The sequence below is a fragment of the Zalophus californianus genome, chromosome 13, assembly GCF_009762305.2.
Source record: "Zalophus californianus isolate mZalCal1 chromosome 13, mZalCal1.pri.v2, whole genome shotgun sequence".
Taxonomy (NCBI): domain Eukaryota; kingdom Metazoa; phylum Chordata; class Mammalia; order Carnivora; family Otariidae; genus Zalophus; species Zalophus californianus.
The window spans coordinates 31,109,326-31,253,504 of record NC_045607.1 but is presented as its reverse complement, the minus strand read 5'-3'; the positions used below and the strand labels follow the sequence as shown (position 1 = coordinate 31,253,504).

General features: G+C 41.0%; 4 protein-coding genes across 8 annotated transcripts; 3 read left to right on the top strand and 1 right to left on the bottom strand.

The window, feature by feature from the left end:
• The first annotated feature begins 3,540 nt into the window (after window positions 1-3,540).
• On the top strand, window positions 3,541-30,369 carry MSANTD3 (Myb/SANT DNA binding domain containing 3). Of its 3 annotated transcripts, none has more exons than XM_035723611.1 (3): window positions 3,541-3,668; window positions 17,107-17,557; window positions 25,992-30,369. In XM_035723611.1, exons 2-3 carry the CDS (start codon window positions 17,140-17,142, stop codon window positions 26,399-26,401), a joined length of 828 nt encoding a protein of 275 aa, XP_035579504.1. In that variant the 5' UTR covers window positions 3,541-3,668; window positions 17,107-17,139; the 3' UTR covers window positions 26,402-30,369. The 3 variants fall into 3 exon arrangements, with proteins under 3 accessions (XP_035579504.1, XP_035579503.1, XP_035579505.1); XM_035723610.1 differs by lacking the exon at window positions 3,541-3,668 and adding an exon at window positions 3,715-3,827; XM_035723612.1 differs by lacking the exon at window positions 3,541-3,668 and adding an exon at window positions 10,202-10,255.
• A 17,557-nt stretch (window positions 30,370-47,926) lies between these two features.
• TMEFF1 (transmembrane protein with EGF like and two follistatin like domains 1) lies at window positions 47,927-127,713 on the top strand. Of its 3 annotated transcripts, none has more exons than XM_027615563.2 (11): window positions 47,927-48,266; window positions 70,180-70,289; window positions 77,431-77,560; window positions 81,160-81,186; window positions 83,418-83,514; window positions 99,252-99,400; window positions 101,229-101,294; window positions 114,370-114,493; window positions 122,539-122,697; window positions 125,936-125,993; window positions 126,591-127,713. In XM_027615563.2, exons 1-11 carry the CDS (start codon window positions 48,065-48,067, stop codon window positions 126,600-126,602), a joined length of 1,134 nt encoding a protein of 377 aa, XP_027471364.1. In that variant the 5' UTR covers window positions 47,927-48,064; the 3' UTR covers window positions 126,603-127,713. The 3 variants fall into 3 exon arrangements, with proteins under 3 accessions (XP_027471364.1, XP_027471365.1, XP_027471363.1); XM_027615564.2 differs by lacking the exon at window positions 125,936-125,993 and adding an exon at window positions 125,459-125,505 and having other exon boundaries at window positions 126,591-126,695; XM_027615562.2 differs by lacking the exon at window positions 125,936-125,993.
• Window positions 59,471-59,812, bottom strand: LOC118356194 (cytochrome c oxidase subunit 7A1, mitochondrial-like). The gene has a single exon (XM_035723613.1). It carries the CDS (start codon window positions 59,773-59,775, stop codon window positions 59,533-59,535), a length of 243 nt encoding a protein of 80 aa, XP_035579506.1. The 5' UTR covers window positions 59,776-59,812; the 3' UTR covers window positions 59,471-59,532.
• CAVIN4 (caveolae associated protein 4) lies at window positions 126,895-138,100 on the top strand. The gene is made up of 3 exons (XM_027615567.2): window positions 126,895-127,030; window positions 128,181-128,636; window positions 136,490-138,100. Exons 2-3 carry the CDS (start codon window positions 128,229-128,231, stop codon window positions 137,165-137,167), a joined length of 1,086 nt encoding a protein of 361 aa, XP_027471368.1. The 5' UTR covers window positions 126,895-127,030; window positions 128,181-128,228; the 3' UTR covers window positions 137,168-138,100.
• The last annotated feature ends 6,079 nt before the right edge of the window (window positions 138,101-144,179 follow it).

Sequence of the window (144,179 nt, the reverse complement as noted above, 5' to 3'; positions counted from 1 at the left end):
GAGAAGGAGCACAGGCACAGAGGGAGACAAAGATGGACCAAGACAAAGAGAAGGGACTGAGAGACAAGAAAAAGTCAGAGAGGCAGAGACATAGAAAGACGCACCTCAAATAAGAGAGAGAAAAAATTGGTTCCTATTGGCTTTTAAGTTCCTGTGAGGCCCTGCTCAACTTAGGTTCCTGCCCCCAAAAGCCAGATGAAAGTAGTTTCTATGTCTACACTTAATTAGATTTTAGGGGGGCACCTGGGTGGCTCAGTCAGTTAAGTGTCTGCCTTCGGCTCAGGTCACAATCTGAGGGTCCTGGGATGGAGCCCCGTCATGGGGCTCCCGGCTTCGTGGGGAGCCTGCTTCTCCCTCTGCCTCTCCGCTCCCATTCTCTCTCTCTCTCTCCATCTCAAATAAATAAATAAAATCTTTAAAAAAATTGGATTTTAGGGAGACTGGATCTGGCCAGTCAAAATCATAACAGGCACATGGATAAACTAAAAACCAGTGTACTAATTTGCAAAGAGAATTGTACTTTCTCAGAACTCTGGAGTGTTCAGATTGGATGATCAGTCTATTTTTCCTCCCGTAAGAAAACTTTTGTAGAAACCAACTCCTTGGTCAAGACTGCTTGGTGAGACTGGATCTGAGCAAAAGGTAGACCATTGTCAGAGTTGCTCTCAACACCAAATCAGAGTGCAATACATCATGCATCTCCAATGTGGTGATGGACTGCCTGAGGCAACCATAGGGAAGGGATGAGTCACACGGATGTGTTCTTTCTCTGTAGCTTCCTATTATTAGACTCTTTGTGGACTCCACCCTTTTGTTAACAGTTTCTGTAAAGAAGTTATAACAACTTTATTGTTAATAAGGAAGTAATAGCTAACATTTATTGAGTATTTTCTTTGAAACTTGCATTGTGCTAAGCCCTTTACAAATACAATACGTTACTGAATCATCAAACAACCCTGTTAAGTAGGTATTGCTACTCTACTTTCTGGAGAAGGTTCAGACAGGTTAAGAAGCTGGTTCAAGGGCAAGGAACATGGAGAGCTAAGTTAGGAACAAAGAGAGAGCTGGGAGGGCAATGACCACATTACAGGTCTGAGTAGATATCCTGGTCACATTAGTTTTTTTTTTTTTTTTAAGATTTTATTTATTTGAGAGAGAGAATGAGAGAGAGAGAGCACATGAGAGGGGATAGGGTCAGAGGGAGAAGCAGACTCCCTGCTGAGTAGGGCGCCCGATGCGGGACACGATCCTGGGATCATGACCTGAGCCCAAGGCGGTCGCCCAACCAACTGAGCCACCCAGGCGCCCATGGTCACATTAGTTTTGGAGATCATTTACTCTCTTGATTCGAGAAGGAGACACATGATTAAATGTGAATTTTTCTGTGTTTCCTTAGCAGCATTTTGGCATGTGGCTCATGTCAATCACCATTATTTTAAATAAACAAAAATAACAATAGTGATACTGGTCATTTACTGAAGTGAGGACTAGCCAGTTAATCTACCCTGCCAGGTAGGTATTATTATTCCTACCTTAGAATGAGAAAACAGATTCAAGGAGTGTAACTTAGTTCACAAAGATACAGGCAGTAAAGTCGGGATTCAGACAGATCTATCCTTTAAATCCACTGCTTTTCCCATACTGTACCCTCTATCAATCACATTTCTAATCTCAGTTGGCTTTCTATTTTCACACACCAATAGTTTCCTTTGGACTATGTCCTCATTTGAGAAGGAAATATTCATGGATGTCTTATGTGGCCCTGGGGAGGTAAGCTGTAGGTAGAAAAGGTGTATTGCCTTGGGTTCCAGTGAGGCGATTGTCCTAAAGTTTGTCAATAGCGACCCCCTCAGGACGGTCTTAGTTTACAGGTTCTCTGGACAATTTCAAAGCCCCTTGGACACAAAACAAATTATTGTTAAGATGACTAACAAGGAGCAGGTAAAACTCTTAGTTATAAGTGTCTTTATTTATTTATTTTTTGGTGCTCCTGATCCTGGGAAGTGTTTGGGTATTTCTCTGTAGTCAAAAGACCTGGCTCAGTCTCTGTTCTAGGGCTGTAGGTGATGGGAGCTAGGAGGGCAGCAATAGCCTCAAATCTGTAACACAAAAATGAAAAATAGGGCATGTTGGTGGTGGTATGGAGAATATGAATCTCCGTACTTTGCTGGGGGGAATGTAAAATCATTCACTAGGCCACTAGGAAAAGCTTTTTGGCTGTTTCTTTTTGGCAGGTAAACACAGAATCACCATAGGACCCAGCAATCTCACTCCTAGGTATATATCTCAAAGAATTGAAAACAGGTACTCAAGACAAATAACATTCACAGGCATGTTAAGGGCAGCACTATTCACAAAGGTTGGAAATAATGCAAATATCCATCAATGGATGAATATATAAACAAACTGTGGTACACATACAAAGGCATATTATTCAGCCATAAAAAGGAATGAAGTACTAATAGTACTGATAGATACATTATACAAGAGGCATGAACCTAAAAATATCAAGCTAGGTGAAAGAAGCCAGACATAGAAGGCCACATACTGTGATTCCATTTATATGAAACGTCCAGAATACGTAGATCCAAAGAGTTAGAAAATAATTAGTAGTTGCTAGAGATTGGGGGGAGGAGGGAATGGGGAGTGACTGCTTAATGCCGCCAGTTTTCCTTTGGGGTGATAAAAATGTTTCAGAGCTAGATAAAGATATTGGTTGCTCAACATCGTAAATGTAATACATGCCACTGAATTATTCATTTTAAAGGGGTTAATGTTATGTTATGTGAATTTCACCTTAATTAAAACAAAAAAGTTCAACAGCCGTTTCCGCCCTTCTGAGCTTGAAATCTTCCCAAAAGATACAGGGCATAAGAAACACATGGCCACCATCCTTGTCCTACAGTTCGATCTGTTGTACATTCATTGATCCGCTCATGAATTTCCACTTACTCAGCACAAAGTGTCTGAGCCAGGTCCTGGGCTCCAGAGGGCACAGTCCCTGCCCTAGGAGCGCGCAGCCTAGGGGGAGACACATCCCGTATATTAAAAAAACAAAAACAAAACTCCGTGAAGAACCCAGCACATGAGGGTTGGTTGTTCCAAGTAGCGGGAAATCCCCAAAGAATAGGGGGCCCTTTTCAGACAGAGGACTTAGACGGAGCTAACTCGTGTCCATGGCCGCCAAATCCCTTGTGGCAAATACATTCTTTTGTTGTTCCCGGAGATGAAACAGTTTCTCGGGCCCTCCAGGAGCTCCTCCGCAGAGGTGGCAAGAGGGAACTCAATCAGCACCGCGAGGGCCGCAAGGAGGAAGAGGGTAGGGTAGGCGGGGGCCATCCCGCGCCCCGCCCCGCGCCTCGGGGGGAGCCCGGCGGCCGCAGCTTGGGGAGGTGGGGACTGCGCGGGGCCGCGCTCCCGCCCTGCTCCGCGCCGACGGACCGGCAGCCGGCTTGTCGGCCCACGAGGGGGCGGCGGCTCCCGGGCTTTGTGGCCGCGGCGCGCGCGGCGGGGCCTGGCCGGCCGGGGGCGCGCCACCACCGCCGCCCGGCGCTCCGGAGCCCGCGGCCCTCCCGGCCGCCCCGCCTGCGAAAGGAGCCGAGGCCGCCCGCGCTCGCGCCTCGCCGGCCCCTCCCCCGGTCGCCGCGGCCGCCGCGCCGCCGCTGCAGGTAGGAGGCTCCCCCGGGGGCCGGCCACAGTGGGGCGGGGGCGGGGGGGGGGCCGGCGTGCGGGGGCCGCGGACCGGCATGGCGGGCTTCCGGGCCGAGCCGCCGAGACCCCTGCCCCGCAGGCTGGGCGGCAGCCTCTGCGCGCCGCGATGGGACTCGGTGAGTGGGGCTGGCCTGCGGCGTACAAAGCCTCAGGGCGCGGACCTCGGGGAGATTCGGCGGCTCACCCGGGGCTCGGGGGACTCTGGCCCTACCGCCCCCACACACCCCCCGGGCCGGGGGAGCCGCTGGGGAGGAGTCCAGGCGACCGCAGTGCCCGGGTCTTCCCTCCCAGGGTCCGCGCTGTTTGCCAGGCACTGTGCTCGGCGCTTTTCCATACTTGTCTCCTTTAAGACCCCCCAGTTCCCCGTCCGAGGGTGTAATGGGAGGGGTCCCTCAGTCAGGGGCCGAGGGCCGAGCATCATCACATCGGTGCCCGCCTGACCTTGGGAAAGCTTCTTTACTCCGAGCCTGGGCTGCTGCTACTGTAAATGGGGGTACGGTGGAGGGGGTGTTGCGGGGAAGTGCCTGTTCTAATACTACCCTCGGTACTATTGTGAGAGAGAATATACATAAATGATCATAGCTAAATTTTGAGCACTTTCTCTCTACCAGGCCCCAGGTACTAAACAGTTGGCATGAGTTATCTAAATAATCACACCGGCGCTATGAGGGAGCTACTGTAAATTGCCGGAATAATCTTTATTTAGGAGTAGGAAACAGTGAAGGATTTATTTAGCCTCCCTCTTCTGATCCAGGAGATTGGTTGTTTCTTAGATGTGGTAACATTTAAGATTACAAATGTTTCTGCAGTACAGGAGAGAGGTTATAGGATGCAGGGATCTATTTGTCACGCATTTTATTTTTTTATTTTTATTTTTTTAAAAGATTTTATTTATTTTTTTGCGAGAGAGAGAATAAGAGACAGAGAGCACGAGAGGGAAGAGGGTCAGAGGGAGAAGCAGACTCCCTGCTGAGCAGGGAGCCGGATGTGGGACTCGATCCCTGGACTCCAGGATCATGACCTGAGCCGAAGGCAGTCGCTTAACCAACTGAGCCACCCAGGCGCCCGTTTGTCACACATTTTAAATGAGGTAGAAAACTATCAGGGTCGGGGGTGTGGATTTCAGCGTCAGATGGGAGGTTGTGTTACCAAGGAAATGGTTAAATATGAATTCAAAACCATAGTTCCTGAGTTATGATTGAGGACTGTTAGGGGAATTTGGGACGACAGAGAGAAAGGGGGAGGACTGGGGAGGGGGAGAGAGGCAAGAATTCTGAAGCTCTGGAAGGTGTTGAGGAAGAGAGCAGGGTTCACCACCCCAGAAGCCTTCTGGACCAGGATTCCATCCTGCCCTTAGAGACCAGGCATCCTGCTGGGATGAGATCACAGGTTGTCTTTTCTTACTCCCAGGCCACCCCAAAATTACTCAGATGGGTTGAGAGCCAGACTCTTCCCAAAATGTCATTGTCCCTTCTGGTGATTCCTGAAATTCTTTTCATGTGTTTGAGGAGATTGGGGTACTCACGGACCCTAAAGGTTGATAAGACACTTTTTTTTTTTTAAAGATTTTTATTTATTTATTGAGAGAGAGAGAGAGAATGGTAGAGAGAGAGCATGAGAGGGAAGGAGGTCAGAGGGACAGGCAGACTCCCTGCTGAGCAGGGAGCCCGATGCAGGACTCGATCCCGGGACTCCAGGATCATGACCTGAGCTGAAGGCAGTCGCTTAACCAACTGAGCCACCCAGGCACCCAGGTTGATAAGACACTTAAGATACAAAGGCCTACCTGATGTAATGAAGGAGTGTGTTTTGAACACAATTCACTTGGTTAGAGGAGCTGTGGGCATAAGGAGATTATTTGGGGGTTCAGTTTGGAATGGGGAGAATGGAAGGCTTTGGACCCTGAAGAAGGCAGGGAAAGGCAGGCAGGAAAGCCTAGGGACTGTACCCCCAGGAAAGGGACTGGAAAGGGGAGCTGAGGACCTCACAACACCCATCTGCAGCCTGCTCACTTTTTGCCTACCAAGAAGGCATCCTTTCCTCTCCCCGTTTGTGGCTATTTCTTACTTGTTGTGAAAGGTAGGTCTGGGCTGGATTCAGGCTGACTTTTCTCCTCAGTAAGTAGGAAAGGCTTCTGGAGAAGGGTTCTTTTAAAACCAGGCCTTGACGGAGGTGGGTATTTGGGTGCCTAGTGATGGTGAAGGCAGGGAGCAGTGTCCATAGTGGAAAGCGCAGTTGCTTTGGAGAGATAGACAGCTTGGGGTTCAAATCCTGGCTCTGCCATTTATCAGCCGTGTAATTTTTTATGAGGATAAAACAATGTTTTTTCAAAGGCCTGGTAGGGAGCTCAGCCAACACTAGTACCTTCTTCCCTGTCCATGGTGACATTCCTTCAACAAATATCTGCTGAGCACCAGCTGTCTGCTGAGTCCTAGGCTTCCTGCTTGGGATACAGAGATGAGTCAGAAATTATGGATTCCCTTATGAATTTCCCAGTCCAGTGAGGGAGATGGACACAAAGAGCACATTACAAAAAATATGGGAAGTGCTACAGGATAGTCATATACAACTGGCAGTGTGCTCACAGAGGAGTAACTAATTCACTCTGGACAGAAAACTCAGGGCCAAATTACCTCTAACAAGAGGAGTATGAGACTTTATGATAGAGATTTTGAATGCTACCACCTCCTAACTTGTCTTTTTTTTTTTTACCTTTGCCTTGTTTTTGCCCTGATACCTTTCTCTTAAAAAAAAAAGTCTAGTTGCAGTGTGTGCATACTTTATAAGCTACCTCAGACTCATTTTAGAAGGAAGCTATTTTTTTTTTTAAGATTTTATTTATTTGATAGAGACACAGCGAGAGAGGGAACACAAGCAGGGGGAGTGGGAGAGGGAGAAGCAGGCCTCCCGCGGAGCAGGGAGCCCGATGCGGGTCTCAATCCCAGGACCCCTGGATCATGACCCAAGCCGAGGGCAGACACTCTACGACTGAGCCACCCAGGCGCCCCGGAAGCTATTGTAAATATAACAGCCCAGGCATTAATTGAGGAGCCATCACAAAAATGTCACAAGAGTTGGACCTTGAGGGATGAAAATGAGCCCTTGGTGGGGTGCATATGACTCTTGATCTCAGGGTTGTGGGTTTGAGCCCTATGTTGGGTATAGAGATTACTTAAAATTGTTTAAAAAAAGGAAAGAAAGAAAATGAGCCCTTGGTGGACCTTGGAATAAAGGATTCCAGCCAGAGGAAGCCCTGTGTACAGAGCCATGAGAACACAGCAGGTTCAAGGGCATGAAGTTGAGTTTGGTCTGCTGCATTGAAAAATATATGGAAAGAAGGGGTTGGCATGGGGTGGCAGGGGCACAGATCTGGAAAGGCCTCGAATGCTATGTGCAGCATTTGGACTTGATCACTGAGGAATGCGGGAGATGTAAGAGGTTTACATGCAGGACTGAGGCATGATCACTGTGTTTTAGGAAGAGCCCTTTGGTAGTTGTGTGGAAGAGGGGCTGGAAGTTGGGAGATCATTTTGGGAGACCAGGGCCTGACCTTAAAAATATAAGGCAATAAGGATGAGAGAGGAGGTAATAAATACTGAGGTAAAACGTATAGGAGGTCTTAGTGATTGGTTACCTGTGATGGAAGAGCATGCTGAGTTTTCTGCTTTGGGCTGCATTAAGGTGGCTGAAATCATCAGAAATCAGGCGGTTTGAGAGTAGGGGAATAATTTGTTTCCTTTTGTCCATGAATAATTGGAGATTTCGGGGCGCCTAGGTGGCTCAGTCGGTTAAGCAACCAACTCTTGGTTTTGGCTCAGGTCATGATCTCGGGGTTGTGGGATCGAGCCTCAGGTCGGGCCCTGCGCTCAGCGGGGAATCTGCTTGAGATTCTCCCCCTCCGTTTCTCCCTTCCCCTCTCTCAAATGAATAAATAAATCTTAAAAAAAAAAGAATTGGGGATTTCTGAGGTGCCCACACGGACAGCTAAACAAGTGGGGATGTGTGTGGTGCTGAAGAGAGAGAATGGGGCTGGGGAGAGAGGATCTCCCTGACACCCTTACTTTCTTTTGAACAAACACTGAAAATCTGTGTGCTAAAAATACAAATAAAATGTAGTTCCAAGCCTCAGGAATTCACCCTCAGACAGTGGCAGCACTTGAGAATAAGGATAGATTGCGGTACAGAGTAATTCTGAGTGCTGCCGGAGGGGTAAATACTTGGGACCTCTGGGCCAGAGATGGGAGTGAGCGCCCCTGGGTGTTCTGAAGCAGTGGGAGGGGAGGAGCGAGCACTCACAGGCAAGGAGTGGGCTGGAGTGGGAAGGCCCTTTCTGTAGAGGATACTTAAAAAACGGTTCCAAGGGAATCTCAGGGAGCTTGGGGTAGGGGTGGGGAGATGGTTTAGGAAGGAGCCATGGGGAGGGAAAGGAGGGGCTGGGACTTTTAAGAACCTTCTCTAGAGGAGAGTGTGAGGGTGGAAGGACGGGAGGTAGGAGCTCTTGCCTTAAACACAAGGCTGGTTCTGCTCACAGTCACACTCAGACACAGATGGTAAAAATAAACACTTCCAAGTTACAAGGCCGCCTGGGGTGGGTGGTGATGGGGCAGAGGAGGGAGAGCATTAGAGGAAGCAAGTTCATCTCAAGGTTTAAGATTGCAAAGCCCTCTGAGGGAAGGAGGGATGATGGAGAGGGCACAGGTGAGTGGCCATCCTGGGTGGTCAGCTCTGAACCTTTGAGAGCAGGTATACGGGAAGGCGGGCACAGGCACAGTAATGTCTGATTACTCCTACCTCTGGATAAAATGAAATCATGAAGCCGTCATTGTCATAGTCTGGCTCTTAAAAATTTGGCATACAAGGGCGCCTGGGTGGCTCAGTTGGTTAAGCCTCCGACTCTTGGTTTCAGCTCAGGACACAATCTTGAGGTCCTGGGATTGAGCCCCGCATTGGGCTCTGCGCTCAGCGCGGTCTGCTTCAGATTCTTTCTCCCTCTCCCTCCTGCTCACTCACTCTCTATCTCTATCAAATAAATAAATAAAATCTTTAAAAAATGTTTGGCATACAGTACAATAGCATTTACAAGAAGAAGCCAGAAGTAATTTCTGTTATAAATCCTCTGTCAAAGGAGAAGTTTTAGATAGTAGAACAACTAGATGTGATTAGTAAAAAATGCAAACGGCAAGCAGGTTAGTTTCAACATATATTCCACAAATATGTATCAAGTGCCTTCTGTGTACCAGGCCCTCTTCAGTTTGCTGGGGCTACAGTAATGACCAGATCCGATCATCTGCTTTTGACATTTCACCTGGAACTGCTTAACCTCTAGGTTAAACCTGTGTGTGGGCCTTACGTGGTCTGATGTGCTGAGATCACTTTATTCTGTTGTAGTGTTCTCTCTCATTGGCCAGTTGCGCCACCAGCTTCATAAATAATCAGAATATACCATGTATGTGTATTTGGCAGAGAACTGTGGAAATCAGGTTGCAGGAAAACCATCATAGCCGCAGAGCTATGATGGATGACCAGTGCTGGATAGGACTTTAGAGAACACCCACTTTAGCTTTATAATTTAGAGATGAGAAACCAACAGGGAGGAAAGGGGACTTGACTAATGTCACCCATTTGATGTCAGAGTTGAGAGCAGTGCCCTTTGAGTTCCTAGATGGGATAGTGGGGAAGGCTTGAGGGCACCTCATAGGAGAGCCTCTTGACCATGAGAAGGTTCGGAAGAGATGTTGAAAACAAATGAGGAAGCTTTGCTTTTAGGTCCTCCTGTGTTAGTGGAAACCCAGAAAGCCCCCACTTTTGCTCTGAGCCACAATTTCCTCATTTATAAGAGGATTGGACTTTTAGTTGTTTGTTTTTTTTAAGATTTTATTTGAGAGTGAGCGAGCGAGCATGGGGGGAGGGGCAGTGGGAGAAGCAGACTCCCTGCTGTGCAGGGAGCCCGACGTGGGGCTTGATCCCAGGACCCTGGGACATGACCTGAGCCCAAGGCAGACACTTAACCATCTGAGCCACCCAGGCGCCCCCTGGACTTTTCATTTTAACATGTTAGGGTCAATGTCGCTTCGAGAAAATGTTGTTTTGGGGATTCTGAGTCAGGGAACAGTCAACAGGCCAGGATAAGAAATGGCTTTTCACCTCTTGAGAGCAAAATGGTTCACCCATAACGTGTTGCCTTCAGCTCACTCACACACCGCTATGCGTTCTTTCTCTCCGCCTTTCCCAAGTCCTGGTCTTCCTTTGCTCCAATGCTAAGTCTAATTCCAGTCTATTCTAATGGGAATTAAGGTTCTTAATCTAGATGCCCCCAACCCTGGAGTAGTGTCCCCTGGGCACATCTCTGTCACAATGCTTATCACCCCGCCTTGTCACCAGCCTGCCCTCCAAGATGCTGTACTGTGTTAGGTCTTCATTGGACTGTGACCTCCTTGATCCTAAGGAATACCCCTCTCTGTGGTTCCTGCGCAGGGTGGGAGCTCCTGGATCCTCTGCTTCTTCTGGATGCCTCCCCCCCATGTGGACACATACACACGTCCTGGTAATTCCTCAATTTGAAATAGTCTCTTGTGTGCTCCTCCTGTCCATTAACATTGCCACCATTCAGCATCGAGGCCCTTCTCAATTATTTATCTGAATGATCTCCTTCAACTCTGTGTTCATATCCTATACATTCTTAAAGATCTAGCTCAGATGTCCTCTTGTTCACGAAGAATGCAAATTATGCTCTTCCTCCTCTGCCCAAGGTGCTTTGTCCTCTTTTGTGGTGTCTGTTTCAGCGTGCTTCCCTTGTAGTTAGCAGTGTGTGCAGGCCAGCTCGCTTTCCAGGCTATCACGTTCAGCTCATTTTTGTGTCTCCCACATAGTCTAGGACAGTACAGAGCCTTTGGCAGTTTCATGACACATCTGTTGAATTGTGCGTCTATGCAGCGAGAGCCAGTAAGTATCTTGAGTATGTCTTGTAGATAGACCACTAGGGTATTTTTGGAAGTGTTTTTTTTTTTTTTAAGATTTTTATTTATTTATTTGAGAGAGAGAGGGAGAGAGAGAGCCCGAGCGGAGGGAAAGGCAGAGGGAGAGAGACAGGTCGACTCCACACTGAGCGTAGAACCCGACACGGGGCCAGTCCCAGGACTCCGAGGTTGTGACCTGAGCCAAAATCAAGAGTCGGACGCTTAATCAGCTGAGCCACCTAGGCGCCCCTGGAAGCTGTTTAATATGGGTGGGAGGGGTAGGAAGAACTAAAATTTATTGAAGCTTTAGTCTGTGCTTCTTCTTTACTCAAATTGCAGGGTAGTTGTGCAGATGGAGTAAGACTAGTAGGAGGTTGTAGCCTTATTTTACAGATGAAGCACTGGAGGTTAATTGATTTGGCCAAAGTCACAAGGCTCGGTGAGTGCTGAAGTCAGGATTTGAGCCCAGGTTTTCTGCATTTCTTGGTTCACTTCACTTCACTTCATGAGCAGGAATTCATTAAGGTTTAAAAGATCCTGACACCTGCCCCAGGTCTCAGCACTACCCATCTCCAGTCACGGTTCCTGTTCTGAGTACTGACTTCAAAGAACTCCTTTTCCATAAAAGGCAATAAAAGTAAAATCTGGCCAACTTGCTCTAGTCTTTGCTCAAATTTTAGGACTTAGATTGACCCTTGGTGGACTTAAAATATCATTAGATGGTGTATTAGTCAGCCTGGGCTGCCATAATAAAATACCAGAGACTAGATGGCTTAAACATCAGAAGTGCACTCCTCATAGTTCTGGAGGCTGGGAAGTCCAAGATCAAGGTGCCGGCAAGGTAAGTTTCATTCTGAGTGAAGCTGCCTCTCTAGGCTCGTAGCTACTGCCGGCCCTCTGTGTGCTCACGTGACCTCTTTGTGAGCCCTTGGGAAGACAGGGAGAGGGGAGAGGGCAGGAAGGAAGGAGGGAGAGATGAAGGGAAAGGGAATGTTCTCTGACGTCTCTTATAAGGACCCTAAATCCCCTTGAATCAGGGCCCCACCTTCATCACCTTATTTAACCTTAATTACTTCCTTAAAGGCCCAGTCTCTCAGTACAGTCATCCCAGGGATCAGGACTTCAACATACGAATTTTGGGGGTGTGCAAGCATTCAGTCCATAACAGATGGATTTTTGTTTTAAAGTGGTATCAGATGTACTTACTACAGTCTCTGGTGGTTTAGTCAGTGTTAGTGTTTGGGGAATTGTGCTGTTTCCTCTGTTCTTTTTTGGTATTGGGTTCATGCTCTTACTTAGTCCTGTCTCTGAGTCTTTGCCTGGCCCAAGGGGAGTTTTCATTGCATTTGGATTTTGTTATTTTTTTTGACCATTTTTACTTTAATGCAGCTTTTGATGTACAGACTGTTATCAGGTATGATACTCATTCTGTGCATGATAGGCAGTTTGATGCCTATATCAGAATGTATTCATTCATTAAATGTTTAATGAAGGCCCATGACTGTGAGGGTCACTGGGCTGTTAGTTGAACCACAACTTGCTTTAGGACTGGTAGCACTGTTGTCTAGCACAACAGTGGACAGAAAAGATGATCTGTATTGAGCAGAGTTGAGGGGCGGGGAAGGCCTGTCTTTCTCTAACAAAAGCTGATGCAGCAGGAAAGGCTTATTATGTTGTCATCTATAACCAGTTATGGACATTGCTGGGTAGTTTTAAGCTAGAATGTGCTTTCTGGCCTCAAAGTTTCTATTAACAAGCTTCGCCTGGAGATCTCTTTGAGAAGTGTTTGTTTACTTAGGACTGTCAGGTGCTCAAGCAGAATGTCAGTGTTCCCCTGAGGCATGGACCATCTTGAAGCTATGTATCATCTCAACAGTACTTCTCAAACATACATTCTTATCAGATCAACAGCAGAAATTATTTCAGAGCTCTGGTTAGAAAGAGAGTGGTTCACCTTGGGGCGGGGTGGCTGTGGGCCCTAGGTTTGAGACATGGAGGCTGAGGTGATGGGGGGAGGTGAGGGGAAGAGCGAAGAGCCGCCAAAAGGAGATGGACAGAAGCAGGAACAGCTCCTCATGAGTAGCTCTACCCTAGGAACTTTCCCTGCTGACAGATTGCTAATTGACATGTAATTTGACATGTAATTTGAGCAGGGACAGGAGCAGCAACCAGGTCCGAAAGAGGAGAGCTAAGCAGGGTGAGGACATTGGATCTGGGTTTGAATCTGGTTCTGCCACTTACGTTTTGTGTGGCCACAGGCAGGTTACTGAGCCTCACTTTTCTGACCTGAGAAATGGAATTGGTTAGTGGGAATGAACAGCTTACTTCATGAGGCTGTTGGGAATCCATAGGGGACCTTTTGGGTACACTGCGTCATACCAGAATTCTTTTACAGCCCTGCAGAATGCAACCACATGGCCCAGCGACACCTACTGTTCTACAAAATTAAGCAAAGTAAATTGGTAACTCTGGATTTACTTAGCTAGTGATTAAATAACAGTTTAGTTAATAGGCTATTAATGGTCCCCAGGTGTTGGTAATTCTGAGTATTTGCTTTTGAGAGCAGTCGGTACTTTAATAGTTTTTTTTTTTTAGCAGAAAATACTGTAGTGTAACAAATGGGGTCTCAGGGACTATTTTTGGGAGGATTAAATGATATAGTGCATGTTAAGCACTTAGTATAGCGTCTGACCCACAGTAAGGACTCAATAAAGGTTATCTGCTATTGTTAACGGCAGTTACTAGAGACTCAACTGGTCACATGGGTCAATATACTCTCCACGAGGTCACCACCACCTGGTGGCAGCGAGTGGTACTGCATACATTGTAAGGTAGAATCATTTAATTGCTTGAAATTAATTCCATGGAATTTCAGCTCCACCAAGTATTACAGGGACTTTGTTCAGAATGTGACTTATTTGCCTGAGAGCAGGAATTCATATTTCGTTAAACAGTGAAGTGACATTTTTCACCTTCATAGTTGGCATAGAATAAAAAAAATGTTAATAGCACCACTAAACGAAGTAGGGAAACAGAAGTGCTCATGCGCTATTAGTAGGAATGTGAATTGGTACACCATTTCTGGAGGACAGATGGTGATGTAACAGAAGTCTTAAGTGTTTTCGTCTTTTGTCTTTTCTAGGAATTTATCTTGAAGTAAAGTTAGAAAAAAAATCTAGAAAGAAAAAGTATATAAATAAATAAATACATAGAAACAGCATTGCCTATATTGGAAAAACATAGGGAACAATTCCTTTTTCATTTGCGAATCAGATTTCTCAATCTTTATAGCAATGATTTTTTTTTAAGATTTTATTTATTTAAGGGGGTGAGAGAGAGAGAGCACACGAGTGGAGGAGGAGGGGTGAGGGGCAGGGGGAGAAGCAGACTCCACGCTGAGCAGGGAGCCTGATGTGGGGCTCTATCCCAGGACCCAGAGATCGTGACCTGAGCCGAAGGCAGACTCTTAACTGACTGAGCCACCCAGGTGCCCCTTTATAGCAATGATTCTTAAAAAGAGTGAGAGTGTAAGGGAAGGTAGGCATATTGACATCTCCTGGTGCAGAGGAGCTGGGATGGGAGGATCAGAATTTGTTCTAGAATCTGTGTCGTTTAAGAACATTCAGTTGGGCATAGATATCTTGGTAGAGTTAGAAATAGTACAGAAGAGCTGTATTGTAGCAGGTGTATAGTAAAAAATTTCTGTTTAGGGAATGTTGATTTATAGGGAATAAGAATATTGATGAATGCAAAAAATTTTGGACCTTTGGGGAAGAAGGGGCCTGGATTGGGTAATTGTAGGGACATTAGACCAGTATGATTGAAATACAGGCCTGGGACTTTAGGGGTGCAGAGATATATACCCAAAGATAAATTTCTCCTTGTTTAGCTTTGTCCAAGACCTGAGGGTCAAAGAGCCTTGACATATATCTAAATCTCTTGATCTCTGATAACTGATATTCCCCACAGTGAGTGTGGGGCAGGGTACCTGGTATTCGGAGACACTAGTCACATGAGTACTTCATTCTAACCTTAACTTTGGGGATGAGGTGGTGCACAGTGAGAGACCCTAATTGGGTTCTCTTGCCTTCATGGAAAGCCCCTGCTCCTTGGCCTCAATCTCAAGGCTCTCTGATATCGCCTGGTCCTCTCCAGCTGCAGGTCTAACAGATTTCAGCTCTTCACAACTATAGTAACCCCTCTCCGGGCATAGTATGCGAATAGCTGGCTTGTAATAGTGTGATTTTAAATTAGTATACCATTTATTTAAAAGTCACAGCCTTTTCCCCTAACTTTTTATTGTGGAACTTTTCAAACATACACAAAGATGGAGAGAATAATTTAATGAATGTTTGTGTACCTGTCACCCTTGTTGATGTTCAAATGTTTCAAGTTGGTTCCTTTCAAGTTGGTTCCTAATTCTTTTGATATGAGTTGATCAGTTTTAAATGGACTGCATCATCAGTATCTTGATGCTTGCCTGTTATTCCAAAAAATCAGAAGCTTGGAAAATATAAGGACTGATGTGTTGGCCCTTTCCACAAAGGGAAACATGCAACACTCATTTTATTGCTGTATTCAGTGTTGCTTAGTGACATTCTTGCCAGAATGTATTTGAGAGATTAATTGCATAGGAAACTTCCTGTGATTAAGAGATGTGGGAAACACGTGGGGTCACAAAACGCACATAGATTCAGGGGAGTAAGACATTTACTAAGCATTTTTTGTGTGAAAGATGCTGGCTCAGTACTGGGGAAGATGGTAAGATGACCTAAGGAAGTCATGGTTGTTGAGTAGTTTGGAATCACCCAAGGTGAGAGCCCAAGAGATAGTTGTGAAATGATACTGAGAATACTAGGGTATTTGAACTGCTAGCGGCAGCAGATTGTAGAACACAGGTTACCAGAGAGTGAGGACAGAGGTGGGGGAAATGGGAAGATAATAGACAAAGGGTCCAAAGTTGCAGTTACGTAGGATGAACAAGTCTATGTCTATAGAGAATAATACTGTATTGAATACTGGAAATATGCTGAGAGAGTAGGTTCCAGGTGCTCTTAGCACACACACAAAGATGGGAACTGTGTTGGGGTACCTGGCAGCTCATCGGTAGAACATGTGATTTTTGATCTTGGGGTTGTAAGTTCAAGCCCCACATTGGGTGTAGAGATTACTTAAAAAATAAAATCTTTCAAAAGAAAAAAGGTAACTATGCGAGGAGATGATACGTTAATTAGCTTGACTGTAGTAATAATTTCATTATGTATATGGCTATCAAATTAAATTTAGGTATATTAAATATATTTTTCTTTTTTTAAAGATTTATTTATTTATTTTAGAGAGAGGGTGGGCAGAGGGAGAGGGGGAGGGAGAGGGAGAGAGAATCCCAAGCAGACTCCCCACTGAGCAGGGAGCTTGACATGGGGCTTGATCGCATGATCCTGAGATCACGACCTGAGCCGAAATCAAGAGTTGGATCTCGACCGACTGTGCCACCCAGGCGCCCTTACATATATATTTTTAAACTAAATATATTAAAAGGTATGTAGACTTATTCCTAAAATGGAGAAATATAGTATTTCAAAAATTATAATATATAATTGATATTATATGTGAACAAAGACTTTAAAGGAATATCTGTAATAAAAATGAATATTTGGTGTGTTAAAAAAATACCAGATTATGGGGATAGTCTAGATTCTTGACCCCCCAAGGTGCCATCTTTGTGATCTTGGAAAGTCTACTTACTGGCCCTTAGTTCCCTCAATTGAGAAAAGGGCTGTTGGCCCTTTCACCTCTGAAATTATATGAATTATTTACATAGGACTGTACACGTAAAAGTGGCCCTCAGACCTTAGGGATCACAGACTCCAAGCCCTCATTTTAAAGATGAAGAAACAGGTTCCTCTAGGAGCATGGCCCTGTCCAAGGTCACAGACATAGTGATGGAAATGTCAGGTCTTTTGGGGTGATTTCTTGATGATTCTGAAATCTGAGTGCTTATGTTATCCATCCCATTTGGTTACACTGGCTTTTCTTGTCCTCAGCTGTGACAAAACTTTGAGAAAGCTGTTTAGTTGAAAAGCTGCCTAACATTATGAATGTGGGGAATGATCAGTTCTCTGACATTGAGCAGAAATAAATGAACAAAGTAAGAGTTCCTTTTAGATGTTCAACTTTTCTTTTTTGCGGTTACATACAAGATATTCTCAGAATGGCCAAGACCTACAATAAAGGACCTACTTGAAAATCTTCTTTGAAGTAAAACCCCACTTCTAGTGACCTTCTGAACGTTTTTCCTGAGACTATCCTAATTCAGCATTAATGGGAGAGAAAGTCCTGCGTTTCAGGCAAGGGAATCATGTCAGGGATTAAGCTGACATAATTTGCAGCCATTTTCCTTGCTGGAGTTAGTAATGATTGTTTCAAACTTCCTTTTCAGGATCGCTAACAGCCAGGAGAAATAGAGTGGAAAATGCAAAACAACGAAATCATAAAACCTGCCAAATACTTCTCGGAATTGGAAAAGAGCATCCTGCTTGCTTTGGTAGAAAAGTACAAATATGTGCTGGAATGCAAGAAAAGCGACGCGCGAACTATTGCACTCAAGCAGCGCACCTGGCAGGCGCTTGCGCACGAATACAACTCTCAGCCGAGCGTGTCACTGCGGGATTTCAAGCAGCTGAAGAAGTGCTGGGAGAACATCAAGGCTCGGACCAAAAAGATTATGGCCCATGAGAGGAGAGAGAAGGTGAAACGGAGCGTCAGCCCTCTTCTGAGCACCCACGTCCTGGGGAAGGAGAAGATCGCCAACATGCTGCCGGAGCAGCTGTACTTCCTGCAGAGCCCTCCCGAAGAGGAGCCTGAATACCACCCTGACAGCGCGGCCCCAGGTATTGGCTCCTGAGGCCAGCCTGCGTGCGTGTTCTCACCGGGTACCTGCTGGGCGTGTTCGTTTTACAGTCTCTTAATTCTGAGGGTGTTTATTAAAGAGAAGCTCTCATGTCAAACTTGATTCTTCCCAATTCAAAATCTGCAGGTTATCCAGAACAGGCTAGTCCTAGAAGTACAGAACGACAAAAGGCCTTGTTGCTATCCTTGTTCTCGAGGTCTCTCTCACCTTTATCATGAAGAATAAAGGAAAGATAAGGGGCTGTGTTAATATAGTTACGAATGAAGTACCTCAGTTGCTTATCTCAACCTACGTCCTCTCTATTAAAGAGAATTTCTTTGAATATTTATATTCATTCATTCAATCTTATTTTTTTTGTTTTTGTTTTTAAAGATTTTATTTATTTATGAGAGAGGGGGAGAGAGAGAGAGAGAGAGAGAGAAGCAGAGGGAGAAGCAGGCTCCCAAGGGGCAGGGAGCCCAATGCGGGACTCGATCCCAGGACCCTGGGATCATGACCTGAGCCGAAGGCGGATGCTTAACCATTTGAGCCACCCAGGCGCCCTCAATCTTATTATTTTTAAGACTTTATTTATTTGACAGGAAGAGAGAGAGAGGGCTCACAAGCAGGGGGAGCGGCAGAGGGAGAGGGGAAGCAGACTCTGTGCTGAATAGGGAGCCCGATGTGGGGCTCGATCCCAGGACCCTGAGATCATGACCTAAGCCGAAATCAAGAGTCGGGTGCTTAACTGACTGAGCCACCCAGGCGCCCCGTCACTCAAACTTATTTTTTACAAAAACTATTTTTTAGGACCTATTATGCGCAAGTCACTCAGAGGCCACATTAAAATAGTGAACTATTTCAAACTTGAGAATTAAGTACTAAGACAAATATAGCAAACATCTGTTCACATTCACCCAGATTAAAAACCAGCATTTCGACCCATTATAATATTGTGATCCACAGTTTTGGTTTGTGGCACTCTAGCAAAGTTGAGAAATTCTGGGAAAAATTCATTTTAGTTTAATATATTTTCATTGAAAACAAGAAAAAATACAGAATTTTTAGGGAAGGAAAAGACTGTCATGGAATCAAGGGTGTTGTGTGTCATATGATTATCATAGCTTGGAAAGGTTGGAATGAAGGGGCTGTTGAAATGTCTCTAGGCAAGGGGAGGGTGGTAATGCGTATAGATAAATTGCCAATAATTCTTGCCTCCTTTAAGATAGGAATGGCCAGTTTACATAATGATTCATTGTAGTTTGCAGAAGACACACCTTAAAGCAGAGGAATATTCCTGGGGAGGCCAGAGGGCTGCTCCAAGGACCCAGCAAGCATTTGCTTAGGAAAACCATGAACTTTGGCTTGCAGGAGGAGAAATTAGTGTCCCCAAACTAGATTGAGCTTTGTGGGAGTGGTTAGTTATAAATGACAAGAAACTATCTAAAACCAAAAATGTTATCCATATAGAGTGAAAAAGATAATAATAATAACCAAGTGAACCAAATACATGTTTTCAATTAGCACATTTTTTTTGCACTGTAGGTAGATCATCCTAGGAAGCGACATTATAATCAAAAATCTGTTTGCTGATCATTTGACCAAGATTAAGGGCAGGGAGCCATTTGGATGACCACAGTGTCATGAACCTCACGTATTGTTTTCCAGTGTAGAAACCCTGCGTGAGTTTTGATTCTTGAGTTCCCAAGCCAGGGTACCTCCCAGTAGACAGTGTTGATATGGACACTGTCCCCTCTCTCTCTTACCCTTCCTTGTTAACTTCTGTTGTGGATGGGACCCTCTGCTAATTGACAGCATCCATCTCCTGGCCTCAGAGTCATTCATGCTTCGTGGGCAGTGAAGGGAGCAGTGCTGAGGGAGGGAGGCAGGTGAATCAGCAGGGCTGTTTTTCGAATTGCTCAGTTCCCTGGGAGATGTTGCTGAGGAAGATGCTGGGATAGACTGCTTTCAGTTAACATTGCAAATCTTTGATCTGGACTATTGTGTATCAATTTCATAGGGTTATTCTAAGGAGACAGTCTTATTTCCCCATTTTCAAATTCTAGAGTAGGATCGAGCAAGTTCATTCCAAAAACTTTTTTCTTTCTTTTCAGAGGAAATGATGTAATTCATCTACTCATAAACATAATTTATAATTTCCAGCAAGAAGGGAATAAATATGGATTCTCAGTGTCCTTCTGTGGTGACATTTCTAGAGACTCATACTTGTAAAAGAGATTGATTAAATTGATAAAATTGAGTGTGTGTACCTATATGACATGGGAGACTTCTCTTTTTGCTGGTAATGACCAAAGCACAGCCTATGCTGACTATTCCTGTTTCTAGGTCACATCTGGAGGGCGGTGGAGAACCATGGTGCTTTGTCAGTTGGGAAGTGTGTCCAAAGTAATCTGTTAACACTAGTAGTTAAGGTACTGGAACTCTCTTTATACATTAAAACAGCCGTGAGGTTACCTCATTTTGTATTTCAACTTACTTTCGAGAAAGAGGAAGAAAGCTGTAATTGTCAGTTATCCCTTCTGGGTCTTGGTGGGGGAAAAAGCTGAAAACTTGCAATAGGATATGGCTTTCATTTTGTGGTGTGTATTTTGTTTGACACATAGACTGTGTGTGTGTGCGCATGCTTTAATTTAGTATCTCTAACCCTGTGCTGTCTAATACAGTAGCCACAAGCCACAAGAGACTAGTAAGCACTTGAAAATGTGGATAGACTGAATTGAGATATGCTCTAAGTATACACACTGTATCATTAAGACTTAATACCAAGAAGAGAATGGAAAATATCTTACTAATAATTCTTATTTTGATTACATGTTGAAAAGATAATACTTTAAATATATTGGTTAAAATATATTATTAAAATTAATTTCACCTCCATTTACTTTTTTAAGGTGGCTATGAGAAAATTTTGAATTACAGAAGTAGCTGGTATTATATTTCTATTGGACAGTGCTGTTCTAACACCTTACAGAGTGCCTGTTACAGAGTTAGGTGATTAGAGATCTGTTGAAATTTGTTGAACAGGATGGAGCCTGGCAGTATTCCACTAGAGGCCTCCCTCCAACTATTTCTTGTGTGAGATGGTTTCAGCTGTGTCATCTTGATCACCATCCTCTGGATATTCTTAGCTTTGTCCATGACTTTCTTGAGATGTGCATCTGTATTTTTGAACACATAGTCTTAAAATTTAACACTAAGGAATGCATTTGCAAAAAACCCAGCATTTTCCCCTTAAATATATTGAAACAATTTGTATCCTATCAATTTATATTATGTGGTCATTTGGCTAACCGGTCTTTCCCATTATCTTGGGGGAACAGGTTTGCAGAACAAACTAAGGGAGCCAACAAAATGTGCTAGGGGTGGGAAGGAGGTTAAGCTGACCAAATGTCAAATACAGTTAAGAAAACTAAGCTTTCAAAAAAAAAAAACAAAACTAAGCTTTCAAGTAGTATTCAATTATCTTAAGAGAACTTATATATAATTTCATATGCTATTATATAATAGCTATTATTTCTCTATTATAAAGCTACAAGCAAATAATGCAAACATGGGTACACAAAACTATAATTAAATAATGTAAATATTTATTAATAAATTTATTATTAATCACTTTTTAATCCAATCCTCTTCTTTTGGGGTGGGAACTCCAGTACAGAGACTGAGTTATACTTCTGGTCATGGCACATTAACATCACTGGTCTGTGAAAAGCCCCTTTTTTGTGTTACTTATATGTTTATTCCCTTGTTATTTATCACCGTTAACCACGTTCATTCTTTTCTTCTGCCTCCTAATCATTCCAGTGTACTTGTGTATTCCCTCACATGTTCTTGAGAGCAGGCTTTGGTGTTTTGAGTGCATATATTTTAAACTTACATAGAGTGAAAATTGTGCTATAGATACCATTCCTTTTTTTTGGCTGTTTTTCATTTAGAATTTTTAAAAAAGACTATTTATTTGGGGGAGGCAGGGGGAGAGGGAGAGAGAGAATCTCCAGCAGACTCCCTACTGAGTGCAGAGCCCATCATGGGGCTCAGTCCCACGACCCTGAGATCATGACCTGAACTGAAATCAAGAGTCAGATGCTTATCCAACTGAGCCACCCAGGCACCCTTCATTTAGAATGTTTTTAAGATCTAGTCCCATTTCAGTGTGTAAATCTAATTTGTTTGTCTTAGTTGACGCACGATACTCTGTAGTATGCACTCACTGCATCTTGTTTACCCAGTCAGTCCTCTTTCCTTTGTTGTGTGGAGAAGGGCTGGGGTTCGGCCTGTACACAGTTTCCTTTCCATCCATATACTGCCACAGTAGATATTTCCTGCTGATATTAAACTTACTCCAGTTGCCCAAGTTGAAGAATACCTCTTTGAGTGTTCTCTGCTCCCGGGAAAGCCCTTAGGCCTTCTGATCCATTTTGTACAAGATTGAGTTGTTTTCTACTTTGGGTGGCTTTGTTTTACCTGGGAGAGAGATTACATGGTGTGTGTTTACAGGAGGTTACCATTCCCAGGATAGTCTTTCCAATTAAGAGAAGATTCTCCCCATCTGAACACTAGCTTCCATTCATTGAAGCTAATATTTGTTTGAAAGTTAATTAACTACTCCATCAGGCTCCTCTAGTTTTAAGCCCCAGCTTCTGCCAGAGTTTTCTTAAGAGGCCGGGATTTTTTTTTTCTTCAAAACTTATGTTAGCACACATTCAAACTAAAAAAGGATAGTTTGAAAGTAGGGTCATTTCTCTGCTTCCAGACATGACCATGCTTGTCTTCATGTTCACAGCTCTATAGAGACAAATTTGGAGATCAAAATTTGGAATAGGTGCCCATATTCCTAATAATAGAGCCTTTTGTGGGCACCTGGGTGGCTCAGTTGGTTAAGCGACTGCCTTCGGCTCAGGTCATGATCCTGGAGTCCCGGGATCGAGTCCCACATCGGGCTCCCTGCTCAGCAGGGAGTCTGCTTCTCCCTCTGACCCTCTTCCCTCTCGTGCTCTCTATCTCTCATTCTCTCTCTCTCAAATAAATAAATAAAATCTTTAAAAAAATAATAGAGCCTTTTGTAGTGGATACGACTTGGAGGCAGCATTTTTAAGATGCATAAGTGATCAGCTGGGCAAGTGAAGTAGAGAGAGGCTGGGTGTTGTAGTAGTTGAGCTTGGATTTTGGAGTCATGCAAGACCTGGATTAGAGTCCTGGTTCTTTCAATTAGCCAAATGACTTTGGATATTGTGTTTGGTTTTCTATAATAATACCTCCCCCTCAGAAGGTTGTCTTACAACCTTAAATGAGGTGATGGGCTGCAAAGCACTAGCCTCGTGCCTGGTTCGCTACTCAGAAAATGGTAGCTGCCTTCATCATCATCATCATCATCATCGTCATCAGACTCCTAAAGCCTGGAATAGTTGAGATTAAAAATGAGAATTTAGAAACGGGGAGAGATGAGCAGCATCATGAAGGCATGAACTTTTTTTTTTTTAATCTAAAAGATTTTATTTATTTGACAGACACAGCGAGAGAGGGAACACAAGCAGGGGGAAGTGGGAGAGGGAGAAGCAGGCTTCCCGCTGAGCAGGGAGCCCGATGTGGGGCTCGATCCCAGGACCCTGGGATCATGACCTGAGCCGAAGGCAGACGCTCAGCTTAATGACTGAGCCACCCGAGGGCATGCACTTCCGAGATTTAGAAGAGCATACAAAGCTCTCCTCTGGAAGGGAATCACGGAAAAAAGAGGCTAGAGGTATCAAAAAATGTCTGTGTCCAGCCTTCAAAGAAGACACTTTCAGATCTAGGACTAGATGGGAAGCAGATGAGGTAATCCTCTTTACAGTTGTTTACATCTGAGGGACCCTATTCTCAGGGCGAAGCCTTTCCCATTCCCTTATCCTGTGCCTTGGCTCTCCACTCAGAACACTGTCCTGTCTACGCAGTTGTGCTGGGTTCAGTGACCCACTGAGACCAGTTCATTCCCACACATTTCTGACATGGCCAGCAGTGTCCAAGCCCTGTAGTGGGTTCTCTGCAGGGATGAGTAAGAGCCAGGTTCTGTCTTCAAAGTGTTCAGAGACCCGAAGGGGAGGTAGTTAAGCCACCAGTTTTAACAAGTGCTCTGCCAGAGGTAGGCTCAGGAGGCAGCAGGAGAGTGAAGGAAGGACAGCTAATTAAGGCCACAGCCCTTGGAGTTGGGAAAGATTCCTAGGCAGACATCTTCACTATCTTCTGGATGACACAGAGGTACTTTTTTTTTAAGATTTTATTTATTTATTTAATTGACAGAGAGAGAGACAGCGAGAGAGGGAACACAAGCAGGGGGAGTGGGAGAGGGAGAAGCAGGCTTCCCGCTGAGCAGGGAGCCCGACGCGGGCTGATCCCAGGACCCTGGGGCCATGACCTGAGCCAAAGGCAGATGCTTAACGACTGAGCCACCCAGGCGCCCCCACACAGAAGTACTTTTAACCTTCTCTTTCAGAAGCGAGACTTCTACCTTTCCTTTAATCTTAATTAGGGACCGGTTATGGTTGTTACCTAACCCCTTGGAGTGAAATAACCTAAACAGTAGCCATTTTCCTTTTATTAACAGAGTATTACGAGTTAGGTTTCCCCCAGTAGCCGTTAACATTCCCGGCATCCCATCTTCTGGAATAATGGAGTGGACGTAATAATGTAATCAAGTCCGTTAATAAATTGATATTATTTTTCTCCAAGGAGACAATTCTCATTATTGGAAACATAAAGCTTCCCAAGAAAGTCTTGGAGTCACAGCAGGAAGACTCCATGGGTTAGTGGAGTTAGTGTCTTCCTTATTGAAACTCCTTAATTGATAAAATGTCATGGCCCCATAAAAATACTAGTGCAAACGTATAAGCTCTTCTCCCTTTGTGTTCAGAGCTTCGGCCAATAAGTATTTACTAGGCATCCTCTGTGTACCAAGCAAAATAATTGGTGCCCAAGGATAAAAGAATGAAAAGAAATGAATAAGGCATGGTCCCAAAGTAATACTGGGATGTGGTAAGTGCCATAACCGTAGAGTACTTGTAGAGAAAGGAGAGATCTGGGGTTTCACGGATCCTGAACAAAGTACGGGTTGGGGGGAGGCTGAAAAGGAGAGTCTGGAGTAAGAGCACAGGTTTGAGCAGGTGTGGGGTCTGGGGTGGGGAGGGAAGACAGATGAATAGTTAGCCCAGCCTCAGGCTGAAGGAACAGAGACAGAATTGTGAAAAAGAGCTTGGCCTTTATTTTTTAAATATTTTAAAAGGTTTTATTTGTTTATTAGAGCGAGCACAAGTAGGGGGTAGGAGCAGAGGGAGAAGCAGACTCCCCTCTGAGTGGGAAGCCTAATGCACACTCGATCCCAGGACTCTGGGATCATGACCTGAGCCAAAGGCAGATGCTTAACTGACTGAGCCACCCAGGTGCCCCATTTTTTTTTTTTTTTAAAGAGAGCATGGCCTTTAAAGAATGTGAAGTTTGTGGTAGGATTGTAGGATGCCCAGGGAATTTGAAGAGTAAGTCAAGAAGGATAAAGAAAGGCCAGAACCAGATTATGAGTGTTACTTAGGGTGCAATGAAAACAGAGCCAAAGATGGGAACCCCAGGGGAATATTAAAGGTGTGAGGAGGAGTGGGTGAAGCAAGAGTCTGAGTCCTGGAAGGAGGGTCGAGAAGGAGCAATCAGAGGGGAGGTGCCGAAAACTGAGCAGAGAGCCATGGTACAGAAGCTAATAAATTTGAAGGATTGTCAAGTGCTAGGGAGAGGTTACATAAGAGGGGCCCTGAAAGGTGTCTTTGAGATCTGAATATTGACCCCTAGATGGCAGTGCTAGAGGTAACAGCCAGATATCTGAGGTTGCAGATGAATGGTGTGCTAGGAGGTTAGGCAGAGGAATGTAGACTCCCCTTTCTGGAACATCTGTAAGATGGCTATCCAGGGTTAAGACCTGTGACCAGGAAACAGAGCAGCGGGACCCCCGTGGAGACTGAACATAATACAACTTCACAGCTGGATGAGAGACTGAGAGAGGGCGATCAGACTGAGGGAGAACTTAATCTGAAAACCCACTGTTGGCCTTGAGTGTGGTCTTCTGCTTACTCTGAGTTGTGCACCCTTCCGTTAAGAACTTAGATCAACATAACAAGGTCTCCAGTTCTTTATCAGCACAGTCTCGGACCACTGTTCCCGGAGTTCACAGTTATAGACATGACAGGACAAAACACTTTATCATGACTTTTGAAGGGAACGTTGGTTTTAATTTGAGGGTTTTTCAAAATCCAGGCATGGTGCCCGTAGACATGCAGGCCAGTGCAGACGCCGTTTTGGCTCCATCCTGTGACGGGGGACCTGTCATTTGAAATAGGATCGATTTACTCTCTGCCTGTAAAATCTTTGAACGTATGTTTTCTGCTACTGTTTTTCAGAATCATTTGCTGTTTCAAATAGAGAACTGTGCGATGATGAGAAAGAGTTCATACATTTTCCAGTGTGTGAGGGGACCTCTCAACCTGAACCCTCGTGTTCAGCTGTCAGAATCACAGCCAATAAACACTACAGGAGCAAAACCTCTCAGGAAGGTGCTTTAAAAAAGATGCATGAGGAAGAACACCATCAACAAATGTCCATCTTACAGCTGCAGCTGATACAAATGAACGAGGTGCATGTGGCCAAAATCCAGCAGATAGAGCGGGAGTGTGAGATGGCAGAGGAGGAGCACAGGATAAAAATGGAAGTTCTCAATAAAAAGAAGATGTATTGGGAAAGAAAACTGCAAACTTTCACCAAGGAGTGGCCTGTCTCCTCATTTAACCGGCCCTTTCCCAATTCACCCTAAGACTGCGGGGGTGGCTCCCCTGTAACCGATCCGGAACGTGAACTCGCGGTCAGGAACTCGTAACAGAGCTACAACTAGGAAACTTAGAGCGGTAGTAGTCTCGTATTTAAGAATACATTCAGGTGAACAGCCGCACCCTGTGTCCCCCATCAGTGGCAAACAAGCTGTTCCAGTCTCCTGAAAATGATCCCTTCCAGTGCTAGAATTCTGAATGTAATGTATCTTAATTAGAATTCATCCAAGAACCATGTGCGAGTGTTGTTGTTGTATTTTTTTAATCAGATTGCAAGTGTGACTATAAAGAAGTGTGGCTGTTTTTTTTTGTGTTTGTTTTTTTTTTAAGTAGACAGCAGAACTTTTCTATCCAAATGAACAGGCTGCTGTTGAAAGCGGGTGAAAGACCTGGGAGGCCGCACGTTGCTTCTGCGGTGGTGGGGCTGTTGCTCAGAGCTCGCTGGAGGTCTTTAGGGGACCTCCCTGAGAGCCACGCACACAGCACCTCTTATTTTTTTGTTTTGTTTTTGTTTTCCAGTGGCGTTCTTTGAGTGGCTTTCCCGATTTTAAACAGTCCAGTATTTGGAAGGATATTTTCTAATGTGGTTCATAAGCTGCCTTTGAAGCCCTTTTCCCAAATAGTGGCTCCAACAGTCGTGCTTTGGTGGAACTAAAGCTGTAACTGCTTTGAGGGAGACACGTTCATTTAGATTTCTATGATCTGTCATGTCGCTTTTATTAAAAGATAAGACTTGCAATTTTATAGTCACACAGCATATGTTTTTTAAAGGTGCTGCCTCCCCCACTCTGCTCGTTTTTTGCTTTCCCTCTGTAGTGTCCTCCCAACTTTGTGCTACTGAGTTAATGGTGCCCTGTTTTTAATCTCCAGCCACCTAGGGAAAGGCCCTTCCTTCACCGTGCTCATGGTGCTACCCAACAGTAATGCTGTGTAGTTTGCGTTGCACAGTTAGCACTGGGCTTCTTAAGAACCCATTCCCAACATATTCGGAAATATGGATGGGCAAATGGATATTTTGGTTGAGTTGTGATAGAGCTTCTCCTGTAGCCTAGTGTTAAAAACAGTTCTGGGATGTTGGGCACGGCAGTTGCTGGAACAAGCAAAGTGACACCATGTGCCAAGGCAGGTCAGCAGTTTCTGAGTGTGAAATGTCAAGGCCGTGTGGTGGGGAAAGAGAAGTATGTGTGGCAGAGGCTATGTCGGGAGTGTAGGGCTAGGAGTCAGGGCCTGAATTCTGATCGTGGCTCTGCCTCAACTTGCTATGTGACCTGGGGTAACTCCTTTGAATCCGTGGCTCTGGTCTTTCCTGTCCAAACGACAAGGGAGTCGGTCTGGATAATGTTCCAAATCTGCTACAACTCCTTGACTAAGCAAGGGTCCTGGTATGGTCTGCAGAGCCCTGGATGGGTACCACTAGTATCACAGCTGTCCAGAGGGTATGGGTCAACAGGGAAGAATTGATTACTGCATTGGCTCAGCTTCCAGCCCTCATAATTTTGGAATTTGGGTCCTGGGGACTGTAACTTCAGTAAGATAAACATACACATGTTATTGATGCACTGCATAAAACTTAAGTGCATATCAGTTTATTCTCTCCTCTGATATTTTAAATATCTTAGAGGAACCAGTGATTTGAAGGAAAGGTGTGAAGACTAATCTTTGAAAGGAAGGATCCTTCTGAAAGGATTTCTGTTCTTTGTTTAGTTTTTACCAAATGGACCCTTTAGACAAGACACATCTGGATAAAGTCCCAAGCTTAAATGGTTTATCGGAGACAGGACTTGACCTTCATGCCCTCCCACTCCCTCCGGATTAGGGCAGGGAAGAGCAGGCCCTCAACACAGATGTGAACTGAGAAGTTTTGCTTTGCCGCACCTACTGATCCGTCTGGAAATCTTGTTAATATGCGGCTTCTAGAGTGGGACCTGAGATTTTGTATTTCTTACAAGCCCCCAGGTTATGCCAGTTCTGCCTGCCTGGTCACCACACTTCTGTGTAGCAAGGTTTCAGAGGACTCTCTGAAGTTTTTACTTATTCTCTCCCCCCGCCCCAAATTGGGTTAGGTATACTTTGTGTACAGCAGTGTGCCCGATATCCTCTCTCAGAATTTATCACTTAAGCACACAACCATGCAGAACACAACACAAAACATGCTCACTCACATATCAAAACTATAAAAACATGGAACTGATTCCTAACCAAATAAAGGATAATGAAACCAGAAGCCTAAAGCACCTTGCTCTACTGTTAATGGTATTTATGAGTTTATAACAGTAGTTTTCAACCTGGGCTATGCATTAGAAATAGTATTTTATAAATAATTAGTCCCACCTGGTCCCACTCCCAGAAGATTCTGATTCTGTTAACCTGGGCTGGGGCCTGGTTCTGTACATTTTTTGAAAACGTTATTGGAGATTACATCATTGGGACTGAGAACTAGTGTAGAGCTCACAGATATGTCTCGTTTGATCCTTAATCTTGTGAGGTCGTGCAAAAGTGAGGAAATGATGCTCAGAAGAATCATCTGGTACCAAACCAGTAGCTAGTAAACGGCAAAGCAGAAGCTCAGTCCCAGGTCTCTCGACTCCAAAACAAATAGTCCCACCTGTCTGCCCGTCCCATCCCTCAAAGTTATATCAAGGATTTGTTTTATCCTGAGAGCCAGATCACACCTATAGTGTACTTTGGTGTCCCCATTCATGGACAGGTACATGTTCATTTCACTGTTGAGCAGCTCCTTGCCTGAGGTGGAAATGCAAAAGCATTTCTTGGTAGGTGCTTTAGGGAACAGACAAATTTTAAGACTGTTCACCATCCCCCACCCGGCCAAATCATGGACACAGCCCAGTAAGGGAGGTGAGACTTGTACACAGCTGTCCTGTATGCCATTAGTGCATGTCTTCAAGTGCATCTGCAGCTCAGAGCAAATGGCACTTCCTTCAGGAGGAAGGAAGACTTCCTGGAGGAGGGGCATCTGAGCTAAGTTCTTTAGCGCTGGCATTTGGACAGGCGGGGATTCAGAAAGAGGAGAACCTTTGCTAGACGCAAGGTCCTGTTGAAGATTCAAGATGATGAGACCTATAACCGGGCGGCAGTGAGAACATGGTGAATTTCCAAATTGGGCAGTGGCATGACCAACACTGTGCTCCAGGAGGAAGGTGAGAGGGTGCAACTGAGTTCAGAGAGGACTGGAGCCCAGAAGATGAGGTAGGAGGCTCTGGCCCTGGTTCGGACGAGATGATAGGAGGATCTAGAGGAGGCTGTAGTCAGACTGAGGGAGACCAATCGTGAAGGGCACTGCAGAGGTGGAATCTGTCAGCCTTGGCAGTTGATTGCTTTTGTGGGAGAGGAGGGGCGAGGTGTTAAAGCTAGACGCCTGAAAGAATAATGTTGCTGGTTGAAATAAAGACAGAAAGGATGCATTTCTGGCTCTGACCCAACCCAGGAGAGGCCGAGAGATGAAGGAATGCTGTTGCCTGCCACTCAGCCTCCAACGCGAGCGGCTCCACCCATCTCTGCTTTGCTTGTCCCCTCTTTGCTCTGACTTCTGCCTAGCTTCTCCCTGTCCATCCGACACTTTAGCCCCTCCTTGGGTCCTTGTCAGCCCCCTCATTTGGTGCTGCCTCTGCCCCCAGTACCTCCCTTGCAGCGGGTGGTGCATGTCACCATCTCTTAAAATGGCTTTGCGCTAGAAAGATCAGAAAAGGTTCTTTCCTTAGTGTCCCATGTTGTATAAAGGGGCATTGGCTGATAGGGGCTGGCAATCCCCATGTATGCCTATCACAGACCCTTTACAAAAGTCAAACATGGAATCCTACCCTGTTGTGCAGCAAAATTTTAGGGGATGTTTTAGGAATTTTGCAGAGAGAATCTTAAAATGCATTGGCTTTTTTTTTTTTTTTTTTTAGAAGAAGAAGAAAGAATGGAGGGGCGCCTGGGTGGCTCAGTCATTGGGTGTCTGCCTTCAGCTCAGGTCATGGTCCCAGGGTCCTGGGATTGAGCCCCGCATCGGGCTTCCTGCTCTGCGGGGAGTCTGCTTCTCCCTCTCCCACTCCCCCTGCTTGTGTTCCCTCTCTTGCTGTGTCTCTGTCAAATAAATAAATAAAATCTTAAAAAAAAAAAAAGGAAAGAGAATAGAGGGAGAGAGGTGGTGTGGTGGCCCAGTGCATTTGAATTGTCAACAGCCTCTGCAGTGTCAGGTCAATTACATCAGCACTTGGTCTGGACCAGGGGAAAGGAATGGTTCTGCCTCCTGGGAATGTCAGAAGGACCTGATAATTTTATTTGGCAAAGCCACCAGGAGTGGTTCTGTAATGTCATTGCTAAGAATTACCCTTTTAATAGCATTTCTGGATGTCTGAGCTTTTCAGATGGAGTGACACTTCTTTTTTGCCGTGGGTTTCCTTTGTGTTGGGCTGCTTCCAGCCGGTCCTCCTGTTTTTCCTCACCCTTGCATTGATATCAGTTCATATTTTCTGTCTCTTGCCTTCCCCTCCCTGTTCGTCCAGCCCCTCCTGCACCCACAACAGCTCCCATGCTCCCCTGTTTTAGAGGTGGAGTCATGTGAGAACATGTGTGAGGGAAACACCTGCCAAAGGGCAGCACATTCAACATCTGGTATCAACAAGGTAGAGTGTAGCCTTAGACTAGCCAAACTATGGACAACCTGCTTCCAGGCTGCATCTGCTACTTTTGTGTTGGTGGGACTCAGAAGTCATGGGAAAGATCACCAGTGATCCGTGACAGCAACAAATTCTTTTCCTAATTGTGCCATATATTATGCCCTTCAACACAATTTACTAGTCTTTGCCTCCATTTCTCCATCTGTGAAAGTGGTGTAATACTTATCTACCTCCCTTAAATGTTGTGAAGATTAGTCTATGTTAGTAAAGCACTTTTGAAATAAAGAGTGATGTAAAGCATTTTAACATTGTTGTCATTGTGATGTGGATGCCCTCCTGTAGAGAAACTGCCTTCTAGGGCAAGTACCCCAGGTACACTGTGGTTTAGGCACACCCAGTATAGAGAACTTCCATAACGGATCCAAGAGTGGGATTATTTTCTTTGTGAAAAATTTCAACATGACATTTTCTTCAACAGCCCTTTGGTGCATTTAGAATGAGATTCAATTTATAGAAGAGTGACTGAAGTAAGATTTTTAAAGAACATATCTATTGAACCTCCATTACCCACTATAACTGTTGGGTTTGCAAGCTGATTGTTACCCTAACAGTGCAGTTTATCATCACTGGGTAGAAAACTTCTAATCCTACATTTTCCAGATATCCAGATTATGTGTGAAGGTTTTCTCACTGTTGCCACTCCTTGGAATGAACAGAATGGTGATCCTGCTGTTTCTGAATGAGAGGATCAGAAACTCTAGTTTTACTTGGAAAATGCTCTCAGAGCACTGCGCGCGTGTGTGTGTGTGTGTGTGTGATTAACCATGTACCTTCATTAAAGCACTCAGAGTGGGAAGTTCTCTATCCATAAACATGGACTCCCTTTCTTAACTCCTGGTGACTGCCAAGAGCTTTAATTGGGTTCTGGTTTCAGTTTTCTTTTTATGGGTTTGTTGGGGGGAAAAATTCCAAACCCTGTTATTTGGGAAGTTGGTTCTTTTTGGTAAAAAGGGTACTTGTTACAGAGAAAATACTGTAAGTAGACATAGAAGTTAAGGTTTCAGTTTTTTGTCCCATTTTCTGGTTCAGCTTCCAGAGTAACCAAGAAGTAAGCTCAGAGGTTGGCGCTGTGCTGGTGAGGTGCATATGGATCTAGATTCTTTTTTTTTTAAATATTTTATTTATTTATTCATGAGAGACAGAGGAGGAGAGAGAGAGGGAGAGAGAGAGAGAGAAGCAGAGGGATAAGCAGGCTCCCAAGGAGCAGGGAGCCCAATGCGGGGCTCCATCCCAGGACCCTGGGATCATGACCTGAGCCGAAGGCAGACGCTTAACCATCTGAGCCACCCAGGCGCCCATGGATCTAGATTCTTACCCTTGAGTCTCCAAGAGTATCTTTGGTTGGGCTAGTATTAGATCCTCTGCAGGACTGGAGGGTGGTCAGTCCAGCCACTCAACCACTGGGAAGTCTGGGGGATAGCTGGGCATATCTACTCTAATGTGGTCACTCTGAGCCCCAGGCTGAAGGGGCAGGAGCTATTCTTCAGGGGAAGATCTTCAGATCTTCTCATTGTGATGGCAGAAGTGCAAGAAGACAAGCCCAACTGTGGAAGCACATATCAAATTTTAGTGTTAAATCTGCTAATATTTCCTCGGCCAAAGTCAAGGGGAGGAAAGTAGACGTCCTCCTAAGAAGGTGAGGGGAAGGGATGAATATTTTGAACAACAATCTAATCTGCCACAGTGTCAAAGGGAACCCACGGAATACGAAGGAGTTGAAGTCACAGAACAGAGCATCTAGGAAGAAATGCATCCCTGTTTTTCATCTTCTCCTGAGGCACCCCTTCCTTACTTCTTTCCTTCGTTTCTCTTTTGGGGGAGAAGGCTTTAAAACAGTGATGATAATAAGTAATAGGGATGTTGGATTAAATGAGTAGTATGTGTTTAGTTCTGTGCATTTAGAACAGAGCCTGGCACATAAACACTAAGTTTTAGCCATTATTTTTTCTCTCTCAAGTTTATATGGCTTCTAAATGGGGCCATAGAGATTTGAACTCAAGTGGCCTGGCGCTGGACCTCATGCTTTTAAGAATCACAGTACACACGGGGCGCCTGGCCGGCTCAGTCAGAGGAGCATGCAACTCTTGATCTTGGAGTTGTGAGTTCAAGCTTTGAGTGCAGAGATTACTTAAAAATAAAAAAATCATAAAAGAATCATAATAGACTTTATGTTCAGAGCCTGTGTTCAAATCTTAGTTTTGCAGAGTGTGACCTCCTGAATATCAGACTAATCATCTGTATAATATCCCAATAATGTCCCAAGATTCCTATAATGATTATATGAGAATACGAATATGGAAGAGCCATATAAACTATAAAATTAAAAATTAAAGAAAGGAGTCCCTAAAACTCTCTTCTGATATTCTGTGTTCCAAGAGAATCTTAGACTCTCTTCTGACATCACAGAACTTCATCGTAGTTTCTCCTTCCAGCCTCCCCTCTCCGGCACCGACCCTCCCTGAGTACACTCATCAGTCTCTGTTTCAGAGCCTGGCTCAGTGCATTACTTCCATTGATCCCTCTAGCTGGAGTGCTGCCAGCCTCTCTACAACCCCTTCCCATCACCTATGCTGCTGAAGTGTCACCCATTCTTCAAAGTCAAATGACACAAGGACACACTCCTGAAACCTGGGCTGTGGTCCCAGGTTTGCTGGTAACTCATCATATGAGTGAGGACAAGTTACTAGGTCTTTCTCAGTATTAATTTCCTTGTTTGTAAAATAAGGATGTTGGAGGAGAGGATTTCTAAATTCCCTTCCCCTGTTCTCATTAGTCTAATTCTCATGTTAAACTAATCTTTTCAATTTACTGCATGTAACCCAAATTTTCAATTTAGCATTCTCTTTAACAGATAACCTGCACATAAATGGAATTCAAATACTGCATCCAAGGTTGAAAGCTCCATTTGTAAAAGTTACTGATATTAGGATAATGATTGTACTTAAATTGTTTCTAAAACAATCTAAGTACAGGGGCGCCTGGGTGGCTCAGTTGTTGAGCGTCTGCCTTCGGCTCAGGTCGTGATCTCAGGGTCCTGGGATGGAGCCCCGCATTGGGCTCCCTGCTCTGCAGGAAGCCTGCTTCTCTCTCTCCCACTCCACCTGCTTGTGTTCCCTCTCTCGCTGTCTTCTCTCTCTGTCACATAAATAAATAAAAATAAAAAAAAATCTTAAAAAAATAAAAATAAAACAATCTAAGTACAGTCAATACCAGAGCTTCTATATAATGGTCACAAAAGGGTTGCTGCTGCCCAAAATGTAATTTTCCCAACAAAATGTAATTCGGTACTGTTTCCTTTAGCTTTCAAGTTGCCCAATTCTATAGATGATAGAATACTTCTATTTTACAAATTGCCCTCTTCTAAGGCAATAATGTGTAGACTTTTGCATGTTTTTAAAATTCCTATCAGTTGATTTCGGGAGATGACATCCCTTGTAAAACCAGGCGTGTCTGAAACCTACTTCAAGTGAAGGAAGGAAGGGAGTTAGCATTTATTGGACATATTCTGTGGGTCTAGGCACATTTGTATATTATTTCATTTAATTCTTAAAGTACTCTGCAGGAATAGGTGATATCTTCTGTATTTTATTTTTTAAAGATTTATTTATTTGAGCGGGGGAGGGGCAGAGGGAGAGGAAGAGAGAGAATCTCAAGCAGACTCTCTGCTGAGCACGGAACCCGACGCGGGGCTTGATCTCAAGACCCTGATATCATCACCTGAGCTGAAACCAAGAGTCAGATGCTCAGCCATCTGAGCCACCCAGGTGCTGCTCATCTATATTTTGAATGAAATGAAGATTGGAGAGGTTAAGTGATTTGTTAAAATCATATACCTTAACTGTACACTTAAAAATGGTTAAAATGGGGGATGCCTAGGTGGCTCAGTCAGTTAAGCATCTGCCTTCAGCTCTGGTCATGATCTCAGGGTCCTAGGATTTAGACCCTCGTGGGCTCCCTGCTCAGTGGGGAGTCTGTCCCTCCTCCTCTGCCCCTCCCCCAATTCATGCGTGTGTGCTCTCTCTCTCTCTCTCTCTCAAATAAATGAATAAAGTCTTTTAAAAATGGTTAAAATGGGGGCGCCTGGTGGCTCAGTCAGTTAAGCGTCTTTCAGCTCAGGTCATGACCCAGGGTCCTGGGATGGAGCCCCACATTGGGCTCCCTGCTCATCAGGGAGCCTGCTTCTCCCTCTCCCCCCCGCTTGTGCTCTCTCTTGCTATCTCTCTTTCTCTCTCAAATAAATAAGTCTTTAAAAAATATAAAATAAAATATAAATAAAAATAAAATGATTAAAATGGTAAATTTTATGTCAGCACAATAAAAAAGAAAAACCAATTACATAACTAGTAAATAGCGCAACTGGGTTTAGATACCTCAGTATGCTTTGATTAGTCTATTTACAGCATGGGAGAAAATAAGCAACTTTGGTTATGTTTATCAAATATCTGCCGCCAGTGAGGAGACAGAAACAAAGAAGCAGAGAGAAGAGCTAAATAAGGTTAAAGGTGTCAGCAACAGCAAGGGTGTGGTAGCCCAGTTCTGTTGGCCAGCAAGCTGAGAATCAGGACCAAGGCAAGAAAGAGAGGTCACCATGTAGATTAGTGTTTCCCAAATATTAATGTGCATGGGAATCACCTGAGCATCTTGTTGAAATTGCGTTCTGATTCAATAAGTCTGGGGTGGAGACAGATTTTGTATTGCTAACAAGCTCCCAGGTGCTAGTGATGTTGCTGGTCCATGGACCAAACATTGAATAGCAAGGATTTTAGATCATAGTAACCTCCATGACAGCTCTCTTAAGTGTGGTTTTCAGATCCCTCACACCAGAGAATCTGGGGGTGTCCTCACAAAGCAAATTCTGGGCCCAGCCCAGACCTACTGAATCAGAATCCCTGCAGGCTGGACTGGAAATCTACACTTTTAACAAGTTGCTTGTTAGGTATAATAAAATTCCAGAACCACTGCTAATAGGACATCACCATGGCGTGATAACACAAATCACTTCACATGCATACTCGTTTCCAGTTGATAAAGCCTTTTCACATCCTGTTTCTCCTGTACCTGTACAGCAGGATGATGATGGCAGTACCATTAGCCCCACAGTGCTGACAAGGAATCTAACATACCCTGTGGTTAAGTGCTGGACCCAAAGGTCCTCTGACTCCTAGAAAAGTGTTCTTTTTATTATTTTGTGGCTCTCTCTCCCACTTTACCATATCTTCACTTATACTCCTATACAAATTAGAAGTTCTTTTATGTCTAAAAAGCTTTGCAGAGCAATTTTCTTGCTATGATGCTTTTAAAGATTTCAATCTAATTTAATTTAGCACATTAAGAAGCACAGTTTATGCTTATAAGCATAAAGCTACCCAAGGTCATGGCAAAAAAACATGTTTGATGAAGTAATGAAGAAATAGACTGCATTGAGTTTTTTTAAAAATCTTTTTTTTTTACTCTCCACCTAGATTTACCAATTGTTAACAGCTTTTCTCTCTTTCAAGCACTTGAAAGCTGCAGATATTATGACATTTTGCCCCTAAATTATTCAGCATGCATGGACTAAGGATAAGAATATGCTCCTACATTACCACAATCCCATTATCACACCTAAGAAAATTGATATTAACTCAATAATATTATCTATGTGTAGTCTACATTCAAATTTCTCTAGTTGCCTTAAAATGTTTTTTATTGCTGTTGATTTTCTTAGAGTCAATCAAGGTTTATTACATTTGGTTGTTTTTGTCTTTTTAGTCTAATTTAATCTAGAACTAACCTCTCTCTTTTTTTGTTTTTTCATGACATTAAATTTCTTTTAAAGTCCAGGCCTTGTCAATGTGCCTCACATGCTGGATTTATTTGATTACTTCCTCATGATTAGATTCAGGTTAAGCCTCTTTGGCAAGACTATCATGTCGATAATGTCATGTACTTCTTATTACATAATTTTGGGAGTCACGTGGTTGAAAGCTGCCCCACCATTGGGGAAGCTAAATTTGATCACTTGGTGAAGACAATATCTGCTAGATCTCTCCATTGTAAAGTTATTTTTTTTCACTCACAGTTAATAACTTATCTGTGGGTTGATACTTTAAGACTCTGAATATTCTGTCCCCAACACACTTCCACCCAATGGTTTTAGCATCCATAAATGATCATCACTCTGATTAGTTATTTCATGGGGAGGGCAAAATTATGATTAAATCAGTCTTGACCACTTGCCAGCATTCATATGGAAAGAAGGTATGCCAGATCTGAGAAAAATCTGAATTTAGTTCACACTGGCTACTCAGAGAGCAAAGGGTCCACTTTGCCCCAACCTTTGTATGGAGCTATCTTCCTTAGAACTCTTCTGCTGGAGGTGCGTAGTAAGAGGGGTAGTTTTTTCTTTTTTTCCCCCCACCAATGTTAATAAATGCCCACCTGAGAGAAAGGGCTCCTAACTTCCTTCTCCTAAGCACTCCTGCTTCAGGTTGCTTCTCTGGTTTCTGCCTCTGGTGCTATGGATCTCTCCTGGGAAAAACACATGTTTTCTCTCCCCTTAACATCTGTGACCACTCTTCCCAAATCTGACCCCAAATTTCTTTGTAGTAGGGACTTGGCCAGTAATCTGGCTAAGAGGGAAGGCCAGGGTACTTGATTTGAAGCAGTGTCTATTACATATATTGCATGTTTTAGATCAGTTAAAAAAAAAAAGTAACTTTGTATAAAAGATAGGGAGAATGCAATTGCCCACATCAACGATGGTGACGAAGATTGGGGTAGAAAGGCTGAGGGGGAGCTGATGGGGATCACAGTGGGGCCATAGCTGCCTTAAGCTACCTTTTGACCCATCCACTCCCCCGCCACCATCCCCACTGCACCCCTACCTTCCTTTCTCTTTGGAGAACATCAAAGCCAGGATCCAGGAATTTCCTTGATATCTCAATACCATATCTACAAGCGCACACTCAAGTCAGCCTATATTCTCTCTACCTTCCCTCTTATCCATATCTACAAACGCACACTTGAGTCAGCCTATATTCTTTCTACCTTCCCTCTTATTACAAAGAAAGTGTCTTCTCTTGAGTCAATCCCTCCAGTCTCTGCTTTGAATTCCACCCCTTCCTGTCTTCTCAAGTATCTTGAAATCATCCTCATCCTACTACTGATTATCTTTTACCCTGTGTTGGGTATTCAACTGCCCCCACCCCACTGGATCTTTATCATCATTGGTTTTTTGTTTTGTCTTGTTGTGTTTTTTGGAAGAGAGAGAGGGAGTGTGAGGGGGCAGGGAAGGGCAGAGGGAGAGGGAGAGAATCTTAAGCACACTCCATGTTCAGTGTGAGCCCAACCCCGACACAGGACTAGATCTCATGACCCTGAGATCATGACCTGAGTCGAAACCAAGAGTTGGATGCTTAACTGACTGAGCCACCCAGGTGCCCCATCATCATCGTTTAAATATTGTACAGTCTCATCTTAAAAAGTCCCTCTTCCACACAAAGTCACCTCTAGCTTTGTTTCTCTTCACAGCCAAGCTGTCTAAATGTTCTGTATTCCCTTCCTACTGCCTACTTATGTCTCAACGTGCTCTAATCTGGATTCTACCCTTACCACTTTACCATTTAACAGGCTCTTGCTAAGATCACTGAGGACTTCAAGTGGATATATCCATTGGAGACTATTTAGTACTCATATTGCTTGATTGTTCAGCAGCATTTGACTAGTTGACCATGTCCTGCTTCTTGAAACACTTTTTGTGTTTCCCCATTTTCCTCCTAATTTTCTGGCAGTTCTTTCATAGTTCCTTCCACTGGAGTTCCTCAGGGATTCTGCCTAGGCCTTCTTCTCATTTCATAGTATCTCCTACACTTTTAAGTCATCACACCCACTTCCATGACTTCAATTAATTTATCCTCTAATGACTCCCACACTTCTATGTCCAGTGTAAATCTCTTAAGAACACCAGACTTATAAATCCACTGGCTCGATACAGATGCCTCACTGGCCACTCAGACTCAGTGAGCCTATAACTGAACTCATCATCCTTTCTCCAAACCTGCTTCTTCTCCAGAAATGGCTATTTTAGTAAATGCCACTGAACCAAGGGATAACCCTGGCTTGACACTTTCTTCCCACATCTAGTCAGTCACCAAATTCTGTTGATTTCCCCCCTTAATCTAGTTCATTTACTTGTTCCCATCTTCCCTAGTCCAAGCCACCATCATCACTCACCTAGACCACTGCAATAGCTCTCCCATGGTTTTCTCAGGTACACGGTGCCTTTCTAGTCCACTCTGTACACTGCAGCCCAAGTGATTTTTTTCAATAGTATCCCTGAGATATAACTAACATACCTTACGGTTCACACCTTTAACTAAGTGATCTTTTTATTTTATTTTATTTTTTTTTTTAAAGATTTTATTTATTTATTTGACAGAGAGAGACACAGTGAGAGAGGGAACACAAGCAGGAGGAGTGGGAGAGGGAGAAGCAGGCTTCCCGCTGAGCAGGGAGCCCGATGTGGGGCTCGATCCCAAGACCCTGGGATCATGACCTGAGCCGAAGGCAGACGCTCAACGACTGAGCCACCCAGGCACCCCTAAGTGATCTTTTTAAAAACACAAATCTGAGCAGGAAATTTCCTGTTTATAATCTTAGGATGGATTCTCGTTCTGGCTTGAAAGGCCCCATGTGATCTGGCCTGTGCTTCCCAAAGTCTCCAACCTCATTCTTCATGTCATTTGCCTCCTCACTTTCCAAAGCTTCAGCCACAGCTGCCTTCTCTGCTTCTAAACTTGCCATATTCTTTCATTGTTACATGTTGAACTTTCTTCATGGAATACTGTTCCCTTTCTACCCCCTTCCAATTCTTCAGTCTTCCAGCCTTAGCTTACATATCACTTCTTTGGAGAAGCTTTCCTTGATACCCTCCACCCCTGGTGTGTGAGGGATCCCTGTCTGATGCTTTCACACATGCTTTGCAAAAACCCTTCACAACTGTAATTGTCTGTTTAAACAACTGACTCCCTCCCTGTCGGACTACAGGACAGGGACTGTGTCTGTCTTGTTCACCTGTGCATCCTCAGTGGCTAACGTGGTTGCCTGGCACATAACAGGCAATCTCTAAACACTGGTGAATGAATGTGGGATGAATGGAGTTATGTCACCACTCTCCATACCCTGCCCTGCTCCCTGCTCCCACTGTTGTTGAAACCACCACTACCAGAGCTGTCCTAAGTCTCCTCATGATTGCTCTGTGTTGAGAGAAACAGCTTCAGAATGTGGTCTTTGTTTCACTTTTATAAATTCCTTAATTAGGAACCCAGGCTAAGTGCCAAGTCCAACTGTATTGACCCTGATACGGAGTCCCGAGGCCATCAGACTGTAGGAAATAATTTTCAACTAAGAGCCAAGGAAGAAGAATTAGAAAACGGTTGACTCCATTTAAGCTCACACGTACACATACAGATGAGTTGCTATATACAGTGCATAGATACATACATGTAACTGTGCATGTACAAACACAGAGCCCAGCTGTCACACTCAAATATGCATACATATGCGCTCTCACAGAGGCAACCTGATATATATTCATTCCCTACATACATACACAGAGAGTAAAATGACATATGCTTGGCACTTTTGCATGTGTACAGAGGCAAGCTGATATACTTACTACATATGTACACACACAGGCAAATGACATATGTTCCGTACATATGTATACATACAGAGGCAAGCTGACGTACTTAAATATACAGTGGTAAAATTTCGTTCTTTAACTCCACTGGACTCACTCTAATTCCTCTATGTACTTAGCTCTTTGCTTTATCTCTCTTTCATGCTGCTTAGCTCAGCAGATGCCATTCTTAAGTTCCCCGACTCTTGGCTGTAACCTCGTGTCCTTCCCTTTGACCTATCTGGCTATTCGTCACCACTTTTCCTCCCAGTAGCTTGACTGCCTCTCCCCATCAGCAGGCTGCCCTCCTGCAGGTCTCTCTAGCAACCAGCCAGCTCACATGAACTGTTTTGACTGCCGACTTTAACTCTTTGAGTTTTGTTTTAGATCATAGGCTTTCGCATTAGACAGACCTTGACTTGAGTACCAGTCTCACTGCCTACTCACTGTGTCACCTTAGGCAGATTATTTAGCCTCTCCAAATCTCAGTTTTCTCAGCTACAGAATGAGGGTAATAATAGCACCTTCCTTATTAGGTTTTTGGGAACATTACATTAGATAATACACATGAAGCTCTTAGCCTAGTATATAAATGCAGTTAATGGCTACTACCACTAATAATAGCACTTATTATGTGCTTACTTTGCCACTACTTTTCCTACCCAACTATTTACTGAGTACTTACAATGTACAAAGCATGATTCTAAGCATTTTACCCATACAAACCCAATTTATCCTTACAATAACCCTATGAAGCAGATAGAAATTTTATCTCCATGTTACAGATTATGAAACTGAGGCAGAGAGAAGTTAAGTAACTTGCCCAAGGTCATAGCTAACAAGTGACAGAGTTAAGATGCAAAATCAGATCGTTTGGTTCCAGAGCTTACACTCTTAATTATTATGCTATACCTCTTACTACCATTTATGTGTGATTGTCTTTGTCAGAGAAGGTATTTCTTTGGTACAATCCTTTATGAGTTAAACCCTTGGAGAAATTTTTGAATTGCAGCTGAAAATTTCCATTTGCTGAAAGATGGAGAAAAATCTTTATTCTGTATTCAGAGCAATACTGAACAATTGAATGACAAGAAGACCTGCAGGAAAAACCCGGCAATGCCTCCTCAGTCTCCCTACCCACTCATAGGGACTGTTTGGGTGAGATGCTTTTCAAATTGGCAGAATTACAGTGGTGAAGCCTGTTCTTCTCCAGGCAGAGTGAGGCTACTTCTCTGGATTCCCATAGCACTTTTTGTTCAGATAGATATCTGTAACCCTTGCCTCTTTGGCTTCTGCCCATCTACGTAATTGAGGACCATTAAGGGGATGTGGGTAACAATCATAGTGCTTTCAACCAGAGTAGTAATTACAAGCAATGTAATCACATTACTGTAATCCCTGATTGATCACAAGAAGACAAAAGTCTCCTGATACGCTGGCAGGGGGCTCAGGATTGTTTGTGCACACTCCTTGGTGGCCGCCGTCCTAGTGGTGACAAACTTTGGTCCATTTTGTATCAGATGATGACGCTTCTCTAGCAGCTGGCTCATGTTAGTGATGTGGTGGAGCTCTAGAGTCAGAGTCTGGTGACTCCAACTTTCTAGCTTTGTGGTTTGAGTTGTCACTTAACCTCATAAACCCCAGTTTCCTGTTACAAAGTGAAAATAATGCCTACCAACAGGGTGGGTGGGAAGATTAGTGACAACAAATACGAAGTGGCTGGCAATACCTGGGATGTGGTAGGTCTTCAGTGAGTTATAGTTGCTATTATTATGGCCTGATCCAACAATTATTCTCTCCTACCAGTATTATTGTTATGGGGTCTTTTCACTAGACTATAAGTTTCTTTTTTTTTTTTTTTAAAGATTTTATTTATTTGACGGAGAGAGACACAGCGAGAACAGGAACACAAGCGGGGGAGTGGGAGAGGGAGAAGCAGGCTTCCTGCCAAGCAGGGAGCCCAATGCAGGGCTTGATCCCAGGACCCTGGGATCACGACCGGAGCCGAAGACAGGCGCTTAATGACTGAGCCACCCAGGTGCCCTTAGACTATAGTTTCATGAGAAGCAGGGACTTTGTTTTGCTCACTGCTGTTTCTCTGCATCTAGAACAGTGCCTCCATCATAGTAGGTCCTCAGTAAATATTTGTTGAATCAATGAATGACATTTAAAACAAGCTGACCTTGTTCTCTGTCTTTACCACACTGGCTGGCATTCAGACCCTTTTTACTCATAGGCATTTGCTCAGGATATTCCCTCTACCTGGAACACTCTCTCTTCACTTAGTTAACTTCTACTCAACCTTCTGATCTTAGACAAGTGTCACTGTAACAAGTAAACCTCTGACCTTTCCCTTCATAGCATTTATCAACATTGTTGCAATTTCACTTTTATTTGTAAAATTGGTAAATATTTGACAGTAAACTTCCATCAGGACAGGAACCACGTCTGTTGTGCTCACCATTGTATTTTCAGGGAGGAGTAGGAGTTGAGTACAAACTTCCTAAATGAATGAATGACTTCACTCATTCTTTCCATTTTTTGAAAAGACTGCTTACTCTAGGAAGGGGGCGTCCAATTTCTCAAGATGGGCCAGAGGTCAATCCCAGGCTTGTGTCAGTCCTGAATTCATAAATCATTCCAGGTTTCTGGACTGAGCTCAAGTGCTGTGACTCTCTCCTACCAAGGCCAATTTGTCAGTCCCAAATTGTCTCATTATCATTTATCAGGGCTTCATTATGCAGCTAGACCCTGCAGCAGGAGGTCCAGAAAAGCCAGAATTTTGGCCAGCCTGTGAGTGTGGAGTAGGAGTAGGATTTGCCATTTACTCCTCCCCCGCCCCCATGCTCCATTTCTATTTGGTGTTTATCACACTGAGGTGTAATTGTTAATTTTCAGAGGTCCTCTCACTCTCCCCCCAAGACAGCAAGGCAGAATTATCTCTTGCCCCACAAGGCTACTGTGGTGCCTAGCATACAGTGGATGCTCACAAAGATTTCTTGAAGGAATGCAATGTTTTCCATGAACTAAGCCTTACTGAAGACAAAAACTGACTCATAAGAGAGGGCACTACCTTTTGCTTTTAAAAAGTTTAAAAAAAAATTTAAATCTGTGCCAATAAACATCTTTTTTTAAAAGATTTTATTTATTTATTTGACAGAGAGAATGAGTGAGAGAGGGAACACAAACAGGGGGAGTGTGAGAAGGAGAAGCAGGCCTCCCGCCGAGCAGGGAGCCTGATGTGGGGCTCCATCCAGGACCCTGGGATCATGACCTGAGCTGAAGGCAGATGCTTAATGACTGAGCCACTCAGGCACCCCAATAAACCTCTTTTTGAGTTAATTTGGGTTGGGTTTTCTGTTACTTAGAACTGAAAACATTCTTTTTTTTTCTTTTTTTTTTTTAATAGAGAGAGGGAGGCGTGGGAGAGAGGCAGAGGGAGAGAGAGAGAATCTTAAGCTGGCTCCACACCTAGTGCAGAGCCCGACCCGGGGTTCGATCCTACAGCCCTGAGATCATGACCTGAGCTGAAATCAAGAGTAGAACGCTTAACCCACTGAGCCACCCAGCTGTCCCAGAACTGAAAACATTCTGTCAGAGCACAAAATAATAGCATTCAAGTAGAAGATTTCTGATAGATCATTGTTCAAAAATATTCACTCCCTATTCACTCCCTCTCACTCACCTCCAGAAGAATAGAGTTCCCTACCCCTTTTCTTTGGGTTCACCTATGAGACTTGATTTAGTCAGTGGGATGTTAGCAGACATGTACAAGCAGGGGTATGAAAAATGCTTGCACAGTTGGGCATGCCCCCCTGAACCACTGCCAACTTCATAAGAGTTCCCCCTGGGCAGCTGCTGTCCCTTCAGTTGGGGCCCCCAAAGAATAATACTGGAGAAGATCAGAGCTCAACCTGCACACAGGAGTGAAGCCCAGCTGGACCTCCAGCTTGAGGCAGAGCCATTCAGCCAAGCCTAGCCTAGATTCATCAACCCCTAGACCTGTGAGAAATGAATGCTTATTGTGGCACACTGCTAAGGATTTATGGTTGGTTGTTATGGAGCAATAACTGACTGATCAACGTTAGGTCAGGGGTTTCCAAACTGTCAGTGCATCTGAGTTACTAGAGAACTTTAATATAAATAAGAGGTACTTGAGCACCCTCTCCCTCCAAGCATGTCTGGAGTGGTGTTCACAAATCTACATTCTTTTAAAACTTTATGGGTGAGGGTGACTGGGTGGCTCAGTTGTTAAGCATCTGCCTCCGGCTGGGGTCATGATCCCAGGGTCCTGGAATCGAGCCCTGCGTCGGGCTCCCTGCTCAGCGGGAAGGCTGCTTCTCCCTCTCCTGCCCCCCCTGCTTGTGTTCCCTCTCTCGCTGTCTCTGTCAAATAAATAAATAAATAAAATCTTAAAAGAAAAAAAGAGTATGGGACTCGCTACATGAAAATCACCCAGAGGGTTTTTTTTTTTTAAGATTTTATTTATTTATTTGACAGAGAGAGAGAGAGACAGCGAGAGAGGGAACACAAGCAGGGGGAGTGGGAGAGGGAGAAGCAGGCTTCCCGCTGAGCGGGGAGCCCGACGCGGGGCTCGATTCCAGGACCCTGGGATCATGACCTGAGCTGAAGGCAGATGCTTAACAACTGAGCCACCCAGGCGCCCCAGTCCCATACTCTTTTGCTATCTAACATTTTGGGGTCACCAATATTAAAGCATGTGATGGGGGTTGTATTAGATGACCAGTAAGATCTTCTTTCCTCTCTGAGACTGGATGATTGAAGTCAGAGAAATCCTATTTCTGAAGTAGAGTCCTTTTCAATTTGACAACTTTTGAGAAATCTGAGCTGAATTTTTCCTATCTAATTCGGAGAAAGATGCAGATGTAAATTAATTTGTGATTTATGGCTAGAGGGTTTTTGCTTTTTATTTAAAGTTTGTCTCTTCTTAGTATTTCTGCTTGGGCTATGGTTAGCAGTCAAATGAAAATTAAAGGCAGAATACTGAGGAGTGGGAGAGCCAAGTCAGAGGGCGGGAAAGAAGCATAGAAGTCAAGATGAGCAGAGAAGCTGTTGAAGAAATGCTCTAAGAAGGAGCCTTTAGCTGTGGCTTAGCAGTAGGAACCCGGGATCACACCTGAATCAGAAGCCAGAAGCTGAATTTTCATTGTCACAATTGCCATGCCACTGCTAACAGTTTAGAGGTTTGAGGCAAATCTTAACAAAATGTTAACATATGAATTTATATAAAAAGCACGTTGAAAATATAATTTAAAAGAAAATAGTTTTAAATAATAACAACAAAAATTTTCATTGAAAAAAATTCAGACAATACAGAAAATATAAAGGAGAAGTGCCAATTACTCAAAAGCCCACGTTTCAGAGATAGTCACAGTTAATATATAGCTGTATATTCTTCTTGACTTCTTTCCTAGGGATGTATACACACACACACATATATATTTTAGAAATATAGGATTTTCTTTTTTTTAAAGATTTTATTTATTTATTTGACAGAGAGACACAGCGAGAGAGAGAGAGAGAGAGAGAGAGAGAGAGAGAGAGAGAGAGAGAACACAAGCAGGGGGAGTGGGAGAGGGAGAAGCAGGCTTCCCGCTGAGCAGGGAGCTGGACGTGGGGCTTGATCCCAGGACCCCGGGATCATGACCTGAGCCGAAGGCAGACGCTTAACAACTGAGCCACCCAGGCGCCCCAGGTTTTGTTAATTCTTTAAACTATTGTTAATCATGTTCAGGAAAAAAAAATCTTGTGGTTTTAATCTGCCTTTTATTACTAGTGGGTTTAAATGTCTTTTCATATATATATATAGTCTGTATTTTATGTTAAAAATGACAAGTCAGTTTCTCATTTTTCTGTTATGTCAACTTTTTCTTCCTGATTTATATTCTTTATATTAAGTATATTGTCTCTTATTCACATTGAAAATATTTTCCCTGATGTGGTTCTGCTTGTGGTGGCTTTTCACGCATTTTAAAATTTTGAGTCAAATTTATCAATTTTTCAATGAGATTAAAAAAATTCCAAGGTGAGAAGCAGCATAATCTATGAAAAAGGCAGAGGACCTTCGAACAATTCAGTCCAGAATCTTACTGCCTGAGGCTGGGTCTCATCTATCATGATGTGATAGGAAGAGCACTGGACTGGGAGTCAGATCACTTTACCTCTCTGGGTCCCAACTTCCTCATCTGTGGAATGGGGAGAAGTATGAAAATTCCTTTGCAGGGCTGTATAAAAGAATTGGAGAGAATGCTCATAAAGAGCTTCGTCTAGGTCTTGCATATGGCAAATCCTGTCTCTGTATTAGTTGTTATTAGTGGGAGTGGGCAATGTAGACTTTTAAAACCGTATTTTAAATTCAGTTGGTGTATGTAAGAAAGGGGTGGGGGCGAGGAGCCTAGAAATTTAGCCATTTACCTCATCTCTAAGAATTGCACAGTTGGGAGTCGGAACTTGGGTTCCAATTCGAGTCCTGTCCATTTCTTGGTATGCGACCTTGGGACAAGTCACCTTCACCTCTCCGCGGCTCAATTTCTTCACCCAGAAAATAGATGTATAATTGACCACCTGCCCTTCTTTCCCAGCCCGGCTGCTGGGCGAAGGAAATGCTTCAAAACCACTTGCAAAGGGCGGCAAAAATGTCTGTCAGGGTAGTGCCTGCGGAGCATCCCCAGCGCCCGCCAGCCCCCCGCGGCCCAGCAGAGGAGCGCCCGCGACCCCCGCCCTCGGCGCTCCCGCCCCGCCGCAGGAACAATAGCTCCCCCGGAGGCGGCGCCGGCCGCGGGCGGGGGCGGAGCTGCCGACGCGGGCGCTGGGGGTGTGCGCGGGGCGGGGTCGCAGCCACCCCTCCCGCCCGCGGCTCTGTCACGCGCCCCTCACCGGGCGGGCCGGGGTCTTTGTGACGCGGTGGCGACAGCCGCGGACACAAAGGGAAGGCGAGCGGCGAGTGAGGGGCTGGGCCTGCCCCCGCCCCGCGACCCTCGCCCGCCGCGCGCGCGCCCGTTCACGCCCCCAGCCTCGGTCTCCCCCCTACGCGGGCTCGCACCCTCGCGCGCACCCTCGCGCGCCCGCGACCCTCGCACGCGCCCGGACTCTCCGACTCCGTCCCGAGCGCGGCGGGCCGGGGCCTGGCGGGCGCTGCGGGTGGGACCGGGATGCTGAGGGGCTGCTCCCGGGCGCAGCGGCGCGGCTGCTAGGAGGCGCCGAGGCAGCGGCGGGGCTCCGGGCGCGCGGCTGGATGCCCCGGGCCTGCGGGTCCCTGTGCTTCCCGCCGTCCAGGGGCGCTAGCCATGGGCGCCGCGGCCGCTGAGGCGCCGCTTCGGCTGCCAGCCGCGCCCCCGCTTGCCTTCTGCTGCTACACGTCGGTGCTTCTGCTCTTCGCCTTCTCTCTGCCCGGGAGCCGCGCGTCCAACCAGCCCCCGGGTGGCGGCAGCGGCGGCGGCGGCGGCGGGGACTGTCCCGGTGGCAAAGGCAAGAGCATCAACTGCTCAGGTAGGAGCGGCCGGAGCCCGCCCCTGCGGCCCCTCCCTCCCTCCCTCCGCTGCCGCCGCCACCGCCGCCGCCGCCCTCCCCGTCCTGGTGGCCGCGCTAGGAAAGGCCCGGGCGCGGGGCTCCAGGAGAGCCGGGCCCGGCGGGGAGCGAGGGCGGAGGGCAGGGCGCGAGCGTGCCTTGCGGGCTTAGGGCCCGGCGTTGGGCATGGGGAGTGGCCGTGCGTGCGACCATGTGTGTCGAGTGTCTGGGCGAGAGCGGCCCCGCGTGCGGTGAGGTGGTGGGGACGGGACCCGGCGAGGCGGGGGAAGCCGGCCGGGGCTCCTGCTGTGACCGTGGGTGTGCACGCGGGAGCGCTTGTTTGTGTTGTGAAGGCTCAGGGGAGGCAGGGATTGTGTGTGTGTGTGTGTGTGTGTGTGAGAGAGAGAGAGAGAGAGAGAGAGAGAGAGAGAGAGAGAGAGAGAGACGGTGAGGGGCTGGGGTGGGGGGAGCCGAGCCTGAGAGCGAAGGGAGTGACCATGTGCTGGGGAGGTTCTTAGGACACTGGGGTCTTGGAGTGATCCTGTGGGTAAAGGGAACGGGTGGCCCAGAGGACGTGGATTGACTGTGGTAGAAGTGACCCTGTGTGTGTGTATGTCCTTTGGGTTCAGAGGTGGACTCTGGGGACTTGGAGTGACCAGCGGGGTCTTGGATGTCAGTAGGGAAAAGTCTCGGGGCCCAGAAAATGACCCTGTGTATTTGTGCGTTCTGCATGGGGCTCGGGATATAGGGGGTATGCACTGAGGAAGAAGGATGGAAGTCCTGGAGTGAACCCCGTTTGTGTCCATTCAGAGAGAGGGAGTTAGGGTGTCATCCTGTGTAGGGTTTGGGTATAGAAAGAGGTAATTAGATCTTAGGAAGTGCCTCTGTGTAGCTAGGTGTGACCCTGGGTTTTTAAGGTGGTGTGGAAATAGGGAACCGGGTCAAAGAGAATGATCCTGTGCGCGTGTTTGTATGTTTTGCGGGAGGGCCTGGAGACTGGCAGCAACGGGAGCAAGGGAGTGACCTCTCCTCTTCTACAAGCCCCCCCCCCCCCCCCCCCCCCGCGCTCTTGGAAACAAAGAGCCTGCTGGGGCTCTAATGGAAGTGATTGGCGGTGAGGGTATCTGGGCAGTAAAGTTCCTTCTTCCTTTCAAAAGGGGTCCCAGAGGAGCCCTGGGGCAAGGAGAAGCTTCCAGGTCTGATTTAGGGGTGGGTGGGTCCTCCTGGAGCTGGCCTAGCAGATGGTAGTGATCATAAGCCACAGCCTTGCTAACTTACCCTTTTATCAATTCTTAATTCTCCACTTGTCTTCTGTAAACCGAGGGGGCGGAAGAAGAGGCGTGGTGGGGAGGTGGGAGGGGAGGGGGGAAAAGGGGATGGGCTTCGGGCCCCGGGGGGATCCGCTGGCCTGCCAGCCGGACAACCTTTGTACCCTTGGGCTATTGAAGGGGTATTGTTTCTGGGGGAGTGAGGAGGGAGCAGGAGGGCCTCAGCACAGATGCTGCCCTATGTGAAGAAAACCTTTGGCTTGCTCTTTAGATTTCAAGTTGTAAAATCTCTTAGTAATTTTCATAATGGTGTATTTTATAATGGGGGAGGGATTTTGAGCACTGTAAACAATGGCATGGCCATTAAAAGCTTTTCCGTCCATGTAATAACTTTCACTTTATTTTTCTAATGTTAAGTGGGATATGGGATAATGCTTTTAATAAATAATCACATTCATGGTTAAGAATAAAAATCATTTGTATATTGGAGTACCTTTTTGTAGCAAATACTTGTTGTTATCAAACTTGTAAGTGATCACACCATGTCAAAATATTTTACTGGTTAATGTGCTGTGATTATTTGTTCTTGCTAAGTTAATTTGTCCTTAGCAAAATACAGTGTGTGTTGATGGATGTTTTTGTGTATGTTTTCTAATTCTTTAGTGCAAAGTACAACTTTTAAGAAAGGACACAGAGGGCTGAAAACCCACATGGTGTAGGAAAAGAGGACTCATTTGGAGATCATGGTGCTTGCTAAGTAGCTGTGCTATTTGGAGCAAGTTAATTTTTCTGAATTACCTCTTCCATTAAGAAAGGGACTCGAATTTGATAATATCTAGCCTTTCAAGGACATATTGATATACATGTCAATAAATTAGGCTTATCAAATAAAATGTTTTCTAATGCTAAGATTCATGTGAATAACTCTGGGTCTAAACCTAGAATTTTGGGGCACCTGCGTGGCTTAGTTAAGCATCTGTCTGCCTTTGGCTCAGGTCATGATCCCAGGGGTCCTGGGATTGAGCCCCGAATCAAACTACCTGATCAGTGGGGGAGTCCGCTTTTCCCTCTCCCTCTCTCCCTGCTCTAGCTCTCTCACTCTCAAATAAATGAAATCTTTAAAAAAAATAAAGCTAGAGTTTTAACTAAAACTCTATTTGTTAATATTTGTAGATTCTTGTTATAGCTGTTTCTGGGATGAAAATCCAGGAGTGATTCATATGGAAAAAGATAATTTTTTAAGAACTATAGTGTGTATCTATTAATGCATCTTGAGATTTTTACATAGATTTTTTTTTTTGTAGTCGCTTTTATTACCCAGGTATTTCCCACATAAACTGAAGTTTATTCCTTTATTCCTATATTTGAGTTTCAAAATCTAAATGCTGGCCTTGACTTTGTTAATTAAAAAAATTTTTTTTAAATTCAATTTAATTAAAATATTGTATTATTAGTTTCAAGGTAGAATTTAGTGATTCATCAGTAACACACAATACCCAGTGCTCATTACTTCAAGATTACTTCAAGTGCCCTCCTTAATGCCCATCACCCAGTTACCCCATCCCCTACCCACCACCCCTCCAGCAACCCTCAGTTTGTTTCTTATAGTTAAGTTCCTGTTAATTTTCATTTTTATTTTTGAATCATCATTTCAGCCTCCTCTGACCTTTCTGGAGTCTGACTCTGTCAGGCTTTGTGTGTTTTGGTCACTCACAGCATTGTGGCCCTTGCAAATCTAAAGAGCAGGTCTATGGCTTTATTAAATTAATAGAAGTCTAGATCATGGAAAAGGATGAAACTCTGTGATATTTTACTAGAGACTTCCTAGTGAATTGGTTGATGTTGCTACATTAATCAACCAGATGTTCAACCAGCTATGCATTCTCCTTATAGAGTTTAACAGATTTTTGAACTTCTGCTGTTCAACATTTTCCCATTTTGTTCACTAGCCTATTATTTAAAGATTCTGTCAGATCATCTTGTTAGAATCGGTTATGTATATGTCTGTATCATTCTCCTTTTTTCCATTTTAGTAATCCTATCTAATAGCAAATGTTGTATAATCTGCCTTAATAAAGAGCCCAAGTGGCTTTTACTTTTATGGCAAGTTTACCCCTAGATGTTTTCCTGGATTGGCATTTGTCCTTTTTTGAAAATTGAGCATGCATTCCTTCATTGAGCATGCATTCCATCCTCTCTTTTGTTTCTTAAATTCCACATATAAGTGAGATCATATGGTAATTGTCTTTCTCTGACTACTCAGCCATCAAAAAAAATGAAATCTTGCCATTTGCAACTGTGTAGATGGAACTAGAGGGTATTATGCTAAGCGAAATAAGTCAGTCAGAATGCAGATTCTTTTGAACTAGCTCTGTATTCTGTTACTATCCTTTCTTCATTCTACTTACCTCAGATCTTAGCTTCCTTTTATCAGAGTTCTACCCTTCAAGATCAAGCTCCTGATGAAGATTACCAAAGCAAAGAAGAAGCTGAATGGGTCTGTTATTTGTCCTTATCATCTCTTGATATTATAACATCTTCCCAAAGCAGTGAGTCCTTTTTTTCTTTCTTCTTGTTCTAAACAAGCCTTTTTTTTTTTTTTTTATAGTCCTCATGCCTCAGCTCTCCAATCATTCTGGACTTTATAATTATTGCTTTGGTGTTTTATATCTTATTTGTACTTACTCTTAAAATCTAACTTTTTTTTTTAAGATTTATTTATTTATTTGACAGAGAGAGAGTGAGAGAGCACAAGCAGGGGGAACAGCAGAGGGAGAGCAGGGAGAGGGAGAAGCAGGCTCCCTGATGAGCAGGGAGCCCGATGTGGGGCTTGATCCCAGGACCCTGGGATCATGACCTGAGCTGAAGGCAGACGCGCAACCATCTGAGCCACCCAGGTGCCCCTTAAAATCTAACTTATTAGAAAGCTCCCTGTTCATCCAAAGAGAAAAAAAGTTTGGAAATACATGATTTATGTGAAGAAAGATGAACTTTGAACCTAAGGGACGAGATGACCTTAAACGTGGCATTTTTTTTTCTCATTTGTAACATGAAGATAACGACGATGCTTCTTTCTGACTCTAGGTTGTTTGAAAAGAACAGATGAGGCTAAATATGTGAGCATTTCTATCTTAGGGAATGTGGTTAAAGAAGTGGGAAAACCTACTGAGAGACCAGTAAGTGACATTTGGTGATAGATATAAGGTGGAGAATTTGAACAAGGTTTTTTTAATGTCGCATTAGAAGTGGGTCCTCTGGCTTGTGATACGGTGGTAAGGATGGTACAGTAGTATAAACTTCATATTAAGAGACATGCCTTCTTAGTGGCAATTCAGGATTTGGGGGACTAAAAAGTGAATTTTTCTTAATCTGTGTGGAATCTCGATCAGGACTTCTAGATCCCTGGTATGTAATATGTGGGTATTTATTTATGAACCTTGATTGAGTACCTGCTTTGGGTACTCCAGTATGCTAGATGTTAAGGGAAATAAATGAGAGGCCTTTCCTGCCTTTAGGGGCTTTATATTCTAACAGAAGTAGTTAGCCTCTTATAAATCTATATGAAGAAATCTCTAATACATCTGGGCTTTCTCTCAACACCCCCCACCCCCCATAAGCATGTATTGAACACTGACAGCATTGGAATTTTTATTTATTTATTTATTTATTTTAAAGATTTATTTGAGAGAGCGAGAATGAGAGAGAGAGAGAGTACATGAGAGGGGGGAGGGTTAGAGGGAGAAGCAGGCTCCTTGCCGAGCAGGAAGCCTGATGCGGGACTCGATCCTGGGACTCCAGGATCATGACCTGAGCCGAAGGCAGTCACTCAGCCAACTGAGCCACCCAGGTGCCCAGCACTGGAATTTTTAAAAGGTGTACAATTAAATATAGTCACGAAGTTGTACATCCATCTTGACTATCTAATGACAGAACATTTTCATCACCCCAAAAAGAAACCCCATACCTATAAGCAGTCACAGTCACTTCATGTTCCTGTCTCCCCACAACCACTGGCAATTGCTAATCTACTTTCAGTCTCTATGGATTTGCCTTTTTGGACATTGCATATAAATGGAATCAAACACCATGTGGCCTTTTGTGATTGGCTTCTTTCACTTAGTATAATGTTTTCAAGGTTCATCTATGTTGTAGCATGTGTCAGAACTTCAGTGCTTTTTATGGTTGGTTGCATAATATTCCATTGTATGGATAGATACCACATTTTGTTTAGCCATTCATCAGTTGATGAACATTTGGGTTGTTTCCACTTTTCATCTACAATGAATAATACTGCTAAGAACATTCATGTGGGTATTTTTGTGTAGACATATGTTTTCTTTTTTTTTTTCCTGGAGGGTCTTGACTTTATTTCACATGAGTGGGAAATGGATTAAAGGCTTTGGAAATTATATGTGAACCAGTTTCTGTTAAAAACTATTAATCATATTTTCATCAGTGATTTTATTTTTTATTTTTTAAAAATTAATATATAATGTATTGTTTGTTTCAGGGGTACAGATCTGTGACTCATCAGTCTTACACAATTCGCAGTGCTGGACATATGTTTTCAATTCTCTAGGGTGTATACCTAGGAATAAAATTTCTGAGTCACGGGTAACTCCATGTTTAACATTTTGAGGAACTCCCAAACTTTTTTTTTAAAAGATTTTATTTATTTATTTGACAGAGAAACACAGCGAGAGAGGGAACACAAGCAGGGGGAGTGGGAGAGGGAGAAGCAGGCTTCCCGTGGAACAGGGAGCCCGATGCGGAGCTTGATCCCAGGACCCTGGGATCATGACCTGACCCAAAGGCAGATGCTTAACGATTGAGCCACCCAGGCACCCCCCAAACTGTTTTCTAAAGCAGCTGTACCATTGTACATTTTCACCAGCAATGGGGGTTCCAATTTCCCCATATCCTGGCCAATACTTGTTATTGTGTTTTTGATGATAGTCATCCTTGTGGATGTGAAGTTGTATATCAGTGTGGTTTTGATTTGCATTTCCCTAATGACTAGTGATCTTGAGCACATTTTTATGTACTTATTGGCCATTTATATATCTTGTTTGGAGAAACGTCTATTCAGATCCTTTGCTGGGCTTGATTATAACATTTTGGATTAGACATTCCCTTAGTTAGTAAACCATACTAACCAATTCCTATAGCACACAGATGCTTAAGCTGGTAGGTTAGCTCTAGTTTGCTTGTGTTTCGTTTATTTCTCTGCTTACCAAGAAGAAAATCATTTGTGTTCTCAAACTGATTTATACCACTGGCCCTTTGAGTATAAATTAATAAAAATTACTCAGATTGGTGCAATATTAATGCAAAAAGTTGTTTTTTATGAAATGCTTTGGAAAGACTTAAAGATTAGAGGCTGAGAGAATTGCCTTTCAATGAATCTGAAACAGATTGGGGAAACCTTATAAATCTCTGGAAGGATTCTGCTCTTACAAAAATTTCAAGTATTTTTTAAGTCTCCCTTTTACTTTAAAGGAAAGGAAAATGGACATTGTAGATAATACGTTATAGGTGTAGCTTATCCAAGAAAGGAGGGAACTGCATTTAGTAGACCCAAAGGTTTTGGTGCTACATGAGGAAATGTATGTATATGTGTGAAGTTCAAAATGGGTATATCTCATTTTTAAATGATTGCCTCCCTGACTCCTGATTAATTGATCAGTGGTCACTCATACATGCTTGAAAAGAAAGTTTTCACTATCCAGGTGACCTAAGGAAGATACAAATACGGTGTTGAGGGAATGATTAATTTTGATTTGTGGGAATCAAAAAACAGTCCCTGAGTAAGTGGCACTCAGTTGGGCAGAGTAGAATGTTAACTTGAAACACTAGGCACACTTTTGCCTGAGGACTTTGCTGTTGATATTCCTTTTGCCTGGAACCTTCTTCTCCCAGTTATTTATCCCCTCAGCACCTTCAAGTCTTTAATGTCACTTTCAAAATAATGCCTTAAAATTTCAGCCTTTTCCACCTTCCATCCCCTCTGGCCCTCTTCCACCTCAATCTTTCTTAATGCTTTTTTCCTGTTCCAAAGCACGTTTTCCTATGTGACCTACTCTACATGTTGTTATCTGTCTCCTCTGTGTAGCTCCGAGAGGACGGGGAGTTTTGTTTGTGTTGCTCACTTCTCTATTGACTGTGCCTAGAATAGTGTCTGGCACAAAATTAGGTGCCCCTTACATATTTATTTGTAGAGTGAATAACTGAATGAACATAGAAACTGAGGAGAGCTGGGAAGGGTGGGTGTTCTACGCCGAGGGAACGGAGATAGAAAAAGCACAAAGGTGGGGCAGCAGAGGGAATCTTTTGGGATATTAAGGTAGGGGAATTAAAGCAGGAGATGAGTCACAGTCACACGTTGCCACATTAGTGGAAGGCCTTGAAGGCTGCACGGAAGGTTTGGTACTTGCTTTGAAGACGAAGGGAAACTTAAAGGATTTGAGTGACATCATGGTTTTGGAAACCAAAGTCTAGCTTTGGGGAGGGTGATCGGGAGAAGAAAAGAGACTGAGAGCACAGTGACAGAGAACAACAGTGGATGTGGGGAGAACTGAGAGCCATTGCTTGGACTGCACAGTGTTTTTAAAAATTGCATTGGTTACTAACCATTAAAAATTTGGAGGTTTCACTTAAAAGTCTGGATTATGGTCTTCCCTTCTAAACTGTGGAGGTATTGGCAACATTGGGCTCTTGTTTCTGCATGGCAAAAGTCAGCCATAGCTGTCCACTGGGGCGTGAGCACTTCGCTTTGCCAATCCCCGCCCAGCTAGGCTTTCATTGATCTCTTTCTCCCTTAGTTTGTGGATCTTGTGCTGTGGGAGGTGGTGTGAAGTGTGATGCTTTTAATTTGAGATGGAGAGCCTGATTGGAGGAGAGTCAAATTGGTGTATATTTCTTTCCTCATTCCTGTTATTCACCATGACCAAATTGGATGCAAATCCTTATTTCTGTAGTGCCCAACCCTGAGCACCTCTCCTGCCAATGCTCCTTGCAACTTCTGTACTTCATTCTTTTCCTTCTCAACCCTTTCCTTGAATCCACCTTCTGCCTCTTCATATTTGAAAGCTACCCTGCTATTTCTGATTTTACCATTTTCCTTGAAATGTTCTCTAATGATGTTTTTAGTACATCTATTTTTGCTTTATTAATTTTATATCTTAGTACTACCTTTCCCCCTCAACTTTCCCTTTTTTCCCCTCTTTCTACATTCTTTAGGTGGCAGCTGATCATTACATGTCTTTTTCCTTACCATGAGAGGCATTTCAGATAAAATTCCTCTCATCATTGTTATAAAACATGTAAGTGTGGATATGTTACAGATACTTTGTTTTGTGGTTTTACATTATGATTTAAGAATGGGTCATAGAATTTGTAGCTTTTTGTATTAAAATTAGGTGTTTCTCTGCATCCCAGTAGAACAGATTTTGTGTAAGATCCTTGTAGTCCAGGAAAGAAAGTGTTACATCCTTGGCTTCTTAGTCCCGTGTTATATAACTATTAATTTTACTTAAAATTTTTTTATTTTGACTTAATTTCAAACTTAGAGAAAAGTTCAGTAACATACTCAGGTTTCCCAGTTGTTAAGATTTTACCACATTTGCCTTATCATAGTCTCTTTCTGTATCTATCTCTATGTATCTGTCTGTCTAAATCTTTTCTCCTGAAACTGATTCTGCCAGGTTGGGTCCTACCAAAGGGAATAGTTTAATTTATGCTTTATATCAGTTCCATACTTTTTAATTCTTTGTTTTGTCATCTCCAGTTAATGAAATAGTGAAGCCTCCAATTACAATGATAATAGGTTTATTTTGCATAGTTTTTCAGTTTTTCTTATATTTTTGTTATTCTGTTTGGGACATATGCATTGAATTTTATTTATTTCATTTCTTTTCTTGTGCTTTTATTTTTGTGTAGGGTGGATTTAAAGTGTCTCCTGTAGGGGCGCCTGGGTGGCTCAGTTGGCTAAGTGTCTGACTCTTGATTTCTGCTCAGATCATGATCTTGGGGTTGTGGGATGGAACACCCTGTGGGGCTCCACACTGAGCGTGGAGCCCGCTTCGGATTCCAACCCCTACCCCACTCCACCCCAGTCGCATGTATGTGCCTTCTCTCTCTCTCTCTCTCAAAAAAAAGAAAACAAAAGTATCTCCTGAAGTCATAATGATGTCCATCCTTTTTTAGATTTGTGTTTGTCTTTTAGTTTTTAAATGTTGGGATTTGTTTCCCAATACAGATATAGACTGTTTTTATAAGCATTCACCCACTTACATTAAATGAAGTAATTATGAAATTTGTGCTACCCTCCATCATCATCATCATTTGTTAAAGTGTATAATTCAGTATTTTTTAGTAGTATGGACACAAGATTGTACACCCATCAGCACAATCAGTTGTAGAACATTTTCGTCCTACTCCAAAGAAACTTCATACTCTTTAGCGTCACTCCCCAAACCCCAGTCCCCCAGCTCTAGGCAGCCACTAATGTACCTTTTGCTGTATATTTGCCTATTTTGGACATTTCCTATAAATGGAGTCATACAATATGTGGTCTTTTGTGATTAGCTTCTTTCATTTAGTGTATTTTCAAGGTTCATCCATGTTGTAGCATGTGTCCGTGTTTCATACCCATTTTATGTTTGAATAATATCAAATTACATGGATACATGTGCATACTACATTTCGTTTATCCATTTATCAGGTGATGGACATTTGGGTTTTCTTCTTTTTGGCTGTTATGAATAATGCTTCTATGAAAGTTCGTGTACAAATTTATGTGTGGACATATATGTTTTCAGTTCTCTTATACCTAGGAGTAGAATTGCTGGGTCGTATGGTAAACCCTACGTTTAACATTTTGAGGACCTGCCGAACTGTACTCCAAAGTGGCTGCACCATCTTACATCTTCACCAGCAATGTGTGAGGGTTCCAATTTCTCCACATCCTGTTCAACACTCATTACTGTCTTTTTTTTTTTTATTATAACCAACCATTTCATTTTTTTAAATCCCTCATTTCCCCTGTATATGTAGTTTCTTTAATGGAATTTACATTCTTAGTTTCTTTTAAGCTGGATTGGGAGGTAATGTCAACCCATTTATCCCCTCTCTCCTTCTCCCCTCCCCCCCTTTTCATTGTTAGAAACATTGTTTTAACAGAACTATTTTCATTATTCCTACAATTCGTTCCATTATTAGCTTCTCTCATGGGATAAACGAGGCATTTAGGAGTTGGCATACATTCTCTTCTCATGCACTTTGAAATTCTGTTTAAATCTTAAAATTCCCTCCGTATTTGCTTTCAGTTTATTAGATGCTTTACAGTTAATCCTTTGTTACTATTTGAATCAATTTCTTTTTTACAGGTGTCATGTATTTTTCATGGCTCAGTTGTCTCATTTTTTGAAAAGTCATTACAGGTTCTGAAGTTCTTAACACATTCTTCTGCCTTCAGAAACTTTGGCAGGTATTATGTTTTCAAGTACAGTTCCATTTCTCTTATTTTTGTGCAGAAATTCTGAGTTTTTCTCTTCCATGGTGAAAAAGAAAAAAAAAACCCACACTTTTTTTTTTTGTTGTTGTTATAAAGGCAGTATTTGTTCGATGCAAAGAACTTGAAGACTATGGGGCTCCTGGGTGGCTCAGTCCTTAAGCATCTGCCTTCGGTTCATGTCATGATCCCAGGGTCCTGGGATCGAGCCCCGCGTTTGGCTCCCTGCTCCGCGGGAAGCCCTCTCCCACTCACCCTGACTGTGTTGTCTCTCTCTCTCTGTCAAATAAATAAATAAAATCTTTTAATAAAAAAAGGAAAACAAGAACTTGAGGAATATGGAAAAATACAAAGAAGAAATCTGTGATGATTGCCATTCTCCCCGGTAATACCTTTTTTTTTGGGGGGGGTTCCCCAAAGAGCCAGCATATTTATTGATGCTTGTTCAGGTTCTGCAAGCTTCTTGGTCTCACTTCTTGTGAGGGAAGGAGGCCCAGCCAAGGCAGTACAGGCTATAGGCGGTACCCCCTAGACAGAGCCCCATGGTCACTCGGTACAGGATGTTGTCGGTTCCCCCGCCCTTCAAGTGCACCGGAAGGTCATTGTCCGCCTGGAAGAGTTTCTGTTTCTCAGCCACTCGGTTCTGGAAGCGGTTCCGGGCGGTTGAGCTGAAAGAGCGAACCAGCGCCTGGGAGACCCACAGGGCCCTCATTCTGCGTCCTCCTCCTCGGCCGGAGTCACCTCCCCTCTCCCCGGTAATATCTTTTTAAAGATTTTTTTTTTTTTTTTTTTTTTTTTTGAGAGAGAGAATGAGAGATAGAGAGCACGAGAGGGAAGAGGGTCAGAGGGAGAAGCAGACTCCCTGCCGAGCAGGGAGCCCGATGTGGGACTCGATCCCGAGACTCCAGGATCATGACCTGAACCGAAGGCAGTCACTTAACCAACTGAACCACCCAGGCGCCCTCCCCGGTAATATCTTAATGTTTATGCTGAAATTGCTTCATTTTATCCCACAAAAATTTTGAACTTTTTTCTTTTTTTAAATATTTTATTTATTTTTGCGAGAGAGAGAGAGAGAGAGAGAGAGCGCGCGCATGAGCAGGGTGGGGGGAGTGGCAAAGGAGAAGCAGACTCCCCGCTGAGCAGGGAGCCCTGGGATCATGACCCAACCTGAGGGCAGATGTCCAACCAACTGAGCCACCCACCCACCCCTCTTTTGAGATTTTTAAGTTTATTTTGCCTTGTTAGCTTTAATCTAATACTGTTTTGCAAGTGAATCTAAACCGCTGATATTTCTGTATCAGTTCTCTTGTTTATAGCCTAAATGATACATTTAGATTCCTCATTGTTCACGAGTCGTTTTAGTCTGTGTTTAGTGTCCTGTGTTCATTTTTTTCATATTTTTTTTCTTTAAAGTGGTTTAAGGTATTTTTTTTTTTTAGGTGGTGCTGTGTGTTTACCTTTATTGGTCCCTTCTTTAAGTTCAGATCATAAGTATTTCCTAATATTGCTTAATTAGACCTAGGGATTCTTTTTTTTTTTTTTTTTAAAGATTTTCCATACCTTCTCCAGTGCTGGTGTAATAAAAAGCTAACAGTTTGGCACTTACGATGTGTCATGCAGTGCTCTGAGTGCTTTCCATATCTTTATTCTCTGCCAACAATATGAGATAAGTACTTCTATTGTCTCCATTTTACAGATGAGGAAATAGAGGTAGAGAATGGTAAATTACTAAGGTCACAGAGCTGGTAAGTATAAGAGCCAGGGTACTGGTCTAGGCAGTGTTGTCCTAGGGCCTGCTTCTTAGACATCAAATGAGAATGCCTGTTCATTTTTCTTTGTTTCATTTTTTCAAAATTTAATAGGGTTTTATCTGATTTTAAAATTATTTTTGCTTTTTATTGAGACATAATTCACATAATGTGAAGTTTACCATTTTAAAGTATATAGTTCAGCGGTTTTTTAATATATTCAATATGTTGTATAACCATCACTGCTATCTACTATATAATTATAGAACATTTCCATCACTCCAAAAAGAATTTCTATACCTATTAACAGTCAACCCCCATACTTCTCTGCTCCCATGCTCTGACAACCGTAGAGAGACTCTGCGTCTTAATGGATTTACTTATTCTGGACATTTCATATAAATGGAAAAATACAATATGTGGCCTTTTGTGCCTGGCTTCGTTCACCTAACATAATTTTTTTCAAGATTCTTACATGCTGTAGCAATACTTGTTTTATCTGATTTAAAAAATAAGACAAGTTCATTATAAAACTCATACAATTCAGAAAAATACAGAATAAAGAAGAAAGTTCAAATTCCACCAAGAGATAACTGTGGTTCATATTTTCATGTATATACTTTTCAGATTTTTGCATATAGGCATTAAAAAGTAGTTTGTGTCATACATTTAAAAAAATCTGCCTTTTAAAAAACTTAATGTGTTATGTCAGGAAATATGGAGATTCTTTATCAGTCTTTTTAATAACTGCAATATAACAGTTTATGGATCTGCAAGAGGAAAAACACGGGTTTGCCAAGATAGTCAGAAAAAGAAGAAGGAGAGAGTATTGCAGTTTGGAATCTATGATTAGGACTAGATAGGACTGGGAAGACCCTGAGTGCCTTTACTACCCAGCTCGGGATCTGGGTCTTGCCTTCTTTCTGATCCTGCAGTAGACCATCCTCCCCATCACCTTGCCTGAAGCAGAGGTATTTAGGATGGAGGCAGCAGGGAATGATTGTAGGTGTTGGGTGGAGGATTGACACTTTCAAAGTGGTACTTAACAAAGGGTAGCTTGGCAGTAGTATGTAGCATGGGATGAAAAATACCAGAGTCAGATAATTGTGTGGCATATGTGAAATTTTTTTGTTAAATATAGCTTAGAGAGTTTTAGTCATCTCTGCCATTAATGCTTTTTAATATTAATGTAAACTACTTTTGGTTTTATATCATGAAATACTGAGTACAGTTTATTTTCCCTCTCATATCTTTATGGTAGAGGATAACTAATATAATATGGTTCATAAACAAGTTGAAGATAATTTAATTTCTAATTCCTCTCATTACTTAGACTCAAGTCAATATTTATTAAATCTACTGTTTGATTTTTACCCTGAAATGTATTTTCAGTGATTTGTGTCATTAAAGGTATCCCTTAGATTGGTCTGGAGAAAGAAAGTAAATTTTTGTTGTATACCTACTTTTTCTGGGCACTGTTGCTTTTTAGTACATATCTAATCATTATAATATCTAGGGAAGGTAAGGTGTAATTATTCTAAAGGTGAAGAACTAGCATGTGAACCTGACCCTTGTCCACCCTCAAACTAATAATGCTTTGTTCATTATATAGCAAACTGTCTTTGGGATTGTGTTTGAAATCACATTTTTTTTTCCCTGCTAAAGATAACCAGTATAGAAACTTGAAAAGAGGAAAAAATCATCATCCATTGTTCAACTGGTGTAAACACAGTCCCTTTACCATTTTGGTTTTTTTCTGGCTGGGTTTTTCTACATGTGTTTTTTATACATAATCTTAGTGCATGTGTATAGTTTTGTTTTCTGCTTTTTCACTTGACATTTATAAGCATATTTCTATATCACCCCATATTATATACAACCTTTTAAATAGCTCTACAGTATTCCTTGGCCGTACCACACCATTTTCTGGTGTGGGATATTTTAAATATTTAAGTATTTCAAATATTTCTGCCGTTCTCAGTGTAGAGATTGGGGTCCTGTCAGTTTGGATTGGTGTGTTTTTCTAAAAAAGGGAAGGTTTTCCCAAATACTGTGAACATCTAGACATGTGTATAAACCCATTGAGATGAGGTTATTCTTAAGAACTAAGAACAAGGTAAAGAGTTTGAACATGTCCTGTGGGGAGTCAATAAGGAATCAAGTAAAGATGAACTAAAGATTCCCACGTGTTGATAAGAACTTCGCATTCATTATAGGACTTTCCCCCTGTAGTGCTCTGAGGACTAGAAATGGCAGATGAGATGGCTTTAATACGGTTGGGGAAAAGCAGGTTTGAAGACTCGAAGTGTTGCAAGTGGATGAGAATGCTGAGAGAGGAAGCAAAATGAGAGGACACAGTGGGATGGCTGAGGGCAGAACATTTTTATACATAGTAGGAGCCCTCTTGTCTTGGTGCCTTAAGATTCTTGTAGTTAGTTGGTTAATCAAGAGTTATTTAAAGGGGGAGTCACAAAAATAATTTATAAATGTATGTAACATTTTATTTGAACTTAAAAACATAAATAAATATATAGATTTATTAAACACTATTTTAGTTTAAAAATTTTTTTTTTTATTTTTAGGGAGAGAGCAGGGGTGGGGGTGTGGGAGAGGGAGAGAGAGAATCTTAAGTAGGCTGCATGCCCAGCATGGAGCTCGATCCCACAACCCTAAGATCATGACCTGAGCCAAAATCAAGTGTGAGACACTTAACCGACTGAGCCACCCAGTCACCCCTATTAAACACTATTTTGAAAGAGGGCCCAGATTTTTTCTTTGAGAGTAGTTGGAATTTCCTCTTTCTTGAATAAGCATACATTGGTTACAAATTCCAGTTTTAATCTCTTTAAAAAGGAACATAAAGACTTGTGGATGCAGAATTCTAGATTTTTCTCTTGCCTGTACAAGAGAAAGCAGCTCAACTTAAGTCTTGCCATAGCATTCAATTTTGTTTTCATAACAGTTTATTTTCATTCTTAACGAAATGTTGAAACCACCTAATTCCAATAACAAATACATGGTTTGGATGAAGCATAAGAGCAACTCCCCTGCTTGGAGCTACAGTCCTGATGAGTGTTCTAGAGAGTGGCCTAGTAGCCTTGGAGATTCACTGTGCCATGGGCATTGGTTGGTATGTTTTACAGAGAATAGCATACTTTGATTTCTCTGGAGAGTTGGTTAAGTTGGAGTTAAATTCTCTAAGGGCTCTGTGGACATGGACTGAGCAGTAAGAGAAGGAAAAGGAGTGACTAAATGAGAAGTGATTAGAGATTTGGGGGGATAATCAAGATTATTAGGTTGGAAGGGGAGACCAGGAGTATCAGCTTCTGTAGAAAGGTCAATAAAAGAGTTGGAAGGCTAAGAAAAAAGTTATGGAATCTTTAAAAGAGGAGGTTCTGTTGACCTTTGATAGAATTTTGATAGGAAAGGGGAGGAATCCAGGCTCCCTACAGGTTGAGGCATTATTAAAGGAGGGGCACTCACTCTGAGTCAGGATTTGACATAAAATGGATACAATATATTTGGATCCCTCTACTGAAATGAAAAATAGCCATGGCAATGTGCAGAGATCTTGGAGATTACTGTTTATTTGATTCATTTTCTTCATAGTGATTATGTTAGAGAATTAAATGTAAAGCCCTTAGTCAAGGCTTTGGTCATCTTTGATAGTGGTTCTCAGCAGAGGGTGATTTTACTCCCCAGTGGACATTTGGTAATGTCTGGAGACATTTTTGGTTGTTACAGCTGGGATGGGCCTGCTGACATCTAGTGGATAGAGGCCAGAGATGTTGCTAAACATCCTCCAGTGAACAGGATAGCCCTATGATATGCATCAAAGAATTATCTAACTCAAGATGTCAGTAGTGTTGAGGTTGAGAAGCTCTGAATTCTATTGTAACATCTTGCAAAGTTTTTTCACTTTTGGCTCTCCATTGGTGTTAGCTATCTCATAAGATTCCCCAGACTACCTTCTGTTTAATGGAGGGGTGGTAGAAAAGTCATACCATTCTGGAGGGCTAAGGGAGTCTCATTTTGAACTATAGCCCGAACCTAGTTAGTGCTGCTGAAAGTTAGGGCTTTGGGCAGGTCAGGTTCACAGTGTGTAGGATTCCTTCCTCTAGTGTGTATTGTTTCCCAGCTTTGAGATCTTAATGAACATGGAGACAAGTTTTACATTTAGAAAATTGTGTGATGGGCACATTTGCAACCAGAGCAAAATATTTTTGTTTTGAGCCACTGTTCTAAGTGCTTCTTTGTGTAAAATATTTCTATTTGGAGAATTGATTTTTGAGGGCCTTAGTATGGCTCATCTATTTTGCTGAGTTTCCATTTTGGGTTCAGGAAGGCAGCTGTGTAATAATTATCATCATCATTGACAGGTAGTAGAGTGCCCTCTTGATACCTGGTACTGTATTGAATACTTGAAAAGAAATAACATTCAGAAGATGATCCCAAAATAGAATTCCTTTTGTACTGAGTTTGAGCTAAGGCATTGGTTTTCAAATTTGCGAGAGAAAGAAGAATACCAGGAAGTCATGATGCTCTTGATAAATGTATCATGTGAATGGTGATGTAGCACCTAAATTTTTGTGCAATCAGTATGTCAGGTTTGTGTTTTACTACACATATCGGTGACCTGACCAATAGTGGCTTAAATGATAAGGGCTTTATTTATTTATGTGTTTGTTTATTTCCTATAACAGTGAGTCTGAATGGGTGATATCCAGGGTAGACATGATGATTCTATAATTTTTCTCCGCTTTCCATACTCTTGCTCTGTCCTTCTGGTCTACCAGCTTTAGCCTATAGCTGTCATCTTTGTGCATGTGAGACAGCCACTACAACCTTAGGCAAGAGTTTTACTCTCCAGGCGGGACAGAGAGTGGAAGAATGAAGGAGGAAGGGACAGTGCTTATGTATGAACTGTGGTACATTGCAGGGGGCTCTGGGAAATACAGATTATTTAGCTGAGCACCTTCCTTCCCTGAATAAAACTGGGTTTCTCTTACGAAGTAAGAATAGATCCAGGATAGGCAATTAGCTGTGACTGCCACAGTAATAAAACAATTTAAAATGTACATTCATGAGCTTGTGTTCTCATAAAACACTTGGAATTTTCCTGTAATATTCTTTACTTATTTGTGGAACATTAGTTTTGTTGATAACTAGCAAGGAAGTAATCTCAGATATTGAGGGTTTAAGAAATATGTGACAAAAACTCTTAAAATGGAAAATTCTTTCCATTGACTTTTTTCCCTTGCAAATGAGAAAATGAAATTCTTATTTGATTTTAATGAAGGTACACTCTAGGCCATCAGTTTTCATAAGGAGCATGGTTAGGGAACCACTGATAATTAATATTTATGTATACTATTTATCTACTTGTGTCTCTACTTTCACTTAAATTATTTTTCTAGATAAGAATATTCTCTTTCAGTATTATATGTTGTGGGCAATTAAAACATTCTTTACTTTTAATTATTTTTATTTTTTTTTAAAGATTTTATTTGGGAGGAAGAAAGTGCGTCTGCACCTGTACATGAGTGGGGGTGGGGGAGAGGAACAGAGGGAGAGGGAGAAGTAGACTTTCCACTGAGCATAGAGCCCCATGTGGGGCTCAATCCCAGGACCCCAAGATCATGACCTGAGCTGAAGACAGAACTTAACCGACTGAGCCACCCAGGTGCCCCTAAAATATTCTTTACTTTTAAATGTTTCTAAATTCTGGGGCGCCTGGGTGGCTCGGTTGGTTGGGCAACTGCCTTCGGCTCAGGTCATGATCCTGGAGTCCCAGGATCGAGTCCCACATCGGGCTCCCTGCGAGTCTGCTTCTCCCTCTGAACCTCTTCCGTCTCATGCTCTCTATCTCTCATTCTCTCTCAAATAAATAAGTAAAATCTTTAAAAAAAAAATAAATGTTTCTAAATTCTGTATAGTGATCCTATATTAGTTTTTTTAATCCTCTATCAGTTTTATAATCAGCCAAAAAGTCTTACTAATTTTTCCAAGTCAGTGTAAGTCTTGCCATCTTTGATACTGCATCCTCTGCTTCAAATCCATTTTTATCTCCTACTTCTTGAAATTCCTAGAGCAATCATAGCCTGTACAACAGCATTTTCTCCTTATAGATTATATTGAATTCATCACTAATTGTTCCATATGTTAGCAAGATCATAGGCTCCCTGTTATATATTTTTCTGTGTGTCCCAATTTCTTAGCATAGAATTAGATATATAGTAGATACTTGTTTCCTGATCAACTAAATAATCACATTTAACACATTAATACACATGAAAATAGCATGAATTTAATAATAGGATAGGCATAAAATAAAACATGACTAATAACCAGTCTAATCAGAATTTCATGACTTTTACCCGTATCTATTAATGTAGGACCTCTAGCTCCCCCAAATTGCCCCCACCCAAGTTTATTCTTGGAGTTACCAAAGAGTGTTTCATGTGGGCTCACTAATGTATTCTGGCCACTGCCACATAGCACGTCTTTTTCTTCCTGCCATGTTGCAGCCCCTCGATAACAGGTGTATCTCTGTGCCCGATTATTTCCTTGGCCTTGTGCTGTCCTGCCAGGTGTAATGCTGATGCTGGGGCTGTTGAGGTATCCCAGCCTCTTTTCTCCCCCGCTATTATATATTGTTGTGTGGACATCAAAGCAGAGCTCTTTAATCTTTTTGCTTCAAAGCTTTCAGTGAAAGCTGTTATTTAGTTTCTCACTGTAGCTCTTCTGTTATGATGAGCTCTTGGGGCGGGGCTGGGCTGGGGGAGCAGTCCAAGTGATAGACACCAACCTGTGCATGTGACCACTCCTCCTGTTCAAGCTTTGTTTATTGTACCAAGCTTTTCTGCCTCTCTTTAGTAAGGATGATTATTGTCCCAAAATGTTTCTTAGTCTGACCTCATGCAAACAGATGCTTTGAACAACTCTCAGTCTCCAGAGATGTGTGAATCTTGGTGGCAGGGATGTTTTAGGTTCTAGACTGCAGTCCCGTTGTACTTTAAAAATACAATAGGTAAGCGTGCCTGGGTGGCTCAGTTGGTTAAGTGACTGCCTTCAGCTCAGGTCATGATCCTGGAGTCCCGGGATCGAGTCCCGCATCGGGCTCCCTGCTTGGCGGGGAGTCTGCTTCTCCCTCTGACCCTCCCCCCTCTCATGTGCGCACGCTCTCTCTCTCTCTCTCTCATTCTCAGTCTCTCAAATAAATAAATCTTTAAAAAAAAATACAATACGTAAAACATACCTCAAAGAATCTCAAGCCCAAGTCATAAGTCAGAGCAACTCAGAGCATGATCTTGGCCCACAAATAGAATTAAAACTTTACTTATTCTTGTTTTATATGTCTGATTGTATTGGAACCCAGTGTGAACTTTAAGCCTACAAAGAAAAGGAGGAGAAATGCACTAAATTTTATTTCTTGAATTGTACATTTGTTTTTATTTCTATGACCCCTAAAATTGGCTAAGCCTGTAGTTGAACGAAGATATTATGCACTCTTATTCTCTTCTCCAGAGCAGTTCTTTATTAATATTTAGTTAATCTTCCTTGAGTTTTAAGATGTGCATACATTAGACAGTAATTGGAACTGGACCTTGTGCAAGTTCCTAGTAGGAATGTGGGTAGATAGAAAAAAAAAAGGAAACTCCACACTTAGGATTGAGCCTCAAGTGCTAATGCAACTTGTCAAGGGCGAGAAGATGAGTAAGCAAAAATTGGGAGATGTGGGGATCCAAGAGCATAGAACCTCCATAGCCAAATGGCCAAGGTGAAAGGAATTAAAAGATGATCATCTATGCCTGAAATAGCTGGAAACAGAACAACAAAATAGCTCTAATAGTTTCCTGTTAAGTTTCAGCTCATGTCTTTTTTTTTAAACACCTGAGTTTCATTTAAGGAAAAGAAAAATTTTGTAACCTATAGTTACATAGATGTGTACTTCACCCAGTGCAGTGCTTGGTTGAGAGTGGTTATTCAGATAAATACTGTTGACTCAGCTCACTGGGTATTTAGGTACTTGACTACTGGTTCCTTGGAGGGTCAGCTAGGAGGAGTAGGAGACCCAAGACACCACTGTAGAGCAGTGAGAACAGGTAGGGCAGAGAGAGGCAAAGAAATGTCACCAGGACAGATGTCACTAGATACAGAACCTTATTGACTCAGTCCAGTCGGTCCTGCTTTGAAATCTGGAACTAGAAAACAACCAGGGATGGGAGGTTGCTGGAGAAATATTCCTTGAGATCTGTTTGCCCTGAGATCTGTTTGCCAAGGCCTCATCATGACCTGGGGCTGCAGGAGACCTTGTGCCCTTCCCAGAGTCCCTCAGCTACTGAGCAACAGAATCAGAAGCTAACTTAGGCCTTCCTGTTCCCATACTCATTTGTTCACCTCTACAATGGGCTGGGTTTTTTAAACAATCAATTTGTTCCTTGTTTGCTATTGTTGCTATCATTTTATTGTTTATTGTTTGTTGTTATATCTCTCGTTCCCAATAGGGAGGATGTAAAAATTGCTTTATAGTGGTTTTCACTCAATTCTATGTGATTCTAGAAAGCTTAATTTGATAGCAAGACCAATGGTCTTGGAGCAGGAACGAAATGACCGCAGAATGATAGTATTGTTGATTGGCTCTGCTTCCTGTGGTAGAGTAGAATTAAATCAGTCATTTAAAAATTTTAAGAGTAAGATTTTTGATCTTTTTTATTCTGTGTACATTAATGCTCCATATATATCTATTGTATGAAATTCCAGTTTATAATTCTTTTGTAATTAAAATAGTTTGTCTAGAGTGAATTATGACCATCTGAAATTTATTTGGGTATCAAAAGAATTAAGATTTCTTTTAATTACTCTTATTTGTTCTCCTTAAAAGTAACTTAATCTCTAGAAAAATAATCTAAGGGAGTGCCTGGCTGGCTCATCCAGTAGAGCACGTGACTCTTGATCTGGCGGTCATGAGTTCGAGCCACGTGTTGGATATAGAGAATATTTTTTAAAAAATCTGTAAAAAAAAAAAAGATAACCTAAGATACTAAGACAATATAAGAAGACTGTCTTAAGCTCTTGGCAGACCAAATAGAAAAATTCTGTAGATTTACCTTTGGGAATTCTGTGAAATCTGAAATTTTGAGTTTTATTTTGGTTTGGGTTACTATTAGGCATACTATTATGCAAGATTCTCCTTGGGGAATTCTGAACATTTTGTGTCCTATGGGACTTGATTTTTGTATGTTATGTCTATTACGATACTTGTGAATGTGGTGATCAACACATTTTAAGGTGTTTTCTCTTTTATATATCTGCATTTGGGTACAAAAAGACATTTGAAACATTTTTTTCCCCTTCTTTTTCAGAATTAAATGTGAGGGAGTCTGATGTAAGAGTTTGTGATGAATTGTCATGTAAATATGGAGGAGTCTGTAAAGAAGATGGGGACAGTTTGAAATGTGCATGTCAATTTCAGGTGAGGAAACCAAACATATTTTGAAAAATTTTTACATTTTTAATATTTTATCATTCTACATTCTTCAAATTAAAAAGCTTAAAATACCTTGAACCCCGAAAGAAGTTGGCTTTAGAGCCCACTGATTTTTCTGTTGTCAGATGAAGTACTATTATTTGTACTTTCCATGCTTCTTTCCTTGAGTCAAGAGGACAGACTGGCAATAATAGGTATGAAGATGCTTTGAAAAAACGTTAAAGTTCTATTCAAATGTAAGTTCTAATTGTCCCTGAAAGGAAATGAATCTCTTATTTAAGATACTGAAATTTTGGGGCACCTGGGTGGCTCATTCGGTTAAATGACTGCCTTCAGCTCAGGTCATGATCCCAGTATCCTAGGATCGAGCGCTGTATTGGGCTCCCTGCTCAATGGGGAACCTGCTTCTGCCTCTCCCTCTCCTGCTCCCTCTGCTTGTATGCTCTTTCTCTCTTTCTCTTTCTGTCAAATAAATAAATAAAATCTTTAAAAAAATGTTGACATTTTTGGGGGCACCTGGTTTGCTCAGTTGGTTGAGCGTCCGACTCTTGATTTCAGCTTGGGTCATGATCTCAGGGTCGTGGGCTGGAGAGCCCCACGTCAGGCTCCACACATGCTCTGTGGGGAGTCTGCTTGAGATTTTCTCTCTCTCCCTCTGCCCCTCCCCCCCAAGTTGGCTTTTTTTTCCCCTTTTCTTCTCTTTGTAGTCTTTTTTCTGATCCATTAATTTTTTCTTTTTAAGTATAGTTGACCCACAATGTTACATTAGTTTCAGGTGTACAACATAGTGATTCAACTTCTTTATATGTTACACTCTTCCCTTCCATTTTTATTTGCTGGTGTCTCATCTTTTTAGGCCAAAGAACATGGCTGACTTGCTACCTCAGGAGTAGGTCAGGGTTAGAGATAAACTAGACAGGGGAACCTCAAACTAATATCTTTGCTTTTCAGATGCTCTCTTAAGTTGTGATTCTGTTTCTTAAAAAAAAAAAAAAACAAAAAAATAAAAAAGAAAAAGATGTGAAATGTGTTACATTCAATTTTTCTTTTTTATTTGCTGTGATTAAATTATAATCTGGCTTCAGAATATTGCTCAGGAGATGGTTTCTGATTCAGGATTTGAGACGAAACAAAGAAGAAACTAGAATTCTTTCCACTCATGATCTGATTCTAATTGTACCCACCATTTTGGATTTTAAGAGAAGGAAAGGGTACAGAGATTAGAGACAAAAGCATAGGACAATCAGTGTTTCTAGTAACCCTATAACCTCAGGAAGTTCCTGTATGATCCATCTGAAAAGAAAAGTCATGTTTCCTACCCTTTTTTATGATATTGTAATGAGAATCAAAATCAGCTTGCATATGAAATCTCTTTGAAAACTATAAAGTATCAGAGGAAGAGTAGGGAGTTATACTATTGTCCAGCTGGACAGGCTCTTTATAGTCAAGAGACTTTACAATCCACTATTTATTCACAATAGCCACCTTTGACATGGCTTTAGCTGACCTTGTGCCCACCCCTATATGGTTACTCATGCAATGAATGTTCTGGCTAGTGTGTTGTGTCTGGCTTCCCTGCCTGCACCCCAAATCGTCTTAAAAGGGATGGCAACTAAAGTGGGCTTCTTTCCTTAAAGGAAGATATTGGTGTACATAGTGTAACTAAGCCCTCATGGACTTTTACTTCTTTCTGTTCTTCACATTAGATAATTTTTTATGATCTGTCTTCAGGTTCCCTAATCCTTTCTTCTGTCCTCTCCTGTCCATCCATGAGGTTTTTTTTTTTTTCAAAATTTTTTGCGGGGGAGGGGGTGTGAAGGGCAGGGGAAGAGGGAGAGATAGAGAGAGAGAGAGAGAGAGAATCTTAAGCAGGCTCCACGCCCAGTGCGGAGCCCAATGCGGGGCTGGATCTTATGACCCTGAGATCACGACCTGAGCTGAAATCAAGAGCCAGATGCTTAACAGAGTGAGCCACCCAGGCACCTCTCAGATATTTTATTTCTAGACTTTATAATTTTGATTTCTTTTTTTTTATTTTAAGAATTTTTTTATTTATTTTAGAGAAAGAGAATATGGCAGGAGGGCCAGAGGGAGAGGGAGAGAGAATCTCAAGCAGACTCTGTGCTGAGCATGGAGCCTGATGCAGGGCTCAATCTCACGACACTAAGATCATGACCTGAACTGAAACCAAGAGTCAGACGCTCAACTGACTGTGCCACCCAGGCACCCCTCTAGTTTTGATTTCTTGGCTGAGTTTTCCTGACTTTTTATTCATTACAAGCATATTTTCCTTGAGCATAGATACTATTGCTGCTTTAAAATCTTTGCTCATTTCAGCATCTGGGACATCTCAGGGATCATCTCTTTTGATTTTTCATTTGAGAATGGATTGTGTTTCTTTTTTCTTTGTATTAGAGTAATTTTGAATTTAATATACACATTGTGAGTAGGTTTTAGTGTTTGAATTCTGTTACGTTTTCCTGAAGAGTATTGTCACTTTTGAAACAGTTAAGTTGGCTCAACTCAAACTGCAGACTCTCTTCCCTGTTGTGGGAAACAACACAAATACTACTTCATTATTTTTAATCTTATCTGGGATACTTAGAGTCTGCCCCATGAGTGATTTGAGAGTCAGCCAGAAATTTGATCTGAATTTATATATGGAATCTGGGAGTCCCTTCTGACTCTCTCTTTTCTGGTTTTTTTCTCTCTCTTTTTAGTGGCTCTGGTTGCCCTGAACTCTATCCTTTGGTGTTTAAGCCAGAAAGATTGTAGGTTTCTTATTGGTGTTTTAGTCACCCCTGTATTGGGAAGACTGAAGCTGTTCCCTCTTCCAACTGTCTTAAATTTCTTTAGGTTAAATTCCTTGATGTGGAATTGTTGAGCAGTGGGATGCTCATGTGCAGATAACATTCTCACCAGTAGCACTATATCTGACTGCTTGTTTTCCCTTGGCCTTTTGGTGGTGGATTTTGTCAGTCCTTTTTAAATTTTGTAAATCTGTAAGGCAAAAAAATTTTTTTTAAATTTTCATTTGATTATTAGAAGTTGAAAATGTGCCATATATTTATTGACCATTTTTTTGGTGAATCAATATTTCATATTCTTTGCCCATTTTTGGGAGTATTTTCTTTTTACCTTGTGTTGATTTGTAGACATATGTATGTATGAATGTGCATATACTATATACAGTACACTATTTGAGTACTTACATATTGCTTATGCTGAGCATTATATCCATTAACAGTTCTAAATATACATACATATGTGTGTATATTTGAGTATATATGTATGTATATATGTATGTATATTATGAGTTATGGAGCCTATAAAGTAGGCTAGAGAAAAGAAAATGCTATTAAGAAAATCATATAAAAGAGAAAATATATTTACAGTACTCTACTGTAAAAAATCCATGTATAAGTGGACCCACACAGTTTAAGCCTGTGTTGTTCAAGGGTCATACATATATAACTCTATAACTCACAAACTGTCATGAGAACCTGTGATGTAGGTACTGTTTTTATGTTTTTTAAGAGTAATATATGCCCATATTAAACAACTTGAACATTAAAAAAGAAGATCTATAATGTAATGAAAAAATGTCTTCCTTTCACTCGAGACTACCAATTGCTCATCTCAGAGGCAACATCTGTTACTTGTATTTCCTTCTAGAAATATTGTGTGTTATATAAGTGTATGTGGTTGACCCTTGAACAACACAGGCTTAAACTGTGTGGGTCCACTTATACATGGATTTTTTACAGTACAGTACTGTAAATATATTTTCTCTTTTATATGATTTTCTTAATAGCATTTTCTTTTCTCTAGCCTACTTTATTGTAAAAATACAATACAAGTAACACACCAAATATGTGTTAATTGACTATGTTATTGGTAAGGCTTCTTGTCAGCAGCAGATTATTAGTAGTTAAGATTTGGGGGAGTCAAATTATGCATGGATTTTTGACCGTGCAGGGGTTTGGCACCCCTAACTCCCATGTTTAAGGGTCGATCATAGGTGTTTTAATTTCTTTTTTAAGTACTAAATCACTCAGTAGTATTTACCTTAGAGAACGTTCCTTTTTAGTTTATAGATTATAAAAATGTTAAAATAGTCTAGCATCATTTTCATTTTGTTTATAATTTTTGACATAAAGAAATTTTAAATTTTCATATCATATTTATCTATTTTTATCTTTGATTCTGCTTTTCATTAATTTTCCCTGCAACTCTAAGATTATAAAGAAATAGCCTTTTTGACCTTTTTAATGTATTTGGACAGCTAGAAAATCCTCTCATGATCTGTCAATCTCTTGCATTCTTACCTGGTGGCAAAGCAGGGAAGAGAAATAAAAGTTAGGTGTTGAGATCACTAGACATTTATCCAGTGTTTGCTTTGCGCTCAGTGCTAGATGCTGAGGATATAAAGATGTTTGAAGACAAGTTGCTTTCCCTATAGGAGCAAACTGCCTAAGGGCTTATGGCATGATTTGATCCTGCTGCTGAATGAACCTTCCTTTGACTACTCTGCCTTCTTATAATTTATAAATCTGTTCAAGTTAGACTTAGGTTATTGCCAGTTGAAGAAAATTCACCTCATATGTCCATTAAACACTGCTACACTGGGCGCTTTAGCAGTATCTTTCAATTCATTTAAAAAACTTGCTTATGATTCAGCATGCTTTTAGTGTTAATATGAACTTTCTGGTATATAATTTAAACACATTTTAACAGATAATAACAGGAGTTTAGATAAAGTCTAAAATTGTTTTTTCAGTCTGCTAATAAGAGCTATTATATAAACAAAGCAACTTTTATACTGAGAAAAATGATCAAAATTGCATCTTTCCATTAAAACATGGGTTATAGGGGTAGTGCGGTCAGTTAAGCGTCTGACTCTTGGTTTCAGCTGAGGTCATTATCTCAGGGTCATGAGATTGAGCCTCGTGTTTTGCTCCGTACTCAGCGCGGAGTTTGCTTAAGACGCTCTCCCTCTCCTGCCGTTCCCGCTTGTGCTCTCTCTCTCTCTTTCTCTCAGATAAATAAATCTTTAAAAAAACCAAACCAAAACAAAACAAAAATCTTGGGTTATATACGAAGAGGAGGACCTATGACTTTTCCCTTATTTTCTTTCTTCCTCTTTGTTCTTTTCCCTGGAGTTCCCTGGATTATGTCTTTTTTCTGAATTTATCAGTGTCTCTTCTTGCTAGGTGTGATGCCCTCTTATAAAATCTTTGTATTAGGGTTTTCCAGAGAAATAGAACCAATAGGAAATTATTTATATTTATATACATATATATATATATATAGAGAGAGAGAGAGAGAATATGAGGGGAAAAGGGAGAGTGTTTATATTATAAGGGATTGGTTTGCTTGATTATGGAGGGTGAAAAGTCCCATGATCTGCTGTCTGCAACCTGGAGGTCCAGGAAAACTGGTAGTGTAGTTCCAGTCCAAATCTGAAGACCTTATAACCCAGAGAAAACTCATGTCCCAAATCAGACAAGGAGAGCCATTCCCCTTTCCTCCACTTTTTTGTTCTACTTAGGCCCTCAGTGGATTGGATGATCCCACCGACACTGGGGAGAGCACTTACTCAGTCCATTGGTTCAAATGGAAATTCATCCAGAAACAGCCTCATAGAATATCCAGAAATAATGTTGAATCTGGGGTCCAATCTGGTTGGCACATAAAAACGGCCATACACAATCTTGTTATTTTCTTATTTATTGTATTCAGCACAGTTTCTGACACACAGTAGGTACACAATAAATGCTTGCATGGATGTGGCTCCAGAGTTGTACACTTTGCACCTTCCTAAACTATTTCGGATCACATTCTTCCAGGTAAATAGAAGGTATAGGGGAGATTTCTTTCCTCCAGCAAGGATGGCAGTATGGAGGCAGCAAACCTCTGGTAGAGCCAAGATCTTAGGTTAGAGTCAGTGCCCATGTCAGAAGTTGCATGTTGTTAAAATTGTCCAAATTCTTTCATGTGCCCATAGCATAGTGAGAGGCTCCTAAGAGAGACCCCTGGACACAGACTGACCGAGGAACAGTGGGTCTGCTTCTTCCATCTCATGCTCACTCCTAGGTATGGGCTCGTTAGGTTGAATTTTGGGGACATAGCCTGCACTATTGTAAGCCCCCTGCTCACTACCACTGAGTGACACAGAGTAAAACCCTGCTGAATAACTAGTGGGTAGTGGGTAGAGTATACACTTGTGAGAAATTGTAGGTTTCCTACTTATTAGCTATGACTCTGGGCAACTACTTAAGACTTAGAAATGATGAGAGCATAGCAAAACCAGCTAATATTTACTGAGAATTTAGTATGACCAGATATAAATGCTAAAGACAGATTTCTCTTATTTAGTCCTCATAGCAACTTTATTAGGTAGATGGCTATTATAATTAGCATTTTACAGGTGGGGGAAATGGCGATGATACTAGTCCATAGTCACATGGATGGTGGTGGACTTGGAGATCATGTATTTCTTTGTGTTTCCTATAGTGTTCACCTTGGGACTTCACATTCTAGAGGTATTAAATAAATGAATTTTAATAATAAAATGACATTATATAACTAGTGCTTCTTAGCTTATTACAAACATTGCCAAGAATTTCCCTTTTACCTCACTGGATCTTTATAACAAGCAAATGAAGTAGGTAGCATGGGATTTCCATTTTCATTTTTATGGATAGTTGATAGTTATTTTCATTATTAATGTGAAAAGTGTGAGAAAGTGCTATAACTTTTTTTATTTTAATTTATTTTTTAAAAGATTTTATTTATTTATTTGACAGAGAAAGACACAGCGAGAGAGGGAACACAAGCAGGCGGAGTGGGAGAGGGAGAAGCAGGCTTCCCGCTGAGCAGGGAGCCTGATGCGGGTCTCGATCCAGGACCCTGGAATCATGACCTGAGCTAGCTGAAGACATATGCTTAACGACTGAGCCACCTAGGTGCTCCATAACTCTTTTTTTTTTTTTTTAAACCAAATAAAAGAGCAAACTATTCTGTAGAAGTATGTCACAATACTATGGTATTACATTCATGAATATGAAGTAAACTATTAATATTCATGCCTAGTTTTGAGAATTTACTTTTGTTTCTTTTGCAGTGTCATACAAATTACATTCCTGTCTGTGGATCAAATGGGGACACTTATCAAAATGAATGCTTTCTCAGAAGGGCTGCTTGTAAGCACCAGAAAGAGATAACAGTAGTAGCAAGAGGACCATGCTACTCTGGTATGTGCGGTACTTTTCTGAATAAACATTAGAAATGATTCCACCGTGGTTTCTGAAATTTCCAGTCAGGGGTATATTCCCAGAACTGCTGTATGGATCAGTTGTGTGGGGGAGTGGGGGAGCTCTTCTTTGTCTGCATTTCATGTTGTTGCTTTTTAACCCCAGATGGTCTAATACTGCATTACTTCTCGTATGTTGTTAACGCTTACAGCCATTTTCATGGGAACTTTGCATATCTTTTTGCTTTATGGTGTAAATATTAGACAGAACAAGATTTGGCATGGGAAATGATATGGGATCTGTTTTGTTGATTTTTATTTTCTTGGCACAGGGAAGGGGTGGAGAATATCCATAGAAAGCCATTAGTGGCATCCCAGGATGTGTCTCTTTCCAAGCTTTTCTCTTTTTATATCTTCTGTCTTCTGTCTGCCAGTCCTTGTCACCTATCTTCCTCCAGTTTTTTGTATTTACTTCCTTCTCTTTTCCTTCCTGAATAGGTAGTGGTTAATTTTGAAAGGCACTGATTTAAGTTTCTTACTTGCATTTGTATTTGGGGGCAGGGATGCAGGTGAAGTGTTGTAATTAGAATTACTGTATGAAGATCAGCAGTAAAGGTGCAGACACTTTTTTTTTTTAAGATTTTATTTATTTGACAGAGAGAGACACAGCGAGAAAGGGAACACAAGCAGGGGAGTGGGAGAGGGAGAAGCAGGCTCCCCATGGAGCAGGGAGCCCGATGCGGGGCTTGATCCCAGGACCCTGAGGATCATGACCCGAGCCGAAGGCAGATGCTTAACGACTGAGCCACCCAGGCGCCCCAAGGTGTAGACACTTCTTATATGATACAGTGTATTTCTTTTCTTTCCTTCTATGTTACAGTGCCTGTGTTCAGAATTTTTACTGGGGCTCCATTACATAAGCATGAATGATCCATTGTCCATATGGTTGATCTCAAACTCCAGGTCCACTAATACCACATGACTGAAAGCCCCCAGTCTAAATTACGTGGTTGGTCCTTGTGGTGTGTCCAGCCTTCACCCTAGGACTGTTGAGTGTGGCCAACCCCACCTTAAGATCTGGTATGGTCAGTACCCTCCCTAAATATTACACTTCTATCAGGTATGATATAGATTACCTTCCAGAAGCTGAGGGCAAAGACTGGACCTGTCTTTGGGGAGGGACAAATTCTTTTCCCTACACCAAATAATTAGGTGCTTGGTGAAATGATTGTGTTGTTAGGCCAATAGACTATCATTTTTGTGATTCTTGCACATTTCTCTAAGTACTTTGTATTTCACAGACTTGGTTTAGAAACTAAAAAAGAATACAGAACTCTTTATAATCCCAAATTAGAAGCAGGGTGTTAGATTGGAAAGAGCACTGCCCAGATTAAAAGACCGGATGTTAAGTCCAGCTCTTATTTACTATATGACCTTGGACAAGTCATATAGTAACTCACTTAGCCCCTCTGAACCCCAGTTACTTAAACTGTTAAATGGATATTACCTCTTGGGATTGTTAAATGAGGATTGAATCAGCTAAGCTGTGAGGTGCTATATTGATCTTGTTAGTTGCTCGGTGGGCCAGTGTTGTTGATCACATTTGGTCTTTTTATTGGTCCTGACCCCTGTGCTAGAGATAACATTCTCTTTTGTTTCCTTGAAAACTCCTTTCTTATGCTTTCAGGTTGAGCTTTAGCCTTTTATCCTCTGAAATTTTTCTTCCGTGGCATCTCCTGGCTGAGTTTGTTCACACTTTGTGCATGTCTCTCTGTATATATCCTACTGTATTTCATTTCTCTGACACATGTGTCTCCTGCTAGAGCAGTTGCTTTTCAACAGGAAAGCAGTATGCCCTGCCTGGGGAAGTGCATCATAGTCCCAGGGTTGGGGTGGAGTTGTGTGGATGGTGGAAGGCGTGTGTGCAATGAAAATATAATCTACAAGAAGAATGCAATCTCATTATCAAAGGCATCACAATATTTAGTTTTTTTTTTTAGAATTTTAAAGGACACTAAAGGAAGATATGATGTATTATATTTATTAAAATTGGACATGGCTTGACAACAGGTTGGGAGTGAGTATCTCATGCACTGGGGCTTTCTTATTTATCAATTTATTCCTAGCATTTATCATGTTGCCTAGCACCTAATATGTACCCAGTTAATGTATGTAAAATAGAAGGAAAAAGGGAGTGTTTGCCTAAGAAAAGTTGGGTCATAAAACAATTTTAAATGGAGTTCCCTTCTTTCTTGTCTTTCTTCTGCTCTTTCACTCTTTCTCTTTTCACTCTTTCTTTCTTCTGCTCTTTCACTCTTCTTACTTACTCAGATATAATTATTTATGACTGACTAATCAAAATTGAACACAATTTAAGACTATAAAATCCCATGAAGATTTTGCAGTGGATATTACAAAAAATATGTATTTTTCCAGTTCCTTCTGTTTCTACAATGTTTTGGGAATTCAGTTATTGTCTGAAGGAGATTAAAGGGAAGAGAGTGATGAAGAACTGGAGTGGATTCCTGAGGATGTGGCTGCCCCCCCCCCCCCCCGCAAAAGTGCAGGATAAAGTGTGTCAAGTTCTTCACTTGCCATCTCTGCTTTTTTACTATACCATGCTGATGACACTAGCATTACCCTCTTTGTAACATGCTCTGCACCATATGTTGGCCTTTTTAGGATTTATGAAATAAATATTTCATATTAATTACATTTTAGGCTGACTTCTTGCTGGTAATATTGAGGGAGGCTCTTTAATTTCATTAGTAATGAGTGTCTCACCTATACCTTGGTGAGAGTCCTTCTGGTTAGGTTTCCTAGAGGAAGCTAATTTTATCAGTAATATGAAAACCTCAGCTCTGAAGTTCTTTCCTTTTAAGCCTTGAGGCTTTTTCTTACCTTTTGGCTTTTGGCCTTTATCTACAGATTTCATTAAGATTTTTGGAGCAAGACCCAAAGCTCTTTTCCTCCCTTTCTAATAAAAGCAGCTTATTCATTATTCCTCTCAAGCTTTAACAAAATTGAAAATTTTTTTTTACCTTTTAAGTGAGTTAATTAAAGTTATTTTTATATAGCCATTTACTTTACAGTATTTATTGGCCTTTACTCTGTACTAGGCACCTGCCTATTTCCTGAATGGGCTACAAAAGATGTATGAGGTATAGATGATTGTGTGTCCAAGGATTTTCTATCTGGAGAAAGACATGGAATAGGTATATAAGAATAGTTTAGTCTAGTTCCATATCAAAAAAATAAGAAAAAGGCTACATGAGAATTGCTATCACAGTTTGATTTTTTAAAAAGATTATTTATTTGAGAGAGAGAGAGAGCCCAAACACTTGTGCAAGTGTGGGTTGCGGGGGGAGAGGCAGAGAGATAATCTTAAGCAGACTCCCTAATGAGCATGGCGCCCAGTGCAGGGCTCGATCTCACAACCGTGAGATCATGACCTGAGCTGAAACCAAGAGTCAGACGCTCAACTGACTGAGTCACCCAGGCGCCCCATCACAGTTTGATTTTTGATAGGAAAGTTTACCATTCGATAAGATGAAATTTCCAGCAAAAATATTTCTATTCACTATTTGTTTTTCTTCTCAGATAATGGCTCTGGATCTGGAGAAGGAGGTAAGTTTCAAGTACCACTTAAAGGACATTTGTTTTCTGTAATTTTTTGTTTTTAACAGCTTTATTGAGGTAAAATTCACATACTGTACAGTTTACTCATTTAAAGTGTACAATATGGTGGCTTTTGGTATAGTCATAGAGTTGTGCATTTATCACCACAGTCAACTTTAGAACATTTTCATTACTCCAGAAAAAGACTCTTAGACACCACTCCCAACCCTAGGCACTTTGTTTCATGCAGTTATTTTTCACTAAAGTTTTGTTGACACACAAAGCGGAAATGTTGTAGCTCCTGTTAAATTGAGATTGCATCAAAGTGCCTTCTCCTTGGGATCATCCCCACAAGTGATTTCGGGTTGGACCAGAATATTGGTAAATCTCTCATCCCTTGCTTACAAATTTTGCTCGTGAGGAATTTTTAAGGTGCAGGGTTATAAAACTCTGGAGCGAGTTGTGCATGGCAAAGAGAAGGCTTGCAGAACAACTGTAGTGGAATCTATGTTTTAAGTTTTATTTTACAGACATATAAATTACTTCTGTTTAAAAAAGTAATTTCTGGTAATAGCATTTAGTAAGAGTTTAATTGTCAGAATTAAGAATGACTAATTTATTTCAAGTCTGATGAAGCTGTACTTAGTGTCTACGGTATGCAAAGTAATGCTGGAGGTACTGTGGGGATCCACTCAAAGAAAACTTACTCCAGTAAAATTCACACTTAAATGAAAATTACAGTCATGATCCTTTCGATACTATCTGAAACCTTACTTCAGACTTCCACATTTCATAGATTCCTAAAATGTCAAGAGTTGGAAGGCACTTCAAAGGTCACTTTAGAGAATAGAAGAACCGTCTGGAGGAAGAAATTCAGGATGACAGTTTCAGGGGGAAAAAAAAAGATTAAAGCTATCCCACAATAGAATGTGATTTAAATGGACATGTTCAAGCAGAAGCTTCATGATCACGTGTGAAGGATTAGACCATCAATTCTAGACCTAGAGCTGAAAAGGGTTTTAAGAGGGATCATGTAGCCTAGTACCTGTAGTCAGATATTTGGTAAGGAAACGGTCATTGTTCTTATACTAAAGAACTGGAAGTTGATCACAAGATTTGTGTATATAGCGTAAATACTGGATGTCTTGCTCTGACAGTTTCTTTTTAGGGAATATGAGTTTAGAAAGGCTAAGTGGTTTGCTCAGATTAGTACATAAACTTAAGTGAGCTCATGGTGGCTGTACCAAAGCCTCAGAAATACATAGGGTTGTGATCCCCGGAATCTGGGAGTGTTCATGAGAATTTGGGAAAAATTTCTACTTAAAGTGTAGACAGACACTACAAATGGAAAGTTTGGAAGTATTACCAAAGTATTACCAAACAGGTTTATGGACTTCTTCTTTTAATATCTTCTTTACTGATTGACACCCCTGAATAAGGTGTTTTTTTCCAAACTAAAATGGGAGATCCCTTGAGTAAGCTGAATCCCTAAATTGGCCTCAGAACAGAGCTCCCTGCCCAGTTTGAGATTATTAGGGTAGGATCCATCCTAGTTGAACCCCACAAATGTAGAAGCTCTTAAATGTGGGATAGGAGTTGGGAACTTAGAGGTATGAACTGGTTTTTTGTGCTGGATCATAGGAGACCCACACACTTCTGTATTCTAGGTATTTCTGGCTGTGCTAAGTTGCAAAGTAGAAAAAGAGGCAAGTCTTTTGTAAGGAGACCCTTTCCTTTCACAGATTTGGAGATAAATTATTTTTTTAAATTCTGGAATTAGTTATTATGTAGTAAGAAAGGCAGGTATAAAACTGATGTTGAAGAAGTGGTTATACTCTATCGCATTTAATCATTTATTTGCTGACCAGCATCACACAGGCTATTTCAGTAGGGTAATCACTGAACCAAATTTATCACCCATGTTTTATTTTCTCTTTCTTATTTAATGCTATGTGATAATTCTTATAAAGGCAATTAATTATCAAAACCTATATTGCACCTTTGTACATAGGTTAAGGGATTATTTTGCTTGCATCCATACTTGTTTTCCTCGTAGATTTTGTTGTACTCTGTATTGGCAACATTTTTGGGCACAAGCATTGATAGATTTTGGAAGTGATTGTTTTCAAGAGCTCAGGTACATTTTCCCTAGAAATAGGATAATGGCTGCTGAAAACGTGAAGCTTATCTGGAAAGGAACCCAACTTTTGGTTGAAAATTTAATTTTTCTTTTTAAACAGAAGAGGAAGGGTCAGGGGCAGAAGTTCACAGAAAACACTCCAAGTGTGGACCTTGCAAATATAAAGCTGAGTGTGATGAAGATGCAGAAAATGTTGGGTGAGTTGATTGAGGGAAAGGGATGCACTTACTTGGAGGATAATCATCAGCACTATTATGTTGTAGAGAAGTATCTTTTAATCTGGTTCTAGATATTTTGTGTGTGCCTTCTATATTTTTTTTTGTTTAATGCAGATCTATTAATTTTGTCTTATGTTGATGTAATATCATAGCTATTTAAAGTGTATTTTAGAATGAGAATCCATGTATAATCTTTTTAGGTTTACCTCTGCCTTTATTTTTATTGACGGTTTTATATAGTTTATCCTAAGTGCTAATTTTATTCCTCAAAGTACTTCTATTCTTAATTCTCCTACCATTATACTTTATACTAGTATCAATAATTTTCTTTTTCTTAACTTGGATTTTTATGCAAAAACTTTTCATGTATTTCATTGTAAGAAAAATCCAAAACTGCTTCAAAATTTGAGATATAGTAATTATGTAATGAGTAAAATATTTTTAGCAATCCCATTTGCACAGACTGACATTATGCTGTTTTATTTTCTCATGTTCAGCTTTCAGTAAGGTGGGTTTTGTAGCTGGACAGCATTGTCTGTCCAATTTTCACACGGTATGTGATGGAATAGCAAGAATATTTACATCATCTACACAGTCATGTTTGTTCCTTCGGGTTTATTTATTCCCAGTCTCAACCTTTCATTTCCCTGTAGTGTTTGCTTTTTGCATAGTTGATTCTAAAAGCTTTAATGCTGACTTCAGGACAGTATAGCACAAATGGATCTTCACTTCCCTATACTGCATAATTTTTTTTTAAAGATTTTATTTATTTATTTCAGAGAGAGAATGAGAGATAGAAAGCACGAGAGGGAAGAGGGTCAGAGGGAGAAGCAGACTCCCTGCTGAGCAGGAAGCCCGATGTGGGACTCGATCCCGGAACTCCAGGATCATGACCTGAGCCAAAGGCAGTCGCTTAACCAACTGAGCCACCCGCATATTTTTTTTTTAAATATTTTATTTATTTATTTGACAGAGACACAGTGAGAGAGGGAACACAAGCAGGGGGAGTGGGAGAGGGAGAAGCAGGCTTCTTGCTGAGCAGGGAGCCCGACATGGGGATCGATCCCAGGACCCTGGGATCATGACCTGAGCCGAAGGCAGACGCTTAACGACTGAGCCACCCAGGTGCCCCATAGTGCATATTTTAAAACACTTGTTTTATAGAGATTTGCACTTTCTTCCTTACGCTTATTTTCACTGTGTGTTTTCTGGTCCCAGGTTTTATTCAGCCCTTAAATACATATTCAGGTCTTTCACTGAACAGTGGTAATATGGTTTAATTAGCATTAATGCCCATAGGGAGCTTTACAAATCAGAATTGCACCATTTTCAGGATTATGGTTCAAAATCAGCTATTTGGGTGGTACATGGTAAAATTAATGTCATAATTTACTTGGTATATATTTTAAAGTTGGTGAGAATTGGCACAAGACAAGTTTAGTAAAAAGTGAATTTAGCAAAACTTCAGTTTGCTCTCTTTCTCCATGTTGATCACTTGGATTGACGTGTGTCCATCCATTTCAGTCAGAGTGATTTGATTGGGAAGTACATGTTTTCCAAAGTAGAGATGGGTCTGCAGGACAGGAAAGAAATGATGAGCGATATGGACTTGCAGAGAGAACAGATAATAGATGTTATGTTCTCTTCTTCTTGCTTTGTGCTAAAGGTATGGCATGATGAAGTACCGGTGTGTGTGTATGCGTGTGTGTGTATTTTTGTAGAGATTTAGTTCTTTTTAGTGTTTTGCCTCAGGACTGTCCTATAAAGGTGTTCAGAGTCAAAATAGTTGTCAGTGATTGATTGGCTTGGTCTGTTGCTCTGTTTTTATTCCTTTCATGGTACCTCTCTCCAGTCCTGTTTTAGACATTTCTCTGCTCTCATTTTTTATCCCTTAATTAAAAGAGATAGAGATCTTTTGCTTAGAAGTAGAACAGATTCCATCTAGTCTCAGAGGCAGCCCCACATATGACATCTGTATGGTAAAATATACATCTTTCTATGAACACCACCTCATGATATAATGTGTACCCTCTGCCCAGTCAGAGTAACTCCCTTGTAGGTACTAAATTCATTTTGTGCATCTATTTGAGAGCTTGCAGCCACCATTTTTGCAGATACAGGCTTTAAGCTTAAGAAGTGGGCACAGACCAGGGAAGAGCTTACCAGTAGAAAGGAGCATGCAGGCTGAGGAGCCAGCCGGGGAGCACATAGACTGGGAAAGGCAGCCAAGTCCAGGCCAGGAAATTGGTGCAATAATGGGAGAAGATTAAGGAAGCATTTGGTACCTTTACCTAAAGGTAAGCGATTAAGCTAAAATGGCTTATCCTACTGTGGAAGGAGATAGAAAGAAATTTTAGGAACATTAATCTTTTAGTGTATAAAACACTTATTACTGATTGTAGTTGAGTTTAACAATTAGCCACACCTCAATGGTTATTGTAATTTTTTTTTTAAACTTTTAAATGGGCCATGGTACCAAGAAGTTATACGGAGGTTATTTAACTCCTTCAGCCCATCTTCTGTGTGCTTTTCATGATTACTTCCAGGTGAATAGTGACGTGTTTGCGTAAGGGTAATTCTGACTCAGCCAACTAGACCTTTTCAGTATGGAAAATTGAGAGATGCCCATAAGTGGCAATAGACACCAAGCCTTGATTTTTATATAAAAACCCATTATTTATTAGGACAATGTTATATAATTTTTTTATTAAAAGATAAAACTATAGTTATTAAATACAAAAGGTCTTAGTTATAAAACAAGTACTCATGTCATGGCTTAATTATTATAAACTCTACCAGAATCAGAAAATTTTAAGGTTGCGTAGGATATTAAAATTTATCTTCTAGCCTAGTCCTCTCACTTTACAGATGAGAAAATTAAGGATTAAAGTCAGAGGGTTTTATGGGGCAGATTCTCCTAAATTCCAGTAGAGTGTTTTCTCTGATATTAGCCTTTTTGATTCCTAGAAAGAATGCTGTTATCCTTTTCCTACTTCAAGGACTGCTGCTTGATGACTTTTTAAAAAACACTGCCCTGGGTGCCTGGGTGGCTCAGTTGGTTGGGCGACTGCCTTCGGCTCAGGTCATGATCCTGGAGTCCCGGGATCGAGTCCCGCGTCAGGCTCCCTGCTCGGCGGGGAGTCTGCTTCTCCCTCTGACCCTCCCCCCTCTCATGCTCTCTCTCTCTCTCATTCTCTCTCTCAAATAAATAAATAAATAAATCTTAAAAAAAAATAAAAATAAAAAACACTGTCTTCTTCCACCTGGTCCCAGCTGAGATTTCTTTACTTTCCTTATATTCTTCTGGTCACTCTGAGTACTAGCTGCTTTTAAACTCCTTGTTTTTACACCTTAGCTGTCATCTAGAAGGTCACATGCCTATCTATCTGTTATGTATCAGTGACTTTTAGACGTTTTTAACTACAACTCCATGTAAGAAATAGATTTACACTGTGACATAGAATTCACATTTCAAAATTCTATGAAATAATACTTACCTTTATTAAATGTGAGGTACTCTAATACTTTCTGATTTCCTTAAAAAATGCCAGAATTATGACCTATAGTTTGAAAAATATTCCTCGATAATATAACTAATCAATATTATATTTCATGTTATATTTTTAGGTATGGGTATTCATTTTAAAAAATATTTTATTTTTTCTCAGTTTGAAATGTCTTTTCTGTTAGAAGAAATGCTTATACCCTATCTGATTTCCCAAGGGCAGCTGAAATCTTTGTCTTGCTTTAAAGCTCTTTTTCTTGCTACCAGTTTAGAAAAAAAAAAAAAAACACACCCTGGCATTTTGGGGGAGGGAATCAGGGGTATCATGTAACTTAATTCTTTGCTATTAAGAGAAGTGCTAATTTTTTATTTAGCCATTTAAATGGATATTTATTTAAATAGGTTGTCTTAGTGTTACATATTGTATAGTGTATTATATTTTTCAGCTATTGTTACATAAATTGTTTTTTCAGCTCTTTATGGAAGTTCTGTCTGGTGGCAAGAAGTATTATCCTGATTTTACAGGTGAAGCTGGGCTCAGAAGAGGCTGAATGGCTTGCAGTTACCCAGAACACAGGTCTACTGACAAGGGATTTATCCATTGTGTTGTGCACACACATGTGTAATACCCTGGTGTTCTCTTCTCAGTGGTGGTTGTTTTGTCCCTAAGCTTAAGGCTGCATTCTACTTTGTGTTTTGGGTTCTTCAAAAATAATTTTTCTTCTCACATCTCAGGCTCTTGGCTGCTGCTTCTGGGTGCTGTGTCAAGGTGCCTTGACAATGAACCTGAGTGTAGATGACCCCAGCTTTTAAATTTGCTTCTCTTCTTTCCCAGAATAGGAGATAATATACCTGTAGGAACTGTATCTAATGTAAGAATAAATTCTAAATGTAAAATCAGAGTAAATAGGTTCTTCTGAGTGAAGTGTATGAACTTTATTACATGTATTTTCTCTCTTGTCTGCTCAATGCTAATTTATTTATAATTTAAATTAGTTTTAGCTTCTGAAAGGCTTTTTCCCCCCGTCCTATCTGAAGCACATTGTGCCTCTCCAGTGATACTCTGGTGTTCACATGGATTAGTGATAGCTATCTCCATTGATGCTTGTTACCTTTTGAATTTAAACCTAGAGTTAGGTAGTGAGGTTGCAAGAAATTTGACTCCCACCTAAGTGAGGTTTCAGTATTCCATTGTGACCGTTATGAAGTATAGTGGATGGACTTTCTGCTTAGTCCTTTTTTGGTGGGGGGGGGTGTTTAACAAAAGTTTATTTCTCATTCCCATAAAGTCTGTCACAGTTCTGTGGAACTCTCCAAAACAGCTACTGTCCATGTAGGGGGCTCAGCATTCCACTTTGAGTTCCTGGCCCCTGTTTCTGTACGGGCTCCTAGGATGGAGGCAGGAAGAGCCCTAGAGTCTTGCACCAACAAATAAAGGCTTCAGCCCAGATCTGCTTAGTCTTAAAACTCGGAAATAGCATCTGCTTTACAGCACGTTGTATTTCTTAAACCATATGTTTGTAGCAACCCCTCTTTTTTTAAACAGTATTTCTCATCTGGCCAAAGCTGAAATTATTGCTGCAAAATGTCCATCAGCTGTTTGTCTGGACGGTGGGACCAAATAATCCTAAAACTCCTTCACATCAGTACCCTTTATATTCCTGACCTAAATCTCTGCCCACAAATGGGGGAGGATTTGGTAGAATCATCAGGCATAATGTGTCAATACAGGTGAGTTATAAAAGTCCTCGACTGATTTCTTTTGAACTTCGTGTGTGATGCCCTTTGTGGAAATAGTCTCCTGCTCTTCTGCCTCTTTGATGTCAATCTCTCTGGAGCTGCTCTTTCCTTGAGTGATAGGAGATTTCAGAGTTGCTAAGAGAATCATTGTAGGTATGCAGTGTGACAGACAACACTGATAAACAGTTAATCTACCTGCTTGGACATCTTTGTCAATTGTGGGACCATTTTCTGTTTGACACAGATGGCTGGTCAGTGTCACAATCTGATGAGTCTCTCTCTCAGTAGGTACAATGAAATCTTTTTTCTTGTTTAAGCTGAGAGTGATGCTATACATATATGTCCTCCATTATGTTCTCCTTTCTGGATGCCACATAGACTTTTTTTTTTTTAAAGATTTTATTTATTTATTTGACAGAGAGAGACACAGCGAGAGCAGGAACACAGCTGGTGGAGTGGGAGAGGGAGAAGCAGGCTTCCTGCTGAGCAGGGAGCCCGATGCGGGGCTCGATCCCAGGACTCTGGGATCATGACCTGAGCCGAAAGCGGACACCCAACGACTGAGCCACCCAGGCGCCCCCCACATAGACTTTTTAAAAAAAGAACCAAAGAAGTACCTTTCCTACCATTATCTATTCTTTATTTCTTCCTAATCAGAGATGACAATAAGTTTTGTTATTTAGCATTGCCTTTCTCTGGGTATATAGAATATAGACTTTTAAAACTATTTAGGTTTAATAAATTCCTATGATGGCCCCTTAGATTATAATGGAAAAATAATTATATGCTCTTCTTTTTCTTGTAACAGGAAACAAGACTATTAAATATTAGTTTATACATAGTATAAGCCGGATGCTAGCAATGATAGGCTCCTTTGTCCAGAAATCCTTCCTGCTACAGTACAGTACCTTCCCACTACTACTACTAAGATGCCACACAGCTGCCAGGAAAGGTTTCCTCCGAGAGGTCTGTTTTTAAAATGGAGAACACCGTATCCCCATGACCTTTTGCAGTTTTCTGAATGCTGTGCTACTTACTCTTTGATAGTTTGCCTCTTATTTCTTCTGCCTGGAGTCCCATCTCTATTTATCTAGATTGTTTAATTCCTACTCTTCCTTCTCGACTTGGATGAAGTGTGACTCAGGTCATAAGTCAGTGCCTCTTCCCAGAAGCCTCCCTGGCTCTCTTCCACAGTCCCCACGAGTTAGGTGACCTTATTCTGTGAGAAACAACCTCTGCGTGGTATTTATGCTGTTGGGATCACTAGCAGATTGTTGGCTCCCTAAGGACAGGGACTTTGTCTTGCTGATTTCTATACTGGATGAATTTGCCATAAGGTTGGGTTGTAGTATCCCTCTGTAGGTCTTTGTGGAACTCATGGCTGTTCACACTAGGGCTTTATTATTCACTTAGAGCTGCACACAGGGTCATTGTATGGATTTACTATACATAAAACAACTGGTATTGTACTGAACTTTTTGCAGGCTTCGTAGGTGTTTGTTAAATTTAAATAAGTTCATATGAATTAGTTTTTTTATGATTTTATTTATTTGAGAAAGAGAGCATGAGAGAGAGAGCATGAGCAGAGGGAGGGCCAGAGGGAGGGCCAGAGGGAAAGGGAGAGAGAGAGAAGCAGTCTTCCCACTGAGCACAGAGCCCAACATGGGGCTCCCTCCCAGAACCCTGAGATCATGACCTGAGCCGAAGGCAGACGCTTAAGTGACTGAGCCACCCAGGCGTCCCCACATAAATTAGTTTAAGCCAGTGTTTTCTTAACTGCTAAATAAACTTACCATATCAAGGGGGAATAACACTTTCTATATAGAGTGAAGAGAAAGGAAGGGAAAGGATAGATTTTTTTTCAATAATAATACTACTTTCAGATGTACATAGTATTTGATTTCAAAGGGCTTTTTGCAAAAGCTTATTTGGGGGCGCCTGGGTGGCTCAGTCGGTTAAGTGACTGCCTTCGGCTCAGGTCATGATCCTGGAGTCCCAGGATCAAGTCCCGCATTGGGCTCCCTGCTCAGCGGGGAGTCTCCTTCTCCCTCTGACCCTCCCCCCTCTCATGTGCTCTCTGTCTCTCATTCTTACTCTCTCAAATAAATAAATAAAAATCTTTAATAAAAAAAAAAGCTTATTTGGTTCTTTCACCAGTATTATGAGGTATTATCCCTATTTTAAAGACTTAGAGTTGTGATTTGCGAAAATCATAGAAGTCATTTAATTTATTTATGTATATATGCATTCATGTCTTTGAAATTTGTAGTGTTAGAAACTCAGAAGCTTTAAAAGGCTCCACAGTAAGAAGTCTGTTTCCCACCCCGGTTCCCCAGCCATTCAGGTGTCTTTACTAGAGGCAGTCACTGATGTTTATTTAATCTCCCAGCGATTATTTTATGCATGTACAAGCAAATATGTACACACATTCTCTTTGTTTCCTTTTTTAAAACTAATGGCAGTACACTATGCATATTTTCTGCACTTTCTTAAAACTTTTATTGTAAAATGTACGTTGGCATATCTATGTATGCAATTTAAAGAATACTACATCTGTGTACCTAACACCTAGGGTACAAAATAGAATATTGCCATATTACCAGTGTGGAGCATTAACCCAGCCGTGGAAGAAAAGGACAGTAGTGCCATGATTACATGAAGGTTTACAGAAGAAGATACATCGAATGGTCTCTGAGTCAGAGTCTGGCTTTTAGTTTCCCAGAGAGTTTACAAGATTCCCTTCTTGGGACATCAGTGGGCAAGAGCATGAGTGAGTTCTGGGTAACCTAGGGCTCCTCACAGTGGAGACATCTGGCAGGATTCTAGTCTTGCCATGTATGGATGACTGGCAGGAATGTGGCCAGAGAAGGGCCTGCTCTGTGTTTTCTCCTTATCTCGCCATAGCTGACCTCTAGGTCTCAGGAGTCAATTAAATGAGTGTGCTCAGGGTGAGGCAGTAGGACATGGAGGGGAGAGGGGGACACTTCACCACCATATGGTTAAGATGAGCCAAGTATGGATCAGAGTCTGGAGCAGGCTTACCTGGGCATTCTGTCCCCTGGCTAAAAAGGGCATAGTGGCACTAGGCCTCTTGGTAATCAGTAATCACAGCCATCAATAGGACTGTGGAGAGTGGAACTATTTCAGTGTGGACTGGTTGCCCTGCACATCTTATACCTAGCTGTCACCCTGGGATCTTCCTTCAGTGTTGTATCTCTTCCAACAACAACCAGTTCTCTACTTCTATACCAACCAGCCGTTCCACAGTTCAGTTCAGTTCCAGCGCTCTCCACTTGGAGTTATAGCACAAATGCCACAGAATGAAGGCACAGACCCACAAGACACCACCTGCAAGTGAGGTTCCCTGTATCTCCTTCCACCATACTACTGATTTGGAGATTTCCACAACCTCCCCTTGGGTTTGATAATTTGCAAATATGACGCACAGTGCTATGCTTACTGTTTATTATGAAGGGTGCAAAAGATGAAGAGGTACATAGGGCGAGGGGTCTTGAGTTTCTGTTCTGTCTCCATGGTATCAGGTGCACCAGCATGTGGATGTGTTCACCAACCTGGAATGCTCCTGTTCAAAGTTTGTTATTGTGGTTTCATTATTGGTTAAATTATTGGCCATTGGTGATTGAACTCCATCTCCAATCCCTCTCTCTTTCTCCCCTTCCCAGAGGTCAGGTGGGTTGGTGGGGTGGGGAAGTAGAAGTTCTGACTTTTCCATGGTTGGTTTTCCTGGTGTCAAACTGGTCCCTCCCTTCCTTCCTGCAATGAGCCATTTCCTTAGCATACAAAAGATTCTCCCATCTATCAGACAGTTCCAAGAGTTTTAGGTGCTCAGTGCCAGGAACAGGGGATGAAGACCAAATATATTTTTTGTTATACCGCAAGTATCCTAGAAATTCATTTACCTCTCTTTTATATAGGATAGTTTTCTTCTTGTATTTTTGCCTTTAGTTTCGTGGTTTTACTCTCCCATTTTAGGCTATTTTTCAGTAGCTTCTTGAAAAAGGGTATAAGATGTTAAAAAAAAAAAAAGCCAGACTCTTTTGAGACTTAATGCTTAAAAGTGTTTGTTTTTTTTTAAGGATTTTATTTTTACATAATCTCTACACCCAACATGGGACTCAAACTTACAACCCCGAGATCAAGAGTCACTCGCTCCACTGGCTGAGCCAGCCAGGCGCCCCGAAAATGTTTTTATCCTACACCCAATACTTGATTTATAACTTGTCAAGTACAATTCTAGGTGGGAAATAATTTTCCCTCAGAACTGTGAAGGCATTGCTCTGTTATCTTCTAGCTTCCAGTATTGCTGTAGAAGCCTGAAGCCATTCTGATTCCTGATCCTTTGTATGTGATCTGTTTTCTCTCTATTGGAGCATATAGAATCTTTTGGTCCCCAGTATAGTGGAATTTCACAATATCACACCCTTTCTTAGAAAGTTACTTATTTCTGATTTAAGAAATTTTCTTCAACCTTTTTTTTTTTTTAAGATTTTATTTCTTAGTAATCTCCACAGCCAACGTGGGGCTTGAACCCACAACCCTGAGATCAAGCGTCACGTGCTCTGCTGACTGAGCCAGCCAGGTGCCCCTTCTTCAGTTAGTTCTTTGATGATGATGAGTTCCTTTCCTCTCTTTTCTATTTGTATTTCTGTTATTCGGTTGTTGGACATCCCGGACTAGTCCTTTATTTTTCTTACCTTTTCTCCCATTTTCTATTTTTTAAAAATTTTGCTGTGCCTTCTGAGAGATTTCTTCAACTTTATCTACCAGTCCTTTTTTGAGTTTTTTGTTTCTGCTGTGATTTTCTTTTTTTAAAGATTTATTTATCTGAGAGACAGCAAGAAAGTGTGGGGGGAGGGCAAAGGGGGGAGGGAGGGAGAGACTCTCCAGCAGACTCCTCACTGAATGAGGAGCCCAATGTGGGGCTTGATCCTGTGACTCTGAGGTCATGAACCTCAGCCAAAAATCAAGAGTCAGATACTTAACCGACTGAGCCCCCCAGGTGCCCCTATAATTTTAATTTCTAAGAGCTCATCTTTGTTCTCACGGTGCTCCTTTTTTTTTTTTTTTAAATCACATCCTGTTGTTGTTTTATGATTACAGTATCTGTGCCTGTGTGGTACTGGTTGGTGTTCTGTCTGCCGTAAGGATGAGATTTTCTTTTATTCGTTTTTATTTAGTGAGTTATAATCTGTTACTTTTGTTGATTTTTTAAATTTTTTATTATGTTAATCACCATACATTACATCATTAGTTTTTGATGTGTTGATTTTTTTTTTTTTTAAAGTTTATGTGGCCTTAGCAAGTGAGTTAGGGAGTGTTCCTTCTATTCCCTGGATGTCTTTGTGAAAGAATAGAGTGATCTATTTATTGAATGATTGGAATGAATGTGTTCATAAATTTTCTTTCTAAAAAACACCTGGTTCTGAAGCTGTCTTTGAAGGCCTTTTTTTTGTTTTCAAACAACCAATTTAATTTCTTTAATGATTACCATTCAGCTTCTATGTCTTTTTTAGTTAAATTCCATAGTTAATATTTTTAAAAAGTTATCATTTTACCTAAGTTTTCAAATTTGCTATCTTAAAGTGGTTTATAATAACCCTGCATCATCTATTCAGCCATAATCCCTGCTGAATCTAGTCCTTTTCATTCCTGATATGTTTTTCTCTCTTTCTGGATTTATCCTCCTTTATAGATTTGGAAGTCTTTTCAGAGGCCCAGCTTTGGCTTTATTGATCTTTGCTGTTGTAACTGTTTTCTGTTTCTGCTGAGATCTGTCTGTATATCCATATCTATATCCCCAGGTATCTGTAGCCATTCCTCTGTTTTTTCCCTTCTTTTTTGTTTTCATTGGACTTATTTCATTGTTGTTTTTCTAACTTCTTGAATGGATGTCTGGTGATTTAATTTTCGGCCATTTTTTTAAGACTTGAGAAAAAACTTGAAGTGAGGGATTGAACCTGGTGGGTGTCTGAGGGAAGTGTTCCAGGGAGAAGGAAAGCCCTGAGTCAGGAGTATCCCTGGTGTGTTTGAGAGAAAAGGAAGGCCAGTTTAGGGAAAAGATTTTTCGTGATAAAAATATGGAAGGGGCGCCTGGGTGGCTCAGTCAGTTAAGTGTCTGCCTTCAGCTCAGGTCATGATCTCACGGTCCTGGGATCGAGCCCCGAGTTGGGCTCCCTGCTCGGTGGGGAGCCTGCTTCTCCCTCTCCCTCTGCTCCTCCTCCCCGCTTGTGCTCGCTCGCTCTCTCAAAGAAAGAAAAAAATTTTTTTTTAAAATATGGAAAATACTTACCTCCTTTCATTTGTCACTTTCCATGCAGAGATCTCTGTTTTACGCAACAGCTCTAATGAGTAGAGAGAACACCATCCCAGCCACTTTATGTTTTGTGATCTTAGGCTTTTTCACTTTGTTCATATTCATCTTCCCTTTTTATAATTATTTGTTGTCAGGATTGAATAAGGCAAATGTGAGTATTCCCACACAGTAGGTGCAGAGTAAATGGTTGTTAAATGTTTTGAATTTGGCATATTTACTGAAGTTATTTCTTTCCCCCCTAGTGTACACTCCTATGCTTTGGGCATCCTGCCCTCTGTACCGCTGCCAGTGTGCATAGCTGTCATCCCTGTAATCGGTAATAGCAGCAGGCTCTGGAGTCTGATATTTTCCTCTTCTGCTCATGGTTTCACTAAGCTGGACTTTCCTAGGCATGGTAATTTCATTTTCTTTCCTCATGTGCCATTGAGAACAGTAGCCGTGGTTTGTTCTCACAGCTCTTAGTCTGACAGTGGTACCATCCCACCGAGGAATGCTGACTTTCTCCTACACTTGCTCACAGGTGTGCTCGGTGCGCACTGCCGAATCACTTGTTTCTCCTTGCTGAATTGGTACGGTATCTTGCCTTTGTTGTTGGGCCTTTTCTTGCTCCTGAAATAGCTTTATAATCTTTCATTAGCCACCTTTTCTCTTGTATTGCCATTGCAATTTTGCCCACTTATATCCCATCAAGCTGGGGTCAGCAAGGATTTTCTGTAAAGGTCCAGTTGACAAATATTTTACACTTTGCAGACCAAATGTGGTCTCTGTCACATTCTCTCCCCGGCCCCCCTGCCGAAATGTAAAAGCCATTTCTGACTTTAGTAAATATGAATTGTTAATTTTTTTTCTGGTGCCTTAATTTTTAAATTGTGGAATAGAGTATATATTTAAAAGTGCATGAAAACTTACACACTTGGTTTAATGCACAAAAGTGAAACAGTTTTGTGAATCCTACCTCCCAAGCCAGAAATAGAATATTATCAATACTTCAGAGCTGCCCTCCCATGTTCCCCCTTGAATGTATTTTTCCTCTACCTACCTGATATCCTGCATTTTCTTTGCTTTTTAAAATAGTTTTACCATATATGATGGATCTCTTAACTGGTTTTGAGTTTTGTATAAAATGGAATCATCTCTATATGTACCTTCTATTGCTTAGCAATTATGTTTTTGGGATTCATTCACGTTAATGCACATGGTTCATTCAATATCACTGCTTACTGAATTTAATTTTTGGACTATACCACATCCTTTTACAGTGCATTTTACTATCGATGGACATTTGGATTGTTTCCAGTCTTTTGTTCTCATGAATAATGCTGCTGTGAACATTCTTAACTTAAATCTGATGCAAATGTATATGAGATTTTTTTAAAGATTTTATTTATTTATTTGACAGAGAGAGAGGGAGAGAGACAGCGAGAGAGGGAACACAAACAGGGGGAGAGGGAGAGGGAGAAGCAGGCTTCCCGCCGAGCAGGGAGCCTGATGCGGGGCTCGATCCCAGGACCCTGAGATCATGACCTGAGCCGAAGGCAGACGCTTAATGCCACCCAGGCGCCCCTGTGTATGAGATTTTAAGGGACCTTACCTAATAGTGAAATCGTTGGGCCCTTGCAAGGCTAGCTTTATTAACGTTACCTACATATTTATGCTTTTGTTCTTCATTTGCATATACATTTCAGATTTTCTTTATAAGATCATTGTTCAACTGCCTTTATAATTACCTTTACTGATAGCCAGCAGGTGACAAACTCTTAAGTTTTTACTTCTTCGAAATTACTTTTATTTTACCCTCATTCATGAAAGATATTTCTCTTTATATAGAATTCTCTTTTATCTCAGCACATTGCAGGCATTATTTCACTGTCGGGCTAGAAATAAACAGTTTGGCTTCAGTATTGCTTTTGAAGACACTTGTCTCTCTTATTCTTGCCTTTTTGAAAGTAATCTTTCTCTTCTTTCTGGCTGCTTTTAAAGTATTCTTTTTTGATGTTGCTATTAAATTCCACTGTGGTATCTCTGTGTCTAGATTTCTCTTTAATAATCCTGTTTGGAATGTATTAGGCTTCTTGGATATTTAGATTAGTATCTTTTTTTAGCTTTAGAAAATTTGACGAGGATTGCCGAGAATATTGCCCTTGCCTCATTCCTTTGACTCCTTGAGGTCCAATTAGAGTTTTTCCAGATTCTGTCACTTCTGTCTTCCATGTCTCTTAATCTTGTTTTAGATTAAAAAGTGTACCGCCTCTTTGACTCTGCTGTGGTTTGAGTAATTTCCTTTTATCTGTCTTCCAGTACCCTAACTCACCTTTCATTTATCTGATCTGCTGTTAAATCTGCCTATTGCATTTTTTATTTCTTTTTCTTTTTTTCTTTTTCTTTTTTTGCGAGAGAGAGTGTACATGCCATGGAGGGGAGGGAGCGGCAGAGGGAGAGAGAATCCCAAGCAGGCTCCCCACCCAGTGCAGAGCCCGATGCAGGGCTCCATCTCATGACCTGGAGATCATTACCTGAGCTGAAATCAAGAGTCAAATGCCCAACCAACTGAGCCACCCAGGTGCCCCCAAATTTTTATTTCTAATAATACATTCTTTATTAGAAGTTCTGTTTGGTTCACTTTTTTTTTTCTTTCCTTTTCTTTCTTTCCTTCCTTTTATATTAAGTTAATTCTACCACTGAGAGTCACATGCTTCATAGGCTGAGCCAGCCAGGTGCCTCTGCTTGCTTCATTTTCAAATCAGCTTGTTCCACTCATGGTGTTTTGTTTCCTTATTTGTTGTAGATATATGACTGAGTGTGTGATCTGCTTATTTTTCTCACAAGTGTATCTTGGAAAATGTTTGAGGTCAAGGATAATAAAGTTGGTTTCTCCAAAGGAGATTGCATTTGCTTCTGTCAGTTGCCTATGGCCCCTTCCAGTCCTTGGCTCTTAAAATAAATTCTGGGCTTAAGGTTTTTCAGAACACCCAAGTAGTATTTTAAGTTGTAATTACCCATGTGAGGGCTGGCTTGTGGTTTTTAATTCTCAGGGGAGATGTTTTTCTTCCCTCTCTTCAATGCCATGGCTCAGGGCAGCATGTTTTTTTTCCACTTTAAATAGTCCCTGTGGAATATGGAAACTCATTTCTAGTTTACCCTCATGCTGAGAGTTGTAGCTTTTTGAGCTAACAGCTTTTCCAGGGTCTTCAAACTCCCCATCTTAGGTAGGTCAGTATTGTTTGTCTTCTGTTTCCAGAGGCCTGCAAGGCTATAAAAGTTGATAATTGAATTTACCCAATTTGGTAAACACTTTCAAGGTGAAAATCAGCTTTAACCAACTCAATTGACCTTTCTGTATTCCTGTCTTCATTTAACTTTTGTTCTGAACATTCCTTATTTCTTGTCACCTTATGAATGCATTTGAGAGAATATTTTAAAATACGTTTCCTGTAATTTTTGTTGTTTTCAGTGGGAAGCTTAGCTTAGTTTCTGAGTCTACAGTGTTGCTGGAAGCAGGAGAGTCTCTTTTTTATTTTTATATTCTCATTTAGATTTTACTGTTCTTGGGAGGAGTGACCATCCCTGGGACTCCTTGTGCAGTCTCAGTGTTGGGTGGACACTCAGCGATATAGGTAGATGTGCAGCTAGAAACACTTTGGAGGGCTTTCATTTTACATGTTTTATTTCAAATTATGTTTTTTAGTCTTTCTAGTTATTTGGTGAGGGTCGGTATATTATTTTAACCTCTATTTTACAGATAAGTATATTAAGACTTAGGAAAAGAATCTGGACACAAATCTTAGTAATTAGTTGGGCTGGGATTTAGATTCATGACTTTTGACTCAGTTCTGTGTCCTTTCCACTATGGCATGTTGCTTTTTAATTAACATTGTTGACATTTGGCATCTCTTGATTATTGTATCTAGATATGAAAATTCTGGGGAAACCACTGGATTAATATCTAGATGAAATTATCTCTAAATTCTCACCTGAAAGAAATTGTTAGCTGAATGTTCACTTTGCTTAATCTTTTATCAGTGACTTAGAACGATATTTTGACTTCTGTTAACAGAAAGCAGAAAAGAAGAAAGTGAAATACAGTATTGTGAAATACTTTTGTTGTAAAATATAGGTAATTTTTGTCTTTTCCTACAGGTGTGTATGTAATATAGATTGCAGTGGCTACAGTTTTAATCCTGTGTGTGCTTCTGATGGGAGTTCCTACAACAATCCTTGTTTTGTTCGAGAAGCATCTTGTATAAAGCAAGAACAAATTGATATAAGACATCTTGGTCATTGCACAGGTAAAATCCATTCTACTCATCCAGAGACCTGTCTGTAATATTCTCTGTCTGAAATCTTACTTGTCATTTTGGTAGTGTTCCATATTTGTAAAATGAGAAGTCTTTGATGTTCTATTTGTTTCTTTTATTACTTTACATTTTAGAATTTCTTTGTTCTGTTACTAACTTAGATTTTTTTTCCATTTATTTTCATCTTCTCAAGATGCAAACCATGCTTTTTCGTTGATCATGTAGTAACTAAGCTCTTCCTAACAGAGACTTGTAGACACATTTATAGTTCTTAAAGGTCTCAAATTTATAGCAATGATTATAGCTATTGAGTGATTAGTCAGCTTATTTTAATTACAGTAAAACTACAAGCATTGCCAAATATTCATCTTTTTTTTCCTAGAGCATAGAAGTTTACTTTGTTTTCTCATCTCTCTGTAGTTTTTGTCCCTACATATTATGTACTGTTAGAGATTTTGGTGTGAGGTTATAGAATGTAAGGAAAAATTATTACCTTCAGTTTAAAATTCTTACTGCTCTTCTTGCTTTTTGTCATAGCTTAGAGCCACGATAGCAACTAAGAATTTGTTTTGGTTTTCCATTTCAACTAGAAATATCCAGTCACTAAAGGTAGAACTTCTCAACCTTCTTTCTTTAGTAATACACATATGGGCTAGGATAATGTATTAGTTCCTAGTAACGTACATCATACAAGAGCCAGACACATTGTCATGGACTTGTGGGTCTTTCCTGCTTACGAGGTCCATCCCTCCTACCTTTTTTGGACTTATTAAAGGGATATGTTTTTATCTAAGCTAAGGGAAAAGTGTTGTAAGCCAGAGTTTGGTACTTTATATTGGTAACAAATTATTTGTGAAATACTGCACAAAGGATTGCAGTATCTCTGGTCTAAGCTACCAGAGAATGCCCAAGAAGCTCATCAGAGGATTTCCATGTGGAGGTCAGATATGGGCGGGAGAGCAAACCATTTGCTGATAGAGACCCCTTGTAGGTAGACATACCACTTAGCCTTGATCTTAAAGAAGTGTATGGTTTGTTTTTCTTTCATAGAGTGGCATTTAGAGCCTAAGTTGAAACAGTAGCTTAGAGAAATAATACCTTTTATGAAGAACTGGTTCATGATTGAATGGTTCTACCTGCAATTTCAAACTTCAAGTTGGTCAAGCTTGAGAATTTTGTTAATTGAAATTCATGCCTATTTAGAATCCTTTGGAGTAGTTGGTCCTTAACTTTTATCTTGGTCCTCTTGATAATACTTCCATTCATACCTAACTATACCTTCCCTTTCCTCCCTCACTATGTAGTGGGAAGCTGAAAGCTTGTGCTTCTAACACCCATTTGTGGTTCATTTACAGTCTTCGCAGTCCAAATACAATTCACCAGTCTGGGGTCATTTCTATTGCAAGTTTTGTCTGATAACATAGCTGAGATTCCACTTTTATCTTAATCTGATATGTTTCCAGGGAAACAGTGGTAAGAGAGGTAAATCTTGAGACCATTGTCCCTTGGAGAGAGGGCTAATACTTTCCCTTTGGGGTATGTGTTATTTTAGTTTGCACAGGAAAGACTTTCTAAGGAGATGACATTTGACCTGAAGTCTAAATGATACCAGGTTGTTCATCTTGCAGAGTGTGTATATATTTGGGATGCCTTGAGGCCTGAGGTAGAAATGGCACAATAGATCAAGAGAATGGTGAGAAATGTGAGCAAGATAAGTGGATAGAGTTGGGAAGGACCTAGAGCATTTGGAATATTTGGGAGTTTCATGGTATGACTTAAACATCCTGTGTGTCTTAATTTGAAAACTTTTCTTTTGTAGACACAGATGACACTAGTTTGTTGGGAAAAAAAGATGACGGACTACAGTATCGACCAGATGTGAAAGGTACTGAATCATGATTTTGCAGATTTTGGCCAACTACTGAAATATGGTCACTAGCTGTCCTTAGTAGTTCTATTTCCGTTATAATGATCATTCCGACTTTGCTCTCTGTAGCAATACATTATGGAATATATTATTAGTAATAATATTAAATGAAATAGCTAAGGTGCTCAATTTATAGAGTACTCTCATATATGCTTTTTTTTATTAAAATTTTTATTGAGATAATTGCAGGTTCACATGTAGTTGTAAGAAATTATACAGAAAGATCCCTCATCTTTGCTTTTTAAATCCTCTTTACTTCTTTAGAATATACTATTAATGCTTGCCTTTTGTGCACCATCTCTGATCCTTGTTCCCTCTGCCTGGAACTTTTCTCTACCTAATATTCATCCTTTCAGTCTTAGCTTAGAAGTCATTTCCTTTTGGGAAGTATTCCTTGACCCTTAAGTCTAGAATTAAGTGCCTCTCTATATACCCTCCTATCCAAACATTTAACCTACTTTAATTATAATTGTTTTTTTTTTACTCATCTGTATTCACCTCTAGGCTCTGAGTTTTGTGAGGACAGGAGACTGTATCTGTCATGTTCACTTTTGCATTCCTAACTCTTGGCAGAATGTTTGGCGCATACTTAGGTGCTCCATACTTGTCAAAAGAATGGATGAAACTCAAAGAAACTGTAGGATTTATTTGTACACAGGCTTATATGTAGTAAAGGTCAGAGCAGCAGGGATTGAATTCCAGGTCTCTTGACCTTAAGTCCAATGCTCTTTGATTTAATTTGATTCTTAACAACTACTCTGAGGCCTAAGGATCAAGGGGAACATTGAGGCTCTAGGACGTTCTATGTAGTGAACTGAAGCAGGTGTGGATCTTGGGACTCCCTAGTTTGAGACTTAAATATAATTGCTCTTTTTTTTTTTTTTTAAGATTTTATTTATTTATTTGACAGAGAGAGACACAGCGAGAAAGGAAACACAAGCAGGGGGAGTGGGAGAGGGAGAGGCAGGCTTCTCGCAGAGCGGGGAGCCTGATGCGGGGCTCGATCCCAGGACCCTGGGATCATGACCTGAGCTGAAGGCAGACGCTTAACCACTGAGCCACCCAGGCGCCCCTATAATTGCTCTTTCACACATACATCTTCTACCCATTTGTTAAGTTATACTAATGAAGAATTGTTTTTAGAAGTGTGATCTACCTTTTATGCCTAATTTCTAAAAAATACATAAATGAGAATAATAATAGTACCTATCTCATAGTTTTATAAAAATTAAATAATACAGGGGTACCTGGGTGGCTCAGTTGGTTAAGTGTCTGACTCTTGGTTTAGGCTTAGGTCATGATCTCAGTTGTGAGATCGAGCCCTGAGTTGGGCTCCGTGTTCAGTGGGGAGTCTGCTTGAAGATTCCCTCACTCTCCCTTTGCGCCTGCCCCTACTTGCATGCTTATGCCCCCCCCAAATAAATAATTAATCTTTAAAAAAATTAAATAATACATGTCAAGTGCTTAGAACAGTATATCTGACATACTCATAAGTGCTTAATAAATGATAACCGTCATTATCATTGAATAATTTGTTGTTTCTCTCACTGGAATCCTGTCACACCTGAATCATTTATATCCCATGAGCTCCTGAAATATCAGTTTCCTATGTTGATACAAGTGCTGTTTTTAAAATAGAAAATCTCCTGTATTCCCTTAGGAGACATAAGAGATCAGCCCCAGTTTTATTCTGTATACTGTTAGTACATGACCATAATATGAGGGCTGTTTTTCAGTAGGTTGAGACTCATACTTAAGGTAACTTGGGGAATTGTGTGTGCCCCAAGTACTTGTCTGCCTTTGATAAAATTAGAGGGATAATTTAGTGCCTAGGCCACTTTTGAGATACTGAAAATTCTTTACACATAAGAATTGGTCTATAACTCAAATGAAATTATCATAATCAGTAGATCTAATTTATTATGTGCCTACTTTATACTGGTCGTTTTATCAGACACTGTCGGTGGATAGAAAGATATCAAATACATGACATCCATCTTTAAAGAGCCTTTGATATAATAAGAAATGAATATAACCTTCTAACAAAGTAGAAGTTGGCTATTTTATAAATGTGGTTAAAAGTGCAACGGGAATTCAGAAAAGGGGATTACTATGTGGTGGAAGATAGTGAGGATCTGAGGAACTTAATGGAAGAGGTGTCTTGAATGCTATGTTGTCCTAGGAAATTTAAACTCTATTTGTAGGCAGTGGAGAATCATTAATATCTTTGAAAAAGAAAAGGCTGCAAAGTTAACCAGTTGAATGAATGGTACTTGGCAGGAACAATGTGCTTATTATTATATATATTGGACTGGAGGCAGGGAGATCAGTTAGGTAGACTCAAAGGGAATATAGACTCTGGCTTAGATCAGAGGGATAGAGAGTTCAGATGACTTGGGGGTTGGATCCTACTGAAAGAACTAAGGATGTTGGGAGGGGAAATGTGTTTGTGGTAAGGTAAGGGAGAAGTTGATGGTGGAGGTGATTAATTTTGGAATTTGAGTTGCTTGTGGAACTCTCCAGATGACTTTATTTAGCATAAATTTGCAAGTCAGTCTTTGGAGGTGATAGATAACTGAAGTCCTGAGAATGAGTAAGAGATTATAGAGCTGCATTGTTTAGATTCTTGCACACTTGAGATAGGGCTAGCCTGATTGAGAAACAAAACCTTTAATTTCATTTCAGTTAGTTTAAATTTAAATAGCCACATGTGGCCAGTGACTACTATATTGGGCAGCACAGACATAGAACATACTGAGAGTTGCACAAATTTCTGTTAGACCGTACAGGTATTACAAAGGAGAGGAGGCTTAGGATGAAGCAGAAAATGTTCCAGAAAAAACCAAGAAGACTGCAGTGGCACAGAAGCCAAAAGGGAGAGGTCGTATAAAAGTATCAGAGAGCGAGCATTGAATCTGAAGACAAGAGAATCATTGGTAATCTTGGACCAAGGAGTTTTTCTAGAGTTATAAATATGAAATCCAAGTCGTGAAAGAGTTAAGAAATGTTCTAGTAAGGAATAGAGGTCAAAAGGTAACTATTTTGTATCCCCCCCCCATTTGCTTCTATTTTTTGTCCTCACAAGCATTTGTAGGATGCCTTTAGTACATATTTGTGTCCCCAGTACACAACGAAGACTAGGTAGGTAGGCAGGCATCTAGGGGTGGAAGCTACAAAGTGAAAAGCAGGAACACAGCACCAGCAAGAAGCTGGACAAATTGGAAGCTAGTGCTCAGTAGGGAAAATTTCTTAAAGTTGAGCTCTTGGAGAGTAGTGCTCATGGAATGGAACATTTGAATGTCCAGCACGGTGGCTGATTTAGTGCTTTTTTGGGCTGTTGGGAAACATGTGGTAAATATTGAAATTACAGTGTTGGAAGCTGTGTTGTAGATGTTGAAGCCATGCAGGGTATGATGGTTGAACATGAGGTATGTGGGAGATGGGTACGTGACATTTAAAAAACTTGATTATAGAAAATTTCACACTTATATAAACAGAATAGTGTAATTAACCCTCATTTATCCAATACCCACCTTCAGCAGTTTTCAGTATTCTGTCATTCTTATTTTGTCTGTATACCTATACCCACTTGATTATCATTATTCTTATTTTACAGGTGGTTTTTTGAGGTCTAGTTTACATTCAGTGAGATACACGAATGTTAAGGTGTCAGTTTTGAAAAATGATACACCCCATGTATACTACATTTTATCGCAGTCTCTAACATCTCCATCTGCCACAAAGTTCCTTTGTGGCATGTGACATTTCAACGTGGCCGCTTTTATCCAAACGATATTTTCATATAGTCTAAAAATCTAACCGTAATACTTTTTTTTTTTAAAGATTTTATTTATTTATTTGGCAGAGAGAGACACAGCGAGAGAGGGAACACAAGCAGGGGGAGTGGGAGAGGAAGAAGCAGGCTCCCCACGGAGCAGGGAGCCCGATGCGGGGCTCGATCCCAGGACCCTGGGATCATGACCTGAGCCGAAGGCAGACGCTTAACGACTGAGCCACCTAGGCGCCCCTAACTGTAATACCTTTTTTATTTCCAAGACACTCTTGCTTCATTGCTGAGCTTCACTTCACCCCAACCCTCACCCCACCTTTGGCCTCATCTTCTCAATAGTCTCTCCTCCTGCTGACCAGGGATACCAGAGATACTGAGATATTGGTATTATTATTCCCATTTCTTGGTGACTCTCATTTATATATATATATATATATATATATATATATATTTTTTTTTTTTTTTAAGATTTTATTTATTCATTCGAGACACAGAGAGCGAGCATGAGCAGGGGGTGAGATAGAGGGAGAGGGCAAAGCAGGCTCCCCGCTGAGCCAGGAGCTGGATATGGGACTTGATCCCAGAACCCTGGGGTCATGACCTGAGCCGAAGGCAGACGCTTAACCATCTGAGCCACCCAGGCGCCCCTCGTTTCTATATTTTAACACAGCTCTTTCGATATGCCCTTTTTAAAGTCGTCTTGATAAAGTCCTGTCATTGAGCGGTAAGACTGAGCCAGTTGCTAAAATCTTGCAGGAAGTCTGAGAGTGTGTGCTGTGGAGCATGGTAGAGAGTCATGATAAGGACTTTTAGAAGGCCGTATGGGCGGATGGCACAGACCCCTAAGAAATGAAAGTCGTTGGGAGAGGAGAGTGGAATACTGATCTTTGGGTGACAGGTGGGAAGCACAGCAGGGGAAGGTGAAAGGGAAGGGGATGTAGGGAGTAATGTGGTCTTGGTCTATCAGGGAAATGAAAGGAGTACTTCTTAAGGGAATGGCTGAGGAGGTGGATAAGTTTATTCACATCAGAAAATGTGTTTCACTGGGCAGTGTGGAAAGGCTAGGAAGGGAAGAGTTAGGGTTTGTATGGAAAATGGGATTTAGGAATGAGAGAATGGGAGGTGTTGGAGTGTAGGTAGGCTTTTATACCTACATAGGTAATTCTTTGGGGTCTGAGGAGACTGGGGTTAGGGGAACCTTGTATGGGGGGATATGTTAGTGACGAAGCTTGGGGTGCCAGGGTAGTATAGGGGAAACAAGAAAGAATATATTGAATTTTTTTAACTGTAGGAATTTGTAGAAATGAGCCAGAGATTTACTGATGCATTATTGATGTGGTTTTTGAGGCCTCAGCAAATGACCTACCAGGTGCATGTCTTGGTTGTTAATAGCAACTCCTTATGCTTTATTTGGGTTGTGTGTTGATGGACCAGGACCGCCACCAATGGAACATGCCTTCGCAGATAGGCCATCTGGTGCTGGCCTTTCTCATAACATCATCCCTTAGGACCGTACTCTCCTTTGTATTTGAAAACCCTGCCGCTGGTGGTAGGTTTGTTTCTGAATGCCTCTGTGGGTGGAAGGAGCCACTGGGTGACCAAGTACACTTTTTATATCTCACACACACAGACATTGTTCAGAGACGAGCAACTGCAGCTGATGTTCACGGAGCCTGTCACCACTTGCCTGAGGACATTGTTTGGAGAAGACCATTCTGTGCCCAGTTCTTGCTGTGCGAGGCTCCATCACTGCTATGGTTTCTGAAACTGTGCTTTATGACATCTTTAAAGCCTTTTTACATTTCCTTTTTGAAGTTAATCTAATTTACTTGGCCCAGAGAGCAGGTGCCTGGACATTCTGCTTTTGTCCATTCCCTACACATCTCCCAGGGTAGTTTGGTGAGATAATAGGGTGATGGTTCAGGGCTTGCTCTGTGGAATCAGACTTTGTCTACGCTTGAAGGCTGTGTGGCCAGCTGTCTCTGAGCCTCAGTGATCATATCTATATAGTAGGGACGCTCATATCTACTGCCTAGGATTACTCTGATTATGAAATGCTGTATCACTGGATTTTTGTCCATGTTACTGTGGTGATTGTTGATACTTCTGGTTTCTATTTTCATTGTTGGTGGTCAAAGGTCTCACCATTGGTGAGTCTACCTATATCTACATCATGTTTAATGTGGTTCATGAGTGACATCAGTAGGATATTCATCCATTCAGTCATTATTACTCGTGTACCCTTCTGTGTGTCAGCTGCTTTCACATATTTGTGTTATTATTTGATCTTCATTACAACCATGTTATCCTCATTTTGCAGATGAAGAAGCTGAAACTGAATTTGTGGCTCATGTAGAATGGCAGAACAAGGACTAGAATTCAAGCTTTTCTGCCTCTAAGCCCTGGTGCTCTTTTTCTTGTACCACAACTATTCCAGAATTCTCTTCTGCCCCTTTACTTGCTTTCTTTGCTTAATTTCCTTTAGAACTTTAATGTACTCTCAGCTGTCACCTTGGTGAACATTTGTTCTCTAGCCTTAATTTAGAGCTTAATCTTAAGCTCTAGTTTCATATATTCATATGTAGTACCTGGAACATAATAGGTGCTTAGTAAATACTTTCAGATGACTAAATGTTTAAATTTGAACTCAGCTTACTGCATTTGGTCTATGAATATCCTGTCATTAGGCTCATATTTAGAGTCATTTTTTTCCAAATTTTTTTTATTTTGGTGAAATGTAAATAACAAAATTTAACCATTTTAATCATTTTTAAGTACACAGCTCAGTAGTAGTAAATACATTCATGATGTTGTGCAACCACCACTACCATCCATTTCTAGAGCTCTTTCATCTTTTTTCTTTAAAGATTCATTCATTCACGAGAGAGAGAGAGAGAGAGAGAGAGAGAGAGAGTTGTGTGCACATGGGAGGAGTAGAGGCAGAGGGAGAAAGAGAATCTTTAAGCAGACTCCCCGCTGAGTGTGGAGCCCTGTGTGGGGCTCAATTCCACGACCCTGAGATCACAACCTGAGCAGAAAACAGAGTCAGATGCTTAACCGACTGAGCCACCCAGGGGCCCCTAGAGCTCTTTCATCTTGTAAAACTGGAACTATACCCAATAAACAGTAGCTTCCCACTTACTGTTCCTCTCAGCCCTGGCAACTGTCATTCTTTTTGTTTCTCTAATTTTGGCTACTCTAAGTACCTCATATAAGTGGAATACTATAGTGTTTGGCTTTTTGTGACTGGCTTATTTCAGTGAACATAATGCCCTCAAGATTAACCTGTATCATAGCATAAGTCAGAATTTCCTTTTTGAGGCTGAATAACATTCCATTGCACGTATGTACTTCATTTTGTTTATCCATTATTTCATTGATGGACAGTTGTGTTGGCTTCCATGTTTTAGCTATTATGAATGTTGTTGCTGTGAATATGGGTATATAGCTATGTCTTTGAGACCCTGCTTTCAGTTCTTTTGCATATGTCCCCAGAAATGGAATTGTTGGATTATATGGTAATTATGTTTTTCATTTTTTGAGGAACCACCATTCTGTTTTCCACATTGGCTATATCATATATTCTTTTTTTTTAATATTTTATTTATTTATTTGACACAGAGAGAGAAAGAGAGAGAGCAGCAGAGGGAGAGGGAGAAGCAGGCTCCCTGGGGAGTAGCAGAGGGAGAGGGGGAAGCAGGCTTCCCACAGAGCAGGGAGCCCGATGTGGGGCTCGATCCCAGGACCCTAGGATCATGACCTGAACTGAAGGCAGACGCTCAGCCAACTGAGCCACCCAGGCGCCCCTATCATATATTCTTATCAGCAGTGCACAAGGTTCCAATTTCTTTGCATGCTTGTCAACACTTAACTATTTTGTTTTTTTTTTTTTTTTTTTTGGATAGTAGTCATCCTAATGGGTGTGGGGTGCTGTCTTAGAGTTTTGATTTGCATTTGCCTAATGATTAGTGATGTTAAGCATCTTTCATGTGTTTATTGACCATACTTTCTTTGAATTCATGCATATTTTCTTTGGAGGAGAGTCATTTTGCGTAATTCTGTATTAAAACCATATTCAAAGGATAGTTCTGTTCTGCTAAATGCCTAAAGTACATCGAAGGGGCTAGTGCTGGGCACTACTTGTAAAGATGGTTGTTGCAAACTATCTAAAGAATGGGACTGGGGAAGTTTGACCTTAAGAAAAAAAATTGTTGGGTGGGGGGTTAGGGGGCAAGCAGATGTGGGGAAATCAATAGTTAAAGAGAGATTTCATTCAACATAAGGAACATTTGATAATATTGGAATTAATTGTGTTGAGTTCTTCACCTTCTGGAAGTGGTAAAGTAGAAACAGGATTTCGGGGTTGCAACTAAAGGGATTCCTTCATCAGACCAGATGGCCCTCAAAGGCCCTTCTAGCTCTGAGTTTCTGAGAGCTCATTTTGAAGCATCTTCAAGCTGTATTTATTCTTTCTCTATCTCTAATATTTATTCCTATTGCTAAGCTCTAGCTTAGCTTTTCATTGCCACAAGTAACTTCCTAATTGGTCACCTGGTCTTCCTAGTTCCCTGGTCTCTTTATCTTGCATGCTGTTATCCAATTAAATTTTTTAACAGCTTTTTGAGATACAATTTACACACCACTAGGTTCACCTGCTTAGAGTTTGCAATTCAATTTTTTAAAAATGATTTCTTTTTTTTTAAAGATTTTTATTTGACAGACAGCAAGAGAGAGAACACAAGCGGGGGGGGGGGGGGGAGGAGCTGGAGCAGGAGAAGCAGGCTCCCTGCTGAGCAGTGAGCCAGACGCAGGGCTCGCTGCTCAGGTCATGATCTGGTCCTGGGATTGAGTTCCACATCGGGCTTCCTGCTCAGCAGGGAGTCTGCTTCTCTCTCTCTCTCTCTGCCGTTCCCCCTGCTTTTGTTGTCTCGCTCTCTCTCTGTCCAATAAATAAATAAAATCTTTAAAAAAAATAAAAAAAATATTTTTAAAGTAATCTCTACACCTAACGCAGCCCGGAGACCAAGAGTTGCATCCTTTACTGACCCGGGCCAGCCAGGTGCCCTCAGTTTAATTTTATTTTTATAGTATATTTAGGATTGTACAAGCATCATATCAGAATCAAATTTTAGGCCATTTTCATTACTCCAGAAAGAAACCTCACACCTATCAGCAGTTACTCCCCGTTCCCCCAACCACCAGCACTTGGCAACCACTCTCTGTTATGTAAAACATGGCTTTCATTGTGTTACTCTCCAGCTGGGAGGCCTTCAGTGTCTTCCTTATCTATCTGATTAAGAAAACTTGTCTTGGGGTGCTTGTGTGGCTCAGGTGGTTGAGCATCTGACTCTTGGTTTGGCTCAGGTCATGATCTCAGGGTTGTGAGATTAAGCTCTGTATCTGGCTCTGCATTCAGTGGGGAGTCTGCTTGAGATTCTCTCCTTCTCCTCCCCCTACTCAAATAAATAAATCTGTAAGAAAACATTTCTCACCTGGAGTTCATATTTTTCTATAATCTGATTTCAGCTTATTTTTCCAATTTTGACTTACACTGTTCCCCAGTTTGGATATACAGCTCTTGCTAAGGTTTATCTGTTTCTTCTTGTTGAGAATGCTGTGTGCATTATACCTTCCTTTTGGTTTCCACTCTTCTATCTAAAGAAATCTGTATATGCTTTGAGACCTAACTTAAGTCCTGTTCTTTCTGTGAATCCCTCCCTGAGTAATATCACCTATAATGAGTTCACCTTTAAACTTGAACTTCCCATAGCAGCCTGTATTGTAAAACCTTCTTTTGGCATTTAATTGTTAACTATCATGTGGGACCCCTTCTGTTGTGTTATTCAGCTTTTTGTGTGTGTATGTGTTGATTCCCTGAATTGATTATAAGCTTCTTAAGGGCAGGGACCATGTATACTTTTTCTTTATATCTTCTGTAGCTTAGCTGAGCATATGGTTGTGCACAGAAATAGTATGTAAGAATAATGGAATGAATAGAGCCGGCATTGAGCAGAATGCTAAATTTGAACTCTTTTGACAACCGCAGACTTCAAACTCTTACTGGACTTGTCCATGTTTTTACCAACTGAGCTATCCAGGCTCACACATGTCCATGTTTTTAGATGGCTTTGCTTTGTCTAGAACCTGATACCACATTCTTTCATTAATTCATTCAGTAAATGCTACTGGTGCTATACTTTGTTTACTAATTTCTCAAAACCCTGTTCTTGATTTAGTTAACTTTCTCTTATTGCTGTGATGTAGCTGAATTCTGATAGCTTTCAGTTCTGCATCATTTTTGAAATCTCCTGTTTCTAGGACTTTCTTATAGTAGATTAGTACATTACCACAGCCTCTATAGACCTATACAGTACCATTATTACACACATTATAAGATCTTATTATTATAGGTTGGTACATAACCTCAGTCTCTGTAGTCCCATTATTATGTACTTTGTGTTGTAATACACCATGAAAATATCATGTTCTGAGAAGTTGCAGGATGATGAGTGCTTTGGGAGACAGTTGCGTTCCTCAAGTCACTTATGGGTTGATTGCAAATGTAGAATAGTACTTTTAATTTGAAACCATAACAAGAAAAGTACTATGTTCTAAGTGTTAGGAGTCACACAGAAATTAATAATAAAAACATCTAGATTCTTAAGGAGCTCACAGTCTCATGGTACCAACTGAGTTTAAAAACCCAAATGGTTCTAAAACAGTATCGTGAGTATTGTAGTGGAGAAGTGGGTGCTCGGGATGATAGCAGCCCTGAAGGGAGGGTTTGATTTCTTCTGCTATGGCAGAATTATAGTTTGAGAACTGGAGGAGACCTTATGAGCCCTTTGAGGACAGGATATTTTTCTGTCCCCATCACCTAGCAGAGTGCCTGGCATATGGAAGGTAATCAATAAATGATAAATGGTCATCTATACTGTGTGGTCTTATATGGTAGATATTGAGTACTTGAAACATGGCTAGTTGGAATTGAGATATGCTGTGAGTGTTAAGTACTCACCAGATTTTAAGGACTTATTTAAGACAATGTGTAAAAAAAAAAATCACAATCTTTTATATTGATTATATGTTGAAATGATCCTTATTTGATATATTAGATTAAATATGTGATTAAAATCAATTTACCCATTTCTTTTTAGTTTTATTTTTTATTTTTTTAAAGATTTTTATTTATTTATTTGAGAGAGAGAGAATGAGAGAGAGAGAGCACATGGGGGCGGGTCAGAGGGAGAAGCAGACTCCCTACCGAGCAGGGAGCCCGATGCGGGACTCGATCCAGGGACTCCAGGATCATGACCTGAGCCGAAGGCAGTCGCTTAACCAACTGAGCCATCCAGGTGCCCTCTTTTTAGTTTTAAAAAATATGGCTACTAGAAAATAAATTACGCGTGTCTTGTATTATGTCAGACAATGCTGATCTTACTCAGCTGCCTTAGAGAGATGCTGTGATTTGACCAAGGTCACAAAATAGCAGATACCTTAAAATTGAGAATTTACATGTTGAATTTCTTGACTTCTGGTTCAGTTTTTCTTATAGCCCTAAATTAGTACAATGTAGATACATAAATTTTGAGGTAAAATGACATCAGTTTGGTCTTATTAGGGATGACCCGATCTCCCTGTAATTCTCAAAACCACATGAAGTATAGGTTCTGTTATATTAAATATAGGTTACAGTTATGAAATCTTAGTCTTAGGGTGGTACATTCAAGGTCACACAGCTAATCACAGAATTTAAGGTAGGACTGTGAGAAACGACAGGAAACCTGGGAATTTTTCCTACACAAGGACAGGCCTATAAACACTGGGGACTGGTGAGTCCATAGAGGATGAATGTGTTAATGTATGTGCCTGAAAAAAAAGTTTAAAAATCCATTGCAGAACATGAGGTTATGTGAATGAGTATATGTTTATGCAACTACATGAAAGAGACAGAGACAGACAGAGGGGGCTGGGGAGAAAGAGAGGGATAGAGAGAATGGATGATGAAATTGATTTTATTTATTTATTTTTAAAGATTTTATTTATTTATATGACACAGAGAGAGAGACAGCAAGAGAGGGAACACAAGCAGGGGGAGTGGAAGAGGGAGAAGCAGGCTTCCCGTGGAGCAGGGAGCCCGATGCGGAGCTCGATCCCAGGACCCTGGGATCAGACCTGAGCCAAAGAAAGACGCTTAACGACTGAGCCACCCAGGCGCCCCTGTGAAGTTGATTTTAAAGACTGGGTCCTCATGCCAGCATCTTTCCTGATCCTGCCATCTTTCTTTCCTGATTCCCTTCCCTTCCCTTCCCTCTCCTTCCCGAGAGAAAGAGGAGGGGGAGGGGGAGGGGGAGAGGGAGAGAGAATCCCAAGCAGGCTCCATCCCCAGCCCAGAGACTCACATGGGGCTCATTCTCACGACCCTGAGATCATGACCTGAGCCAAGATCAAGAGTCCGATGCTCAACCAACTGATCCACCCAGGCACCCTTTCCTTCCCATTTCTGACACTGAAATTACCATATTCCCATTTTCTTTATTCAACTCAGTTCAGTTCAAATCAATGTACCTAAGTCTAAACAGATGTTTATCAACATTTTTACAATGGTTCTCTTTGGATAGAGGGGTTTCAGGTGATTTAAAATTTTGTTTATTTGTTCTCTATATCATTTGAATTTTTTTTCAATAACATAAACTAAGAAAAACCAGATTTGAAAAATAGCAAAACTATTTTCATTTGGAAGAAAAAATCAATATGCTTACTAGTTTTCATTCCAAAAATAAACCTTTCACCCTGAAATTTCAGTCACATAACTTCCTCTCTGTTATTCCACTCTTTATTGGCTTCGATTTCATAGTCCCCAGGTGAATGATTAGATTAAGTCTCCAAAGGCCAGTGCTGTAATATACCATCTCTTGGTCATAGAGATGAGCTTTCTTGTAGAGGTAGCATTTATTTCTTTAGCTAGGATGTTTATGTTTTCTGGGGACAGACTGTTTGTAAACAACAGTAGCTCAGAGTGGTCATATCCTGCAACTATTTTTAAATGCTTTCAATCTAAACAGTCTATTTGCTGTGTTTATGTCATAATGAGACCTTGGTTGTTATTCAGCCCCTATCTGATAATTTTCTTTTCCAAATTACCCTGCAAATGTATTTGTCCCTGCAAATAGGGACTTTAATAAGTCCCTATTTTTTAGTTTCCTTTTCACTGCTTATTGACATGGTTTATGTTCTTTTAAGATGCTAGTGATCAAAGAGAAGATGTTTATATTGGAAACCACATGCCTTGCCCTGAAAACCTCAATGGTTACTGCATCCATGGGAAGTGTGAATTCATCTATTCAACTCAGAAGGCTTCTTGTAGGTAGGTCAACACCTCCAGGTCAGAGGTGAGGAATTTTTTCCTTCAGTCACTGCTCTATAGAAAGCAATGAAATACGGATTAAATATTATCAAAAAGTAATATTTATTTGCAATTGAGTCAAAAAATAAATTAGTGGCACCATTTGGAAAAAAACTGATAAGTATAATATGCAGAATCAACACCAGGTGTCCTATTAGGGTTTTAAGATTATGGACTTAACATTTTTTAACACATTTTTCATATAAAAATATGCCATATTCCAGCACTATTTTGGTTTTTAGACAATCTGTCACAAGGTGATTTAGGGACTAAAGAATGTGTTAAGAACAGAGAACATGTAACTCAAATAAAACATACACTAAAATAGATTTCTAAAAATAAGGGAGTGGGGATGTGGAACCAGGTGTGAGGAGAGAAGTGGAAATGGGAAAGGTGTAAATCTTCAACTGTCTGATGCCAGAGAGGTTATGTGACTTGTTCAAGGTCAGCAGCAGCAAAGCTAGATCTCAGATTTCCTGACTCTCAGACTGATGCTCATAATGCTTTTTGCTGTTCTGTGTCTGTTTGTTGGTGGCACTTCTTGCTGCTGCTGGGAGCTCATCCTCTACCTCAGGCTGGTCTCATGAGCTGGGTAATGTTTCCATAGACAAGGGGAGATTGCTATCATTCTGCTCACTCCTGCCTTCTGCAGTTTGGCAGAATTCTTTTTTCTCTTTCTTAGTAAAAATATCAAAACATGGACAAATGTTATACTTTTCTTTTGTTCTGTCAACCTAGAAGCCAGTGGATCTTTCTCTCCAGAAAGTTAAAGCAAGCCGTTGGAAGTCAGGTCTCCTGGCCCCTCCACCCCAAGCTCCCTTCTCCTTGCTTTTTCTTCTTCCTCCTCTCCTCCGGCTTAAAAAACAAAACAAAAATACTATAAACTGTTAATGGCTAAACAATTTTTTGTTAAGCTTTTGGCTTTTTCTTGATTGAAAGTGCCGCTGGACTTTAACGGAGCTGTTGCTCTACTCCCACCTCCCCTTTCTCGAACATTAAGAAAATGCAACTCTGCAAAGGGGAACAGGCCAGTTTTAAAATCATTCCATGGATTCCTCATATTTGTCCCACGGTGGCATACATACCTTGATAGAAGTTCAGATCGTGTTGTTCTCTCAGGATAGGGCATCTTTCAAGATATCTAAAAGTGAGGAGGACAATGTCCTGATGATGAAGTGGTACCAGGTCACTTTGCAGTATTTACTTTTGCAGTAATTGACAGCAAGAGGATTGAATGGTCTAGCGGTTAAAGGCTTTGGAAGCAGGAACACCAGATTGGCCAGTTATTGACTGTGCTCTTCAGAAGTTACTTAAATGTTTAAGCCTCATTTTCTTATTTCTAAAATTATAATAATAGTACCTATCTCCTAAAATTGTTGCTAAATTTAAATTGTTGCCAAAATTAAATGAGATAATATATGCAAAGTGCTTAGCACAATACCTGGTCCTCAGTATGTATTTGATAAATTGTGGTTGACGTTAGTAGGTTCTAAGTGCTGTTCGGTTAGGGATTCTGTCTTCCTAACCCTGTCTTCCCAGTGCCTAGGGTGGGACCTAGCCCAGTAGCTACTCAGTAACTATTTTTTGAATGCCATGTGATGATGATCAACTTTTCCTTCTTCTCCAGACCAGAGTTGTTTCTTAAATGCCAAAGAATCTCTTTTCTGCACTCGTATAACTCCTAAAAAGCAATAGATCTTTTTGTCTAAGCATTTGCAAAGTCTACAAGAATCAGGCCATAACATCACATGTACTTCGACTAGTAGGTGGATGTGTTTGGGTAGCAGTAAGCAGGCAGGGATGAACAACTGTTAGCCACAGTCCTATTATTAGGTTAGAATTTTCTAGCATTATCCCACCATTAATTTGTTTGTTTATTTATTACTTACTTTGTATCAAATTCTTCCTGGCCCTTGGGTCTCAAATTCAAATATGACAGGGATCCAGGGATCTTGGCTTCCAAAAAACCCTACCATTTGGTAGAAGAGACTAATAATAAAGCAGTTAAAATATAATATGAAAAATGCTGCCATACATAGATAGATATACAGGAGATGATTTGGGACTTCAGACAAGGAACTTGAACCTGAAGAGGGCAATCGACATCATGAGAAGAGGCGCAGGTCTTACACAGGAAGATTTGTGCCAGCCCAGGAGCTTGCCCTTTGTTTTAAAGGTAGTGAGAAGCCACTTAAGGATTTAAGTTAAGAAAGTTGTGATCAGATCTGAAAGCCACTCTGGTGGTTTTGTGGAAAATGGATCAGGAGACTGAATGTTAGTAAGGAGTGAGAACCTGAACTAAGTAAAGGAGTTATAGGGGCACTGAGATCGGCAGATGAATTGCAGAGAGAAGATGGGGTGATTCAACCCCTAGGTTTTGGTGACCAGTTGGGTATGTGGGAGCTGGTGGCGGGTCATGGGAAGGAAGAGTCCAGAGCATCTCCTGGGTTTCTGGCTAAGGCAGAATTGAGTGGAGAAAGGGAATGGGAAGAGGGAGGAGCTTTCTGGGGAAATGATGTTCAGCGTAATATGCTTGGTCTCAGGTACCTGTGGGGGATCCACTTATGGAAGTCTAGTAGGCTGCTGGATATGTATCGGTTTGAGAATTCATAAGACAGATGCAGGTTGGAGGCCTGTGTTTGGGAATCATTCTACCCTAGCATATCCCTTATAGCTCCTACCCAGCCTTGCTTCCATGCTTCTAGGCCTCCAGTTTATCAATTTTATTACCTTTTCCCCGTCCCTCGCCCCTTGCATGTCTTCATCCCCTCCTTATCCAGCTTAAACTCCATGGTTAGTCATGGTAGTTCTTCTCTTGCTTTATCATACTCACTTGACAAAACTATAATCCTGATTCATGCCTTCCGACCTGCTGTATACGTATACAGCTATACTGCCTACCCATCCAGCTGAACGTGGCTGTTGAAAAGCACACCACCAGGTTAACGCATCTCCCTGATGTTTATACTCAAAGTGGGGCCTACAAGCTGCCAAGTTGGACTTGTGAACTGCAGTCCATTCATTCTCCTTCTGTTCTAGATGCCAGCTTTCTACTGTCACCCTTCTCTTCAGATTGTCAGTACCCCCTCATCCTTAGCTGATCATCTTGTTTCCAAGTTCACTCAGAACACTGAAGCAATATGAAGAGAACTCCCACAGACTTTTTACTCTCACCTCCCAGAAATACTCCCCCCCTTTTCTGTGTTCGTATATTCTTTTATATATATATATATATAATTTATATATATTTATATTTATTTATATTCTTATATGTATATATAATTAAAATGTATATTTTCAAAAAATGTATATTTTCATTTCTTCTTTCTTGGAAAAAAACCCTCACTGTCCTACCAGCGACCATCCCATTTCTTTTCTTTGTAGAACTCAAAAGAATTGCCTGTGCTCTGTCTCCAGGTACTCACTTCCCATCTCTCTTGAATCCACCCGAATAAGCTTTTCAACAACCAGTAGCATTTGATATGGTTGATTGCTCCCTCCTGTGTGATAAGCATTTCTTCACTTGGCTCTAGGTATTGCATTCTCTCTCTGTTTTCTGCTGCCTCACTGGCCATTCCTTTGCATCTTCTTGGTTAGTTCCCCTTTGCTCCCTGACCTCTCCATGTTGGAGTGCACCGGGGTCTAGTCCTGGTCCTCTTCCTTCATGATGCCACCCAGCCTCAAGGCTTGCCATGACATATCTTGATGACTCCTAATTTGCATAAATCCCAGACCTCTCTCCTCAACCTGAGACTCATAGACTCATAGACTCTCCCTCTTTGACATTTTTGCATGGATGTCTTGACTCCTCAATTTCAGTAGGACCTAAGCTGATATCTGATCTGCCTTCCCTCCCCTAAACCTGCTCTACCTGCAACCTTCTTCATCTCTGTTGATGCCAACTCCACCTTTTCCTTTGCTCAGATGAAACACCTCTGATACGTCTTTGACTTCTCTCTCTCATACTCCATACCCAGTCAGTTGAGAAATCCTATTATCTCTATTTCAGAATATATCCAGAATTTGAGTTCTTCTCACGATTGCCACTGCTATTCCTAGTCCAGGTCACCATTTTTTCTCTCTGGCATTATTGGAACAGCCTCCCCGATTGTATCCTACAGTTCATATTCAACACAGCAGCTGGGCGGAGACTTTTCAAGTGAAAGTCCGTTCATGTCATGTCTCTGCTAAAACCTTCTCAGTGGCTCCTCCATGTCACCGAGTGCAGAAGCCCTATACAGTTTGGCCCCTTCATCTCTCTGTCTTGGTCCCCTGCTTCCCTTCAACTTGCCCACTCCACGCGAGCCACACTTGCTATTCTTGGACACGCCATGCCTCATGCCCCCTCCTCAAGGTCTTTGCACAGACTCTTCCTTTCTCCGCTGCGTTCTCCTTCCTGTTGTCTGCATGGCAGGTTCCCTCACCTCCTTCACGTCTCCACTCACACATCACCTTCTTAACAAAGACTACCCTGACCATCTTGTTTAAAATTGCAACCCTCCCTTCCTGGCCTATAACTGACACTCATCATGTCCCTTAACGGACTCTCTTCTCTTTGTGTAGTACATATCAGCCTCTAAGAATACCATTTAATTTACTTATCATGTTTATTGACCCTCCCTCCCCCAATTAGAGGTTAACTGGATCAGGGATCTTCATTTGTTTTGCTCACTGATGTATCCCAAATATCTACTACAGTACTTGGCACATGTCAGATGCTCAGTAAATAGATGAGTGGATGAATCAGCACATGAGGCCGTGGTGGTGGATGAGATTATTATGGACGGCGTGTGGGATGAAAGAGTAGAGGGTGTAGAGGACCAAATGCCTGGATCTGCCTTTAATCAATAATAGAAGAAGTAGTAACACCCTAGAAGTTATTACTTCAGATATTTGGAGAGTATAACCCAAAATTCTGTTGCAGAATATAATATCCAAAGAGGATTGCCTGAATAATATATGGCCTATACATTCTTTTTGATATTCTGATTTTAATCTTTGGATTAAGCTCAACTGTCAGAGAGCTGCATATCTAGGACACTGTTACAGCTCCCCATGGAACTATTTATTTTATTGAGTTTTGACTTTTCACCATTAGCCTACCACAAAAGGCATTATTTTAAAAAATCCTATAAGATTTCATTATATTGTTGAATTTATTACAGCTATATTATTGAGGTTGATGTTCTCTGTATCAGGAAGTGCCCTCTTTAAATCAGGACCAATGAGATAAAATCCCCTTGAGTCTAATAATGATAGTCACTGTGGTTCTTTTGAACAACTGGTTTGATTTTATTTTGTGGAGATTGTATTTTATGTTAATGATTTTACCACTTTTTAAATTCTTTTTCATTTTTTTTAAAAGATTTTATTTATTGATTTGAGAGAGAGAGAATGAGAGAGAGAAAGCACATGAGAAGGGGGAGAGTCAGAGGGAGAAGCAGACTCCCTGGCGAGCAGGGAGCCCGATGAGGGACTCGATCCAGGGACTCCAGGATCATGACCTGAGCTGAAGGCAGTCGCCCAACCAACTGAGCCACCCAGGCGCCCCTTCATTCTTTTTTTTTAAGATTTTATTTATTTATATGAGAGAGAGAGTGTGTGCATGAGCAGGGGGAGGGGCGGAGGGAGAGGGAGAAGCAGATTCCCTTCTGAGTAGGGAAGCTGACTCGGAGCTCCATCCCAGGATCTCAGGGTCATGACGTGAACTGAAAGCAGATAGATGCCTAACTGACTGAGCCACCCAGGCGCCCCTCTTCTTCTTTTTTTTTTAAACCAGTGGGTTTTAGTATTTAGTGTTTTTTTCAGTTTTGCAATCCCCACAATCAATTTTAGAACATTTCATCACCCCCAGAAGAAACTCTGTGTCCTTTAGCTATTATTCCCAAATCTCCCTATCCCCCTTAGTCTTAGACAATCACTAATCTGTTTTGTCTCTATCGATCTGCCTGTTCTGGACATTTCATTTAAGTGGACTTGTAGAACGTGGTCTTCTGTGTCTGGCTTCTTTCACGGATCATCATGTTTTCAAGGTTTATCCATGTTGTAGTGTGTGTCAGTGCTTTGTTCCTCATAATACCGCATTTTATAATCTGCTTACCAATTGAATATTTGGATTGTTTCCACTTTTTGGCTATTAATGAATAATGCTGCCCTGAATAATTGTTTGCAAGGTTTGTGCAGACTTGCATTGCTTTCAGTTAGGTAAGTGTCCAGGAATGGAATTGCTGGGCCAAATGGTAACTCTGGGTTTAACTTTTGAGGACTGCCAGACTATTCTTCAACGTGGCTTGGCCATTTTTCACTCCCTACAGTATCTTTTCCAACAGATATTATCTGACTTTCTGCTTCTGGCCATTCTAGTGGGTATGGAGTCGTATCTTATTGTGCTTTGATTTGCATTTCCATGATGGCTAATGATCTTGCTGTCTTTTCATGGGCTTATTTGCCATTTGTATATCTTGTTTGGAAAAATGTCTATTCAGATTTTTTGCCCATTTTGTAATTTTTTTTCTTTTTGTTAATGAGTTTGTAATAGTTTTTTAATGTATTCTAGATACAAGTCTCTAATCAGATAAATAATTTGCAAAAATGTTCTCCTGTTCTTTTGGTTATCTGTTCACTTTCTTGATAGCATCCTTAAACAAAGATTTTAATTTTGATTTAATCCAGTTTAGCTTTTTTGTTGTTGTTGCTTGTGCTTTTGGTATCATATCTAAGAAGACATTGCCTAATCCAGATCATGAGGATTTATTTCTTTTTTTGTTTTCCTAAGAGTTTTATAGTTGTCGCTCTTATATTTAGAACTGTGATGCATTTTGAATTATTTTTTGTGTATGCTGTGAAGAAAAGATCCAGCTTCATTCTTTCACATGTGGATGTCCAGTTGTCTCAGTAGTTTTTGTTGAAGAGATTATTTTTTCTCATTGAATAGTCTTTAGCACCCTTGTTAAAAATCAGTTGACCATAGATATATGGGTATATTGCTGGGCTCTCAATTCCATTCCATGATCTATAAATCTACCTTACTACTTTTTTTTTTTTTTTGGTCTGCTGGTAAACTTAGAGCTCAATGTGAAACTTTCTGGCAGGTGTATAGGAATCTCAGGGATGAGATTAGTGGACTCACATCACCCCTGGCTTCCTATTTCCCTACTCCCGGGTTTCTTTATGTGTGCTCTATTAAAAAATCTTTTTTTGAAATGAAGTGTGGGATGTTAATAACTACGGTATCCTTACACTTCAGAGGTTTTATTATTCAGCTCTTACTGAAGGCTGGCTAATTTATACATTACACTTCTGTCAGCTAAAACATGTGAAATTTCTGTTAAATATCTTAAATGTTTCCCCCTGTCAAATTATTATTATCAGCTGATGTTGTTGTCTTTTTATTTACTTTTACTTGGAATTCAGATAATTTCTAAGATTAGCACCTACTTGGCTGCTTGGCTCTGTTTCTGTCATTAATAACTTATTTTTCTCCCTCCTCCCCACATCTTAAATGATTATATTTATGTATACTGAAAGTGTGTTGAATATAATTTGGTGCTATGTTCAGAGAACTGTAAATGTTTATACCTATTTATTCAGTCATCCCATTTCCAAGTACCTAGCCTAAGGAATAACACTAAATATAGAAATATGCACACTTAACAAATGTTTGCCCTACCTCATTCATAATCGTGGAAAATGGAAAATAACTGGTTTATGTCTTAGAGTGAGGGAATAGATGTTACCTATATTCTAGCCACTGAATGTACTAGTATGTACCTATTTTTAAAATAAAGGTAATAAAGACCATTCAGCAACTTAAAAATTAATGTCCTATAATGATAGATAAAAGAAGCACTATGCGAAATAGACGTATTGAATAGAGTTTAAGGAAATATGTAAATGACAATGGTTTTTCAATATAAATTTATCATTCTTATGTTTTTAATTTTAAAACCTAGAATTATTGAAATTTGCAATTCTCATAGGAATCTTTCTCGCCCCTCCCCTTTCAGATGTGAATCTGGTTATACTGGACAGCATTGTGAAAAGACGGACTTTAGTATTCTCTATGTTGTGCCAAGTAGGCAAAAGCTCACTCATGTTCTTATTGCAGCAATTATTGGAGCTGTACAGATTGCCATTATAGTAGCGATTGTCATGTGCATAACAAGGTAGGTAATGACCTAAGAAATACCAAACTTAAATTAGAGGTGGGTAAATAGCTGTTAAATTAAAGAAGAACCTTGAAGCACACTCAAAATCATAGGTGCTTTAAGTTCTCCAGTCTATTAGGAAAACAGTCCTAGGATCAGTTGCCTAAGGTTTCTATGTGGGTCTGACCTCTCCTTATCTTGCTTCTTTAGAATATGGGCAAGAACTCATTCTCAGGGTTACAGGTATAGCTGGGCTGCATGCAAATGGAGCATGAGAATATTCGGTAGCGTAAAGGAATTTAAGGATCTTAGAACTGCACTCGGGGATGATGATGGTAATAGCAGAAGGACCATGCCGAGGTTTTTAAAGCTCTGAGGAACTGGAAGGTGTTTTATACCCCAAGAATATACTTTATCCATAGTAAATATACTAAGAAAGGAAGAAACCAGAGATTAAAGAAAACTGCTTTTCTTATTATATCGTTGTCTTAACATTACTTCATTTTCTGGAATACAATCATAAGTCATCTCTAAAATTCTCCATCATAACTAAAACAATTGGCATTTATCATAACCAAACTCCAGATGAAAAGACATACTTGGATTACAGTGAGCATAAAATGGGTGTTTTCCAAACTGAGTGGAAATATATAATTCCAATTCTGGGCCCAAGAAAAGTCAAACTAAATCCAGTTCATATTGTCTTTCTGCTTCCCAGTGTCATGTCTTTTTTCTTGCATGGCTCTTCATACCTCCTTTAAGATTTGGTTCAGAAGTCCCATCAACATCATCTCTGCACTTTTCTGCATTATTCTGGGCAGAGGATCGGAGCATATCAAGTACAGATATTGGCAGGCCATAATGGATTTATGACTCTTCTCTCCAGGATCTGGCTAGAAGCCAGACCTTCAATACTCTCAGCCATCTGGAGCTGAAATGATAAATCTAGAAATTATAAAAAAAAAAATGTTCTCTGAGTAACAGGTACTTTTCATAAAATTTAGGTGCTGAAGTCAGTGGACTTTATTTTTATTTATTTAATTTTAAATTGGTAGCTTTTTTTTTTAAGATTTAATTTACTTATTTGAGAGAGAGAGACAGAGATAGTGAGAGAGAACAGGAGTGGGGAGGAGAGGGAGAAGCAGGCTCCCCACTGAGCAGGGAGCCTGATGTGGGGCTTGATCCCAGGACCCTGAGATCATGACCTGAGCTGAAGGCAGACACCGAACAAACTGAGCCATCCAGGTGCCCTGCCAGTGGCCTTTATTCCACAGAACAGATGATCTGCCCTTAGGCAAGACTACTGAGTATAAAATTGGGCAGTAGATGGGGCGCCTGGGTGGCTCAGTCATTAAACGTCTGCATTCGGCTCAGGTCATGGTCCCAGGGTCCTGGGATAGAGCCCCACATCGGGCTCCCTGCTCCGCAGGAAGCCTGCTTCTCCCTCTCCCACTCCCCCTGCTTGTGTTCCCTCTCTCGCTGTGTCTCTCTCTGTCAAATAAATAAAATCTTTAAAAAAAAAAATTGGGCAGTAGATTAAAATAGGGATGTAATGATTAAAAAATAATGACAACAGAAAGGGCAAATAGAAGAAATCCATGTAATAGTAGGGCCATTTAATATAGGTTTAGAAGTTAAGTAATTTGCCTGTGGTCATCCAACTAGTAAGTGGAAGTGCCTGGATTTGGATTCAGTGCTGCCTTATTTCCAAAGCATTCCTCTTTACACTGAACCTTCAAGAGGAAGGTCCATGTTGAGTCATCTCAGGAAATATATTTGCCAGGTATGACCATTGCATGGGAGCAAGGTTCAGACTTGGTTTTTGAACAGTCAGGGGAACGACTTGGTATGAATCATTTTTTCAGAGCGTTGATCTGAGTGTCATCTGCAGAATTTCACTGGAGGTCAGGGGAACCATATAGGACATTATTCGAGGAAAGCTGGAATGGAGTAATGAATTATATGGAGGGTGAGAGAAAGAAATAAGGTAAAGATGAGGGAGACTTTTGAGGCCCGGTGATAGTGTCATCTTTAAGAAGATCAAAGGATGGTTGAGTCAGCAGGAAGCAACTTTGAGTCAACCCCTTCCGTTCTAGAGAAGTAAGGAAACTTGAGGGCCTGGATGGGGGAAGCACCTTACTCAAGATCAGGGAGATAGTTAAGCCCTTTTACAAATCCTAATCCAGCCTTTTATCCTGCTCTTTGCTTCTGTTCTCAGTGTGCTATAATCTTCTAAATTCTAATTCTATTCTACTAAGTTAAAATTACCTGACAGATAGTTTTCAAGGGCGTGCCTTCTAACTGATATCCCATATCCATTCGCTACCTTCACAGACACTTTGAACATCACAGTGTTTTTGCAACCGTGTTACACTGTCTTCACTGCCCACCGTCTCTGTGACTGAAGGGCCGTCTCGCTGAATTTATCCTACATTTCTCCTTGCAGTCTGTCTTCTTACTGTTTTCTCCCCTCAAATGTTTTGCTTCATGAATTTAGAATATTATAATTATGTACTTGGACTTAGCTCCACTGAATTTTTAAGGAGTGCCTCTCCCACACAGTCCATTATGGGACAACTGTTCACTTATCCTGTGGTGGCTGTCCCATATGAGGAATCTCCCTTTAAAAGGATGTTCCCACTGACTCACGTATCAAGACTGCATGAGTAAAACTTTCTTCTTTTATGCTTGGAATCTTCTTTCATATTTTTACACTCTTAGTATGATAGAATAGCAGGGACCTCAAGCATTACCCTAGCCAAACCCCTTTTTTTTATAGATGACAAAACCATGGCCCCAGGGAGTTGGAACTCTTCCAACGTCATGGTGAGTTGGTGACGGTTAAAGAGGTTTGCTTGGCCTCTCAACCATGAAATGGAGATGATTCTATCACTGTTTCCCTCAGAGTGTTTTTAGTGAGGATTAGTGAGATAAAATTTATGAAATACAGTATATGAAATGAAAGTGTTACCATCAAAGCTTTTTAATAAGTCAAGCAAAGCAGTGCTTTTTGAAACTGAATTAAAAACATGGAACTTTAGGAGCACTCCTTGTTGCAAGACTTTCTTTCCATTAGATTATAAATTCCTTGCTGGCAGGGATCTTAGAGGTTGGTTCAATTTTTAATATTTCATATATGGGAAAAGGGTGTTGCACAGCTAGTTTTTAGCAGAGCCCGAACTCAAAATTACCAGATTTGATCCCAGTGCCTTTGTTCCACACTACATACCACAGCACTCGTGTGTTTGCATTCTAGTGGGCAGACACAAGAGCGGGTACAACACAATGAGATTTATACCACCATGGAGAAACAGGTACGGTAAAATGAGAGCAGAGTCAAGGACTATCCCTTATCCCCGGCGTGACAGTTCTGTATCGGGTTCTGTGGTTTGCTCAAGCAGGCTGTGGAACAACTTCTTTTGAGTCATTGTCTAAAATCACTAAGCATTTCCTATGTATTCATTCCTGTGCATGCACACTTCTTCTTAATTACTCCTTTATCCAAGCTGTTCTTGTCAGTTTGGGGGTGTCCTGATGCTCAGGAAAAGCACACAGGCCAGGATCCTTTCTACTGTCTGAGGTTTATGTGTTTATCAGTCACTGTGGCTAGGGAGTTGCCAGGTCAGAAGAAGGGTGGGGATTCCTCTCAGGGAGGCATATGCAGCAGTAGAGACCCAGGAGTGAGCTTTGCTTGTGCTCACACCTGCATCCCATACCTAACCCTCTCACCTCCCAGCTGTGTAGGGAAGACAGCAGTCTGACATGTTGGTCCTCAGCTTGTCTTATATCAAACAGCATCCTCTTGCCCAATATGGCTTTGTGTGTGAAACATGTATTACTTTGGAAACATTTGAAATCTCTTAAACAAAATGACCTTTTTCTTTTCTTTATTTTTTTTTTTAACTCAACAGAAAATGCCCTAAAAACAACAGAGGACGGCGACAGAAGCAAAATCTAGGTCATTTTACTTCAGATACATCATCCAGAATGGTTTAAACTGATGACTTTTATATGTACACTAACCATGTGATGTACATTTATTATGTCTTTTTTTAAAGAATGGAAATATTTATTTCAGAGGCCTTATTTTTGGACATTTTTAGTGTAGTACTGTTGGCTCGTATTTAGAATATTCAGCTACAACAGTTTTGGACTGTTTAGTAGTCTTTGTTTTATGTTTTTAAATACAGAAATTGATTTCACAAATTTATACCACATGGTAATTCTAAGACTTGTTCTTTACCCATGGAATGTAATATTTTTGCAAAGATGGACCACTTCACAAATGGTTATAAAGTCATACCCACTTCTTCCACAATGACCACAACAAATGACCAAGCATGAACTAAAGGTAAAGATGTTTACAGATTACTTTTCTTACAAAAAAAAAGATAAAAAAATCTAGAAGACACTGTGTTTAAATAGACATTTAAATGTTTTTGAGATTTAGTAACTGATTTTTTAGACACTGCCTATCGCATGAACTGTAAAGTTGTGTGTGTTAGATGTAAAATATTTATAAGTTGTATGGATTGGAATTTGATTATTCCTCTCTTTGAAAAAATAATTCTGATAATTTGGAAAAGTATCTGGTAGCAAAGATGGAACAGATCACTGGAAAGTAGATTTTTAGATATTGTGAAAATAGTCTGTTTAACAAACAGATTGGAATAAAGCCTTCTCTATCAGTTAAACTACTTTAATACACATTCGTTTTTAAGAAAATATTTGTTTTAACATAAATAAACAAAGTGTATCTGTGTTTGTGAATAAAATGCAAAAATGATTGTAAATGATTGGTGCTCTTAAGGTGAGCTTAAAAATTATCTAAGACCTCTATCCAAATTTGTCCTGTAGTAATAGCTGTATTAATAGATTGTTGGTGTTTAGAGATCTGAAGTGTGAGTAGAATGTATTCAGCTGTTTAACTTGTAGTTTAGATTATGCATGTAGAATTTAAGAATATGTTCAAAATTAAATATTAATTTTAATATTTGGTTTGGAAAAGCATGTTATAATATAATGTTTTCACTATATGGTCTCTGTTTTGGTGTGTTTATTTACCACATTCTTTGCTATTGATAAATCAGTACATTTAATATGTGACGTAAGTAGGAAAAGATTTCAGTTCAAAATTCCCTTTTGCTTTTGCAAATACTGCTTGAAATTATCTAAAGACAGAAGCTTTGCCCAACATGCAGCATTTGCTTTTCTGGTCATTTGGCTTCTAGGCTTAATATTAGTAACGTGGCAGCTTTGGGGAACTTTTTTTTTTTTTTTTTTAAAGCTTTCCTCTTCTCTCCACACAGACTTATTTGAGCCCATTAGTCAGTCGCCAAGCATGTTTGGAACAGTACCCAGTGCTCTACAAGGGTTCATGTTGCAGAACAGTCACGTGTGGGTATTTGTAGTTATAAATACTTGACCAGTCTCCAGGGGTGGGGTTTCCAACCCTTTAAACAACCCTGTTGCCTGTTACCAAGCTAACTTTTTACTCTTAGCGCCAGAACTGATTGTGGCGGGACATCTTTCACTGAGAAATAACTAAAATGGAACATAATGGGTCAGCTTCAAATGCTGATAAAATCCACCAGAATCGCCTGTCAAGCGTTACAGAAGATGAAGATCAAGACGCTGCTCTCACCATTGTGACCGTGCTGGACAAAGTAGCCACCATCGTGGACAGCGTGCAGGCGAGCCAGAAGAGACTAGAGGAAAGACACAGGGAAATGGGAAATGCCATAAAGTCCGTCCAGATTGACCTGTTGAAGCTTTCACAGTCACACAGCAATACAGTCTATGTCATTAACAAGTTGTTTGAGAAAACGCGAAAAGTCAGTGCTCACATTAAAGACGTGAAGGCCCGGGTAGAGAGGCAACAAATTCACGTGAAAAAAGTTGAATCCAAGCAAGAGGAAATAATGAAGAAGAACAAATTCCGTGTGGTAATATTCCAGGTAAGCTTACCACCTGCGTTTGGTCTGATTACTGCAAAATCTTAACATCCTTGAATTGCCAACCAGTCATATGAGAAGTTTCCGGCATCACATCCTAACTATTGTATATATTCATGGAGTGGAGTTCTTTATCAGCGAGAATCCCAGGATAAAGCCATTTCTGTGTTGACTAATGTGCTATCCTATCAGTATGTGGAGTTTCTCAACTATTTTGTGTAATAGGAACTGTGGATCATAGCTGAGGCTATTTCTTGCCTTTGAAACTTAATATTGGTAAGGCTCTTTCAGTATATTAGCCATCTCAGCATGGTGCCCTTTTGGAGACTGAGAATATTAGTTCTAGAAGAGATCTAAGAAGCCTCTGGTTTAAAACACCTCTTCGTTGTATAAAAAAGAAACCGAGGACCCATAGTCCCACAGTGTCGTTTTCCCCTTTATCATGGAGAGCCTGAAAAGCTCTAAACAGTAAAATGTAAACTCTTCGGAATATTATTTGTCTGTTGGAATTTTTACATGTGGTAATATGTAGGTTACAGAAAAACTGTTTCATAATGAATAATCAGGCAGGTGTTTTTATAGTTGTTATAGTTTTACAAATGTTGGAATCATAGAAGTAATTGCTTCTGTTTGATTTCAAAGTCTTTTGACTCCACTTAGTTAATATAGTTGTTTCAGTGTGGCATTGTGCATTGCGCTATGTTCCTATATTACTCTGCATTTGGCATTCATATTTTTTGAAATAGGAACACATCCATGGCAAAATGCATGGTATCTGTAATATATTTTAGGACTCTTACAAATCAAAAGGGAAAAGTTGAACTCTTCCCCCTGTGGTAGAAAAACAGGAAAGTCATGATCAGACTGTTCATAAAAGACAAAAGATCAGAATTCCATTTTTGCCTATTTAAGTATTTTCAGTTATTAAAACATATACTCAGAGTTTAAGGGTTAAAAAAAACAAGCACTTTCATATTCTGGTGGGAATATTAACTGGCACAACATTTCTGGAGGGAAGTTTTGGTGGTATGTTATTAAGAACCTTCACAAACCTTCACAAATGGCCCCAAAATTTCATGTCAAAGAATTTTTCTAAGCATAAAATCAGGAATGTGTGCAGGGATATTCACTGTATACACACACACACACACACACACACACACACACACACACACACACACACACACACACATTATCACAGTGTATTTTTAAAATGGATGGATACCCCTATGCATAGGAGAAAACCTTCGAAGAGTAAAAACAAAATGAAATGGGAACACAGTTGGATTATGTAGGCAGATATTTATAAGACATGAGGGATGTGGGCCATAATTCTCCACAGCATTGTCTACACTTTAAGTCTCCATTGTGCTCTGTTGACTGATAAAGTTACACTGGGATGGCAGAGTAGTATTTGGGATCTGTTTTTAAAAACCTGTTTTATTTAAGAAAAAGAGGCCAGTCCCAGGGTTAGTGTATATAATGGGGATCTAGATTTGGTACTAGAGAATGTAGGATCCATTCTTCAGTTCACCTTCCAGGGGCATTGGCAGGAATGGGTTATATTGCACCCTTCACTTGCATGGGGCATGCCAGGAAACATTCTTGGTATCTAGCATTTCTCCTGAGAACCTTTGTGCAAAGAGTGGACCAGGTACCAATCAAGATCTACAAAGGCTAGAGGAAAGAAGTTTCTGAAAAGTTCTAATCGACTCTTGTCTATAGACATAATTTTTGTTTTTTGTTTTACAGTTAAGATTGTTTTCTATATTCACCTATTTATTCCCTGAAACTTGCTTTTTTTTTTCTGCGTTTCTGTAATGAGTTGAATAAGTAGAAGATAGTATGAAAAAGCTACTGAGAGGCGCTAATTTAAGTCAAATCTTGTTCTTTGTAAGATACAATGCTGTGAAGGTTCTATGAAATTAGGTGGTTGAGGGAGCAGTAAGTTTGTCTATAAGCAGCTGCTGTCTTTTATAACCGTAGAGCTTGTAGAGAAAAGATGAAGGCAAATAACAATGGATTTGATGATTCATGAGCTGTTAGAACACTGTACAGTGTGCACATGGTTATGTTTAGTTAAAATTCATTCTTATACTTCATTCTCATAGTTAATATGTATAAGTGGTTATACTGAGATCACCTGTCCTACTAAAATTAACTTGAAGCTGGAGTAATTCAGCTGTAGTATACTTTCATTTCCACTTGGTTTTTCCTCAAAAATTTTTCCCTGGATACATCTTTTCGGGGCAGTCTTTATTCGCATTTTATCTCCCACAGGAACTTTCACCTAATCCTGGACATTGGCATTAAAAAAAATTATCTGCTCTTTTTCATACAATTATGATTTCTCTTTGAACATACTTTCACCTTAATGACCTTCTCATGAGAGCCAGCAGTCATACCATCTCTTCTAGCAATTTTGCTTACAAACCACATGCCTGCAGTTACCAAATGAGATGTTTGGCCATTCTCTAATGATAAGCCTTGGACTTCTCTATATTCAAAAGTCCCCTAGCTAGGTTACTTTGATACTCAATAAGAGCCACTTTACTCTGACTATAGTACTCGCTTTGTTACAAAAATTGTTTTACCTGGACTTTTACATAAAAAGATATGTAATAAGGGGCGCCTGGGTGGCTCAGTTGGTTAAGTGTCTGCCTTTGGCTCAGGTCATGAACTCAGGGTCCTGGGATTGAGCCCCTGGTTGGGCTCCCTGCTCAGCGGGGAGTCTGCTTCTCCTACTCCCTTCCTCACAACTTGTGTTCTCTCTCTCAAATAAATAAGTAAAATCTTTAAAAAAGATATATAATAATTATTTGAAAATCAACTGTAACTCAACCCCATAATCTTCAATTATTATTACAGTATATTCATTAACTCATGGTATCTCTGACTCAGTAAGAATTGCAACAAAGAGATCCATGTAACAAGTACTTTCTCTGACTACCTTTGTTTTGTTTTTAAGTGTGATTTTGTATAATTCATGCAATTGAAAAAAAGGGTATATGATTCCTGAGTTAAGCTATGTCTTATTCCTTCATAGCGAGATTGTGAGGGTTTCCCCCCTACTAAGCAGTAATTATTCTTTGGCTCCTTCTTATTCTAATTATACCTTCTCAGGCCATACCAGCCCACTTGGTGTTGCTGAAGCTACTCCCTGTAGCAGGTGTCAGGAAAGGAGAGGAATAATTTTGCTGCTTCTCACTGATTCATCAGAGAGTTATGAGACGCCCACCTGCCTTTTCTTCTTTCTTAAGCTGCTAGACTCTCCAATCCTGTAGCCAAAGAATTTAATTTTAAGCAAGTATCCAAAGAAATAAGGTTCCAAGGATCTTCTTGACTGTCAGGCTGATGGGTTTTGGAATAAACCTATTTCTTACATATTAATTTTTTTGATTGAACAGATTTCATCTGGATCTCAAATAGGAGCATAGTTTCTTTTAGAAATTTTAACTCATGGGTTCCCTTAAAAAAAAATCTCATCATCCTTAAAGTTTTGCCTGTTTAGTTTTGGAAATAATCCCTAAATATTTGGGTTTCTTTAGCAGCTGTGTTTCTGGGCCGGTTTGCAAGGGTCTCCAGTGTCTGCCTTGTTCCCAAATCAAATTCTCATCCTTATCCTTTGACACATCTGATGTAGTTGGTCTCTCCCTCTCTTCTTGAAACTTCTTTTTCCTTGGCTTTGGGGGTGCTGCTCTCTTGGATTTCCTTCTGCTTCGCTGCCGATATTTCTCCTTTTTGGTTCTTTCTCATCTCTTCCTTTTTATCTACAGGTTCAAAATCCATTTATCTGTCTAAACCCCAAAATCCAAAAATTTCTAAAAAAAGTTTCCATAACATACTGGGTAGCAAGACCTAGGGTTGACCTGAACCCATTTGGTGACAAAACTGATCAGAAATAGCACAAGGCTGTTTATACTCTTTATCCTACCTTAGAGTGAATATTCATAATTATTTCACAGAATTGTTTCTTCCCAAGGTCTGACTGGAAATGTAGCGTAATATATTTTTTCCCCAAATCTGAATATTCTGAATTCTGAAATTTACCTTGGCCCCAAGAAGTTTGGATAACATTGAGTGTTGACCCATTCACTCAGTCTCTTAGGAGTCTCCTTCATCTGGTTTCATGATTTTTAGTTCTTGACATTAATGATTCCTAAAGTTATATCTCTAGTCCAGACCTCTTTCCTGAATTCCAGGCTTGTATACCCAGCTGCCTACTTGACATCTTGGATCCCAACCTTACCCTCCAGTCTCTTCATCGTGCTTTCTTCCCCATGTCAGTTAATGGGAAATCCATCCTTCTGCTGCTCAGGTCATGTACTTGAAAATCGTCCTTGACTCTGATACTCCACATACAAATCTAGCAGTAAGTCCTGTTAGCGCCTACCTTCCCAGGAGATCTGGAATCAGACTGCTGCTCATCATGGTCTCTACCAGCATCTTCATGCATCTCTCATCTGACTTACCTCAGGGGTTTCCAGGCACTCTCCTTGCTTCTTATCTCACCCCCTAGGGCCTGTTTTCACCAGAGTGATCCTTTTACAGCATGGGTCAAATCATGTCACTATTCTCAAAACTTTTAAAAGGGCTTCCTATTAGGGGCGCCAGTTTAGTGAAAAGAATTTTCATTATAAAAATATGGAAGCAGGGGCGTCCAGGTGGCTCAGTCGGTTAAGTGTCTGCCGTCTGCTTAAGCCATGGTTCTTATTATTGGATACAGAACCCTACATGAGCCTGCCCTCCCACTACCTCTCTCAACCTCTTTCCTCCTCTTCTTGCCCCTTGATCTCTCTGCTCCTGCCATACTGCCTTCCTTGCCCATTTTGGTTTTCCTCCCAAATATATGCATTACCTTCTGGTCTAGGCCAGGATGTCATCTTATCAGTGAGGACTTTCTAAGCATCTTCCTTAGTCACTGCATATCCCCCTTCCCTACTTTATATTTCACCTTAGCATTTACCACCATTCAACAGACTATATATTTAACTTGTTTATTTCTCTCTCTTCAAGAATATAAGCTCTTTTACTCTTTTCTTCTCAGGAGGTTCTCACTTCCTAGAACATTGGTGCTTGCTAGGTGCTTAGAAACTGTTGAACAAAGGTTTATATCCTATTTGATTGAACAGTCATTTATTGAGGATAACTACTATGTACAAGGCTCTCTGATAGATACTGGGTGTAAAACATAGGACACATCTCTGCTTTCATCAAACCTATTATTTAGTGAAGGCCTCAGTATATAAATGAATAGACTTCAAATTCAATTCAAACAGTGATTAAGTATTCTAAGTAGAGGTGTGTACATGTCATTCTGGTGTAAATTGGAGAAAGAATTAGCTTCTTGGGGGGAAGTTGGGGACATTTGAATTGATTCTTGAAGATTTTGTTGACAGAGCTGAAAAGGGGTGAAAGGCATTAAAAGAAGCAAAAAAAAAAAGTAGTAAAAAATATACAAAGACATAGAGAGATGAAAACACTGTGTTTGAGGAGCAGAGAGTGGTTGTGTGTTGCTGGACTAGAAAGTAGGTTTAGCTCAAACTGAAGAGCCTTCTAATCATATTAAAGAACTGACTCTCTCCTGTGAATATTGATGAGTTCCCAAAAGTTTTAAAGTAGAAAAAGGATGTGATCAGAGCTATGCTTTAGAAAGTTTTCCCAGGTTTTGATTTGAATTTCCCTGATGGCTAATGATGATGAACATTTTTTCATGTGTCTGTTAGCCATTTGCATGTCTTCTCTGGAGAAATGTCTGTTCATGTCTGCCCATTTTTTGACTTGATTATTTGTTTTTTGGGTGTTGAGTTTGAGAAGCTCTTTATAGATCTTGGATACCAGCCCTTTATCTGTAGTGTCATTTGCAAATATCTTCTCCCATTCTGTGGGTTGCCTCTTTGTTTTGTTGACTGTTTCCTTTGCTGTGCAGAAGCTTTTTATCTTGATGAAGTCGCAAAAGTTCATTTTTGCTTTTGTTTCACTAGCCTTTGGAGATGTATCTTGAAAGAAGTTGCAGTGGCCGATGTCAAAGAGGTTACTGCCTATGTTCTCTAGGATTTTGATGGATTCCTGTCTCACATTGAGGTCTTTCATCCATTTTGAGTTTATCTTTGTGTATGGTGTTAGAGAATGGTCGAGTTTCATTCTTCTGTATATAGCTGTCCAATTTTCCCAGCACCATTTATTGAAGAGACTGTCCTTTTTCCATTGGATATTCTTTCCTGGTTTGTCGAAGATTAGTTAACCATAGAGTTGAGGGTCCATTTCTGGGTTCTCTATTCTGTTCCATTGATCTATGTGCCTATTTTTGTGCCAGTACCATGCTGTCTTGGTGATCACAGCTTTGTAATATAGCTTGAAATCAGGCAGTGTGATGCCCCCAGCTTTGGTTTTCTTTTTCAACATTTCCTTGGTGATTCGGGTCTTTTCTGATTCCATACAAATTTTAGGATTGTTTGTTCCAGCACTTTGAAAAATGCCCTTGGTATTTTGATCAGGATGGCATTGAAGGTATAGATTGCTCTGGGTAGCATAGACATTTTAACAATGTGTATTCTTCCGATCCATGAGCATGGAATGTTTTTCCATCTTTTTGTGTCTTCAATTTTCTTCATAAATGTTCTGTAGTTTCTAGAGTATAGATCCTTCACCTCTTTGGTTAGGTTTATTCCAAGGTATCTTAAGGTTTTTGGTGCTATTGTAAATGGAATCGATTCCCCGATTTCTCTTTCTATAGTTACATTGTTAGTGTATAGGAAAGCAACTGATTTCTGTGCATTGATTTTGTATCCTGCCACATTACTGAATTGCTGCATGAGTTCTAGTGTTTTGGGGGTGGAGTACTTAGGTGATGCTTTGGAGGTAGACGAATTATTGCAAAAGTTCAGGCTTGAGATGACAGAGACCTGAATTATGACATTGGTAGAGGCAAGAAAGAAGGAGGAGGGGCAGGAGTTATTAAGCAGTGTTATCGATGGTGCTTGGTGACCTGTTGGATATGGGATGAGAAGGAGAGGAAATAGTTGGGTTGAAAATTCTGAGATTTCTCTTTGGGTGGCACCTAGAGGGCGGTTGGTGCTGAGAGGCCCAGGAAAAGAAGCAGCTGTGGAGAGGATGCTGTGTGGACCTTAATTTTTGGACATTTAAAAAAAAATTTTATTTGTTTATTTTTATTTTTATTTATTTAATTAATTTATTTTTAAGTAGGCTCCATGTCCATCATAGAGCCCAATGCAGGGCTTGAACTCATGACCCTGAGATCAAGATCTGAGCTGAGGGGTGCCTGAGTGGCTCAGTCAGTTAAGCATCTGCTTTCAGTTCAGGTCATGATCCCGGGGTCTTGGGATCGAGCCCCGTGCTTCTCCTTCTTCCCCTGCCTCTCCCCCTGCTTGTGCTCTCTAGCTCTCTCTCACTTGCTCTCTCAAGTAAATAAATAACATCTTTAAAAAAAAAAAAGACCTGAGCTGAAACCAAGAGTCGGACACTTAACTGTCCGAGGCACCCAGGTGCTCCTGGACATGTTAAGTTTGACATGTTAAGTTTGAGGTGTCTCTGTTACAGGGAGGTAACATCTGTCTGTCATTTAGAATTGTGTCTTCATCTTAGGAGAAGGGGAGAGGTGAAGATAAAAATTGGTGAGTTTGCTTAGCATTGGATCTGAAAGCGGAGGAGTGGAACAGGTTGCTCCAATTGAGCTTGGGAAATGAAGCAATGAGGGACAAGGAGAGAGAAACCCTGAGAAAAACCAACAGTTAAGGAGCAGACAGAGGGTGCACAGCCCATGGAGGAGATGGAAAAGTCATGGCCAGAAAGTAAAAGAACTGGTATCTAATGTGCTTTCTTTTTCTGTCCTTCAGGAGGAGACTCGGTGTCCGACATCCCTGTCTATTGTTAAAGACAGAAGCCTAACTGAGAATCAGGAGACCGATGATGATGTCTTTGACCCTCCAATAGATCTGTCTTCAGATGAAGAATATTATGTCGAAGAAAGCAGATCTGCCAGGCTTAGAAAGTCAGGCAGGGAGCGCATTGATAATATCAAAAAGGCATTTTCCAAAGAAAACATGCAGAAGACACGGCAGAATTTTGACAAGAAAGTGAACAGAATTAGAACAAGAATAGTGACCCCAGAGAGGAGAGAAAGGCTAAGGCAGTCGGGAGAAAGGTTAAGGCAGTCGGGAGAGAGGCTGAAACAGTCAGGGGAAAGGTTTAAGAAATCCATTTCTAACGCAGCTCCCTCAAGGGAAGCTTTTAAGATGCGTAGCCTTCGGAAAGCTAAAGACCAAACTATGGCTGAAGATGCGGAGGAGGTCAGGGAGATGGGTGTGGACATCATTGCCAGGAGCGAGTCTCTGGGCCCCATCAGTGAGCTCTACACTGATGAGCTCAGTGAAACAGACCACAGGGAGGCCAGGGCGGTGTATCCTCCCATAGAAGGAGGAGAGATCCCCACCCCTGAGCCTTTAAAAGTTACTTTTAAACCCCAGGTGAAAGTGGAGGATGATGAATCTGTTTTGCTAGATTTAAAGCAATAATCATAAAGAGGAACTAAGCATAATATAAGTATAAATCTCTTAAATCACAAGCTTCTTGTTTAGTCATTTACATTTATAAAATAGTTATTTACATTTGTTCGTAGGAAAACATGAATGATATGGCTGGTTTCATTTCTGATGTTTAAAATCTTAAAGATAACACAAGTATTCTATACATTTCCTTATAACTTCCTTGGAAATTCCTTTTTCTCCCCTGGGCTTATATGATTCTATCAGCTTTCTAAGTCATTCTTATGGCAGCTGTGGATTTTTAAGTTCTTTTCTCTTGCCCAGCAGGAAAGCAGTTTCTTAGGGAGGGCCAGTTAGGTGTTTGGTGTCTAAAACATATGAAGGGCAAATTTGTAGCCATCATTTGCAAGTGAACTCTCAAATTTGGTCTAGATGGGTGTTGTGGCCAAGCTCAAAGGGGAATTACCCATGTGTGGATTATGTCATCCATATGTTCAAATAGATTAGTCAATTCATTAGTCAAATAGATTCATTAGGTGTAGTCACACATCTTTTTGATGCTTTTGTGTAAAAAATAGGAAGTTCTGCACTTGAGCATTTGGTTCTGGCATTATAGCTTTGCTTATACCAAGCCACTTGGCAGATCACCTGCTAGTAAACTCATCAGTAAAATGGAGAGGGTTTATCTATCCCATCTCGGAGGACTGTTGTGAAGGCCAAAGGAAATGTTACACATTCTGGGGAAACAGCACATCCAGAGGAAAACAAACCCCACTGGTTCCTCAGGAACAGAATTGAAATAATTATACCTTCTGAAAAAGACTTGAGCGCCAAGCATTGAAGACCTAGGTTGGACAGAAGCTAAAGTTGGTCTTCAGAAGCCTTTTCACAGAATAAGGAATGAGAAATAAATGTTCGACATTTTTTTTTGTCAAAGATTAAAATCCAACCTTGGGTAGGGTCTTAAAATGTTTCCTGGAAACTCCTTTTCTAATTTTCTTTTGATTTAGAGCTATAGTAGACTAGAGCCATCTTTGAGCTGCATGAAGCGTAAAACTAAGTGTGTCTTCAAGAGGACTTTCTAAAGTCTTTCCTGATGCAGTGGGTTTGGAAATGACCTCATGTTTCTGTTTTCCAGAGCGAACCCCTCAGGGCCTGTCTGTCCAAAACAGTGATCATAGGAATTCATTGTAGCTGGTTTGGGAGGAAGCCAGACTCCACTTAACGATTAGCTTTAGATCTAGCCAATCTGGACCAATCTCTTCGAATGAGAGAAATGGTCATACTGGTTCTGCACTTCTGGTATGTTTAAATCTTCTGGTTTTATAATGGGGAAGAAATGATGGAATTGTTGAATTTGAAGAGTTTAGACAGGCAGCTTTCAGAAGAATTTGGGGTGCTCCTGTAGTAGTTAAAATTTATAATAAATATACACAGATAGAGACAGACACACACATATCAGCTTTAAAGTATTTGATTACCCAGATATTTGGGTTTGGGAGTTTAATTCAACATCATTCCCTCTTCATTCTGCAAGAATACATAAAGTCATGAATTGTGCATCTCAATTATCTTTTTATATTGAAAACTAAAGTGTTTACAACAGTCTTTGGAAAGAACAATTTAAAAAAATTTTTGTAGTTTAGAAAGCTTGGATGCCTCGTCACATATTTCCTTAAACCATAATAAATTTGAATTTTAAAAGGATAATATTATAAAGTTTGATGTTGGTATCCTATTTGTAAATATTTTCTCTAATCAAATAACATGGCATGAATTTGATATAGTAACCCTTCTCATAATAGATATGTTTCTAAGTTAAGAAGAATATAAGAAGTTGTAAGCTTTTTCTTTTTTCTATCCCTACGCAGAGTAAATGTCAATTGGGCTAAAATATTTTTCTGTAAATATTACTGTCAAGGAATTTTTGTAAGGTTTGTTTGCTTACTGACCTATTATATCACCAGACTTGACATTATGGAACGTTTCCCATATAGATAGATCTGAATTTTGATGTGGAAAGCATTATAACCTGGTCAGCTTTTCATCCTGATAGACTTTGTACACCCCAGAAACACAATTGAATGTTACCAGAGTTTCACTGAAACCTTATACTGCTTTCTTGGTACTAGGATTTTTCCCTTCATATTGCTTCTGTCTCTTGACATTTTCCACCATATTTAGGGTATTTCTCGATTCTCCATTCATAATTTTTTCCCTTTCACCCTGTTTTCTTGATGAGTGTCTATTTATTATAGGCTGTAAAATCACACATCGCCATTTAATGCAAAGAATATTCTTGTCAAGGTCCCTTAGTTCAGAAGTTTCAGACAACACAGAACAGACTTTCTGATTCTCAACAATTTATTCAATAAAAACATGAGCAGGATTTATCTTTTTTTCCTTTTATGGGGCAAAATCGTGCAACATCCATAGACACCAACGGCAGGGAGCCTCGGTGGTGTAGTTCTGTCTTCTACTCATGGCAGATCCAGGGGCTTTCCTCTGAGAGTTTATGGTGGCCTGGTTCTGGCTTGTTCGTTAAAACAGGCCAAATGTACAGTAGTGATGAGAGGAGCATGAAAATTCAGCTTGCTGGGAATGTGTTGGGGGTGTGTGTGTGTGTGTGTGTGTGTGTGTGTGTGTGTGTGATCTCCTTTCGACAAGTTTTCATAAATTAAAAATACAAACTGAAATACAATATTTTCATTTTGACTTCATTCTTTGCCTTTTATGCACATTTAACGGTTTGGTTTAGAACGAAGCCTGAAGTTCATTGTCACTCTTACCAGGTAAAGAGCATGGGTTCTGTTACATAAAATATTTCACAGAATCATTGTTAGCTGTACAATTCCATTCCAGGCCCAAATTACTGAGCCTTTTTTTTTTTCCTGAGACATATTTTCTACAGCTTCTTTTATTGAATCTTACTAAAAAAAATTATAGTTTACATTCCCAAAATAAATTGCTCTGGCATATTTGAGTCAAGACTATGGGGAATGATGACTATGGTCTTATCCTCAATTCTATTTGAATTTTGGGCATGCTATTACCTAGTTTGAAAGTGAATGAAAAATGAAGAAGCCTTAGTGCTGAATTTTGTATATGATTCTTGAGACCAACTACCTCTGAGTTATGTGATGCATGAGGATTTGTAGCTGTCCTTACCAGGTCAGAATTTTTCAGTGTATTTCATAGGTAGATAGGGGACCTAGGATAAGTACCTCTTCACTGTGAGTCTACTAGGATATCCAAGGATCCCTGAGAGGATGGAGTGAAGTGGTAGAATGTACTCAGGCTTTGAATTTACTTTGTGCATTTTTTTTAAAGATTTTTATTTATTTATTTGACAGCACAAGTAGGCAGAGCGGCAGGCAGAGGGAGAGGGAGAAGCAGGTTCCCTGCCGAGCAGGGAGCACGATACGGGGCACGATCACGACCTGAGCCGAAGGCAGACGCTTAACAGACTGAGCCATCCAGGCGCCCCCTTTGTTCATCTTTTTAAAATCAGCTATGCTTGTCTAGCCTCTCCCCTCCCCCAACCGCTCTGCCTCTTGATGCCTTTGCTTATGCCATTTGTCTCCCTGTCATTCTGGGTGATGACTTTCAAGTTCAGTGATAATGTCAATTTCCTCATTTTAGCTTTCTTTGGTCACCTCCCACCCCTCAGGAAGGGTATGCTTAATTACTCCGTATATTCAATATATACAGCACATTTATATGCCAGCTTCTATGTCAGGCACTGAGGATTCAAAGATGAATAGAACACAGTCTGTGTCTCCCCCTCTCCTCCACTTTCCCAATCCTTATCCTGGGCTTACAGTGTTCTGGGAGACAGTCAAGCAAAAATTCAGCAACGTGAGTAGTGCTGTGTATAAGATGATGGAACTGTAGGAATGGAAGATGCTTTGTATAGAATTCTGATCATACATCTTTTGTAGCACTTACATTGTATTCTAGTTTATTTGTTTAACTGCCTTCTAGACTAGACTATGCTTCTCAAGGGCAGGAATTGTATTTTATTCCTCTTTGGGTCACCAGCACTTGGGGGAGCCTCCCATGTGCTAGCTATCATTAAATATCATGAAGGACATGGTTCTTGCAGTTAAGGATTTCTTCCCCTGGTGGAGGAGTTAGGTAGCCCAATATTGGTTTATTTTATTTTATTTTTTATTGTTATGTTAATCACCATACATTACATCATTAGTTTTTGAGGTAGTGTTCCATGATTCATTGTTTGCGTATAACACCCAGTGCTCCATTCAATACGTGCCCTCTTTAATACCCATCACCAGGCTAACCCATCCCCCACCCCCCTCCCCTCTAGAACCCTCAGTTTGTTTCTCAGAGTCCACAGTCTCTCATGGTTCATCTTGCCCTCCGATTCCCCCCCCTTCATTTTACCCTTCCTACTATCTTTTTTTTTTTTTTAACGTATAATGTATTATTTGTTTCAGAGGTACAGGTCTGTGATTCATCAGTCTAACACAATTCACAGTGCTCACCGTAGCATATACCCTCCCCAATGTCTATCACCAATATTGTTTTGATAGGAGCCTCAGATTTAAGAAAGGATGATGGGACCACGGAGGAAAAGAATCTAACAAGTGGGCTAGGGGCTGCCAGGGAAAGCTAGAGAAAATGATGCTTCAGTTGCCATTTGAAGACTAATGAAGAGTCAGCTAAATAACAGAATTCAAGGCAAGATTCAGCTATGGAGGTTGTGTGAAGGTGTTTTGGGTTTTATGTCAAAGGCCACAGAGAGCCATTGAGGGATTTTAAGCCATGAAGTGCCATGATTTGTTTACAAAAGGATGCTCTTATTACCATACCAGAGGCAGGGAGACCAGTTACTAGGGCCTTTATGTTTTCCTAGATGAGAGAGTAGCACCTGCCCTATAGCATTAACAGAACTGTGAACGGGGGTGGGGGGGAGTGGGGGGGCGCCTGGGTGGCTCAGTCATTAAGCGTCTGCCTTCGGCTCAGGTCATGGTCCCAGGGTCCTGGGATCGAGCCCCACGTTGGGCTCCCTGCTCAGCGGGAAGCCTGCTTCTCCCTCTCCCACTTCCCCTGCTTGTGTACCCTCTCTCACTGTCTCTCTCTCTGTGTCAAATAAATAAAATCTTAAAAAAAAAACAGAACTGTGAACGGTATAAACTTGGATGTGGCTTGTGATGGGGGAGAAAATGATAACTAGAACTTGGGCAAGTAGCTTTGCCATTCACTGAGATAGGAAATAAAATATTCTGTCCAGGGATGTTAAGACCACATTCTCCCGATGCTCCTCTTACTCTCTGCTCCGATAACCTTGGTTCCTGGTTCTTGGCCTGAATGCCAAAGGAGAGCCATGCCTGTACTCCGTAAGTTCCTAAATTAGACGTCTGCCTAATCAAGCCGTTAGGTTCTCACTCATGTTTGAAGCAAAGCCTGATTTCCTGGCTCTAGCGAGTATGTTGTCCTAGCCACTAGGACTCCAAAGTCCTTGAGAAGCAGCATTGTCTTTCAGGTTTAAGGCAACTGTGAGAACTTCTCCCATCTATGTCTTTGCTCAAGGCCAGATTTCTGCTTGCTCATTGTATGGTCCAAAGAAAAGCTTCTCCTGATTCTTAGAATGGATGTTTTGTTTCTTTTTTCCTAATATTCGTTGTTTGGCACCTGAAGATTCCATTTAGAGCTGTGATTGACAGTGTCAAAGCAGCTGACATTATAGTAAAAACTGCTATAACCTGGTACAGTGACCAAGGCCAATTACCCAGTTTTATGTAGCTACTCCTATCAGCTTCCATGGTTCAATCTCATTGTGGCTACTGTGGTTGCAAATCTAATTCCTTGGTGTCTTTGGTGTTATGTCGGAGTCATGGCCTCACAAATGTATTAGGGGTTTGAAGATGGGGTCTGATGCAACCCATTTTGTTTTCTCCAAGGTTCTGGCTGATAGAAGAGTTCATATGAGGATTGTTAGCAAAATGGAGACCAAGGTGTCATTATTACTGGCTGGCAAAAGTCCAGTAAATCTCTCAAATATAGAGCATCTGGTAAATTCTGTTGGAAACTGTGACTTAGACCTAAGACTGGAGATTTTTTTTTTTTTTGTAAAGATTTAATTTTTTTATTTGACAGAGAGAGCAGGAACACAAGCAGGGGGAGTTGGAGAGGGAGAAGCAGGCTTCCCGCTGAGCAGGGAGCCCAATGCGGGGCTCAATCCCAGGACCCTGGGATCATGACCTGAGCCGAAAGCAGACACTTAACAACTGAGCCACCCAGGCGCCCAAGACAGGTGATTTCTGTCTGCCTGCCTGCTCTAGGGTGGCAATAGGGAGAGCCGCAAGGTTTGTGGTGTGGAAGCAGAGTTCATTTTATCAGCTAGTAGTGCAACCCACAGGCCTGCCTCACATGCTTACCCACAGGGAGCAGCAGGAATGGAAGACCTCCCCTCAGGTAAGCAGGTAGCAAGGAGACAAGAGGCAGAGAGACTGGGGCTCCTAGGCCATAAAACCCACCACACCAGAACGTATGGTCCAATTTGAAGCCACAGCCTGGTTTGTGCTGTTGAGGCCTTAAGTGCAGAGTTAAACAGCCCCATGAAGGTAGCTGCTACTCCTCATAGGCCTAGTTTGGACACACTGAATTGAGGTGCTCATCTCCTTGGTAGGACCAAGGGGAGGGTCTCAGGCAAGTACGTCATAGCCCAGAGGAGAGGGCTGGAGAAACACGGTTGTTAGATAAAGTACAGAAAAGTGAAATTGTGTGTTTTTATGACAAAATTGGGGCAGTTGGACTTCGAAGGAAGAAGTTGGCTACCTTCTAAATTAAGCTATTTTCTGAACAATTCTTGGGCTCTCATTTCAAGAACAATTTTCTCATCAGTCTGTGACCGTCATTACCTTTGTAAGAGCAGGAATTCTGTCCTCAAACATTGTCTGGTTTCTAAACCTTCCTGATATCATTCACTTAAAAATAAGAGAAACAATTAGATATTGTTCTAAGCTTAAATTTAGAACTAGAATGAACACCACAATCTGGGGGGTTTGGTTCACTTTCT

What these genes read in the sequence shown, in the direction of transcription:
- MSANTD3 (XM_035723611.1), top strand. Translation starts at nt 17,140, where the DNA reads ATGCAAAACAACGAAATCATAAAACCTGCCAAATACTTCTCGGAATTG. An exon ending in CCCTGACAGCGCGGCCCCAG is followed by an intron (nt 17,558 to 25,991) that starts GTATTGGCTCCT and finishes ACTGTTTTTCAG; the next exon opens with AATCATTTGCTGTTTCAAAT.
- TMEFF1 (XM_027615562.2), top strand. Translation starts at nt 48,065, where the DNA reads ATGGGCGCCGCGGCCGCTGAGGCGCCGCTTCGGCTGCCAGCCGCGCCC. An exon ending in CAAGAGCATCAACTGCTCAG is followed by an intron (nt 48,267 to 70,179) that starts GTAGGAGCGGCC and finishes CTTCTTTTTCAG; the next exon opens with AATTAAATGTGAGGGAGTCT. An exon ending in ATTGTCATGTGCATAACAAG is followed by an intron (nt 122,698 to 126,590) that starts GTAGGTAATGAC and finishes TTAACTCAACAG; the next exon opens with AAAATGCCCTAAAAACAACA.
- LOC118356194 (XM_035723613.1), bottom strand. Translation starts at nt 59,775, where the DNA reads ATGAGGGCCCTGTGGGTCTCCCAGGCGCTGGTTCGCTCTTTCAGCTCA.
- CAVIN4 (XM_027615567.2), top strand. Translation starts at nt 128,229, where the DNA reads ATGGAACATAATGGGTCAGCTTCAAATGCTGATAAAATCCACCAGAAT. An exon ending in TCCGTGTGGTAATATTCCAG is followed by an intron (nt 128,637 to 136,489) that starts GTAAGCTTACCA and finishes TCTGTCCTTCAG; the next exon opens with GAGGAGACTCGGTGTCCGAC.